Below are 123,811 nucleotides of genomic sequence, written 5' to 3'. Positions count from 1 at the left end.
GAGGGTCATTTGAAGTTACTAATTACAGTCTAGCGTTCTGCTTGGTGTCATTCACCTTGTGTTTGCACAATTAAAATTCTGCTTCTACTGAGGTGTTGGATTTGCAGGTTGGCTCACACAATGGTCCTTCTGGCAGAGCCAGCAAGATGGTGCTGGCCACAAACAGTAATTGTCTTTGAGTTCGCTGTATTTGCTAACAGTGCTGCACCTCTTTCCCAAGACCTCTTGTCAAGTACACACATGTGAGGGGCTCCTGGGTGGCTCAGATGGCTAAGCGTCTGCCTTCAGCTCAGGTCATGATCCCGGAGTCCTGGGATCAAGTCCCGCATTGGGGTCCCCACCCCTTGGGGAGCTTGCTTTTCCCTCTGCCTCCCTCTCTCTTTCTCTCTCTCTCTGTCTCTCATGAATAAATAAATAAAATCTTTAAAAAAATTTTTAAAAAAGATTCTCTTTAAAAAAAAAGTACACACGTGTGCACATTAGCCATGGTTTATAAAGCAAATAAAGTGTTTCTGTGTAGACTGGCTCTAAATTCTACAGATACTATCATCTTTGTGTACATGCAGCTAGGAGGTAGATCTATAGTAACAGCAGAGCACACTTTCACTTTCCTAAAATGGAAAAAGAGTTCTTTATTCTGACTTACAGAATATTCTTTTTCAGTGTCAATATGCATTTTAAATTTCTTTTTTTTAATTTATATTTTGACAGAGAGAGAGAGAGAGAGACAGTGAGAGAGAGAACACAAGCAGTGGGAGTGGGAAAGGGAGAAGCAGGCTCCCCGCGGAGCAGGGAGCCTGATGCGGGGCTCAATCCCTGGACCCTGGGATCATGACCCAAGCCGAAGACAGACGCTTAACAACTGAGCCACCCAGGTGCCCCTGCACTTTAAATTTCAAACATTTGGATCATACAAAAATACATTTAACCCAAACTATAGAAATCAGGCTTTAGAAGGCAAATAAATACCCCCTTTTTCCCTTCCAAGCTTCGAATCAACTGGGAAATAGTCATGAGACATATAAATGAAGCTTAAAATATCAACTTTAATACTGGAAATGGCGTTGGGAAAATGGCTGTATATCTGTAGAGAAAAGAGCTCCCTAACATTTCCTCTTCCAACTCGATCTTGCAACAGTCCACCTGAGGGAAAGTTTGGTTCAGTGAAGATTCACTTAGGCAAAATTGCTGCCTCCCACTAGTCTGGGGGCAGACAGATGAAAACAGGAGCAAATCCCCAGTATATTTAATCCTGTAGTAGATTAGCTTCATCAAATCAAGGAATGTAAGCCAATGATGTGGGGTGGGGAAGGGGTGTCTCACATTTGATCTGTTAACTTCTCCAGTATTTTATTGTAAAATACTAGAGATGAAAAAAATGTGGATAAATCTCTACAGAGTCAAAGCCGCACTGGTTTGTATGTAAGGTAATACTCAACTCTACGTAGTGATGTATAAATTGTAAGGACATCTTCCTAACCCATTAATCTATCAACAGACACTTGGGGTGCTTCCGTATCTTGGCTGTTGTAAATAATGCTGCAATAAACAGGGGTGCATATATCTTTTTGAATTAACATTTTTGTTTCCCTTGGGTAAATACCCAGTAGTGGAATTACTGGGTCATATGACATTTCTTTTTTTTAAAATTATTTTATTATGTTATGTTAATCACCATACATTACAGCATTAGTTTTTGATGTAGTGTTCCATGATTCATTGTTTGCATATGTGAATTGTGTAAGACTGTTGAATCATATGATATTTCTATATTTAATTTTTTGAGGAACCTCCATACTGTTTTCACAGTAGCTGTACCAATTTACATTCCCACCAACTATGCATAAGAGTTCCCCTTTCTCCATATCCTTACTCACATTTGTTGTTTCTTGTCTTTTTTTCTGACTGGTGTGAGGTGATAGCTCATTGTGGTTTTGATTTGCATTTCCCCAGTAATTCCACTTCCAGGTATTTAGCTGAAGAAAACAAAAACACTAATTCAAAAAGATATATGCACCTCTATATTTATTGCAAAACTCCAGAATATGGCCAGTCAGCAAATGAGTCAGAGTTCTTGTGTAGCTGTCGGCTAATAACCATTGGTGATTTGCCAAACTAAAGCCTTTGTCCTGAGTAATTCTCAAAGGAAGAATTGCCTGCTGTTAACATATTCTAGATGGTATTTGGAACAAAAGGTAATTACAGTTAAAAGCCATACGAAGAATACAAAACCTAGAAATGAGTCTTAACATTACTTGTTTATATAATATAAAGAAAACTGTGTATAAGCTCTCTCCTAGTCTTTTATTGGTTAGGAGAGTCATAACAGATTTCTAACAATATACTTTAATAATCTCTATACTTTATCCAAAGAGCTGCATCCCCCCAAACGAGAAGCTTGATGTATAAAATTCTCCTCATTGTTTCCTGACCCAAATTCTTAATCTAAAACTTGAGATTTCTAAACTATTTTTATCTAGTCTTTATACCCCAAGATGAATATTTGCTTAGACAGGTCATCTTGTTCAACTAGGTTTTCAAATACATTAAAAATACAAATAGGAATCAGATTTCTCTGGTATTTGTTTTAAACCCCTAAGCCACAAATATTTTAATTAATTTATTCTTAACTCATTAATGACAGATGGAAACAAATTCCTGTGAAATAAAAAAACGTAGAGGGAAAATTAATTTACTTTTAAAAATATGTTTATGCAATTACAGTCAACATTATAGAAAAAAATAATTGAATCACGACAAATGTTGAATTGTTATTAGATAAATGTAAAGAATTTTTTTAAAGTAGGCTCCCCACCAAATGTGGGGCTTGAACTTATACCCTGAGATCAAGAGTAGGATGCTCTACCCACTGAGCCACCCAGGCGCCTCTGGCAAGAAATATTTTTAAAATCTACACTTCTATTTCTCTTGAGAAAGTAGTTTAAAAACTATAGTCTATTGAATGAGGCAGCCATCTGGTGACGGAAAAGGGCACTACAGGTACTATTTGGCATGAACTGAACGTCGTATTACTACTACACAAACCAACTGAACCACAAACATTTCAGAAGCGCTGTCCAACAGAAACATAATAGAAGTCACATACGTAATTTAAAAATTTCTAATCACTACTTTTAAAAAGTAAAATTTTAATAACATTTTTATTTAATCCGATATATCAAAAATATTCTTATTTCAGCATATAATCAATACAAAAAGTTTATTTTTTTTTTCATATGAAGCCTTCAAAATACAATCCGTATTTTATGGTACACCTCAATTCGGACCAGCCACACAGTTCCAGTGTTCAAGAGCCACGCGTGGTTGTAGCTAGTGGCTCCCATACTGGACAGGCAGATATGGAAAACGAAGAGAGAGCTACAGTTATTTTGATATGCCTTTTACTAAGTTCATTCATTTCTTTTTTTTTTTTTAAGATTTTATTTATGTATTTGACAGAGAGAGACACAGCAAGAGAGGGAACACAAGCAGGGGGAGTGGGAGAGGGAGAAGCAGTCTTCCCGCGGAGCAGGGAGCCCCATGCGGGGCTCGATTCCAGGACCCTGGGACCATGACCTGAGCGGAAGGCAGACGCTTGACGACTGAGCCACCCAGGCGACCCAAGTTCATTCATTTCTCACCCCTCCTGACCACTCTTTTAAAAGTTCCTCTCTTTCCCTCTTTAAGTTCTACTTTATTTTGCAAATATGTTTTGCCTCCTGAATATTTTGGAATACTTAAACGACCCTCAAGAGCCGGCCCAAGAACGGTAAGAAGACCCTAGGAGAGCCCATCTCTTCTCCAGAGGTTCGTTTGCCAGCGCCGACCTTCGATTAGGCTCGTCGGCGGAGGTCGGCTACATTCTTGGGGATCGGAGCCCAAGCCGGGGGATCCGGCCCTGTCCTGGCTCTCCCGTCGCCTTATGACATCACAGCGCCATGACTGAGGTTCAAGTCCAGCGTGGCTCCGGGCTTCCAGGCCCCAACTGTCGAAGGCTTTCAGTGGGAGAGAGCCGGGACTGGAGCAGGCCACACGACTAGGTCCCTGCCACTATGCCCACAACTCGGTGCTTCCAGTCCGGTCCCATGATCCAGCGAAGGCAGGTGAAGAGATGCGCGCTGGCACAAAAACACCCGCGAGCGAGGAGCTCCCCACCACTTCCCAGCAGCACCAGCGGGGTCTTCCGGGTGGACCCCTACCTTTGCTGATTGGTTGGAGGTTGCTACCACGTGACCCAGAAACGACTTCGGGCGCTGCTTTCCCCGCCTCTGTTGTCCCCCTCCCCACTCCAAGGTCGCGGGAGGGGGAGGGCCGGTTTCCTAGGCAACCCGAGCTGGTAGCGTATACACACCAGGCCCCGGATTAGAGAGGGTGTCGTGCCCGCTGTTGCAAGACAGGGATTGAGAGGTCGGAGTGGACTCTGGTCTGTCTCGGATTGCCCTGGAATCCATCATCTTTCTGGGATAAGGTGAGTGTGTGTCACCTTGTGGCCTTCGGGCCTACATCACCTGTCTGCAGGCCCCAGGAGTCTTTGTTCTCCTCTCCTGCCTCTCTGCCCGCCCCTGAGAGAAAGACGGGAGAGAAGCAACGTTGAGGTCAAAGGACCCCCGTAATGGCGCAATGGAGATGATAGTAATAATGAGACAGTGACGTGTCTTTATTGGAGGCCGTCAGGGTGACCAGAGCAAAGGTTAAGAGGAGGAGGAAAGGGAAGGTGGCCCACAGTTACTTGTGCAGCCTTTACTGCACACGTTAAGCTACAGAACTGAGAAAACCAAGGGCTCCTTGGCCAAAGTGGATACTGCTCACCTAGTGCCAGAAGGGCGTTTGTTGAGCCCGTCAGTACTAACAGATGGATTCTGATCTCTTTATACCCAAGGGAGGAGACCGTTTGATCATACAGGGCTTCTAGTTTGTAGAAAATAAATTTGATTTTCTCAGAATAATACCCTACCCTCCTGGCAGACAGAAACATGGTGCTTTACACTCTAATTATTATTATACTCTGCTCATGTACAGCAAGTATTTACATATTATGTATATTCCAAATTATACCATATAGGACTCTGTAGCATGACAATTAACTCAAACTATTCAACAAATTTTATGGAACACCAAGCAAGTGCGCAGCACAGTGATAGGTTCATTGTCCTTGCCTTCAATGAACATGTAACCTGGCAGGGAGGAAAGACCTGCAAAGCATCACAATACAGTGGGACAGGTACTATATATGGAACATGTGCAGGCCTTAACTGGAGTCACAAGGAAGAGAATGATTATAATACTACCGGAGAGAATTAAAATCTTCACAAAGAAGACTCTTGATTTAATCATCTTTAAGGATGTATGGAGTATGCCATAAAGTCAAGGGAAAAAAGACATTTTAGGGAAGGAAGACAGCGTATGATGAAATATACAAATACCCCAGCCCATTTGGAGAACTATAGTTGTAGCCAGACTCTGGGGTGTTGGGAGTTTGTGGTTGATGAGCTTGACAGGTAGGCAGGAGTCAGAGCATGGATACCATGAATACCTTCCTTAAGTAGCTTAAACGGATCTACCCTTCAGGAAGCTGGCTGTCACAATAGTGTAGAAGAGGGATTGGAGGTTTTAGGACTATAAGGAAGGCATCCAATTAAGGTGAAGTGATGAAGGCCTGAACCAAAAAAGGGGCAAACAGAATGGAGAGGAGGGGGGAAATGATAGACATTTGAGAGGTATATGCAGAAGGATTTAATGAGTGAGTGAACATGGAAGAAAGAGTAAAAGAGTGGTTAAGAATAAACCATGGGTTTCTGATATGGTTGATTACAAAGATGTGCCATTTACCAAGGGAAGACATACACTCAGAGAAGCAGGCTGGCTGGGAAATATGACTTCAGTATTGAACACACTGAGTTTGAGATGCCTTTGACACATTCAGATATAGCTTGCCATGTGGGAAGTTGGATTTGTTGTATGGAAAACAGGAAGATAGAGATTAGTAATTTTTTACCAAGAAGGAGACAATTGCTCAGAAAAGTAGATTTGAAATAACAAGTAGAGAGACGCCAAGGAGAAAGAGGCAGACAAAGAAGAATACTAAAAGAATGGAGTTATCAACGTTGTCAAATGCCATGCCAAGGTCCAGCTAAGCTGAGAGCTGAAACATGTCCAGTGTCTTTGGCAACTGGATTATTATTGACTTTGGCAAAAGAAGCAGTCGTGGCCTGAGGTATCCCCAGTCAGGTTGCAGTGAGTTAAGAACTGAGTGGAGGTAGGGAAGTGCTGCTATAATGAACTCCTCTATCTTGAAGTTTTTCTGTGAAAGTATCTGAAACATTCATTCATAGAATACAGGATAGGAGGACTTTTTTTTAAGAGACAGGAATGATCTAACATTCGTATATGGAGAGAAGAGAGGCCCTAGAGAAGGAAAAATGGGAGTAAAAGGAGGAGGAACGTTTGACATAACAGCGCTCTGAAAGAGACCGGAGACAATGGGATCAGTGCACACATTTTAGACAAGAGAAAGAATACTTTTACCAAGACAGGAGTCAGGAAGGGAAAGAAATACATTTTTAGGAGGGAAGGGAATTTAAGGAATGAATATCTGATGGTATCGCTGTTCTCTGTTAAGATGGGGACAAGATCATCTGCAGAGGGAGGAGGGGTGGCGGGGAGAACTGGAGAAGAGTGGTAGAAGTTTAGAATAGTCCCCATGTCATGAATCCCAGAGCTGTGTCTCTAGCCCTACTCTCCCTAGGAGAGGAAGTCGAAGAGGAAAATATAAAATGTCTGTTGAAGATCCAGCTGAAGTTAGAGGCCATGCATTTGAAGTGACTTCAGCTCTGTGCTGGTTATGTGAAATCATCCAGCAGCACTCCAGAGTGAGGAGGGGAAGGAGGGGATTGAATCAATCCAAGATTTGAGATTTGAAGGGTGAAAGCTGCAGAAGCTCCTGGTGGCTCCTGGTTCCATGAAGGAACTAGAGAAGAAGACCTATGGTCTCTTAGATGGTTAGGCCCTGAAAAGAACTTGCCCAAAGTGGAGGAGAATGAGGGCAAGTTGGCCAACAGGACACACCTCTTGATGGAATCAGGAGCTTCAGCTGGAAGCCCTGGGCCCACTTGTGACTGGAGGAAGCATAGGAGGCTTGTAAAAACCAGGGAGGTTCAGGCTCTTCATAATTCAGATGTAGTTATGCAACTTATAGAATTGGAAGATTGCTAAATTATATTTTGTTTTGCTAATTAACTGTTGAATTAGATAGATTTTTCCTAAATAAGATGAAGTGGGAAGTAAGGTTGGTATCCACAATATGCATATTTCGGGGCGCCTGGGTGGCTCAGTTGGTTGAGCGACTGCCTTCGGCTTGGGTCATGATCCTGGAGTCCCGGAATCGAGTCCCGCATCGGGCTCCCTGCCGCTCAGCGGGGAGTCTGCTTCTCCCTCTGGCCCTCCCCCCTCTCATGTGCTCTCTCTCTCTCTCTCTCTCACTCTCGCTCTTTCAAATAAATAAATAAATAAAATCTTTAAAAAAAAAACAAAATATGCATATTTCTCTGTTAAGACAAAGTAGTCTCCTTGAATAAATGGAGAACTATAACTTGTTCTCAAGAAGACTGAATACTGTGAAGACAGACGTTCTCTCTAAATTAAGCTTTACAATGGAATTTCAAAAACCCAAGTGAATTTTTAAACACTAAATATGAACTTTCATAAATTTTATTTGGAAAAATAAATGTGAAAAAATAGCCAAGAAATTAAAAAAAAAAGAACATGTGGTGGGAATTAATATAAATCACAGTAATTAAAACAGGATGATACTATAGGAAAAGACAGAGCTAAGGGAGAACACAGATTGGAAAGTCCAAAATTAGGCCCAAATATATAGGATAATGTAGTGAATAACAAAGGGAACAGTTAATTTCTTTTGGAACAGACATCTTGGATATAGACTAGATAACTTGGATCCCCATTTGGTGACTTTGGATGTACTAAGGACAGGCCTCGTTCCTTGTGCAATAGTTGGAAGGCAGGCTTTCCTTTTAATGTTCACAGACATTAAACCAGAATGTAGGGGCTTCTTTTCTGATGAGAAGTAGTGGTACAAAGCCTTCCTTTACTTAGTATGGCATCTGAATAAGCCTAGGGAGGCAAGACTATGGCCTGCATCTATGTATGGGCCTCTGATGGAATATCTAAATCCTTTCAAGTTGTTCCTTGCAAAGTGCTTCCCTGCCTGGCCACTCCTGCAGCCTGTGCTGTAATATCTTGGGGGTACCCAAGAATGGGGTAAAGAGATAGTTGTTAATGGCAAGCAAAGAAGGAAAGCACAGTATTACCTTCAACATAGGTCCATCATCTAACTACTTCTCACCATCACGACTACCACCACCCTACTCCAAGTACCATCCTCTCTCACTTACATTATTACAACTGTCCCTTAATTTGTCTCCTTGCTTCTACCTTAGACCCCTACAGTCTATTTTCAACAGATTCTTTGAGGGTGATCCGTTTCAAAACTTAAGACGGCTCATGTTACTCCTGCTCAAAATCCTCATAGGGATTTCCATCTTACTCATAAAATCTAAAATCCTCAAAAGGGCCTACAAATCACAAGCTAGCACATGATCTGGCTCTGCACTACCTCTCTGATGTCACATCCTACCAGTCTCCATTTCCTAGCTGTGCTCTAGCCATATCATTTTCCTTGCTATTCTGCAAGCATGCCAAGTATCCTTTCATCCTATTTTTTTTTTTTTTTTTGCATGTGCTCTTCCCTCTGCCTGGGTGCGTTTTCCCCAGATTTCCTCATAGCTCACTCTCCCTTATTTCCTTCAGCTCCTTGCCCAGATGCTACCTTATTGCAAAAGTCTTTTCTTTCCTTCTACCCCTGTCATTTTCTGACTGGTAGATATATCAATACATCAACACATATTAATGAATGAGTGAATGAATTAGACCTTCCAGGATAATTTTCTGGCTGTATTTTTCTTTGTGGTGTTAGCCGAAGCCCCTCCTCTCCTCACCTCAGCAAGGTTGGACTGCATCTCCAGTTTACAGAGCCTGAGATCTGATACAAATCTCAAAGTCCTTTGATTTGGTTCCCTTGGATGGCTCACAGCTACCTTATTCCCAATCACTGTGCCTCCGAGTTTGGGGAATTTTTAGGATAGTTTTGTAAAACTTCTTTCCCTGGTACCTTGAATTTGTGGCTGGTTTGTACTGAAGGGCTTTTCTCTCAGTCTCAGGCTGTCTACTTCATTTCCATTCAAAAGACCTTTCTCTAATAAAATACCTAGGAATAAACTTAACAAAAGAGGTGAAAGACCTGTACTCTGAAAACTATGAAACATTGATGAAAGAAATTAAAGACAACACAAAGAAATGGAAAAATATTCCATGCTTATGGATTAGAAGAACAAATGTTGTTCAAATGTCTATACTACCCAAAGCAATCTACAAACAATCCTAAAATTTGTATGGAACCACAAAAGACCCCAGATAGCCAAAGCAATCTTGAAAAAGAACAACAAAACTGGAGGTATCACAACTCAGACTTGAAGAAGTTATGTCACAAAGCTGTAGTAATCAAAACAGTATGGTATGGGCACAAAAATAGACACATAAATCAATGGAACAGAATAAAAAACCCAGGAATATCCCCACAATTATATGGATAATTAAGCTTTGACAAAGGAGGCAAGAATATGCAATGGGAAAAAGTCTCTTCAACAAATGGTGTTGGGAATACTGGACAGCTACATGCAAAAGAGTGAAACTGGACCACTTTCTTATACCATACACAAAAATAAATTCAAAATGAATTGAAGACCTAAATGTGAGACCTGAAGCTATAAAAACCCTAGAAGAGAGCACAGGCAGTAACTTCTCTGACATGGTTGTGGCAACATCTTTCTAGATATGTCTCCTGAGGCAAGAGAAACAAAAGCAAAAATAAACTATTGGGACTACATCAAAATAAAAGGCTTCTGCACAGCAAAGGAAACAATCAGCAAAACTAAAAGAGAACTTATGAATGGGAGAAGATATTTGCTAGCAACATTTCTGATAAAGGGTTAGTATCCAAAATATTAACACACCAAAAAAAATATAATCCAACTGAAATATGTGTAGAAGACTTGAACAGACATTTCTCCAAAGAAGACATACAGATGGCCAAAAGACACATGAAAAGATGCTCAACATCACTCATCATCAGGGAAATGCAAATCAAAACTACAATGACATATCACCTCACACCTGTCAGAATGGCTACAATTAACAACAGATGTTGGCAAGGATGTGGAGAAAAGGAACCCTTATGCAGTGCTGGTGGGAATGCAAACTGGTGCAGCCACTGTGGAAAACAGTATAGAGGTTCCTCAAAAAGTTAAAAATAGCTATGATATTTTTAGCAACTATCCTATGATACAGTAGATGCACTACTAGATATTTACCCAAAGAATATGAAAACACTAATTCGAAGGGATATATGTACCCCTATGTTTACTGCAGCATTATTTATAATAGCCAAACTGTGGAAGCATCCCAAGTATCCATCGATAGATGCATGGATAAAGAAGAGGTGATATATATATATATATATATATATATATATATATATATATATACATACACACACACACAATGAAATATTATTCAGCCAAAAGGAAAAAAACCCCAAATCTTGCCATTTGCAACAACATGGATGGATCTAGAGAGTATAATGCTAAGTTAAATAAACCAGTCAGAGAAAGACAAATACCATTTGATTTCACTCATATGTGGAACTTAAGAAACAAATGAACAAAGGAAAAATAAAGAGAGATAAACCAAAAAAACAGACTTTTAACTAGAGAGAACAAATAGATGGTTACCAGAGGTGAGGTGGGGGGATGGGTGAATAGGTGAAGGGGATTAAGAGTTAGTTAAGACTTAATTAGTAGGAACTTAGTAGGAACACTGCATAATATATAGAATTGTTGAATCACTGTATTATACTTGAAACTAATTTTTTGCTGTATGTTAACTATACTGGAATTTAAATAAAACAACAAAATACCTTTCTCAACATCTCTGGCACTCAATGCTCTTTTCCTAGCACTGCTACGCATTCCTTTCTTATTTTCACATTTCCCTACTCATTCTAGTGGGATCTGGGGAGAGAAGGTAGGTGGATACAAGGACACAAGTCATCATCTTTTTTTTTCTTAAAATTTTAATTCATGTGTACACCTGTACATGTATATAATTTTGCATAAATGAATGAAAGTGAGCATATACTTTTAAAATAAATATTTAAGTAAAATTTCATTTTAAGAATAACATATATATAGAAATCACACAAATCTTAGATATCTAATTTTATTTTCCCAAAGTGAATGCATTCCTTTAACCAGCACACAGATCACGAAATACATCTTCATCAGCACTCTAGAGCCCCTCTTTACCTCCTCCTGATCACTCAACCCTGAGAGGTAACCACTATCTTGACTTCTTCTAATACCATAGATTGGTTTGTTTTCAAGTTTTATGTGAACAGAGCCACATAGTATAAACCTCACTGTGTGTGTATCTTTCTTTGCTCAGCTTGTGTTTGTGGGAATCATCCATGTTGTATACAACAATAGTTTCTTTCTCATTCCACTTCTAGGTATAAACTCAGACTAAATGTGTACCTAATGTCTTGCATGATAAAACTGTTCAGAGAAGCACTATTTAGCTCCAAACTGGAGACATTCCAAATGTCTACTAACAGTAGAATGAATAAATGGTTTATATAGTCATACTATAGAATACTAAACATGCTCTTAAAAAGTTTTTTTTCTTTGCCATTTTTACCTAGATCTATCCCTATCCAACCTCTCATGCCTATCATAACCACACTAGCTTTCACCTGCATCCAAGGTAACTCATGTTAACCATTTAGAATGTATCTTTACATATTTTCTCCTTACGTAATCATACACACATGCGTATACATATATATACATATACACACAGATGTACACCCATACATAACTACAGAGGAATTGTTGTAAAAAGTGGGATCATAATATACATCATACCTACATTTTGCTTTGTCATGTCGTCATATTAAAACCTAGATTCCTATGTATATGTCTGGAATAATATAATGAATATATTAAAAAATACCAAAAAATTGGGTTTTTATTATAGCTACTTTGGTATTAAGCAGTTCATATCATCTAAAATGAAAATGTTGGTTAATTCATTTTATTAAGTATTTATTCCCATGCCAGCTATGTCACAAAACCCTGAGGTTTCTTTTCTTTGCTAGTACACTTCTTTGCTAGAGCTATGTTCAGTTTTGGACACAACAGTATAATAGGAAGGATAAACTGGAGCCTGTTCAAAGGAGAGAAACAGAGTTATCTCTAGTGAGAGAACTAAAAGAGATGAACTGGGGAGTGAGATAAAGTTGTAGATGAGAGATGACCATGTTCAAGTATGAAAGGCTTATGGTGTGGAAGAAAAACACTCATTTTACTTGAACCCAGGAGGTAAAGTAACAATGGAGTGGAGTTATGGAGACACAGAATTAAATTCAAAATAATAAACTGATTTTCTAACAGAAGACTTTGATGGACTGTCTTGGGGCCTAGACAGATAGTTGGTATTATACTGTGTGAAAATTTCAGGCCACATATGGGTAATTCTACCTAAGTATCTTTAAGGCCCCTTCAACCTGTAATAACATGACTCTAGAATTTATTTCAACTTTTCATTTTCCTTAATAGATATATTATTATGACCTTTATTTTTAATGGAAGATGATTGAATGTGAAAACCTAAACCAAGAAGAAATAATTAAGGAACTGGTGAGTCAAAGCCAAATTTCTTTTCAATTACATTTGCAAGAATATTAAATGGAACATTTTTACACTTCCAGAGCTCACCTAGGTTTCTTCTACCTCATGACCTTTGGAAGTAGAGAAGAATCATATATATGGTATAACTTTCCTTCTTGTGAGTTAAAAATGGCATCAGTGCAACTGACAGTTTATAATTTCTAATAGCAAAATAATTTTTAAATTACTTTAAATAGGTAATAACCCAATTTCTTTTTTTGAAACAGTGTTTATGCAATGGTTTGTCTTATGAGATGATTGGACAAGAAGGATCAGATGCTTCTAAACTGGAGATGTTTTTCTCAGGTTATCCCCGTATAGTTGGATTATCATTATTTCCTAATTTAACAAGTCTCACAATTGTTGCTCAAGATATAAAAGAAATTTCAGGGCTAGAAACTTGTTTACGGCTTAAAGAACTCTGGATTGCCGAATGCTGCATAGAGGTAAGTCTAAACATAACCGTATATGAAGTATTTTATGCTTAATTCTTTGGCTTTGGAAAAATAGTTCCGTGAAATATATGCATGAGTCATGGATCAAAACAGATGAATGGGGAGGGGCATACATGATGAAGTAAAATAAAACCCTTTACCCAGTAAAACAAAACAAACAAAACAAATGGGTAAAATACAGAAATAGATTTCTCCAAAGGAGAAAATAGAAATAAAGAATCAAAATGTAGACATATTCTACTTTTTAGTAATCAGATCAGATCGAATAATACCCAGTATTGCTTAGTAGTAAATTGGTTTAAATTGGTTTACTTAGTCACTATTGGTTGTGTGAAAATTGTAACATCTAGGGGCGCCTGGCTGGCTCAGGGGAGCATGCAACTCCTGATCTCGAGGTAGTGAATTCAAGCCCACCTTGGGTGCAGAGATTACTTAAAAATAAAATCTGAGGGCGCTTGGGTGGCCCAGATGGTTAAGCGTCTGCTTTCAGCTCAGGTCATGATCCCAGGGTCCTGGAATCGAGTCCCGCATCCGGCTCCTTGCTCAGCAGGGAGTCTGCTTCTCCCTCTCCCTCTGCCTCTCCCCCTGCTTATGCTCTCTCTGTCTCTCTCGCAAATGAATAAATAAAATCTTTAAAAAAATAAAATAAAATCTGAAGAAAAAAAGAAAATTGTAACATCTGTAGTGAAAAGCAAGATTCCAAAATGTATCATGAGTCAAGGAAATGTGTATACCTTTTGACTCAGAAATCCCTAATCCTAAAATTTAATCCTAGAGGAGTAATTCAACAGCAGAAAACAACATAAAGTTATTTGTTGCAGTACTATTTATAATAACTAAAAATTTGAAACAAATATTTCACATATACAGGTATTTTTAAGAATGTTATTATAGCTAATATATTTTGTAATTAAAATTATTTGAATGATTACAAAAACATTTTAGATGGTCTTAAGTTTAAAAAATCCACAAAATTATATAGGTATCATGATTATAATATAAAAATAGATACAGAATTGATTAAAATTTTAAAAGAATATGAACATTGAAAATAGTTGTCTTTAGGTGGAGGGATTACATGTTTTTTCTTTTCAAATGTTTCATTCATTTGAGGGTCTTGGGTGGTTCAGTTGGTTAAGCTTCCAACTCTTGCTTTTGGCTCAAGTTATGATCTCAGATGGAGAGATGGAGCCCTGCATCAGGCTCTTAGCTCAGAGTGGAGTCTGCTTGAGATTCTCTTCCTCTCCCTCTGCCCCTCCCCCCACTCACATGCATATGCTCTCTGTCTCTCTCTCAAATAAATAAATTTTTATTTTATTTTTTTATTTTTATTTTTTAAAAGATTTTATTTATTTATTTGAGAGAGAGAGAGAATGAGAGATAGAAAGCACGAGAGGGAAGAGGGTCAGAGGGAGAAGCAGACTCCCTGCCGAGCAGGGAGCCCGATGCGGGACTCGATCCCGGGACTCCAGGATCATGACCTGAGCCGAAGGCAGTCGCTTAACCAACTGAGCCACCCAGGCGCCCCAATAAATTTTTAAAATCTTTAAAATGTTCAGTTCATTTTGTTGGATACAGATTTTGCAATAAAGTGTGATTTTAAAAAGAAAATGTACTTATAATCTACTTTATTAAAAGGATAATGCCAAAACATAAGTTAACGCTATTCAGTCTTTTTTTTTTTTACAGAAAATTGGAGGTCTTCAAGAATGTAGAAATTTAGAAAAACTGTATTTATATTATAATAAAATTTCCAAAATAGAAAATTTAGAGAAATTATTCAGATTGGAGGTTCTCTGGCTGAATCACAATACAATTAAAAATATTGAGGTAAGATAATTTCAGTAATTTATATGTAAAGTCAGTTACCCCTGTGGAGTTTTAATCATAATGTCCAAGATCATATTATGGGCATATTTATGACCAGCTTAATTATTGTTAAGAAAATCTTAACATATATATAGCATTTATAATGTGTAGAAAACTTCATATACGGGGGGGTGCCTGGGTGGCTCAGTTGTTAAGCGTCTACCTTCGGCTCAGGTCATGATCCCGGGGTCCTGGGATCGAGCTCTGCATCGGGCTCCCTGCTCAGCGGGAAGCCTGCTTCTCCCTCTCCCACTCCCCCTGCTTGTGTTCCGTCTCTTGCTGTCAAATAAATAAATAAAATCTTAAAAAAAAAAAAAGAAAGAAAACTTCATATACGATGTTTTCTTTACTCTTCCTACCAAGCCTGGGCGGTAGGTTATTTCTTCCTTGAAAGTTAAAAAAATAGACATTTAGAGAAGTTATATATATAACTTGCCAAAGATTATAAACACATTCTGTGTGATGTGTTTTTCTTCCTACTCATCTTCCTCCTTTCCTCTCCCCCCCCTCCCTGTTCCCTCTTCTTCCAATAATTCTCTCCACGTTCCAGAGAAACAAAGATGACTGCATGAAGGCACCTACTTACTTCTGTGCTTGTGAAGTACACAGTACCCAGTGCTCAAAACACTTGGAGAACTAACCAGATTGATCAGATCATTTATAAATATATATATTACTGACTTCCTCTAAATGATATATTGTCTAAATTTTTAGGGCTTGCAAACTTTGAAGAATTTAAATGACCTTAACCTTGCTGGAAATCTAATAAGCAGCATTGGTATGTATTATTTCATTTGGAATATGAGATAATGCTACAATAATTTTTTATCAGTATGAAAAGTACATTCTTAGATTTCTTTTTTTTAGACTCTTTTGTATGATATTTTGCAAAGCATTTCTAAATCTATGATTATAGGATGTGAAAATATTAACCATTAATCAGTTGTTACTAACTATACAGTGTTACTGTTAGCCTTACTTATATGCAAGAAATGATGATCATATACAACTAAGAAATATGACAGAATATGAGGGAAAACAAGAAATTTAATTTTTCTTTCATCTTGTTTTTTAAATTAAAGGTCGATGTCTTGATCCCAATGAACAACTGGAAAGATTAAACCTTTCTGGTAACCAAATATGTTCTTTCAAGGTATGTTTAAGTGGAACAGTCTATTTTTTATTTACCAACCTGGATCATGAACCATCTTATTGCAGAAAATGTACTAAATAGTTCCCTTTTGTAGAACAATTTAATTATTTTGGACTATTCAGTACTCTAAGAAATTTTAGAGGCAGCTGATTAAGCTGGCCCTAATGATGTGACACTATTAAAACCAAACAAGAAACTATTTACTTGGCTTAGTTTTCTTCTGATCTTTCTGGCTTCACCTCTGGTTTTTCATCTTCTCCTAGCATCTAAAAAATGGGCTACTCCAGGTTAGTCCCAGGATCTTTTCTCATTACTATCTGCATTTATTCTCTAAATAATCACATTGTCTTATGACTTTAAATACCTTTTATGCACTTATTATTCCTCACTTTCTACTTTCCCTAACAACTATTTCTATTTCTACTTACCCTCCTAACTTCCCAGAACTATAGATATCTCCTATCCTAACTCAAACTGATTTCCTCCGCACTGAACGTTCACTTCTCCTGCAACCTTCTCTACCTCTCTAAATGGCATCTCCATTTTTCTTTAAGATTATTTATTTATTTATTTATTTGACACACAGAGTGAGATAGCAAGAGAGAGAGCACAAGCAGGGGGAGTAGCAGGCAGGCAGAGGGAGAGGGAGAAGCAGGCTCCCCCCTGAGCAAGGAGCCCAATGCGGGGCTCGATCCCAGGACACTGGATCATGACCTGAGCCGAAGGCAGCCGCTTAACTGACTGAGCCACCCAGGCGCCCCGGCATCTCCATTTTTCTAACAACTTAAGCCAAAATCCTTAAGAGTCATTTTTTTTACTCCTCTTATTCCTTCATAACCCATATCCAATCTATCAGCAAGTTCTATTGGCTCTACCTTCAGATAGTCCAGTCTGACCATTTTTTACCACCTAGATCTCTACTAACCTGATTCAAGATACGATCATCTCTAACCTGCATTTTGGAGGGAAAAAAAAAAGCCTCCAAACAGGTCTCCCTGTGTTTACCCTTTCACTACTATCAGTCTGTTTTCTACACAGCAACCTGCTCCTTCAAAAACTATGTCAGATCAAATCACTCTTCTGCTCAAAACTCTCCCTTGGCTTCTCATCTCTTTCAGAGAAAAAGCCGATTCCTACAATGGCCCACAAGACTCTCTATAATCTAGTCTTCCCCGCACTGTGTCTCTGACTACAGCTTCTACCACTTTCCCCTTTGTTTACTCCATTCCAGCCACTCTGGTCTCCTCACTGGTCCTTGAATATAGCTAGTGCTCTCACCTTAGGGCCTTTGCACTTGCTGGGATATTCTTCCCCCAAATATCTTCATGGCTCATTCTCCTCATTCTTTGAGGATTTTGTTCAGATGTTATGTTCTTAGTGACACCTTTCCTGGCCAATTTAGGTAAAATAGCAATAACCCTACTACCCTCCCTAACCTGAAGCATTCCCATCACTCTTTCCTTGTTTTTTCCTCTTGGCATTTATGCCACATCCCCTGGCACTTATCCACATCCCTTACTACAAGCTCCACAAATGCAGGAACCTTGCCTGTTTTGTTCACTGCTGTATCCATAATGCTTAAAACAGTACTTGACCTGTAAAGTCTCAATAAACATTTGAATGAAAGAGAGGAAAACAAAAAGACTTAATGTTGATGGCATATAATGTAGGTGAAAACATAAGGCATTTATAATTTTGACAGTGTCAAATTGAAAGTGCATACTCAAACACTTCCTCTAGACAGTAATGAAGAAAGATGTATAAATTCACTATAAAATAATTTTGAATTGATCATTATTAAAATACACATCCTTTTACTCAGAAGAATATTAGACACCAAAAAACTATAGAATGAGGCAGAATATCATAAACACTTTAACCAGAAGTTTTAAAAATATAAAAAGTTTAAACAAAATTTTATTGGTCAAATTCAAGAGGAAATATTCGATGTGAACACTGAGGGCCTGACAGAATTTCAACAGGCATTGGAGGAGGATCTTCTACAATGCAGTGGGAGGGACTCTTGATCTTGGGGTCATGAGTTCAAGCCCCACACTGGCATACAGATTACTGAAAAATATATATATACATGTATATATAAATACATGCTGTGGGAAGTAGGCATTCTAAGATGGGGAGAACAATATGCATGAAGACGTGGTAAGAAATCAAGGGGTATATTTGAGAACATCAGCAGAAGACAGCAGAGGGAACGATGAAAGATAAATTTGGAATGCTGTGGGAGGTAATTTTTAAGCTAACTTATGAGACATAAGTAGGAGGTGCCTAGGGAAAGAGCATTCCAGGCAAAGTGTGAGGGACCTAAGTGGGGAAAAAGAGCATGGCAAATTCAAGGAACTAGAAATCTGTGCCTGGAACAGAGTGAGGGAGAGAATCATGAATCGAAACTGAAGAAGACAAGTTCACAATGCTGTGAGGATAAGGTCCTACCAAGAAGCCACATAGAAGTTTATCTTACCCTGGCTATCATGTGGTGCTCCAGCCTTGTGGAGCAGGAGAGCATCGCTGCATAGAAAGATCTGTCACTTCCAGGCCTGCCACAAGCCAGAGGCAGCTTTGTACTGTGATAACGTGAAGTTTAAGCAAAATAATAATGTAAAGCTCTTAGAATAATGACTAGCACACAGTAAGCACTCAGTAGATATACCATTTTATGATTACTATCACTTTAATTACATTAACTTATTCTGTTTCAATCTCCTCATCAAAAAAGTAGGGATAAAAATTAGATTGTGAAAATGTATTATATGGCATAAAATGAAAAAGTTCTCTATATAATAATGCTGGCTGTTTTTCAGAAAAGCACTGAAACATGATTCACAGCAACTTTTACTATTCTCACATTAAGAATGTTCCTGAAACACTATTATCTTGAATTTTTATCTCTAACCTTTCCACCCACCCTAAAAAGATACTATACTAGTGTTGATGGAATGCTTCTGTGCCACTTTCCATCCATAACAGGTACCACACCACCAATTTTCAGTAAGATTTTGTGCTTTCATAGACTCCAATGTCATCTGACTTTAGACTATAGGTGGGGGTTGGAGGGGGTTTCTGAGTAAGACTTCAAAGTTCATACCTACCATAGCCTAGACTGATGGTCAAAAGAAACACAGCTACCCAAAATCAAAAAGAGTGTTTACTCCTCAGAAGAGTCTGATGATTTACCTTCCTTGCCCCTGCAGAATTTGACCAAATAATTCTCTGCACAACTCTGTCCAGAAATCTCCATTTCAGAGCAACTCTGCTTAGTCCCACTTCTGCCATGAGCCCAGTACTAGCCTTGGGGCCAGCCAGCAAGAGTTTGGACACACGTTGGCCAGCTGACCTTATCTTTTTTTTTTTTTAAGATTTTTTTTTAAATTTATTTATTTGACAGAGAGAGATACAGTGAAAGAGGGAACACAAGCAGGGGGAGTGGGAGAGGGAGAAGCAGGGGCTAAACACTGATGCAGGGCTTGATCCCAGGATCTTGGGATCATGACCTGAGCCGAAGGCAGATGCTTAACAACTGAGCCACCCAGGCGCCCCAGACCTTGTCTTACTTTTGACTCTGGGAGCCTGACTTCACGACTTACTTCCCCATTCCACTTGTACTTTATCATCAGAACTAATGCCTTCTGGTTTTTGCTTTGGATTTCCCTTAACTCTGATTCTGACTCTACTAACTAGCATTAATTACATCTGTTTAAAGCCAACCCCACCACAGTACCCTCTTCCACCAGGCCTCTGTCGTGAATTCTTCTTTAGTTTTCTCAACACTTTAAAAATATAACCACCATTCCTAGCTTAGAGACTGAGGGCCAAAGCCCATGTAGACCTTTAGCTTATAGACTTGTGTATGCATAAGCAATTGGTAATAGAGTTGTGATAAATTCTATAACAAAGGTAAACCCAGTGGCTAAAGAGAGTTCATAGGACCATTTGCCCCACACTTGGGCGATGAAACAAAACTCCCAGAAAAGATGATACTAGATTGAGTCTTTGATTAAGAGGTAAAACTGGGATGAAGTTCAGTGCACTCAAAGGTAGCAGCATGAGTAAAGGTATAATGATAACTTAGGGTCTAGCACATTCTGAAACTTCCACTTGTTTGATACAGCTAAAACAAGAAATGTTAGGGTTGAAACAGAAGAGACAAGACTGAAGAGTTAAGCAAGGGCCAGATGCCAAATAAAGGAAGGTGTAAACAATGGCTTAAACCTCAGGATAAAAGATATTCAGGAGAAGCACTGGCCTGGAAGTGCATTATTAATCCCCCGCCCACCCACCACAGGGTGCAAGGAAAATGAGGCCCTCAGGAGAAAACTAGGCTTCAGTTGCCATTAACTGGTAGAAAGGGCATTTACAGAAGAACAAGGAAACAAAAACCCCTAAAAATCAGAAATTCAACAGTGATTATGATAAAACAGGGGTCCCCTAGCTTTTGATGAAAAAAGCAGATCTAGAGGCCAAGGAGAATGGTGAGCAGTGTTCCTAGAGTGGTAAGTGTGGGAAATGGCGGCAGAGGAAGCAGGAGACCTACAGAAACACTGGGGACAGTTGTTAGCAAAGGGCCTGTGCAGAGGGGGCAGCGTTGTCTTCATAAATAAATGTGCTCAGGTGACTGGCTTCAAGGTCCCAGGTGGAATGCATGGTTTAGTAAATATTCTTTGACCTTTTTTTTTTCCTTTTTTTTAAAATTTTTTTATTGTTATGTTAATCACCATATATTACATCATTAGTTTTTTGGTGCAGTGTTCCATGATTCATTGTTTGTTCATAACACCCAGTGCTCCATGCAGAACGTGCCCTCCTCAATACCCATCACCAGGCCAACCCATCCCCCTACCCCCTCCCCTCTTTGACCTTTTATATTTAAAATATATAGTTACAGAAGAGTCTGCTGTTTAATTATTGCTAGCTGTTCTTCATGTAGTTGACATGTTTTTCACTAGAGAAAAAAAATTTTATCCATCTAAATCACTTTAACATGTTTAAGCACATAGTAAAATGCATTACATTAAATTATGGGTGATCTTAAGTGTTCAAATGCCTCCTTTATAAATGGAAGTTGCAATTAATTAATTGAACATTATTATTGCTGTTGTTTTAGGACCTCACTAACTTAACCAGGCTGCGTTGCTTAAAGGATTTATGTCTGAATGATCCTCAATATAAGACCAATCCAGTTTGTCTGCTGTGTAATTATTCCACACATGTATTGTATCACTTGCCTAGCCTTCAAAGACTTGACACGTTTGATGTGTCAGCAAAACAGATCAAGGAACTGGCAGATGTAAGTGCATCCCTAATCAGATATCTGTGACTTAAGTTTAATTGCTTCTTTCTGGCTGTGTCCACATATGGTAGGTAGTATTATCTTGTCAGTTCTTGTCACCAACTCTACTTTTGCCCCAGTGAGCTGGATATTTCACATAAACGTATATAAATAATATTAGTACTAGAATATCAAATTTGATGACAGTACTAGAAGGTGAATTAATAGAAAAACATAATTTATACAAAACTAAAAAAGAAATCGGAAAGATTATCATGAGTGTCAAGAATAATTGAACTAGTGCTATATATACAAAAATTAATAAGGCCTAACTAATGTAGAAATGAAATAAGTAACCCTCTCATTTGGAATACTATATATCAAAATTAAAAAATATCCATGGTTGATGGTAGTATGCCAGGATTAGGTAGATTTTAATCTAATTAAAAATGATTTGGGGTTCCCTAGAAGTACAGGTGGATCAACCCACACTCCCAAAATCTCGAAGATCTCTCAGATCTTGAAGAGAGCCATTCCTAGGCTGCCATTGATGGTGAGCCTCCCAGTAAAGGGTCTAACTTCACATGCCATCAAAGAATTCTATAATTTCAGAATGGAGTACATAGGAATTCACCATATTTATTAATAGTCTTTCCACATTGTATTTCTTCCTTTCCTTCCAGTCCAGTGCGCCACTTCCGTTCATTCAGTTAACCATGTAGTAAATAGGTTTTGAGTATCTAGAGTGTGCCAAGCATGATGATGCCCCCACGTGAGCCCTCCCATCCTTTCTTTGTGGCTCATCCATCATCTCAATATAAAGCATGCCTTTATCTATTTATCTTGTTCCTCTTCTCTTACTAGCCTGAGGATTTATTCTCAGGTTCCAGTCTCTCCTCTCTTTTCCATAACTGAGATTATCCTCTCTCCCACCCCAATCTAAAAAGTGAACTGTCTTGCAATATCAAGCAAAGGGCTAGAGTTTTGTCTACTAGCAGGTGATCAAAGTCATTGGAGATTCAGGGAAGAATGTCTTCTCTAACAGTATGAAGTCAAAAATAACAGTAACACATTTTTTGAAATGTCCATTATTATCTGCAGAGTTTTACATTAGGCAGTTTCTTCCAAGGTGAGCTGGTTCACGCTTCATGAAATTACTTGGCTTATTAACTTCTCCAACAAATATTTAATACCTATTACATTCCAGGCACAGCTCAGGCCCTAGAGACACAGAGTGACTGAAACAGACAAAATCCCTGCTTGCTTGGAGTTTACATTCTTACGGGAGAAGACAAATAATAAACAACTAGGTAGGAAAACAACTAGTATGTCAGGTAGTGATAAATGCTATGGAGAAAAATAAAACAAGGGTGAAGGAAACAAGATAATTTTAGGGCCAGAGGGAGGAGTGTTGGGTACTGTATATAGAATTGTTGGGAGAGGATTTCCTCAGGCAACACTCAGGCAGAGACCTGAAGGAAGTAAGTGAGCAAGCTTTTAAGGGATCAGCAAATGCAAAGAACTTGAGGCAGGAACATGCGTCTCAAATTTCAGGAACAGGAGGTTAGTGTAGGTGGAGCTGAGTAAGTGAGAGGAAGAGAAGAGATGAAAACAGGAATGGCCGAGGAGGGGAGAGCATATGAGACTGTAGGATGTTAAAAAGATTTTGGCTTTTACTTTGAGTGAGGTGGGGCCACTGGAAAATTTCAAAGAGGAGAGACAAAATGACTTATTTTTTAAAGGGATCCTTTTCACAAATGAATTAAGAATAGAGGATTTGAGGGGAAAAGTAAGTGCAGAGAAACCAGTTAGGGCCCAGTTACTGGGATGAGAGGTGTTGATGGTTTGATACAAGGTGTTAGTGGAAGAGGTGGTAAAAAGTAGTCAGATTCTGTAGTAGTTAGAAAGTGGAACCCATCTGGATTTGCTGTAGACTGACTGGATGTGAGGTGCAGAGGAAAGAAACAGTGATTCCAAGCCTCAGCAACTGAAGGAGGAAAGAAGTTGCTCTTAATGAGTTGAGGAAGAATATGGAAGGAGTGGGTTAAAAGGAAAAATCATGGTTTAATTTTAGGCATGTAAAATTTTTTTAAAAGATTTTTTTTTATTTTAGAGCAGGCACGCATGCAAGTGGGGGGAGGGGCAGAGGAAGAGGGAGAGAAGCAGGCTCTCCTCTGAGAGCAGAGCCTGACACAGGGCTTGATCTTACAACCCTGAGATCATGACCTGAGCCAAAATTAAGAGTCCGACACTTAACTGACTGAGCCACCCACCCAAGTGCCTCTTAGGCATGTAAATTTTGAGCAATCTTTTGAACATCTGAGAGGATATGTTCAATAAGTAGTTAGGTATATGAGTCTGCTATTTAAGAGAGTTGCCTGGGTTGGAGATACAAATATGAGAGTTGAAGGCAGAAAGATGGTGCATAGAGCCAGGGACTAGATAAATCACCAAGGGAATAGTGTAAATGGGGAAGTGTGTCAGTTGGGTGTTAGAGACTGGGGAGAGAGGAGGAACCTGCAGAAGAGATGGAAGAGGAGAGGTAAGAGAGGCAGGTTCTTTTGACATTCTGGCTAAGGTTGTCATACATTTGGTTTAGTCTTGTATATGTCAGAAGTACTATCATTAAAAGAATAAAATAAGGAATTGTTACATGGTTCCTTATATCTTCTCTTTCTTCACCCTTTTAAGGCAAAAATAAGATGTATATATATATATATATATACATATATATATATATATATATATAGCCCAAGTTTTTATTTAGATCAAGATGATTTTTCAAATTCAAAGTATTTTTATTTAAGGATTGCATATGGATTCCAAGATGCTTTTTCTTCATTACCATTCCTAAGAAGACAGGTTGTGTCTGGTTGTGGCAATTCTCCAATGTGATAAACTCTTGAGCAGGGTACTGTTGATTCTTCCAGTTTTCACCCATGACTCTGGAGTCATTTGTGTAAACTATTAAGTGGCAAGTAAAGTCAGGAGGACCACCATGGAGTCAGCATGGGAAAGAGGGAAGAATATGGGAGTTTAAAACAGAAGACTTGGATTCAAGCTCCAGTTGCTTCCATTACAACCAGTCACTTAGATAAGGCCTTTCCCTTCCCAAACTTCAGTTTTCTCAACTATTAAGATAGTGATGATAAAAATAGTACCTGTCCTGAGTGTTATTGTAGGGACACAGTGAGTTAATGGGCATAAAACCCATTTTAATTGTTAAATACTATAAAAATAATCACTATGAAACTATATGACTTCATTCATTTTTGGTAATCAAAGAAGCAAATGGAACGAATTTTGTTTGTTAGTACAAACATGCAATTGGATTTCACATTATAGTTAGACTATTTTCAAAAAAATTTTTTTACTGTAATAAGCAAGTAATTCTACCAAAGTGGAATTGGATGAAAAATGAGTTCGACATTCTCAAAAGTTCAAACACAAAAAAGCAAATTGAATATAGTAAGCCTATAAAGTCGATTTGCCATGTATTTAAAATTTACAACATAGTCTTCCCCACTTTTCCAAAGTCTAAGTATATACTCTCAAACAAGGATAAAAAAAACCCCGATTGATAACTCTTATTTATTGTTATGACACTGTAAGTGATTTTTGAAAGAGTTCAGGAATGGGGCGCCTGGGTGGCTCAGTTGTTAAGTGTCTGCCTTCGGCCCAGGGCATGATCCCAGGATCCTGGGATCGAGCCCTACGTCGGGCTCCCTGCTCAGTAGGAAGCCTGCTTCTCCCTCTCCCTCTGCCCCTGCTTATGTTCCTTCTCCCGCTTGGTCTCTCTCTGTCAAATAAATAAATAAAATCTTAATGAAAAAAAAAGAAAGAGTTCAGGAACAGTAAAATATCATAATTTATGTCCCTAAATGCAGATATAGGTATATTCTTAATAAAATATAAAAGTACAGTAGAAGAAACTGTGTAGGGATACACTAGAAACTGAAATCAGTAGATACCTGTGGAAGGTGGGGCAGATGGGAAACAGGTGTGGGAAGTAGACTTTTCATTGTATACTTTTCAATTATTTTGCTGTTTGAAACATGAATATATTACTTATTCAAAAATAATTAGGGGGCCTGCGTGGCTCAGTTGGTTAAGTTCAGCAATCCACCTTTGGCTCAGGTCATGATATCAGGGTCCTGGGATCAAGCCCCTTGTCGGGCTCCCTGCTCAGCGGGGAGTCTGCTCCCTCTCCCTCTGCCCCTGTCCCCCTGACTTATGCTCTCTCTCTCTCTTAAATAAATAAAATCTTTAAAAAATTTAAAAACAAAAGAAAAGCAGTATTTTTTTGTCCCCCACCTAAGGGACTCCAAGTTAAATTTGAATTTCAGATAAGCAACAAATAATGTTTTAATATCATACTTCTTAAACTTAGTTATACTTATTCATTTATACTCAAACATTATTTACTGTTTACCTGAAGTTCAAATTTAACTTGGCATCTTACATTTTATCTAGCAGTCCTATCTCTACCCATGTTCTCTCATTTTAGATTTAAGAATTCATTAGAATTTTTTAGCTGCCACAGACTCAAAGCATTCTTTATTGGATTTTCCATTTTCTCCAAATAGTCAAAAATTAAGAAACACGACTTGCCATTTCCTTTTTTCTTCTAATTCAGCTGCACTTCCAAAATAAGCTCTTCTTTATCAGGAATTTTTTATACCTTAATCATTCTAAAAAACACTTTTTTTTCCTGAACCGTTCTGTGTTATTAATGCCTTATTTTTTGCAGAGGAATTTAGTGATTTCAATTTCAGAACTTCATAATATGCATGGGCAAGGGAATACTTTTGGCCTGTTCATCCTGCCATATATTTGTGTCTGTTCCATGATTTATGCCAAATAATTCTGTTGGGATCTTAATTATCCACTGTCTACCAAATGAATCACATAACAAAAGCCTGCATTTATGAAAACACATGTCCAGAACAGTGTACAAGCCTTCCAAATTATTTGAGGTACAGGTTTCCTGATAAAAAGAAATGCCTTCATTATTTCAGGTAAACAGTTAAATATAGGTCACATTTAATAGTGCATTTGATTTGTTTATTTTTTCCTCAGCTAGTTCTTTTTGACTAATACTGCTTATGAGTATTAGCTGTAGTAGTATAGTATTAGTATAACTGGTGTATTTTTCAATAGTAGATTTAGTCTATTTATCAGCATGTATTTATTAATAACTGAGTGATCCACTGGTATTAAGGTATTCTAGGTGATGGGTAGATTGACGATTTAATTATTTGCTCAATCTAAAACAAGTTTATTTAGAGCATCCTTTTAGAGAATTGGGGAAAAAAACTCATCAAATCCATGATTTCTTAGCCATGCTTTTAAAAACTCAATTGAATAATGTTACATTTGCTTTTAATGCTCTTCAGTGTATTTTTTCCCTAAATTAATCAAATAGGAATAATATAATTACATATTTGCTTTAGTAGTACTGCCTCTTTAGCTAAATGATATGGTTTTATAAACTGAATTCTATCTGGAGGCTCTTAACGTTGTCATCCTCGAATAAATGTGAATATGCCTCACACTTAAAATATTATCCACAAAGAAAATCTTTGGAATTTTATATTTTGCTTATTAAGTTTAAATACAGCACTCTGTAGCCATTATCATTTCAACTATCATCATTATTAGTAATCGAGCATTCAAAACTTTCCAGTGGGTTATATAGAACATATCACACTCCCGTAATGCCACTAATAATTACTTATAATGTTTTTTGCTTCAGTTAATCTTTTGTTGTTTTTTCCCCTCACTTTTAGACCACAGCAATGAAAAAAATAATGTATTACAATATGCGTATAAAAACTGTTCAGAGACATCTTAATGAAGACCTTGAAAAACTGAATGATCGAAAATGCAAATTACAGAAGTTGCCAGAAGAACAAATAAAATTATTTAGCTTTGTGAAAAAAAATGTAAGATTTAATATTGTAAAATTTCAGTGGCCATATCTTAAGAAAACTGGCAAAAAGACAGCATTATCTTTTAAATTACATATATAGTATATATATATAAATTTTTTTTATTAATACTTCCAAGTTTGCCCCCAAACTTTTGATTCCATTTGCTTGACTAAGCTTCATTGTGTGCTTAGAAGTCTGCAACCATAAAAAGGTATAGGCTTATTAATTTATAAACATTTTAAAAAGCTGTGTAATCCAATATGAATCCAAAAGTTACAGAGATCTATTGAAGTTATTTCAGCTGCATTTTTGTTAGACACCTTCAGGCTGTGCCCATAATACATTTTTTTGCCTAAAGTGCTAAAATATTCCTTTACTAATACTATTAAGGTATTAAGACAGGGTGGGAACTTTAAATCAAGCTATACTTTGGTAGTTATGTTTGTTTTTTTTACTTGGAGTAAATTGTATTTCCTTTACCAAAAGTAGTCTCTGAAAAATTAAGGATTATTAACCTCAAAATAGAACTTTGTACATATTAGAACTTACTGTATTTTTTTAAAGGCAAGAAAATATAATCATTCAACAAATGGTATTAAAAAAATAAACTATTTGGGAATAGGGGAATTGTATTCTTAGTTTACACTTTACCAAAAATAAATGCCAGTGGGGAAAAAAGAACTAAATGTAAAAATTTTAAAAACCTGAAAAAACTGAAGAATATATAGATGAATATGTTTACCTGATCTCAGCCTACCAAATAAAAGAAATATTAGAAGTGACAAAAGAACAGAATGTAGATTCAATTACAAAAAAATAAAAGTAAAATGCTTTGGTACTTAAAAAGCATCATTAATAAAAGTAAACAATAAATGACAGTGTGAAAAATGTCTTCAACAAACATCCTGGACAGATGTGATATCCCTAGTATAAACAGTCATAAATAAAACAAAAATCAAATATTGAAATAGAAAACCAAGCAAAGCACATAAACTTCTATTTTACAAAAGAAGAAATAAAGAATGACTAATAAACATTTGAAAGAAGGGCTCAACTTAATTATGAGTTTCCAAATGTGAATTAAGGTAACAAACAACCATTTTTGCCTATAAAATTGTCAAAGTATAACACATGATAGTGCTCAGGCTGGTAAAGAGTGTGACACTACTATACCACCGATGGAATGTAATTTGGGTCATACGTAGTCACAGCCTGAAAATGCCTGTAGCCTCAGACCCCGTAAATCTACGTGTACTCTGTTCTAAGGATTTGGATAAATATTTACATACATAAGCTATTTATCACTGTACTATTAATAACAACAAAAAATTGGAAACTTACCTAAATGTTTAACCAGAGGGGAAGAATTATTCATTCTTAAGATAGAATAGTATAATAACAATAATAAAAAAATAAAAAAAATTAAAAAAAAAAGATAGAATAGTATACTACCATTAAAACCCAAGTCTTTTAAATATATTTAATATTTATAAATACATTATCATTAATTATATTAATAGATAATATAAGTCATAATATATATTTCTAAAATAAACAGGTTTTAATTAATAATATAATAGAAAGTTATCCTCAGAGTAAAACATTAACAAAATTTATTTTTGAATAAAAGATGAACCAGTGTATGGAAATCATTTTATATCTATTTTTATGTGGAAATGAACGTATTAAGTAAAACCTGCAAATGTGAAAAATAATACCTCTAGATAAGATAAACTAGTAACCATTTTTATAAATATGCTTAATTTGTTTTTTAACAGCTGGATATAGCCATTATAGAGGGGGAGGACAGATACTTTGTAAATTTCTATATATATACACCTCTCCAGGTAGAGTACAATTTATCTTGAAATCCTGCAAGGCAGGGATTAAGGCAAGGCAAATGAGGCACTTACTGTGGGCCCAAAATCTGAGTGCTAAAAACCTCAGTAACTACAATAAATCATACCTAGTACAGTATTTTTTCGAAATGCAGATGAATGCCGACAAAGCCCATTATGAACAAGAAAAAACAAAATATCAAAATTTTAAATAAAGACATTGCTGTGCTGAGCCATATATAGGAGACTGTGGCAAAAGGAAAAATATGCATCCCTATATACATATTTTGTATATTTGCTGTGGTTGATTTTTTCCCCAGAATACCAAAGTACTTGAAAAAATATTGAAAAATTGAAAGGTAGGTGACAGAAGTCACATTAATTTGAAGTTTAGATATTTTATTTATACCAAAACCAATATTTGTTATAATTTTACTTTGGCTTTAATAGAAGCAAACTCATCACTTAATATTTAAAAATCCATTTCTTTGCTTTTCTGATTGTCAGTTAAAAAAGCTACCACATTTGAAGTAGTTAAGACTGTCCCTTGGTCAAGAGAAATTGGCTGACTAAACTTGTACCAAAGTTGTAATCACATGTTTAGCATGTTTTTATGAAGTTTGGCCTATTTATTATCTAGATTTTTATTTTGTTAATTTAAATTAACTATATATTTAATAATTCCACTAAAAATTTTTGCTCTCTGGCACACTGATTTCAACAGCTGGAACGGGAACTTGCTGAACTCAAGGGATCTGGCAAAGGGCACAATGATAGATCCAGTAACAACAAAGTAACTGAACTTGAAAAATCAAAGAACTGTGAAACTATCACAGAAGAACCAAATCTTCAACAGAAGATACTGACCAAACTAAATGCCTTGAATGAAAGGGTAACATTCTGGAACAAAAAACTAGATGAGTATGTTTTATGAATTGTCTAGGTGTTCAAACTCAAAACATGAGAGAATAGAACGTTCTAGGCTATCAGTTGAGCTCAGTTCCCTTCTTCATGAGTGGAAAGAATTATATTATGAAGTAAAACATGGAATGTGTTTCTAGTCCAGTTCCCAGTAGAGCTAGACATCATTGGTTCAAAGCTGACATATGTAGTTTTTTCCAGAGGCAATACTTAGGCACAGTGAATTTCCCCCTACTGGCTTCCTGTCACATCACTGCTCTAGTGAATGCAAACTAAAAAAAGAGCTGCTACTGATGCAGAAAACTCACCACATAGATCTGACTGAGCAAAGCATATACGCAGTTGTCTGGAATCATGTAGAAACAAACTCTGGTTGAGTATCAACTAGAAATATAAAGCAAGAAGACTTAGTAAGTACTGTAAATTTTTTATTTACTAGGGCACTAAATGGATAAGTTAGTTTGCCCTGTAAATACTACTAGTTGGTTAAGCGACTGCCTTCGGCTCAGGTCATGATCCTGGAGTCCTGGGATCGAGTCCCGCATCGGACTCCCTGCTCAGCAGGGAGTCTGCTTCTCCCTCTGACCCTCCCCCCTCTCATGTGCTCTCTCTCTCTCTCTCATTCTCGCTCTCTGAAATGAATAAAATCTTTAAAAAAATAATAACTAACATTTATTGGGTTCTCTGGGCCAAATTCTTTGCTAAGAGCTTTACAAGTATTTTGCATATAATCCTCAAAAAAGCTTTTTCAGGTGTGGTACTATTAATATTGCCATTTTACTAAGAAACTACAGCATAAAAAGATCTGAGAGTCATAAGCGGTGGAGCCAGGTTAGCCTTCTAACCTTCACATATTCTGAAGTTAACATAATTTGAAGTGATTTTAATTGCCAGAAATAGAGTATCTTTTCCTTGGTTTAACTGTTAACACCAGGCTTTCTTTATCCTTTGAAAGAAGCCTATATTTTCAGATCAGCTATAAAAAAATTAATTTTAATGTGATTTTTAAGTGTTTCAAATGGCTTTTTTTTTCTTAAATAGAATTGAAGCAATTTATCGTGTTGAAGTAAAGCAAAAGAAGAAAAGTCATGGATTATTGATCCCATTTTTGTTAATTGAGTTGGAGACTGTGGGAAATATCCACTTTGAAGAAGGCACTCGATCTGATGACTGGTAAATCTATCTGAAATTTAGTTACAGCTTTAAAAATAATTTTAGGTGCTTAAGATAGATCATCAACCAAAATATCAACTTATAAAATCTTAAGATGTCTAATTTTCAAAACACTTCTCATATAGAATATTCATCCACTGTAAATTGGCCATTACCTCTTTTGCCACCAATACATTTTCTGTTGCCAGAATACAATTTTCAAAAGTTTATGGCCAAGTATTAATTTTATGTATGTTTATACTGTTCATTTCTGGACTGGACGTAGGCCTGGATTCTGAATACTATATGAGAAGCTAGAATAGAGAAGGAATGCAGAAGCAGGATTGGCCACAGCAGGTTGCAGACACTGGAGGAGGCTACCTAGCAAACTTCCTGGGGGTCTATAGTCAAAGTCAAACCAGTTATCTATAGCCAGCTAGGGTCAGGGTGCACAAACCAGTTATCTATAGCCAGCTAGGGTGAGGGTGCACAGGTCCTAGCTAGCTATAGATAACTGAGTTAAAATAAGGCATACACTTAAAAGCCAGGAATTTGGGTGGAAAGCCCATTTAGATAAAAATGGAGAGAGCCACCAGAAACAGAAGAAGCAGGAAACGGGCATATACACTTCAAAATTGAAGCCTACTGGTACAAACCAGAAAGTGGTTGTGTTGCTTCAACTCGAGGGTACAACCAAAGAAATGATTTTAAAGAACGGAAAGAAGGAAGGGAGGTGGGAGTGAAGGAAGGAAGAGGAGAAGGGAGGAAGGAAGGACAAAGAAGGCAAGAAACAAAGGAAGGTGGGAAGAAGGGAAAGAAGTTTGCAGCAGAAAAATACCACTAATTTTAACTTTCACACTTCTGCAGTCATTTTCTCAAAATTGGGGAGCCCACGAACAAGCCAAAGATTGCCATAGAATCCTAGAATATGCTGCAAATTTGGGTGTGTGGAAACCAGGAAACACATAAAGCTATAGAATGGACTTGATATATCATCCCAGAGGATTTTGCTCACAGTCAGTGTTGAAACAAACATTGACTTTTATGGAATAAAATGGAAACATTGCAGTAACTTTTCATAAAGCAAAATATATGATTGTTATGGATTACTTTAAAACAAGCCCCCTGATTTATATTTTACATAGCTCTTAACCTCTCTGAGTAAAATCTCAAGGGCCTTGGGGGTACATTGGTGGAAAAGTCTGAGAAGTTCTGCCCAAGTAAGAAAGAGACCTTTTAAAATACTTTTTTTTTGTATCAGTGCATCCATTTGCCAAGCAGTTACCACTGTTTGCTTAACCACAATACCTGATTTTTATGTACAAAGATATAAAAGGTATTCATCCCAGTTCCCATATAAACAAAGGCCTTGATTTTTCAAGTGCAAAAACTGAATGGTGTCTGTCTGCTGGGTGCATGAATAATTTTTTAGTCTTTTGTTTATATTCACTCAACCTAAATAGATTTGTTTATTATTATTTGTTTCTTTTTAACTTATTGCAGAGGAGGCTTTTTACAAAACAAGTAGATTATAGAGAAAAAAACATAAAAACAAAATGACTTAAAAGCCATTTAGGTAACTTTGTCAGCCTGATAGTAAATGAGCTTTGATGGATTTTTTTAAAAGATTTATTTATTTATTTATATGAGAGAGAGAGAGCATGAGCAGGGGGAAGGGAGAAGGAGGGGCAAAGGGAGAGGGAGGGAGAGAGAAGTAGGCTGAGTGAGGAGCCCACATAGGGCTTGATCCCAGGGCCCCGTCAGGCTTGATCCTGGGACTGCGAGATCAGGACCTGAGCCTAAGTCAGACGCTTAACCAGCTGAGCCACCCAGGCGCCCCAGCTTTGATGGATAATCAAATCTGATAAATTTGATCAAATCAAATTTGGTAATTATTAGCAATTGTTTGCTTGGTTTTAATGAGAATAACCTTGATCCATTTTAAGAAGAAAATCAAATATATATTGGCAGAATTTGAAAGATTGTTTTTTACTTTTAGTGTACCGCAAGTTTGGCCACCTTGGCTGTGATTTTTTTATGGATGTTAAGAAATAACTACTGGGGTGCCTGGCTGGCTCTGTTGGAAGAGCATGCAACTCTTGATCTAGGGTTTATGAGTTCCAGCCCCACACTGGGTGTAGAGATTACTTTAAAAAAAAAGGAAAAAACCACTAACGTGCTTTAAATTGCTCTATGTGCTACATGTCTAGTTATTTTATTTAAACACTGGCTTCTCTTTTATTAATACTTTTAAAGCCAGTGATTTAGGATTTAAATAAAAAGTACTGGAGTATGATACATGACATGTATCATATGATCTCACTGATATGAGGAATTTTTTTTAAGATTTTATTTATTTATTTGACAGATAGAGACATAGCGAGAGAGGGAACACAAGCAGGGGGAGTGGGAGAGGGAGAAGCAGGTTCCCTGTTGAGCAGGGAGCCCGATGCGGGGCTCGATCCCAGGACTCTGGGATCATGACCTGAGCCGAAGGCAGACGCCTAACGACTGAGCCACCCAGGCGCCCCTGATATGAGGAATTCTTAATCTCAGGAAACAAACTGAGGGTTGCTGGAGTGGTGGGGGGGTGGGAGGGATGGGGTGGCTGGGTGATAGACATTGGGGAGGGTTTGTGCTATGGTGAGTGCTGTGAATTGTGTAAGACTGATGAATCACAGATCTGTACCTCTGAAACAAATAATACATTATATGTTAAAAAAAAAAAAGAAGAAGATACTAGGAAGGGAAAAATGAAGGGGGGAAATCAGAGGGAGAGACGAACCATGAGAGACTATGGACTCTGAGAAACAAACTGAGGGTTCTAGAGGGGAGGGGGTGGGGAGATGGGTTAGCCTGGTGATGGGTATTAAGGAGGGCACGTACTGAATGGAGCACTGGGTGTTATACGCAAACAATGAATCATGGAACACTACATCAAAAACTAATGATGTAATGTATGGTGATTAACATAACATAATAAAATTTAAAAAAAAAGTACTGGAGTAGAGCTAGAACCCAAATACAAAGATTTTCTGTCAAAACAGCCTTTATTTATTTCTTTAGCAAAAGAGCATTGCAGATTTCTAATTATGTATCATTTGATATTTCTTAGCTTCATTTATTTTATGAAATAAAAGGACTATCTTTTTCAGTTTAAAGAAGACCTTGTTTTATAGAGACTTCCTTGTTGAGTAGATTTTTGCCACTGTAGCATTATCATTACAGATTCATATTATCATACTATCTATCTATGTATTACCAGTTGAGCTAGCCATTGACAGCAGACAACTTTGGTCAAGTCAGGATTCACTCCAAAGCATAAAACATAGTCCTTGTGCTTGAGAAACTTTGAACCTAGTTATAGATTCAGGGCATTTACAATTTAAAGAAATAAATTCAAAGCATCACAAAACAGTATATAAGTGACTATAAGTTCCTTGGGGACAGCTAAAATGTTTCATGTACCTCATAAGTCATAAAAACTAGCATGGGGCTGGCTGGATTCGTAACTCCATAAATACAGTTTGATGTTTCCGAATCACTTAATAGATACTCACTTTAACAGTTTCACTGTTGTGTATGTAATGACTTTCAGTAATCTAACTCTTATATATAAAGATTTCATGCTTCCTGTACTACTTCAGGGAGTTACAGTAGCATAAACTTTGTTTTATACTGATAAGATATTGACATAAGTCAGCAAATAAGTTGACAGTATTTATTAAACCCTTTTTTAGGATTTTGAAGTACATTTTAATAGGTTTTATTGAGCTCCAGCCATTTAAAAAATGTGCATTCTACATTTGCTAAATGAGTGCGTCATTTGGATATTATTGAATGATCGTAGGCATCTCTCTTTGTAACTCAATCTCAGTCAATGATGTATATCACCACTGGGGATGCTCACACATGCCAGTACCACTGAATGAGTGATGGTACCCAATGAAATGATGGGCCCTCACTCTCCTAGCCTCTACTATACTTGATGCTGCTAACCATTCCTTCTCTGTAACTTCGCCTCTCTTGTTTGTTTTTTTTTAAGATTTTATTTATTTGAGAGAGAGAGAGAGAGAACACAAGCAGGGTTGGGGGGAGGGGGAGGGACAGAAGGAGAAGCAGACTCCCCGCTGAGCAGGGAGCCTGATGTGAGGCTCCATCCCAGGACCCTGAGATCATGACCTGAGCTGAAGGCAGACACTTAACCGACTGAGCCACCCGGGTGCCCCTCACCTCTCTTGTTGTTTATACCTAGACATTTTCTATTTCCTTTTTATATTCTCTTGCCAGTCTCTTGTATTCCTGAACTTTTAAAAACTACTTACAGTTACAGTCTTTCTCCTTTACTCTATTCCTGTTAGATGTTTCTATCTGGATGTCCAACTGGTAAGGCAAACTCAACACATTCAAAAGAGAACTCATCTGTGAAGTAATAAAATATACAGTAAGGTTAGAGTCAGAAAACCTAGGTCAGACTCTATCTACATAATCTTGAATCAGTCATTTAACCCATTTGAACCTCATCTATAAAAATGAAAAAAATGAAAATGTACCACAAAAGATTACTGCTAGGATTAGACAAAATAGTGTAAAAATACTTAGTTCTTAATTTTTATGTTTTTGTTTTCCTCTTCCTACCTACAAACCACGCCTTTCTACTGACTCCTCCATTCCTGTTTGTGGCACTACCATCCTACCAGTCATGCAGACTCAATAAACATTGAAGCCATTCTTGACTCCATTCTCTCCCTCAGTCTCCACATCCAATCAGGCCAAGACCCTCCATGATGTCTCTTGCATTCATTCTCTCCTCTCCATTGTAACCCAAATCACCTGCACACATGGCCTCAGAACCTTCTTCTTAGACTATGCTACAACATCTAGCACAGTGTCTGGTTGTAGTAGGCACTTGGTATTTGCTAATCAATCTGTAAAGATAACTAAATGATTTCCTATGTGGTCCCTCCTGGCACACTTCCTACACAGAGAGCACTGTTTAAAACAAAACAAAAGCCTTTTATAGCAACCTGTTACCTTCCAAATTATATTCAAACTCTTCACCCCAATATTCAGTGGCCTTCACTGTATGGTCTCTGAACTAGCCTAACTCCTTTTCAAACCCCTCCAGAGTCAGCCAAACTGTGTGTGCCTCACTGCTCTTGGGACATACCTGGTATACCACCACATGAGTGGCTTTGTCTATTCTGCTTCCTTCGCCAGAATGCCTTGCATCCTTGCCCTCACTCTCTGTCACTGTCTGTCAAAACTTACTTTATCTTCTAGGCCAACATCAAGAGCCCCATCTTTTGTGAGGGATATTGTCGTCATTTTTATTGGATTAGTCATTTTTCTTTTTGAATCTTCACAGCACTGAGTTGTAGCTCTTCTATCTTCTATTATAATTTTGCCTCTACGTGTCCTATTACTTTTCTGCTCCATTTGTTTATAAACTCAATGAAGATAGAGACTCCATTTGTATTCATCTTTGAATCTTTTCTGTTCCGTTCACTAGCTCAGCATCCATCCACTGAGTTTCTACTATGGGCCAGGTTCTCTTCTAGGTGCTAGGGGTAAAAGGCATGGTTCCTGCTCTCATCCAGGCTGCAATCTGGCGTGGGAGACTATGGTAATGAAACAGTATTCAGCTGTGGGATAATTGTCGCTATGGAGAAGAATGGCATTCAAACCAGAAGGGGATGTAGAAAAAGTTTTCTGGAAGTGGGGACACTTGGGAGGGAGATGCTTTGATCTGAATTTTGAAGGACAGATAGAAGTTGACTATACAAAGTATTAGGGAAAGGACTTCCCAGGCAGAGGAAACAGCATGCGAGCTGGTAGTTTGAATTTTGCCCTTAGATCTATGGGACTCTTTGAAGGAGAGGTATAGCAGATTTAGATATTACTTTATATAAATTCCTGTAGTCATTATTATTTCAGACTCAGACTACAATGCATGTATCTCAAGCCAGTAATGACACGCCCCCAGGGCATGTAGCAGGTTACTAGCAATACTGTGAGAAGTATCATCCTCTGTGAGGACCTGATATTAGTGAAAGTCACAGTATTTCTCTGTCAGCATAGGTCTGGTTCTCCCTCCTCCTGCAGTATTCCAGCACTCTGTGAATGATGTCTTCTCATCCCCAGTGTGGCCAGGTTAATTGAATGAATTGCTTTACTTCTTTGATCTCAGGTAGCACAGAGCTGGTACCATATACTGAGATGGTAAACACTCTGGAGGAGCAGGCTTAGAGGCAGGTGATGAATTAAGTTTGGGAAGCCTATTCCATATGCAAGTGAATATACCAAGTAGGCAGCTGGATGTTCAATTCAGGGTATATCCACCTAAATTGGGTAGAGATAAAGTCTGGGAATAAAATGTTGGAGTTTATTGGTGTATATATAAAATGTATTTTTTCTATATATTGCCAAGGAACCGGATGAAATCACCTAGGAATAGTGTTCATGGAAACAAGAGGAGAATCAAAGACTAATTCCTGGTGCAATCCAACATTTAGAAACGTGTCAGAGGAAAAAGAACCAGCAAAGAAAACCATGAGAAAGCCTATAAGAAGAAAGCCAGAAGCATATAGTTTCATTGAAGCCAAAAAAGAAAGTGTTTCAGTAATGGAGGATTACTCAACCAACATATCTTTTAGTCAGAACACATATATAATAATTAATAAAACAACTCTTAATTTTATGTTTCAAAGTTTAGCATCTCTTTTATTGATTGAATAAGTATATCTAGTTTGAAAACAGACATGGATCACTACATCAAAAACTAATGATGTAATGTATGGTGATTAACATAACATAATAAAATAAAATTAAAAAAAATGAAAACAGAGCTATAATATGACAATGTATCCTTAGCAAAAACATAAAATATGGGCTATAACGTTTTATCATATGTAACTTTGTGTTCTTCAACATTTTAGGGACAATCTGTTATTTTCTTTGTATATATTCTGTCTTCCATATAGGTTTAACTCCTGCTATGAATTAATTCTCTCACGTTTTTGTACATGGGACTTCAGAACATATGGAATTACAGGAGTGAAAGTAAAACGTGTCATCAAAGTCAACAACCGCATTCTGAGACTAAAATTTGAAGAGAAATTCCAAAAGTTTTTTGACAATGAAGATAATCATGATTCAGAGTAAGAAGTTAAATTCCATAAGGAACATTTTTATAGAAGTCTGATTTTATTTTGTAAAAGAGTCTTTCTTTTTTAAAAGTTTACAATACTAAAAATATTACCTTGTTAGTAAATATTTCCTTTTCATGCATCTCCCTTGATTATACCCACAATGGGGCTCTTTTTGAGACTGAGGGGGATTGGAGGCTTAATAATGACGCTGGAACATTCATTGTAAATGGGAAATATCCTGGGCAGGATATACGGTTGTCTTATCTATGGCTAAGCTTTTTTGGAATCAATTCTCAAAATTTTTTTTGTCTCAATTATTCTTAAGGAGCTATCGAAAGATGCTGGAATGTCTTTTTTATGTTTTTGATCCTGAAGTTACAGTGAAGAAAAAGCATCTGCTACAAATACTTGAAAAAGGATTCAAAGAAAGTGAAACAAACAAGGTAGTAGCATAAAATGTCGTTCAGAATAATGCTTTCTTCCTAATGAATAAAGCTCTGCCATTGGTTAAGCAGGGTTCAATTCTTAATCCTTTTTTTTTTTTAAGATTTTATTTGTTTATTTGACAGAGAGAGAGAGCACAAGTAGGCAGAGGCAGGCAGAGGCAGAGGGAGAAGCAGGCTCTCCGCTGAGCAGGGAGCCTGACTCAGGGCTTGATCCCAGGACCCTGGGATCATGACTTGAGCCAAACAAAGGCAGACACTTAACCGACTGAGCCACCCAGGCTCCCCAATTCTTAATCCTTTTATCCATATTTATAACAAACTGCTGTTTCATAGACAGCTTGGTGCTGGAAAGTATAGCATCTTCCTTCTTTGTATTATACCAGTGTAAGGCCATCAATTACTTTATCTGCCTGACTTTATCTTTCTAGGTATCCTATTTTTATGTTGTGAGCCTTTTATTGATGATCTTGAAATCTACTTCTCTAATCTGTTTTAAACTCTCTAATGTCCATCTTGAAAACACTCCCCATCTTGAAAAAAGAAATCCATTCAGTCAACATTGCTGGGCTTTCTAGCTATCATCCTGTTTCACTTTTTCTCTTTTACTGCCACCACTTCTTTATTCTCTACTTCATTGTCCTCACCTTGCCCCCTGGTCACTCTGAGCTCTAAAATATCCAATCATCCTTTCTTAGTCTTCCACCTTCCTGATAAGGCAGCTGTAACACACAGGTATAGAGCAGTGCCTCCTAACCCTTTTCACATCATGGCACACATGAAATGATAATGTTGCTGCATTTAAACCCTAGCTTTCCTACTCACCAACTATGTGCCTTTACCTCTCTGTGTCTGTTTCTTCCTATCTGAACGAAGGTAATAATAGTATCGATTCCACAGAGTTGTTGTTAGGATTCAGTGAGGTGTGCATTAAAGAGTTCTTGGATACTTGTACATCCATGTTAATAACACCATTATTCACAATAGCCAAAAAGTAAAAACAACCCAAAGGCCCATCATCAGACGAATGGATAAGCAAAATGTGGTATATCCATATTCAATGGAGTATTCGTCAGCAATAAAAAGGACTTAAATTCTGACACATGATACAACGTGGTTAAACCTTGAAAGCATTATGCTAAGTGAAAGAAGCCAAACACAAATGGACAAATATTGTATGATTCCACTTACATGAGGTACTTAGAATAGGCAAATTGGTAGAGACAGAAAGTAGGATAGAGGTTACCAGGAGGATGGAGGGATAGGGAGTTACTGTTTCATGAGTACAGGGTTTCTATTTGGGATTATGAAAAGTTCAGGACATGAATAAGGGTGATGGTTGCACAACATTGTGAATATACTTAATGCCAATGAGTTATACCCTTAAAAATGATTAAAATGGTAGTTTTACCTTATGTATTTTTTTACCACAATCCAAAAAAGCGTTGCAGCCACTCAGTGGAGAACGGACTGGAGGGAGCAGGAGCAGAAGACAGGGGCAGTATACGGAGGACATAGCTCAGCAGCTCAAGCTAGAGGTGATGGTGGCTTCCGCAGGGTGGTGCGGCGAGAGTGCCTCACTGTACTCTCTGGAAGAGAAGTGAGAGGGAGGGGAGGAATAGAGGATTTTAAGGCAGAGAGTGCTCAGGATGTTTCCAGAGAACTACGAGCTATCAGGGGCACAAAGGGTGGCAGAAAGACGGGGCTAACCTTTGTGTGTTTCCTGCTCGCTGGACACTGTGCTAGCGCTTTATCTCCTGCACCTCCTTTAGGAGGTACAAAATCCCTAAGCCTTCTCCCAGCCGTCTGTCCCATACGGAAGCCACCACCCACAGATGTCTGCTGAACATCTGAAATGCGACTCGTCAGAATTGAGATGTGCTAAAAGTTTAAAATAAATACCAGTTTTGAAAGACTTAGTATAGAGAAAAGACTATAATTTCTTATATCGATTACATGTTGAAATGATAACATTTCAGATATATTACATTAAATAAGATGTATTATTAAAATTTACCCAAAAATTCTTGGACCAGTTCCTGGCACATAGGAAGTTTTTATGTAAAATTTACCATTATTATTTGAAACACCTGATACTATTGACTGCTCTTTCCTTTTTGAAACTCTCTTTTGGCATCCACAATATTACACTATTGTTATCATCCCTTTTTGCTGATTGTCCTGCCTTTGTTTTCTTTTTATTCCCCCCCTTCCCTCTAAACATGAGAATACCACAAGATTAACGTTCACTAATCTGCCCTTTTTTCTCCACACACTATCAGTTACTCTCGTTGTTAAAATCTTAGAAACGGGGGAACATAATTGGCTAGAAAAATCACTGTGTAGCACATAGATCCGATAAACTAGATTTTTATGCCATGATGTGCATGCAAGGAGTAAAGATAAATATTTATGTACTACATCATTTAAAAGATGGGATAAGACTAAAAACATGAGCTGCATAAGCAGTTTAGAAGACGAATTTGGTGGGTCCCTGGGTGGCTCAGTTGTTAAGGCTCTGCCTTCGGCTCAGGTCATGATCCCAGGGTCCTAGGATCGAGCCCCGCATCGGGCTCCCTACTCCGAGGGAAACCTGCTTCTCCCTCTCCCACTCCCCCTGCTTGTGTTCCATCTCTCGCTCTCTCTCTCTCTCTCTGTCAAATAAATAAAATCTTTTTTTAAAAAAAAGATGACGAATTTGGCTTAGGTTGGCAGTGACTTTGTAAGGCAGAGGGCTGGAGGGCAGGGGGACGATAATATATTCTCTTTGATACCCAAGGGCTTGGTCAATAGCCATGGAAAGTATCATTTATTCCATTTTGGCTTTCTCCAAAATGTACATCCTCAGCCTCCTGATCTCTGCTGTGAAACCCACAGCTGCCATTCCTACCTGGTTAATCTGCCTTGTCTCCTTATACAATATATCTAAAACCAGCCTTTAATCTTTTGCCCATAAGCACCTGTCTTCTTGTCTTTTTTCTACTAACAATGCTGTCATTCTCTCCACCGACCAGCTTCAAAGCCTTGAAATCATATCTGACCTCTCCCTCTTCCTTTATCCCTATAGCTAATCATTTACAATTTGTAGTGATTCTTCCTTGCATCACTTGCATTGTTCCTTTCCCTCACTGTTCCCATTGTCTGCCACCACTTAGAACATTCCAACACTTAGAACCTCCTGGGTGGCTCAGTCGGTTAAGTGTCCGGCTCTTGATCTCAGCTCAGGTCTTGATCGCAGGGTCATGAGTTCAAGCCCTGCATTGGGCTCCATGCTGGGCATGGAACCTACTTAATTAAAAAAAAAAAAAAATCCCTCTAATCTTTGCTAGTAGTTTCCTGGTAGGCAACCCTGCCCTTGGTCTTCCTCACTATTCCATCCACCTTTAACAGTACAAATTAATCTTTCCTAAAATGTTATTTTCATAGCTCACACTACACTGTTTCATGATGAAAATCTTTCAGTAGCTGCCCATTACTCATGATAATGAAATCCAACTCCCTCTGCCTGGCTTTTAAGGCCCCTCAAAATCTAGCTTCAACCTAACTCCCTATTACCAAATATAACAAATATCCCAAATGAAGTATGTACTTATGATTCTCCTAAACACACCTCAGTGCCATGCCTCCCTTTGATGAAATGCTCTTTCCTGCTTTTCCCCTATGGCAAACTTACAAGTTTCAGCCTTTCCCGAGTTCTCAAACAGGAGACCTCTTACCTAGTTTACAGGTTTATCAAAAAGTCAGTTAATATGGAGAACTATAAACAAATTATTTACTTAAAGAACTCTTTAGTAAACTTAATATATGTGCCGCCAAAGCAAGCACCCCTTTAGCAAACTTAAAACATATAAACTGACAGGGATGCCTGGCTGGTTCAGTTGGACGAGCATGCGACTCGATCTCAGGGTCATGAGTTTGAGCCTTGTGTGGAGTAGAGTTTACTTAAAATTTAAAAAAGAAAATTTTTTGAAAACCTATAAACTTCCATTTCATTTGTTTTTTTTTTTAAAGGTTTTATTTATTTACTTGAGAGAAAGAGCAAGAGAGCACAAGTGGCGGGGGGAGGAGGGGCAGGGAGAAGGGAGGGACATAGGGAGAGGGAGAAGCAGACTCTCCACTGAGCAGGGAGCCCAATGCGGGACTCGATCCCAGGACCCTGAGATCATGACCTGAGTCGAAGGCAGACACTTAACTGACTGAGCCACCCAGGTGCCCCTTCATTTGTCTTTCTTTGTGTGTAGGGCCAAAGCCTTTGATACGAGGTTGGAACTCCTGACAGTCTTTCTTACATCAGGCCACAACCGTATTACATACTAGTTTCAGTTTCTTCAAAGTCGAGCATGAACTTAAAGATTCTTGCAAAGCAACTTGAGTGCAAAAATCAATCTAGTTTATGGTTTGTATGATCCTCCCAGCCACCACCAAACTTTTGTGTTTGCCTCACCTACACATGCTTTAACAGAAGCTTTTAATGATTACTCTCTCTGCAGTCTTACAAAAGCTTTCCACTTAGTTTTCATAGAAACAACTCTCTTTCTCATGGTTCATTGTTTTATTTAATGTGTGTAATTTCAATAACCAATACAACTGGTATAAAAAAAGTTTAGGAACACTATTGACTTTTCATAAGCATGCAACAGCTGTGTGGGATAGAAATACATCAGTTTTTTAAAAAAATTTTATTACTGAAATAGAGTGACATACAATGTTATATTAGTTTCAGGTGTACAATATAGTGATTCAACAATTCTATACATTACTCAGTGCTCACCTCGACTAGTGTAGTTACCATCTGTCACCATACAATGTTATTAACAATATTATTGACTAATTCCCTATGCTAGTACATCAGTATTTTTTAAAGTACCCTCTTATCCTTGAACTGTCATCATACTTAGGTTCTAGAAAGGATTCTAGAGGATCTAGATCTAACCAGCTAAATGGAAGCTGGTTAAGTGGCAATCAGTGGCAGTTGAGAATTTTATTGTAGCATGTTATATTGAAATGCAATTGTGTGTACGTTTCTCTACAAGTCCTTGAGGGCAGGGACTTTCTTAATGGAAATCTGATTCATGCATGATGGATAGTTGAATAGATGGGTGGATAACAATCTGTTTCTATACCTTCATATGCTCTCCTCCTCTTAAAAAGATTTTCCTTTAAAATTTCTGATTATTGGAATTATGTCTAATCTTCAAAGCCTAGCACTGATCCCTTAACCTCTACAAACTCATTCTTAATCATTTCATTTAAAAAAGGAGGGGCACCTAGGTGGCTCAGTTGGTTAAGGCTCCAACTCTTGACTTCAGCTCAGGTCATGATCTCAGGGTTGTGAGATCAAGCCCCACTCGAGCCCTGTCAAGCCCCACATCAGGCTTCATGCTGGGCAGGGAGTCTGCTTGAGATTCTCTTTCTCCCTCTCCCTCTGCCCCTTCCCCACCTAAAAAGAAAGGAAAAAAAGGAGATCTTATTTGATATATCTTGTGATAGTTTTTATTTTTAATTACTGGGTATAGTTTCCATCTTCCCCTCTTCTTCTTTTTTTTTTCTTTTTTACATTTTCTGATTCTATTTTGTTATCTATTTATTTATTAAATCATTTTTTTCATCATAATAATTTAGTGAACTCTTTAATCCCCATTCCCTATTTCCCCCATCCCCCCACTTACCTTCCCTCTGGTAACTATCAGTTTGTTCTCTACAGTTAAGAGTCTGTTTCTTTTCTCTTTTTTCCTTTGCTGTTTATTTTGTTTCTTAAATTCCACATATGAGTGAAATTATATGGTGTTTGTCTTCCTCTGACGCACTTATTTCACTTAGCATAATACTCTCTAGCTACATCCATGTTGTTGCAAATGGCAAGATTTCATTCCTTTTTGTGGCTGAATAATATTCCATTGTGCATATATACCACATGTATATATGCATATATATATATATATATCTTTATCCATTCATCTATCGATGGACACTGGGGCTGCTTTCATAATTTGGCTATTATAAATAATGCTGCAATAAACATGGGGGTGCATGACTCATTTTGATTAGTGTTTTTGTTTCTTGTGTGTAAATACTTAGTAGTGTGATTACTGGATCGTAGGGAAGTTCTATGTTCAACTTTTTGAGGAACTTCCATACTGTTTTCCACACTGGCTGCACCAGTTTGCATACCATCCAAACAGCACAAGAGTTCCTGTTTCTCCACATCCTCACCAACACTTGTTGTTTCATGTGTGTTTTATTTTAGCCATTCTGGCAGGTGTGAGGTGATTTCTCATTGAGGTTTTGATTTGCATTTCCCTGATAATCAGTGTTGTTGAACATCTTTTCATGTGTCTTTTGGTCATCTGTATGTTTGGAGGAATGTCTGTCCATGTCTTCTGCCCATTTTTTAATTGAGTTATTTGCTTTTTAGGTATTGAGTTTTATAAGTTCTTTATATATTTTGGATACTAACCCTTTATTGGATATATCATTTGCAAATATTCTCTCATTTAGTAGATAGCTTTTTTGTTCTGTTGATTCTTTCCTGTGCAGAAACATTTTGTTCTGATGTAGTCCTGACAGTTTATTTTTTCTTTTCTTTCCCTTGCCTCAGGAGGCATATCTAGAAAAATGTTGCTTCAGCCAATATCAGAAAGATTACTGCCTGTGCTTTCTTCACGATCTTTCCCTCTGTTATTTGAGGGCCAAGACCATGCTATTGTTGCATAATGTCATGAATATAGCTTGCATCTAATGGATATTTAGTGATGTTCATTGGAAATCTGAGAAGGTTCTATTTACTGGGATGTGGAATTTATAGTAACATGAGCCACATTTTAGTATTTATTTATTTATTTATAGGTTTTATTTATTAGAGAGAGAGACACAGTGAGAGAGGGAACACAAGCGGGGGAGTGGGAGAGGGAGAAGCAGGCTTCCCGTGGAGCAGGGAGCCCGATGCGGGGCTCAATCCCAGGACCCAGGATCATGACCTGAGCCGAAGGCAGACGCTAATGACTGAACCACCCAGGCGCCCCTAGGATTTTTTTTTTTTAAATCTCTTTCGATAACAGATTTCAATAAGAAAAAATATCTAAGCAATTCAGCATTTTTAGAAAACATATATTTTTAGATAAATTGGCTAGTAATATTAAACTAGTAATAATGTCAAAACTGAGATAGTGACAAGGAGGAGCAGACCTGAGTTCAAATCATGACTTCGCTAATTTCTACTTCTGTCCTTGGATAGATTGTATAATCTCTCTTAGCTCTAGGTTTTCTACTACTAAAAATAGATATTTTATTCACTTTTCAGAACTGCTTTCACAGGAAGTAATATGAATTTTACTGTAGTACTATATTTCTGATAAAACACTTCAAGAAAGAAATCTAGTCACAGACCAAGATTTCGATGCATTAGCACGATGAGATGTATCTGGAAAGCAGCGTAGATTATTAAACCAAAAACACTATTATACCAAACCTTTATTTATATATCTATACCTATATGTATCTATCTATATGTATATATCACATCTAAATAAGAACCTTCACTGATATAATGTCACACAGGATTTTCTTTTTGGAATTTGCACAATTACTTGTGGAGTATCCTTGAAAATGTGTAAAACTACAGCTCCTTCACCCACAGTGTTGTCAGTCTTGACTCTGGCTGCTTTTACAGGAACAAATATTATTCTGTGTCACTTTTCATAAACCTGTTTGCATGTAAATTTAAAATATATACATGACCTTACCCAATGAAATTGCACCTGAAGGTTGTCTACTTTTCAGCAAATCTAGCCTGACTTTTCTTTGCCCAGACCCACAAACATAAACCAGTAAACCATCTGTATTGAAGCTGAAATACTGTCAGTTTTATAAAAATACTCAGACTTTGTTTTTTCTTTACAGCTGCCCCTCAGAAAAGAAGCTGTGATTCTTGCTAACAGCCTCAGTATGTGTGAGTGTCCCAGAATTGAATTTTTACAGCAAAAGTACAAAGACGAGAAGAAGAACTGTCTTGAGAATGAGCTCTTCAGGCATGGTATTATAAAAACAGTGAATTTCTGAACTTTTTAGTTCAAAGTCTTTGTTAATTATTTTCATAACATTTTTAATACTTGGTTTTATCAATCAGGAAGATTTTCTAAAAACTGTTTTACTTAGTATTTATCACTGTAGTGATATGTGAATTCCTGATCTATTACTTCAGTCAAGTTGTGAACAAATATTTACTGATTATTGTGTCAACATTAATAGGATGGGACTCGTTTGTTACTCATATTTAAGCTAATTTATATGGAAAAAGCACTTTTCACAGTCTGTTCATTGGAGAGACAAGATGAGCCTAGGGTCCTCCTACTACATTGCCATCTTAGCTCCTCTCTCTGACTCCTTTTTTCATTAACTTGTGTCCTAAAAATAAACTCAATATATATGCATGCCACACACACACACACACACACACACACACGCACACACACGCACACACAAGCACACACCACACCCCAAATTCACAGGAAAGAGAAAAGAGAACCTGGCCCAATTATGCAATAATCATCATACCAAGCACTCGGGAAGGCAGGCCTTATTTGTCCTTAATTATTGTAATAGAAGATAAGAAAACCTGGGGCACTTGGGTGGCTCAGTTGGTTAAGCATCTGCCTTTGGCTCAGGTCATGATCTTGGGGTCCTGGGATTGAGTCCCACAACAGGCTCCTTGCTCAGTGGGGAGCCTGCTTCTCCCTCTCCCCCTCCCCTGCTCGCGCGCGCTCTCTCTCTCTCCCTGTCTCTCCCTGTCGAATAAATAAAGTCTAAAAAAAAAAAGATAGGAAAACCTGGCTGTAAATCTAAAACTGGCTGAAGACAAACTGTGAAGTGTATAGACTGCTTTATAAATTGCCTCATAGAAGATAAACTTTTGGTACTTTCATTTATTCACAGTGAGCAGTACTTTATTTGCATCTTGAATATATAGATAAATAAAAGCATATGAGCCAATTTGCAGGATACTTGTGGGAGAGGTTCCCTGGTAACCACAGATTGGGGAAAAAAACCAGCTCATCAGGTCCTCTTGCCTTACCCTCCCACTGTTCATTCTTCAGTTCCACCAGTATTATGGAATGTTTACTGCGTGTTAGGCACCCGGTAGGGGATAGGGACACAGTATATGCAAACTAGACACAGTGCTCCTTTATGGTACTGACAAACATTAATAATCACACAAATAAATGTAAAATTACAATTTCCATAAGAGCTACAAGATGAAATATTAGTGCATATCACCAAAGAATATATAATAAGGAGAAATGACTGGGTCAGAGAGTAAGGGACACCTTTGGTCTCTGCTGTTCAACCTAGTGAAGACTGGGCAGTCAGAAATTTCGTTAACTTAAGTCTATAACAATAATATTCTAGGTTCCAGACAATAGCTCTGCTAAGATTATTCATGTTGAACTACATGTGTTTTGCAGTCTTTCAATCAGTTAATAAAAATTAGAAAATTAAAATTATTGAATCTAGAAAGAACTCCTTATTTGAAAAAACCATATGCTTCTTTGCTCATTCTCCTCTATTCCCATCTTCAGAAACACCTCATGATGTTTTTCTAGATCCTTCTGAAATATGTTTCCCAAAACAGTTAGGTTCTCTCAATTTGCATTTTATAACTCGTACATAGTAAAAAAAAAAGTTCTAAATGTTTTATGCCTAGTGATTACAAGTTGCTTTATAGGATTCAGTGACCCCTAGAGATACTTACGATTGGGTGAATCCAAAGATCCCTTAGGAATATAAAGGGAAAAGAATTGTTTATACATTCAGTAAACATGTATTCAGTGCCTCTTATGATCTAAGCTATATGCTAGGTACTGATGATACAGAAATGAATTTTTACCCAGTTAATAACAACAAAAATTTTCATACTTTAAATTACTTAATAAAAAACTTATTTTCTTTCCTTCTTCCTTTTCTGTAAAGTTTTGCTTGATATAATCACATTTGGTCAACAGATATTTAGAGAGCTTCTGTTTTGCTGTACAATGGCAAACAAGGTACCCAGGATTTCTCCCCTTACAGAACATATAGTCAGGTCTGGGACTAATAAAGAAAGTGATATGGGAAAGTTACCAAAATGAATTAGTGTTAAAATTATTTTTTATTCATATTTAGGCATCCTCCTCATTACAAAGGTCTTCCTTGGCCAGAGTGTTCAGGCTCGTGCACAGGACTCCATCAATCAAGCTAACTATCCAATGGTTAATTCAGTGTTCGTTCCTCAAAAATACATACTAAGTATGTCTGCCATAAGAGAAATGTGCTTTAATTTTCCTGAATACAAAATGTTTGTATTTAATACAGATGTGTGGAGTTTAACCTCTACCTAACAAAGTTTGTGAACTTTTCTAAAAAATCCTTTGCTAGCTACTAGTGAGCTTCTATTTTTCTGTTCCCTACTTCAATGACATCTATATATGTGTGTGTGTAGATTTTTATTTTGTAAACTTTTATACTTACACACCCATACATATTGTTATCTGTATTTCATATATATTATGCATATATACTATATATTATGTTTCATATATGTACATTATTTACATATATATTATAAAATGCATATATTTTATGTATCTCATATATAATATATATTTCATGTTTAGTCTGTGTATTTCATGTATATTATATGTATTTCAAAAGATGAAAAATCCACTCACTTTTAATAACAAAGGTTTTTGAGTAATACATGTCAAAAATATATGGCCACACATTGAATAGAAAAAATGGAGAAGTATGAAAAGGAAAAGAACATGAATAATATTAAACCCTACTAGTGTACATAGTGAAAGGGTGACTAGTAAGTATTCCTAGAATTAAGAAACTGTCTAGGAGGGGTGGAAAAATATAAGAAATAAAACACTCTTAATAACATGGTAGTTGGAACTTACTGAGTTTATTGTTTATTAATCTGTGTAATAATGAAAAAAGTATATTTCATTTTGAAGAGTATTTTGTTTTGTTTTTGATTTTACTCTAGATTCTGTCATGGGACAAAGAAACTGTGATTGCAGCGTTCGGCAGTGCAAGTGGTTTGTCTTTGATCATGACCTTGTTTTGCCAGAATACATTGTTGAATTTGAGTATATTACAGTGGTATGGATGTATTTTTAAAAATGGAATTCCTTAAATAAGAACAGAACAGTAATTTGAAGTCTAATAATGTAATGTCGTTTATATTAAACATACATATTTATACATAAACATATATATAATGGTTATTCAGTGAAGGACTTAATTTTTAAAACAAATCATTATGATACCTAAATGTTTTTATATGCACAAATATATTATCTGAGTAATATATGGCTGTAGTCTCACTGAAAAATATTCAAACTACATTGAAGAATATATAATAAACATGAAAATTTGGTTTCACCTCAACCCCAGCACCACTCCCTTTCATGAAGAAATCCACTGTTAATGGCTTTGTGGGTTTGCTTTCAATCTTTTTTTCAATGTATTTACATATATAACAACATACACCATTTTACATAGTAGAATTAAAACCCAAGTATTTTGTGATTTTTTTGCCTCTAACAATATGTTTTGGACATATTTCTACTTCAGTACATATAAGTTTATACTTCATTCTTTTGGTGGCTGCATGCTATCCAGTACTACTCTGATTTATTTGACTATTCCTCTGTGGATGAAACATATAGGTTGTTTCCAGTTTTCTTACTATTTAAAACAGTGCTTCATTGAATATCATTATAGCTGCATCTTTATACAAATATGGAAGTTTCTCTGCAGAATAGATTTGTAGAAGATTTGGATAGTCAAAGGATATACACATATTAAATTTTGGTAGATTTTGTCAGTATTCGCCACAAAGCCTTGGCCATTCTACAAATTTCCAACAGTATGTGACAGTGCTTGTTTCTTTGTATCTTTACCAAAACAAGATATTATCAGTCTTTTACATTTCCATTCTGATGGGCAAGAAAAAGAAACTTTATTCTTTCATATACTTATGGATTATTTAGTCTTATAAACTACCTGTTATATCCTTTGACTATTTTGTATTGGACTCTATCTTCTTCATATTGATTGGAAAACCCTTATATGCATTCTTGGATATTAATCCTTTGTCTTATATGTTGCAAACATTTTCTGTCACTTATCTTTTAAATTTATTTCTAGCAAAAACCTTACTTGTCATTTTAATTTGTAATTGTTCATTTTTTAAGAGGTCAGATCTCTCCATCTTTTCTGTTAGAGTCTGAGTTTTATGTCTCATTTCAGAAGGCTTATATAGTTTTCTTTATTTTCTTCCAATACTTATATAGATTAGCTCTTTAGCTTTCAACTTTTTAAAAGTCCATCTGGAAATTATTTTATATCATATGAGAGAAGGGGATCAAATAATTTTTTCCTTAAAAATGGATAGCTACTTGACCAAGCGTCATCTTTTTTGCTCTATTTTGAGATACCCTCTTTATTGTTAAAATTATTTTCATAAATAAGAGGTTTATTTATAAATCTTTCTATTCTGTTCCACTGGTCCTCTTATCTAATCTTGGACCCCTATCATATTGTTTTGGTTATTACAACCTTGATGATAGGCTTTGATATGTTATAGGGCAAATTCCCTTCCTCTGTCCCCACTCATCTTTTAAAAAATTTTCAGCATGGAGCACTGGGTGTTATATCGTTATATCTCTTCCATTCTCTGTTCAGCCCTCTGGAACCTGATTCGTTAAACGTTGGACATTCTGAATTGATCCTCCATGTCTTTTAATTTTTTTCTCTCATATTTTATATCTCCATTTTTAAATTCTGTTCTAGAAGATTTCCTCAATCGTGGATCACTACATCAAAAACTAATGATGTATTGTATGGTGACTAACATAACAAAATTTTAAAAAATTGTCTTGGCTATTCTTGAACACTTTCTCTTCCAAATAAAATTTAAAATCAGCTTGTTAAGTTCTATTTCAAATCTTTTTAGGATTTTGTTGAGATTGTACTGAATTTAAAAGGTAATTTGGGGTGAACTGACTTTTGCAGTAATGGGCCTCTCAACCAGAAACATGATAAGTTATTCCATTTACTCGTGTCCTCTCTTAGAGTTTTCTTTATGCTGGTGTTAAGTATAGTTCTGGGCATTTATATTTTATTTTGTTACTATGAATGAGACTGTTTCAGTCAAGTTTGCTTTCAGCAAAAAGACACAGAAGCCTAGACAAATAGTAAACAGAATGACTCAAATAACAAGAAGTCGAGGGGCGCCTGGGTGGCTCAGTCATTGAGCGTCTGCCTTCGGCTCAGGTCATGATCCCAGGGTCCTGGGATCGAGCCCCGCATCAGGCTCCCTGCTCCGTGGGAAGCCTGATTCTCCCTCTCCCACTCCCCCTGCTTGTGTTCCCTCTCTTGCTGTGTGTCTCTGTCAAATGAATGGATAAAATCTTAAAAAAAAAAAAACCAAGAAGTCGAGAGGTGGGCAGTCCTAGCTGTTGTGACTTTTCAGTGACTGATGTCAGCAAAGACCTTACTCCATCATTCATCTGCTTGCCCCTTCATTAGCTCTTCCCATCTAAAGATTCAGTTCTTTCTTCACTTCTGGGAAGTTTTCTTCTCTTAATTCCTTCATTATTTTTTCTCTTCCATTCTCTGTTCAGCCCTCTGGAACCTGATTCGTTAAACGTTGGACATTCTGAATTGATCCTCCATGTCTTTTAATTTTTTTCTCTCATATTTTATATCTCCATTTTTAAATTCTGTTCTAGAAGATTTCCTCAATAATAGCCTCACCTTGCTAATTTGATCTGTTGCCATATCCATTTGGCTTCTCAGAGCATTTATTGGATTTTTTATTTCACTAATTGTTTTTATTTTGACTCTAATGTATTTACCCTATTCTTTTCTATAGCAGCCTATCCCATGTCTTAAATAATTCTCTTATGGATTATTTTGTTTTTTTCTAGAGCCATTTCTGTTTATGTTGTTCATGCTCATTCATCCACAGTTCTTACCATAATTACTTAATTACCTGTTAATTATCTATAGCATCCCACTGCTGTTTTACTTATTCACTCTGAACACCAAGTGTCTCTGGATCTGCTCTTCAAAGTGGTTATCTCCCATACATGTTTTGGCTACAGGTTATATTTCTGCTCCTATTTGTCTTCAATTTAGTCCCTTCTGATTTATGTCTCACAATTCCTAGTCTTTTGTTGGTGCCCTCTCCACTGTTGAAAAACTATTAAAAATTATCTTTTGCCAGTTTTAAGGAATTTTCAGTGGGAAGGGATGAACACGTTTATTCTTAGCCCACAATTTTAATCTACTCTCATTGATTTCCTAATGTGATTCTAGTCACCATAGGTATTACTATATAACTGAAAAAAGAGATAATCCATCTTTGCTACATAGCCTGTTTCTTGTTCAAAATGATAAATACAACAACCAAATTTTCAATATTTTTAATAAATTTTTTAGGTCAAGGCTCGCTCCTTATTTTCTTCATTCAACAATGTTATTCTAGAAGAAAGCAAAAAAAACTCAGAAGGATCAGTATTGTCCCAGGATTTGAAATTTGATGATGAAGTTATAAAAATGGATCCCAGGATCAAGCCCAGACCAAAACTTATTAGTTTGGATGATAAAACAATACTTTCTCTTGCCAAGACTAGCATTTACAGTCATATTGTGGTGAGTATTATAAGGAATAAAATTTGGAATTTGGACCTTGAATTTGGAATCATAATCTATCATATGAAGTCTGAGGATACTAAAGCACCTATCTGGTGATGCCAGCCATCATGCTGTCAAAGTTAAAAATGCCTCGACCTTTCCTTCTTTGTGGACTAGATCAGTGTTGTCTGGTAGTAATATAATATGAACCATACATGTAATTTAAATTTTCTATTAGCCATGTTAAAAATTTTTTAATTAAAAGGTAAGATTAATTTTAATTCAACATATCTAAAATATTATTATTTCAATATGCAATCGATATGAACAGTCATTAACCAGATAGTTTCAACTATGTCTTTGATGTCTGGAGTATATTTGCAGTCTACAGCACTTTCAGACTACCCACATTTCATGTGCTCAATAGCCACGTGTCGCTAGTGACTACCATATAGGACAGTATAGGCCTAGAGGGTAGCCTTCTAGTTTACAAGGTATTTTATTCCTGAATATCAAGTAAGCTCTCTTTAAATGATTAAGACAGATAAGTTTCAAATTAGTTTCCAGGATTCATCAACATAGAATATAGGAACTTTAGCTTTATAAAATTAACCAATAGAATTTGAGTTACTATTGAAGCAACTTACTTTATTTACACTGAGGCAGTTCTATTGAGATATTAAGCCTACCTCTATACCTTGACTTTCAGATCTGTCCATTTCAAATCTGCTACCATTCTATCTGAACTATCATTATCCCTGACCTAGACTACTGCCACAGCCTTCTAACAGGGCTCCCTGCACTCTACCATTGCAACATTGCACAACTCCAGGAGGTGCAATTCACATTATATACTATTAAAGTGTTCTTTCAGTGTCATTCATTATATAACTGAATATAACTCAATATGGGGGCTAGGGGGTGCCTCCTAGAACTGTGCAACAGAGGCCCTGTCCTGCTTTCACTTTGAGCCCCCAACTCATTCTCCGTGTTAAAGCCAGAGCAATTTTTTCAAAATGCAAATCTGATCATGAAATCTCTGTCACCCCTCACCACTCCTACTTGAAATCCTCAAATGATTTTCCATTGTTTTAAAAATAAAACCAAAGTCCTTAATGTGGCCTCTAAGATTTTGCATGGCCTGGTCGCTGGCCTACCTTTCCAGACTCTTTTCATATTACCCTCTCTTTAGCTCTCTCTGCTCAGCCTCCTTTCTATGTCTTAAACACATTCTGCCTGCAGCCAACACAGAGCCTCTGCACTTGCTAGTTCTCTGCATGGAATGTTCTCCTCTAACCCCCTTCTCCTGGTTAATTCCCACCTTTTAGATCTATACTTAAGCATTCAAGTTTTCTCTTACCCCTGAGTCCAGCACAGATTCCTTTTGTTATATGCTCTGTATCCTTCCTAGACTGTAAATTCCACAGGGGCAGAGGCTGTGGCTGTCCTTCAATATGTATATCCCCAGTATCAGGGCAGCAATATAAGATGGTGCAGTGTGCATTGCAGAAGAGGGCCATATAAAAGGGGTACCCTTTAAATCATAGAGCCATATATTTACTACAATTTTCTGACAATTCTTGTCAGAAATTTCTTGTCCTAACAAAGTCGGCATATTGTGACAATATTCTAATAGCTGAAAATAAGGGTGTCTCGAGGAAAGGATGGATGCCGCTTTCTTATTTACTCATAAACACTGTGTAGACTAGCATCAGCTCTGCCATTTTCTAGCACACCACCTGGCACACATGAGATTCTCTTTATAAAAACAATACCTTTACAAACAGCAAGTGGTTCTTACAGAGAAAGTGGGTTTGCTTGAACCTACAAAAGTGGCAAGCAAATTGATATTTGATTGATACACTGATAAGAATACTTGAGAAGACAACTTATTCTCACAGGACACTATCTTTCTATGTGTGTACTGAAAGCTGAAATACAGATAAATACTCAGAAATGATTTTTATCTTGAAAGTCAATTACATTGCTCCAATGTGACATTTCTAGATTGCTTGTTTGTGATGACAGTCTTTTTCAAGTGACTGTGGGAAACAAAAAGAAAGCAAAAATATTTTTAAAAAAATAAATGTGGTCAATAGTTTTGAGTCTGCTTCTGAAAATATTTAGAAAACATCTTTTTTAAAGTTGTTTATGGAATTGCTTTTGTCCAACTGCATCATCACCATCCACCAAATCTTCAAGTCTAAGAGATTAAGTTTTGACCTTAGCCAGTTATTAGAGAGGAAGGAAAGTTTCATAACATGATGACAGTATCACCATCTGTATCATAAATATGCAGTCTAGTGATCACAGGAGCAATCTTTGAGTTGACAGTATGGAGAAATTATTGTTTCTGCACTATAATGTCAAGATTTCATATTTGAGTAATACATTTTTGATAATAAAGCTTAGGATGAAAGGCTTAATAAATGCATGAGTTCTGATTGGATTGAGCTTCTATGACATATATTTCTATAGATTTAAAGGGATTAAATAAAAGTTAAAGAAAAGCAATAGTAAAAAAAAAAGTAGGTCCCATTAACATAACAATAAAAAAATTTAAAAAAAAAGTAGGTCCTTTTTTTTTAAATACTTTTTGTTTTAAAGATTTTATTTATTTATTTGACGTACAGAGAGACAGCGAGAGAGGGAACACAAGCAGGGGGAATGGGAGAGGGAGAAGCAGGCTTCCCGCGGAGCAGGGAGCCCGATGCGGGGCTGGATCCCAGGACCCTGGGACCATGACCTGAGCCGAAAGCAGTCGCTTAACCAACTGAGCCACCCAGGCGCCCCAAGTAGGTCCTTTTTATTATCTTCAAGATAAAAAACAGTGAGGAGAATAAGACTTCAGAATACCCTGGCTTGCTCGTGACCTTCACCTGACTGCCTTAATTTGATCAACACCCATAGCATAAGAATGAGACAACTTCTCATCCTAAATTTGCCTATGTGGCTCAAAAGCCAGAAAAACCTTCTAGGGCTTCTAGTAAGAGTACTAGATATTACAACAAGAATGTTTAGACATCACACCCTTTATTCGCCTTCCTTTGTGCCATTACCATAAGAGAAATTCAGGATACATACCTCTTACTTTCTTTTCAGTCTTCCCCACTAGATGGAGTTTTTTGAGGACATCCATAAAAATTAATAAAATATATCGAAATAAAGGTGGGAGTTGGGGGGAGGGGTGAACTAGGTGAAGAGGATTAAGAGCACACTTACCGTGATGAGCCCTGAGCAATGTATAGAATTGTTGAATCATTCTATTGTACACCTGAAACTAATACAACACTGTATGTTAATTTTACTTGAATAAAAAAAAATAGAGTTGTTTTTAGTTGCATGTCTGGCTTTTGCAATGATTTATTCATCTAGCATTTACTGAGCATTTGCTGTGTTTTAGGCAACGAGGTAAGTATTAGGAGTTCAAAATGAATTAGTTATTTTCCCTCTCTCAAGGACGTCATTTTAGTGGAGGAGACATATGTAAACAAACATAGGAAGCTTGGAGTTGCTGAGAGAACGTCACAGAGATAAGTTTTGCGCAGATTTTTGAAGGATATGAGAAATTTAGTTGTTTACATCTTCCAGGCAGAGGAAATACTCTATCTAGAAGCACATGGTTTTGAAAGATCCTAGTGTTATCCAGGAACACAGGGTGACTATGAACATAGGGTGTGTACCGGTGGAAGGTAAAGGTGTAGATTGGAATACAAGAAAGAGGCGAAAGATTTATGCAATCTGAAGAGAAAAGATAGTAGGGAGGGAAAAATGAAGGGGGGGAAATAGGAGGGGGAGACAAACCACGAGAGACTATGGACTCTGAGAAACAAACTGAAGGTTCTAGAGGGGAGGGAGGTGGGGGGATGGGTTAGCCTGGTGATGGGTATTAAATAGGGCACGTACTGAAGGAGCACTGGGTGTTATACACAAACAATGAATCATGGAACACTACATCAAAAACTAATGATGTAGGGCGCCTGGGTGGCTCAGTCAGTTAAGCGTCTGCCTTTGGCTCAGGTCATGATCCCAGGGTCCTGGGATCAAGTCCCACATCGGGCTCCCTGCTCAGCAGGGAGTCTGCTTCTCCCTCTAATCCTCCCCCCTGCTCCTGCTCTCTCTCTTTCTCTTTCTCACACTCTCTCTCTCCCAAATAAATAAATAAAATCTTAAAAAAAAACACTAATGATGTAATGTATGGTGATTAACATAATAAAATTTAAAAAAACTTAAAAAAAAGGAATACATGAAAGATTCATTAGGCTGTGGTTGGAAGAGTAGGAGATTATGCCACAATAGGATGGATTTTTGAAGGCAAATTTTAAATTTTAGATTTTCTTTAAGGAACAGGTTCTGTGTTTTTAAAGACCCTAACTTTGGCAACTTGTGGTTAGACTTTAACTAAAGTCAGAATGATGGTATAGATATCCAGTGAAAACTACTGCAGTAGTCCAAAGGACAAATAATAGTCTGAACTAAGGCACTTGTTGTAGTGATGGGTTGAGAAACATTTCTAGAATCAAATGTATATGGAAGAGAGGAAAAGAGGATGGTCAACAGTATCTGTTCGACAGATAGTGAAACTCTTAATCAGGATCAAAAACATAGACTGCCAGGCCCAGATACATAGGAAAAATGATGAATTCAGTTTGGACATGTTAAGTGTAAGGTATCTGTAGAATCTATCATGGATGATACCGGTATGTGACCTGTAGAATAAACTACTCTGCATAATTTCATCCTTCTTAACAATTTTAACCAAGTTTTGACAATTACTCGACATTCAGAGGTTTCTCCTGCCAGGAATTTATGTTATGTTCACAGTATAATAGGGTATAATATGGTGGTGGTGAGTGAAGAGAGTTGGGAGGTAGACACTTGATTTTATCATAATACCCATTTGTTGTGAATATTGCGGTCAATTATATTAATACATTTTCTTGTTCCACTACTTATGATGTACACTATGCATGAATGTAATCTTCACTTGATATCATTCACAATGGTGTAGTATAAAGACAGAAAAATATGTAGTGATCAGGGTATCCCCTAAATATACAACTGTATTAACACTCCTTTTTATTGAACTCAGGATCAAATGGACAGGGAAAGTTTGGGCCAAATTCTGATATGGAAACATTTTCCTACCTCCTTCTTTGAGCATCTGTCCTCCTGCTTTTAACACCCTCAGCCTCTGCTTAGTCCAGTGCCCTCATACGGTTTCCAGCAGTCAAGGTGTAGCCCTGCCATCTTCTCTCTTGTGAGGTATCCTCGCTAATAGCCCAAATCTTTAGGGCCTACATTGTTCACTGGCCACCTTGAGAAATAGGCATGCCTCAGGGTGCCTGAGTGGCTCAGTTGTTAAGTGTCTGCCTTCAGCTCAGGTCATGATCCCAGGGTCCTGCGATAGAGCCCCACGTCGGGCTCCCTGCTCCGCCGTAAGCCTGCTTCTCCCTCTCCCACTCCCCCTGCTTGTGTTCCCTCTCTCGCTGTCTCTCTCTCTGTCAAATAAATATTTTTTTAAAAAAAGAAATAGGTATGCCTCAATAAATGTCTTAACAATATACTTAACTATTTTCTAAAAAGAATTTCTAGACCAAGTGGAAAATCAAATTAATCAAGGAAAGGGTCCAATAATGCTATTATAAACTCTACCTTTTAAAATCATGCATTAGATTTATTTATTGGCTCTCTCTTAATGTTATTTAAATAACTATGATGTGGAATATAATCTGTCTTATTTTTTATTTACATTTTATTTTATTGCAGAGTCTGAATCTCCATGGAAACAGCTTGAGTAAATTGAGAGATCTCTCCAAGTTAACAGGACTTCGAAAACTTAATATCAGCTTTAATGAATTTACTTGTTTAGATGATGTATACCACCTGGTAAGAACTCCTTTTTAAATTATTTAAGTAAAAGAATTAATTTAAAAAGATAAATTATTTTTGTAATGAAGACCTCAAATATACCATATTCAAGATTATACAGCTCAAATTAGGAACAAAACAGTATGGTATGTTACTTTGTCTAAAATAGGTCTTAGAGGGCGCCTGGGTAGCTCAGTCAGTTCAGTGTCTGCCTTCGGCTCAGGTCATGATCTCGGGGTCCTGGGATCGAGTCCCGCGTTGGGCTCCCTGTTCAGCAGGGGAGTCTGCTTCTCCCTCTGCCTGCTGCTCCCCCCACCTGCTTTTGCTCTCTCTCTCTCTCTCAAATAAATAAATAAAATCTTAAAAAAATAAAATAGGTCTTGATTCAGATTCCATTTGCAAACCAAATATACACCTGTGGTCATATCTGATTTCTAACCACTTTAAATTTATTAAAACTACTCCAGACTTGTTTTTAAAATGTTCTTTGGAAATTGTCATTTCCATTTTCTTCTGCTCTTGTTTTCTCATTCTTATTTTTCTCCTTGTGAATCCTTAACTTCTTCATTTTCTGGTTCACCACTTCATATCTAAGGCTGTCAGTTCTCTTCCCATTTGTTCATTATTCATGTTGTTATTTCTTTCTTTCTGCCTTGTCCTTTCTACGTGGATGTCACATGTGCAGATCTTGTTTAACTTGTGTTCGCCCTCTCATAGATCACAGACAAAAACAGTAATGCACCATGTAGACATAGCTAAGCATCTTATTTGGCTTTTGTTTTCTTTGTTATATATCATATAACAAAAATAATTGAATATGTGGCTCCAGAACTCCACCCCAGCATCCCGTTTCCATGGGTCCCACCCAAGTCACTGGCCTAACTTTTCAGAACATAGCCATCATTCTCATCTTTTATTCATTCCCCTACTCCCTTTCAATCATATCAAAGCCCTTGCATTGCTGCTTCTCCCGCTGTGGTAGGAGCTGTTGCTTTCCTTACTGACCTTAAGTTTCAGTACTAAACCTCCATCCTTGTTTCTTTTAGTAAGCCAAAGTCCTTTTGCTTTTTTAAAAGATTTATTTATTTAATTGAGAGAGAGAGAGAGAGAGTGGCAGGGAGGAGCAGAGGGAGGGGGAGAGAGAAACTCAAGGCACCCAGGGGCCCCAAGCTGAAGTTCTTTTTTAATAGAATCCCTGATAGTCCAGGTTTGATATGTAGTCTGAGGAAAGAAGGTAGTTTAATAGAGGTCCCAAGATTATATGTAAATTGTTGGCATTTTTTATTTAACTTTTTTTCTGATGATTTGCCAGTGGTTACAGAGGTTATGACAGTCATAATTTTGTTTACACACAAAATTTAAAGAGTAAATTCTTGGGGTGCCTGGGTGGCTCAATCGGTTAAGCATCCAACTCTTGATTTCAGCTCAGGTCATGATTTCAAATTTCAGGGTGAGGGGATCAAGCCCTGCATCAGGCTGCCTGCTCAGCAGGGGTCTGCTTGAGATTCTCTCACCCTCCCCCTCTTCCCCTCCTCCCCACTCTCGAACTCTCTCTCTAAAATAAATAAATCCTTTTTTTAAAAAAAAGTAAACTCCTAAGTCATGCAAGGCACTTAGTACTTTTAGACAGCTTAGCCAGCTGCCCAGCATGTATTTTGCAGTATAGTTTTATCGTTCTCCTTAGATAGAAAAATTTCCATCACAGCTTACTTACTGGATTGATATTACTGTGGCCATTTTACAGACAAGAGAACTGGACAAATTTTATGCCCAAGTAGTATTTTCAAATTTTAAGATTAGCAAAGGTAGCTAGATATAAACCTCTCAAACATCAAGTATCTGATGTATAAATGTGTCTTGAAAAATGACTATAGGGATGTTAGGGGTGATCAGAGAGAGGAGATACTCTACATGTATATTTTCACCTTTTTATTGTAAAATAAAACACAGATACAGAAAACTACATACTACAAGCATGTGGTTCAGTAAATTATTACAAGGTGAACGTGCTTATTACTGATGCCTAGGTCAAGAAATGGAACTTTGTAACCTACAACATAGGTTATCCATCAGATACTGCCCTGATGCTTCCTTCTTCCTCTCACATAGACAATGGATACCATGTAGGTCCTGTCGTTGATGGTGGTTTATCCTTACAATTTCTTTGGGGGCTTATGGGGCTACCTTGTCATGTAACTTTGTTATAAATGTCCATAGAATTTGAGTTTTATCAATTTATTCTGTTTTCATGTGGGGATTCAGAGAGATTGAAAACCTATGCTGTCTCCACCTCTTTATTCTCCAGTAGTGAGCTTTGTATGTGTGTTTAATATGAATTATGTTTATCCTGGCATTATAGAAGGTTATGATCTAGTTTAATCACTCACCTGTCATTCCTCTTGTCTTCTATGTTTTTTAAGTTGCCTTTGAGATATCTCATTTTTACTATTATTTTCCTTAAGCATATCTCTAATATGGAGAGTTTCCATACCCCTCTTGCATGCTAGAAGTTGCTTCTACTAGGTTACAGAAAGTAAATGTATTATTCTTAAGTGTTCATCATCCTGGCTTTGCCTTTTAAATCAAAATACCCAACCTAACACCTAACACTGTTTAACACAGGCCATGCGTTAATTTAATGGAATACTTGGGCTTCATTAGTGGTGGGAAAAATATATACACTATATGGTTTTTTTAAAAGTCTAAACAAGACATCCATACAAGATAAATTAAAAAGCCCTAAGCTGCATGTTTATCATTCACTCACCTGAACTATTGGGAAAAGAGAGTATCTAAGAGAAAGGAACAGGAAGAGATTTTTTTTCTCTGAAAATAGCTCCACCACAATCAGAGTTGGCCAGGGACAAATATGTATGGCTATTTGCAATCTAAATCTAGATCATGTGCCTAATTTTTTACTGAGACAATACTTCTGTTTGATCTTTTCCAATGAGAAACTGATTGCTAAAGTGTTTCTGATGTCTAGAGAGAGCTAATTTATATTTAGAGAATGAACCATTATCCATAAGAATTTTTAAAAGAGGTGTTGTGGGTTTTAATCTTTATAAGTTGGCTGTACTATACTATAATTTAAGAAAGACAAACTGAAGCACAAGAACTATTAAGAAACCCCTGCTACAAAACTGAAAATACTGTCTGTTCATAGAGTCTGTTTTATATCTTGGGAATGTAAAAATGAAGATCCCATCCCTGTTTTTAAGGAAAGAAGGCAATTATCTTTTTATGATGTATGGTTCCCATATGCTAGTCTGCATTCAAATGCCAGAATTTGGGATAAGTTTTTACCACTTTATGACGAAAACTGGGAGAAGACAGGCCATGTAGTAAATTTTTATAAAGCAAAATTGATTTCATTTAAAGACTATTCTAAGATTATGTCCTTAATACTGTCAAATATCCTTTTGTTCAAGAAATTATGATAGCAAATGATTGTATGTTTGTTTGTTTTACTATGCTTGCTTATGAGAATCAAAAGCCAATAATGCTATTTGGTTTCCAGGAATTTTTTTAAGATTTTAATGATCTGAAGAAAAAAAAAGATTTTAATGATCTGTACATTCAACTCCTGCAGCCTGAACCACTATAATAAGTGCTTTTCCAAGAATATAAACTATAGCGTGACTAATTCTATGCTGAAGTCAAACAACTGTTGGAATTACCTATAAAGAAATCAAGTTCACTTTTAATCTATAGTAATATTACCTTTATTTATTTATTTATTCATGAGAGACAGAGGGAGAGAGAGAGAGAGAGAAGCAGAGGGAGAAGCAGTCTCCCAAGGAGCAGGGAGCCCGATGCGGGGCTCGATCCCAGGACCCTGGGATCATGACCTGAGCCGAAGGCAGATGCTTAACCATCTGAGCCACCCAGGCGCCCTGTAATATTACCTTTTTTTAAAAAAATATGTTGCAAAATATCTTCTTAAAGTTTTCTTTATCTCTTCTTTGTTCTATGAATTAGCATATACCTTAAAAGAAAATTTTATTTGCAACAAATAGAAGTAACAAATTAGGTCTTAAAGACTTCTTACAAAAAGTTAGTTGAAGATCTGAATAGATAAATGGCTAAAGACAAGAAACACAGTAAAGAACAAAATTTAAAAATGGCTAATACAAAACACATGGAAAGATGTTCAACTTCACTGGTAATAAGCAATATAAATTAAAATAAAGCAGGTGAACTGGTGTGTATTTAAGAAAATGAGCATTCCCATATTCTACTATTGGAAGAAAAAATTGGTACAAACTTCCTTGAAAATTATTTAGCAGTATATATCAAAAATCTTAACAACATAGGGGTGCCTGGGTGGCTCAGTTGGCTGAGCATCCAACTCTTGATCTCAGCTCATGGTCATGAGTTTGAGCCCTATGTTAGGCTCCCCACCAGGCGTGGAGCCTACTTAAAAAAAAAAAAAAAAGTTGAAAAAATCAGCAATATAGAAATCCTTAAAACTTATAATAATCCCATTTCTAAAAATATTTTCTGTAAAAATATCAGAGTCTCAGTTAAAGTATCATGATCATGGATGTTTGTTGCAGTGTTGCCCACAATTAGAAGCCACATTATTGTTCATAGTAAAATGTTTAAAAATAATCCTAACAATTCACTTATTGGAATATTAGACAATCATGCAAAACCATTTTGAAGAATATTTAATGATGTGTGAACATTAAAGGGATACAAATTTCTATATAATACAATCTGTTTTATGTAAGAAAAATATATGTGCATAATAATTAAAAACAATGTTTTCAGTGGTTTCTTCTGAGCAATAGAATTATATGTGTTTTCTATTTTTCTTTTTATTTATTTACTACATTTCCTAAATTTTCAACATAGACCATGCATTAATTTAATGATTTTTAAGTTATTAAAAATCATGTACTTTTAAAAATGAGAAATATAGGATAGGTTTAATTTCTACTTCTGAAAATGAACCTTTTTGAGCCAGACTGTGGGTTCAGTGGTATAAACCAGAAGTCCAGATAGTAAGAACTGTAATTCCTTGTTTTTTGGAGACAAATTGTCTTGTCAGTTACTTTTTGCCTTCTTTTCTATGAAAACAAACACTGTCACTCCACATTACAAGGGTGAAGTAAGAATTAAGAGAGGTCTAAAAATAAAATATCTTTGCTCTCTGGGAGAATACATACATTGATACCATAATTGCTATATATCTACTGTGTAAGTTTTCTGTAAGAATTACCAAAAAACATATAAAGTGCTTAGTGAATCATAGAGAAAAGAACTCTGTAAAAGCAAGCTGTGATCCTTTTTAGCACCACTTCTATTTGTATGTGTTGCAGTATAACCTTGAATATTTGGATGCAAGCCATAACCATGTGATAACCCTGGAGGGATTTAGAGGTCTGATGAAACTGAAGCACTTAGACTTGAGCTGGAATCAACTGAAAAAATCTGGCGATGAAATAAATATGTTATGCAAACACACCACAAGCCTTCTTACTCTTGATATTAGGCATAATCCATGGCAAAAGGTAGGCAGCAGATGTATTTATAAAAAAGCAAATGATCATTTTTATTTCAAAGCCAGTTTCTCACTACTATTCAGTAGTAGCCAGAAATAGACAAACTATCTTTGTTTTACTAGAATTCCTTTTAAGTATTTCATAAGTTGAATTTAGTGTAGTGTAGTGATCAAATGAATCAAATGTTACTAAAAGATTTTTTTGATAAGCTCTAATAATTTGAGAGTATTGTGGCTTTATGAGTGTTAGATACCATTGCCATTTGCAAACCTTGGGAGGGTTTATATAGTTCAGTGTGCTAGAACCTACTGTAATGAGGCATGGGACCAAGAATAATAGAATATAGGATGCCTGGGTGGCTCAGTCAGTTGAGCATCTGCCTTCATCTCAGGTCCTGATCCCAGGGTCCTGGGATCAAGTCCCACATTGGGCTCCTTGCTCAGCGGGGAGCCTTCTTCTCTCTCTGTCTGCTGCTCCCCCTGCTTGTGCTCACTCTCTCTCTCTCTGACAAATAAATACATAAAATCTTTTTAAAAAGGAATAATAGAATACAATGAGAGAGACAGACCATTAAGGGGGAACAAATTTGTCACTTCCCCTGATAAGCCTGTATTATAAAGGCTTATGTTCTGTTACAAAAGGAAATTTGATTGAACACTATTTTTTTCTCATCACAAAAATACATAGATTCATGCTAAGAAATTTCAGTATTCAATGATTATGTTTAAGGGTATCCCCAAGTATTTAAAATAAGCCCCAACTTTATAATTTCAAGAATCCTCCTTTCCTTGCTTTTCAAAAATGTATATAAGACTGTTCAACATTTTAAAAAGAGGCTAATGATTGGTTCTATTAAATTTTCCATATTACTATGTTTACATTGTTGTATTTTTTCTTTTTTGCTCAGAAAAATAGGATATTTTTCCTTTACCAAAGCAGACCCAGAATGTGCCTGGTCATAGTACAGCTCTCTTCCTGTTGCCAAACTAGAAGTCAGGGGCTAAAGATCGAGATAGAAGCACACACAGAGCTAACTAGCTGCTGATCTAGATAAACCGGAGGTACTGCAGTTCTCTAAACACTTTTCACCACACTTTTCAACAGCTTACAGGACTCCCTTCCTTCATAAGAGTAGAGCTATCCACCTTCAAATGAAACAGATCAGTTCTTCAATATAACTTAATTTCAGCTATTAGAGAACTAAGTTAAGCCCTTATTTGTAGATATAACTAATAAAGTGGGAGATGCATAATTTTGAATTACATGGGAAGGAATGAAGAAGCACTCCTTTCCACATCATAACATATGTAATATTTTGTAAAAATTAACTTTTTGTTATTTTCCCAAGCCAGCCACATTAAGGCTGAGTGTTATTGGCAGATTAAAGACTCTCACTCATTTAGATGGACTCTTCATTTCTAAAGAAGAAGCAACAGCAGCTATGAAATTTATTACTGGAACAAAGATTACTCAGGTTGGATTTTACTGTTTAATATTTTTGTGCTATTTAGAATATACAAATTATATTTCTGTACTCTTGCTTTGTTAAGATTTTGTATCCTCTCTTAGCATTCTAATAAAAAATCAGTTAATATATAACATTCATATCACTTGAACTTTTTCTCCTGTTTAAATATATCCCATTTAAATATCAACTGGTTGTGTGGATTCTCATCCCTGCACACTACCCCAAAAATCAACAAAAATGCCTCCAGGGTAACTGTTTTTTTCCTATGAACCTGAGCTCATCAGAGTCCTTTCTAGCGCCTACATGAAAATAAACAACTTTCCAGGGATAAGGTAAGCTTGGAAGCCTTGATAAAGCACTTAGTGAATTATCTACTTAGTACTGATATTATAAGTATCTGGCTAAAACACACACACACACACACACACACACACACACACACACACAACCTATTAACTTGGGGGCATGGGGAATGCACATATTATCCAGATTAAGAATGCTGTACTTTGGCCAAAGTAGCTTCATCTTAAATATCTTCACTCTAGTTTTCTAGCTATTTACTTTTTATTAGATATTTGAATATTAATTCCTTAATGTAATGTTTAATTTAGGATCTATTCAAAATGAAGGAAAGAAAATTTTTGTTGATAAAAATATAATTAATTCCTCAAGAGGAGTTGGGGATTTACCCTACCAGAAATCAAAACTTACTAAAATCCTTTAAGACAATGCAGATTTGGGGCACCTGGTTGGCTTAGTCAGTTAAATGTCTGACTCTTGAATTCAGCTCAGGTCTTGATCTCAGGGTCATGAGTTCAAGCCCCATACTGGGCTCCATGCTGAGAGTGGAGCCTACTTAAAAAAAATGTTGGTTTGGCACAGACCAAGAGAACAGAACATAAAGACCCAATATAGACCCATACATACATGGAAATTTGACAAACAACAAGCAGAGCTGCCTTTATTAGATCAGAGAGGCTAGTCAATAAAAGGCACTGGGACAAGTGCATTAAGGACTTCATTATAAAAGTCAAAATCAAGAATGTTTTAGAAGTAAAGATAGATATTGTCATTATGACCCTGAATGAGGAAAGAACTTACTACACAAGAAACCAAGAGCATAAATATGAAAGACTGGATTTGTCTACATTAAAATTAATATATCTTTTCTTTAAAGGGCACACCATAAAGAAAGGGAAAAAACAAGCTACATACTGGGGAAAAATTTTGCAACACATCTAACTGCCAAAAGATATTATTTATATATCCAGAACATATCAGAAAAAAGACAACCAATCAAACAAAAATAGGTAAAAGATACTGGAGAGGAAATCAAAACAGCCAAATCACAGGAGAAGATGCTCCACTGCACTAGTATTCAAGAAAATGAACATTAAAACCACACAGTCTACCAACTGAGAGTCACCGGTAGTTGAAAGTTTTAAAGCCTAACAATATCAAGTTTTAGCAAAAAGTTGAAGTAGAAGTGGCAACTGGTATAACCACTTTGGAAAATAATTTGGCATTATTTAGGAAAGCTGAATATATACTTTCCCTATAACCCAGCATATACTCTAAAGAAACTCTTGCATGTATGCAGCAGGAGTCAAGAATATTCATAACAACAGTGTGAAAAACTGAACTCGGCCCCAGTGTTCACTGATGGGAGAATCGCTAAGGAAATACTGTCTAGCAGTGACACATGAATGAACTACCACTACATACAGCAGCATACATGAATCTCATGAACACAATGTTGATCAAAAAAGCTCAAAGAAGGGGCGCCTGGGTGGCTCAGATGGTTGGGCGTCTGCCTTCGGCTCAGGTCATGGTCCCGGAGTCCTGGGATCGGGTCCTGCATCAGGCTCCCTGCTCCTTGGGAGCCTGCTTCTCCCTCTGCCTTTCTCTCTCTCTCTCTCTGTCTCTCATGAATAAATAAATAAAATCTTAAAAAAAAAAAAAGCTCAAAGAAGAACATGTACTTACTATTCAATTTACACATGGAGCCCAGTGTGGGGCTTGAACTCATGACTCTGAGATCAAGACCTGAGCTGAAATCAAGAGTCAGACATTTAACTGACTGAGTCACCCAAGCACCCCAAATCTGCATACATAAATCTCATGAACACAATGTTGAGCAAAAAAGCTCATAGAAGAACACATACTTACTATTCAATTTACATAAGGTTCCAATATGTGTAAGACTAAATGATATATTATTTATGGGCACAAACATAAGTCTATAAAGCAAATGAATGGTAGATAGAAAATTTGAGATCGTTTGACTGCTTCTTAGGGTATTGATTGATTCACCTGAGGTGCGTGATGGTTTCTGAGGGGAAGGAGAGGAAAAGGGTTAGGATGGGGCACACAGGGAGCTTCCAGGTAGGAGGAATATTCTAGCTCTGAAACCTGTTTAATGGATGGATTATATTGATGTTTGTATTACAGCAATCCTTTCATAGGTCTATAAATTTTATTTTGTACGTGGTTAAATATCTGCTAAGATAAAAAGTAAAATACATAAAGTATATCTAGATATTGAAAACATTTTAAGGCAAAGAAAATGTCATATTTTAAAATTATTCATTGGGCCACTCATCTAAGAAACAATACCTTTATATATAAATGACCCGCTATATGCCATTTCCTTTATTCATCATGTGTTTTTTATTTTATTAGTTATCTCTCTTACGGCATTCTGGTACTAAAGAGGAGAGACCACGGATACTTAGTATATGGCCTTCTGCCAAAATTCTGACACAGATTTCAAAGTTAGGACCACATTTATATCTGAGCGGAAACTGGTACTTGAAGGTAAAAGCTAATTCTATTAAACCTATATAAAAGCTTAATTTCAATTGATTTTAATCAACTTTGGTCTTTGTATCATTAAGAGGGTACAGATAGGTAAGGGGCAGAAAACTGGAAGAGCCAAATTAGAATCAAACAAGGAGGTCAAGTCGTGAACGGTAATATCACAGGGACTAGACCTTAATGGTGGTCACCACAGAACTGGAGATTTAGGATAAAGGTACACTGTAAGACCAAAGGGTAGGTTTTGATAATACATCAAAATAAGCAAACTTGAAAGCTCAGAACCAGAGATCAAGCCAAAAGTTTGGGTAGCAATGTAAAAGAAATCAAGAATCCCGGCATGGGACTAGGAGAACTGGTCAGAATTCAGCCAAGGATAAGGGGGAAGGGTTAGACGGCAATACCAACTTCTTTTTGCTGCACAAAGCACCCTTATACATTTTTTTTTTATTACCAGCTATGTACAGATATGTAGCTGTGATGCAGGCTCAGTGACAGCTCTGGCTGACCCCACAGTGAGTTTTGGAATCAGAATGACTCTTTAAATTTGCCCCAGGTTGGGCTGAGATGGCCAGGCCTTTATATCCCTCCATCATTGGATGTGGGCCAGCCTGGGACCGAGCATGACCTTGGGCAGGGCAACTCTCTGCAGCTGAGGCTGTCCCAGAAGGCCCTGACAGCCCAAGGCTTTCCGCCAACAGCACTCCCAGCAGCTGGGACAAGTTTTTCACTTTGGTTGGAATCTGGCCAGCACAGTGTCCGTAAAACCACTTAAGTCCCTCTTGGAGTTATAATCTTGTCAAATCTTACTCTTTGTAAGCTTCACTATGTCTTTAGTTCCTGAAGGAATTCCTTTGATGTCACTTACCACATTTGAATTATTTCATTAGCCTTTTTGTAGCACTGAGTTTATTGATAAGATTCGGAAGTAACATAAAATGTGAATTATTCTACAGATAACTGCTCTAAATTTAGATGGGCAACATCTCTTTGAAATTACAAATTTAGAAAAATTAGAAAATTTGAAATGGGCATCATTCAGCAACAATAATCTCACTAAAATGGGAGGCTTGGAATCCTGTGTTAACTTGGAAGAGCTCACATTAGACGGAAACTGTATCTCAAAGATAGAAGGTATGTGAGAATTTGAAAATTTTAAGATATGAATGTCTAATTAACAAGAGCAAAAAATGAATAACACTGAGGACAGAATTTCTGAGTCTGAGGAGGAAGATGTCTAGAGAAGTTCCAAGAAGGTTTGGGGCAGAGCGTTCTACACATCTACTGATGGGATCTGTGACCGGTTGCTATGTGTAATGAGCCCAGCTAGCAGACTTGCACCTCCTCTGACTTCCCTCTCTCTTCTGTAGCAATGTTTACCACTATTACCAAACCTAGCACATTACAAACTAGGCAGTAATTAATATCTACAGAGTGGGAAAAATGAATGAATGAGTGAGGTGTGCTTTTGAAAAAGAGAAAACAGCCCAATTCATTTTTCAAAATATGGAATTAAGGTTACATTTGGAAATGTGAAGACTTTAACAAAAATGAACACTTTATTCACTAGAGGTTGAAAATCAATAGGGATCCATATAAAGTACTGTTAAGCAACTTTACTAATGTCGGGTTTATCTGGGTATAGAATATTTCTGGTTGTGCATTTTGCTAACAAGGTTGTCCTTGTCAAGAAGAGAAGGTAAGAATTGGAAATCATGACTGGAAGAGACTTCATTTATACTTTACTCACTTTTGAATTGTTGGATTCTTTTCAGCATGTGTGTGTGTGTGTGTGTGTGCTTTTTCATAAACTAGAAAACTCTGTTTCAAAAAAATCACACATGCAAAAGCAAGTACTAAATATCTTTAAAAAACAGTATGTATAACATTTAGTTATACTTTATTTTGATGACTCCTAACAATCTGCTTCTAAAACTTGCTTGATCATAAGAATCATTTGGGACACTGAGTGAATATACAGATTCACAGGCCTCTCCTTTGTAGATTTCAATTGAGTAAACCTGGGGGTAGCTCAGACATGTCTTTAGAACCATCACTAGTCTTCCATTCCCATACAATAGGGTGTTAGTTTTCCTTTATATGTATAAATGAGAACCCGGTTTCCTTTTTATTCCCATCCATAATCCCACTGAAGGGAAGAATCCTCCAACCTATATTTTTCCTATACTCACTTTGCAGAGATGATAGTTTTACCACACTAAAGTTTAACAGATATTTCTCTCCTTTTCTCCAGACACAGAAGGTTTAAAATCCACCTAAGGATTTTTGTCTTGATGGTTTTATCCTAACTTGCTAGATCAATTTACTTTCAGCATTGCATAGTCATGATGAAGGCTGGTGTGAAAGGCCAGCAAGGACAAAATGTACTGAGAACCAATTATTTGCCAAAAGCTACAACTGACCCTTTTCAAATGCCATTCCATTTGATTCCATAACCCCTTGGGAGCAGATTTCAGTATGTCCTGTTTTTTTTTTGTTTGTTTGTTTGTTTTGTTTTTAAGTATGCTCCACGCCCAACATTGGGCATGAACTTATAACCATGAGATAGAGACCTGACTGAGATCAAGAGTTAGATGCCCAACCAATTGAGCCACCCAGGCTCCCCTCAGTACATCGTTTTTATGGATGAGGAAAATGAGGCACAGACGTTTCAAAATTTTATATAATATATTTATGGTCCCAAATTTAGTAGTCATACATTTGAAACCAACTCTGACTCCAAAGTTCTCATCTTTCAATTTATACCATTCTACCTACAGCTAAAAAGTACCTCCAGTGCATAGCATACCTAAGAGTTAGATTGTGGTGAGAGGTGACATTTTCTGAAGTTCTGTCTTTTAAGTACTTTTAAGCATACAAAGGTAGAATTAGGCCAAATGGTTCTTTTTGATACAAATGATGCCACAATGAAGAATACTTTACAAAGTGTTGTATCTAGTTCCTTACCTTTACTGTTTTAAAATGGGGGCTGGTGATTTTCTTGAGCTTTGTGTTACTTTGATGGTAAAAATCTTAATTATATCATTTGAAGTTTATTTGAAAGCAAAACTCAGTATTTCCTACATAATACCTTCCCTTAACACCTAAGAAGACGGAGTCTACTTAGAAATCCAAAACTGGAATTTAATGTATTAGCTGGGACTTCATACACGTTATATCCTTCTTAAACAAAAGCTAAAACAATGATAGTTAATGCTGCAGAGTCTGTAAAGAGTAAAACAGCCAGTGAGTTGTTTTTTTTTAATTAACTTTTCAGTGCTATCGGAATCTTTTCTTGAATTTACTTATTTTTCTAGGCATTTCCAAGCTGACTAAATTAACTCGCCTCAGCATAAATAATAATCTTCTAACTGGTTTGGAAAAACATACATTTGATAACTTGCTTCATCTTCACTCCCTTTCTCTTGAGAACAACAGAATCACTTCATTGAGTGGTTTACTAAAAGCTGTTACTCTGGTTGAATTATACATAAGCAATAACTATATTGCTCTCAATCAGGAGATCTACAATTTAAAGGTGACTATCTAGGGTGGTAATGTTTTTGTTTTTTAAAATACGTATTATTTCTTTATATTATGAAAATAGTGCATGTTCAATGTATAGGATTTGGAAAATATAGAAAAATATAAACAAAATAAAAGTCAAGAATAACAAGGTTTACTAAAATGTACTTGCATTCAATTTATGCATACATAAAAACATATGTATATGTAACCATAATGTCCCCAAGTTGACAACCTACTAGGGCAATTTTTTTTTAAGTACAAATAAAATATTCAAGCCCCACTAGCCAGTGCCTTCCTCAGTATTTCCAAGGATCCCCCAATCTGGTTGGGGAGTAAGAGTCTTTAACATTTCCTCTTCTCAGAGGAACTTTTGATTATCTCTCACTTACTTGTTCTTACTGGTGACTCCAATTCTTTCTGGCCAACTTTGCCTAGCTTTGTCCTCTTTAATTCTCCCAATGAAACGTTTAAGTCAAGGCTACTGTATAATAGGCTTTTCTGAAGATTTGAATAAAATGGAGGTTTACTACAGCACAGAATAGGAATTCACTTCAAATGCATTGTGTGACTTCACTGTTTCTAAAGTTCAATGGCCATTCCCTAAAACTGGGACTCTCATGATGGCCTCTTTCTTTTGCTGATACCGTATCGCTAGGATTTTACCCTCTACCAAAAACTTATGTCCGTTTCCTGTCTTTCCTTGTGTTCAGTCTTCCCCTTCCTACTCCCTCAATATAACTACTTCTTCTAAAGCTGCAGAGGCAACCTAATCAATGATAGCAGCAACAAAATAAACCATTTTACATCATGATGCAGAGTAGTGTTACTCCTGCTTGTCTTAACCTCTCCCATCCACATCTCCTCTGGGCTCTTCCTGCACAACAAAGGCATATCAAAATATCCTATCTAATAAGAAAGCACATTTTCCCTTAAGATGAATTCTGCCACTCTCTCAGAAGATAGGATCACATCAGTTTTATCCCTCATCAGAAGGCAGTGTTTTTCATTCTTGTTACATCTATAGACACACATGCATACTATTTAATAGGACAGTATTCCATAAACAAAGCATATGGTTTTAAACTTAGCAAAGTTCCCTCCATGTCTTTACTACTGATAGCAATACATTTAGCAGCAGCATCCTAAAAGAGATTCTGATCATTTAACATATACCACTGAAATAGTGTACAAAATTAGAACTTACTGGTCTGCAAGGATAACTCTTCCAATAAAATGTATACTTAAATCACTATGTGTATCACTAAGTGTACACTGAAATCACTATGAAATGATAAAGTAATTCAAATATTAAAATTCAAGGATGGTTAAACTCTTAAGGGGAAAAAAACTTGCTGGAGTATATATCTACTACATATATATATGTATGTATATGTGTGTGTGTATGTGTATAGGTAGGTAGGTAGAGGTAGAGACAGAGAGAGATAGGGATATATAGATACAGCTTTACATGTATGTGTTTTTATTACCCAGGGTTTATGCAACCTGGTCATTCTTGACATGTATGGAAATATTATTGTATGGAATCAAGAAAACTACCGGTTGTTTGTAATATTTCATCTTCCAGAACTGAAAGCTTTGGATGGAATCTCAATTGTAAGCTGTTTTATGACTCATAGCATTTGGTCCAATTCATATTCATATATCCATAGGCCATAATCATTTTGAACTTTGCCTTCTCACTAGTATGATACCCAATCTAGGTCTCCCAAACACATTTTAGATCTGGGTTTTAAAATTTTCTCCTTTAGCCAATTCCTGTCTAAATTGAGGTGACAGGAAAGGAAAGATGCTGCTTACAGTTGTACCCACTAAATTCAGTGCCTAACAACTTAAAGAGTACAATTTTCTGAGACAGGATAGAAAACTGTTCTGGAGCCCTACCATTCTCTTGGGCCTAAAACCAGCTTCCTATTTCCTAGAAAAATTTAGGCAAAATATATTTGAACAAAAAAATGGTATGTCAGTGTCCCTAGTCACTGTAAGTAAGGCGATGTTGTTGTCAGGTGGAAGGTAGAGGTCCAAAGTCTCCCACCTGGCCTCTGTTGACAACCTGGAGGTACATGATTTCTTACCTGCTAGGCTAGGGTAGAAGCTCACAGTCCATAGGCCTCCACGGACTCATCCTGACTCATTTCCTCTTCCCAGTCAGAAGTGCTTCATGCATGCTCTGCCATTATTACTGGGTGGAAGTGGAACAGGCTGCCCAAGTATTCTCTAGTAACGCTTGTGGGGGGGGGTGCATTACTGCTGGGAGAGGATGAAGGTCCATGCTGCTCACTCAGCAAAGGAATGATAGGTGCCTTGTTCCGCCAGGGCAAGAGGGGAAGTCTCTGCTCCCATTCTGCTTGTACAGGTGTAGATGGCACCACAATTTATTCCATGGCACTTGGTTAGAGTAGACCCATTATTGTCTAAAGGTTTTCTGGCTTGTTAGACTAGGCCTTTCCTAGTCTTTTGACTATATAGGGCAGGTGTTTATGTGAATTTTTGTTTTCTCTCGTTTTCTGAGTTTCTGGTGTCTCCAGCACCAAGTCCCACGTATATGAAGCAAAAAGAAAACCCAGATGTAAAGGAAAACCCATGTCTGTGTGTTTCCTTTACTCTCACACTGCACTGTAATCACAACACTTCTGACACCAAATGTGTGGGTTTTCCACATATAGGCAATTCTCTGACCCAGAATTCAGCTGAATTCTTACACCATCTATCTGGAGATAGGTTCAGATCCCACAGGCTAAGGGCTCAGTCCCACACTGTTGCCCCTGACCCCACTTCAGACACCAATCACAAGTCCAGGTTGGCACCTACGCTTCTGACTAACCGGCTATAAAAAGTTTCCATGACCGTCTTCTTGGATTTGATTAATTTGCTAGAGCAGCTCACAGAACTCAGGAAAACATTTGCTTACTAGATTACTGATTTATTATAAAAGGATATAAAACTCAGAAACAACCATATAGAAGAGAGGCATAGGGCAAGGTATACAGGAGGGGGCACCAAGCTTCCATGCTCTCTCTGAGCAAAGCACTTTTCCAAGCATCTCCACGTGGTCACCAACCTGAAGCTCTGTGAAGCCCCTCCTTTTGGGTTTTTATGGAGGCTCCACTATGTAGGTATGGCTGATTAAATCAGGGGCCAATGGTGACTGATTCAACCTCTAGCCCTTCTCCCTTCTCCAGAGATCAGGGAGTGGGACTGAAAGTTCCAACCCTCTAATCATAGTTGGCTCCCCTGGCAAACAGCCCCCATCCTTAGGGACTTTCTAAAAGTCACCTTTTAACATAAACTCAGTGTGGTTGAAAGAAGCTCGTTATGAATAACAAGACACTGTTTTCATCTTTATGGCTCTGGAGCAACCGCCCTCTCTTTTTTTTTTCTTTTCTTCCCCTATGTTCATCTGTTTTGTTTCTTGAATTCCATATATGAGTGAAATCATATGGTATTTGTCTTTCTCTAACTGACTTATTTCACTTAGCATAATACATTCTAGCTCCATCCATGTCATTGGAAATGGCAAGATTTCATTCTTTTTTATGGCTGAGCAATATTCCATTGTATATATATATATATATATATATATATATATATATATATATATACCACATCTTCTTTATCCATTCATCAATTGATAGCAACTCTTGCTCTAAGCCTCTTTTGAACTGTTAATGTAACATTGGATTTCCTTCACTATATAACCTATTTATTAATTCCTTTACCCATATTTCTTCTTCTTTCCATTTATACCCAATGGTATAATTGGATATAAATGGAAGGGACACCACCTTTGGAAGGGACAATAGGCTGGGTCATTGTGCTGGTCTAGATTGTAGACAACAATATTAGTTTAGCAAGTACCTCACTTACTAGTTTAGCAAGTCCACTCCCATTCAGATAAGGTGAGATTATATAGGTGCAGGACTAGCAGTGGGCTGTTTTTGCCCTCAGACAATATAGCTACATTCACTGTTAAACCCAATTTTGTCAGATGGGGTGAAGGTAAAACCCATCCCCATCAGGCACTTAGGAATTCTGACATAAGGTTTAAAAACATAGTTATAGTTTCTTCTTTAGGAATCATCCCTGTTTCCAGCACTTATAGTTGTAGCCATGGTCCTATGATCAGGTAGGAAACAAAAGTTGAGGTGATGTGGGGAAGAACAAAAAGAATAGTGGTATATGAGCATCATCTTCCCTTACCAAGAATTGCAGAGCCATAACAGCATTTTCCCCACAGCCAGCAGAAAAACAGAGAAATCTGTGGACATTTCTTTAGCCCCACTCATGTTTACACTGTGTGAGCATTCTCATGAAGGCTTTTATCATGCTTTTATCTTCCTATTTTAGACAACCAATGTTTTAATTGCTCATTCCAATTCTCTATCAAGCTATTACTCTTAAGGAGGATATCTTAATGCCCATTGTCGGACATTATGGGCCGTCAAGTGTGTTCCTTTGTCTGAAAAAAGAACAGTCAGCTATCTAAATTGGCATGATATCTTCTGTCCCAGTTCTTTTATAGCACTCTGAGCATTTACATTTACCACTGGGTAAGCAAAACCCAGTCCAGAGTCAGTATTTATTTCTGTCAAGACCCTTTTGTAGCCCCTTAGGGCTACCAGAATCAGTCTGACTTGCCAGCTATGTTCAAGGCCTTCCCACCAGGGAAATCTGCCACATGGTCATCTGCAGTCTCAGTCTCTTTTGCTGGCAGACAGAACAGTACTTATTGCATTTTGTGCCTCAGAGGGTGCAAGACAAATATGTCTACATTCAGACCATCTCTGCATTGCTGTAGAGCCCCCAGTGTCCACCTATTTCATAAACCCAGGTGTCCACTTTAAGTGAGCATACAGGGATATCTGCCCATCCTTTCAATAGGCCAGGTTTCCCTTGTTCTCCTGCCTAACCATATGACAAGGCCAGGAACAGTGGATAAAGTCTAAATATATTTTTATTATAAATCACAATAATATGCCAGGGAACTCACCACCATTCCTCAGGTCCCCAGGTCCCTAGCTGGTCTTCTTCTCTGAACCTTTCAGTCTCCTTTATGTTTATTTTATATATAATGTGTAAGAATTTAGGCTGTGCTTAGTAGGAGGAATAGGGAGAAATAAGTCCACTCCATTTTGACCTAAAATCAAAGAATTAATGTCATTTAGTCATCTGCAAGAGAAGACATCACTTTCTAAACGTCCTTATATATAGGAACCACCAGAGACTGAGTGTGCAAAAGATTTGTTTGGTGGCAGACTTACTTCTGACATGATTGCAGAACGACAAGGACATTCAAACTTCACCCAAATGCAAGAACTAAATTGGACTTCATCATCCATCAGGTACAATCATTTTATTATATGCTTTTTGATACTATAGTTAAATATGTAATGTCATTTTCTAAGGTTTATAATTTAATACACGTTATCCAGATATAAACAATAATTCAGAAAATCATCTTCCCTACTTCAAAATCTCATGCTAACTTCACCACTCTTTGAAATACATTATCACACACTATGATTTAAAATGTCATCATATTCTCAGGGTCTTGAGATCGAGCCCTACATCTCCATGCTCAGCGGGGAGTCTGCTTCTCTCCCTGTCCTTCTCCCTACCCCTCTGTTCCTTCCCCTGCTTGCTCTCTCTCTCTCTCTTTCTCTAAAATAAGTAAGTAAATCTTAACAAAATAAAAAATAAAATGTCATCATATTGCTCTAACCCAATGCAGTCTGGCTGCTATTGCCACCATTCCTCTGATGCTATTTTTCTCACTGTCCTGGCAAATAAATTCTTTTCCCTGCTCTCTTTTTCTTATTCTGTACTCTTCACAGACAGACATCTTTAGCCATATATTTAATTTATATGATGGCCCTTTAAATTTAGCCCAAACCTGAGCTCTTTACGTGAATATTGAGTTGCTCTTTAGATAGCATCAAGAAGACAACATCCACCGGTTATTGTTGCCCAAGCCAAAAATCTAAGGGTCATTTCTCTCTCCTTTGTCCTCCATTTGTAATTGATCACCATGTTCTACAGAGTCCATATTAAGTATGTCTCATAATTCCCCTCTTCTTTCCATAGTCACTACCACTGGCCTAGGTTGGGGAAATGAACTATTTTAGAAACTCTCTTGGTGATAGTTTTGGTTTTTTGTGTTTCATAACCTTCCCTGCAAATCCATTTATTATCCATCCATACTGCCTTCTAAGATGCAAGTTTTTTTTTAGATTTTTTATTGTTATGTTAATCACCATATATTACATAATTTGTTTTGGTGTACTGTTCCATGATTCATTGTTTGTTCATAACACCCAGTGCTCCATGCCGAATGTGCCCTCCTCAATACCCATCACCAGGTTAACCCATCCCCCCACCCTCCTCCCCTCCAGAAACCTCAGTTTGTTTTTCAGAGTCCATCATCTCTCCTGGTTCGTCTCCCTCTCTGACTTACTCCCCTTCATTCTTCCTCTCCTGCTATCTTCTTCTTTTTCTTTTTTCTTAAAATATGTTGCGTTATTTGTTTCAGAAGTACAGATCTGTGATTCAACAGTCTTACACAATTCACAGCGCTCACCGTAGCACATATCTTCCCCAATGTCCATCACCCAGCCACCCCATCCCTCCCACCCCCGACCACTCCAGCAACCCTCAGTTTGTTCCTGAGATTAAGATCACTTCCCTTCTCAACATTTATCAGTGGCTTTCCACCGTCTACAGAATAAAATGTAAAATTTCTTTGTATTGCATAGAAGACTCTTTAATTACCTACTTTTATCTCTTGTAATCCTTACCTTTAGTGCTCATTACTCTTTATGCTCCAGAAGTTCTAAAATGTTCTAGTTCCTTAATCTCAATCACAAGATGCTATGATTCTGTTTCTGCCTTTGCTTGTACTTGTTCCACTACCTGGAACTCTTTCTAATTTGCCCGACAAACGCCTATAAATTCTCCAAGGCTCATTCTAATATCTTTCTCCACTGTGTTCACTGTGAAGTGACTCCTGACTTCCCCAGATCAGTGTTTCTTTCCCTAAAATGCCACTACATCTAACTCTATTATATCCACTCTCCTTCTTTGTTTTAATTTTTCTGGATTCCATTTCATGAGGGCAGAGACAATATGTTTTCATATTTGTTGTAGCCTTTCCAAACACATTGTCTGTACTTGGAAAATACTAATAAAAATGTATTGAACAAATGACTTATTAATGGATAAAATATGTCATAATCATAACTACAGGGTTTAGATTTGTTTAAAGAAGTGGTTAAGGCAAGGTAATTTAGCTTTATACTCTTCTCTATCATGGCTCAAAGGAAGGTGGAACAGTTGTAAAGCTATGGACTAGGAATCAAGAATTCTTTTTAATTACCAAAGCATCCTTACAAGGTGGAATGCCATAAAAGTTTTCAGGAGATTGCATAGAACATTTTTTTTTTCAAAGACCTCACCTGCTTTCTTTTTCCTTTTCTTTTCCATCCCTAAACTCTTCCTGGTATTTCGGAAATAATGTGTTTCATATATATCCTCTGCAGCATATAACCTGAAAAATCTTATGATTTACTATATCAACTGCACTACAATTTCATGAACATGTATGTAAACTTATAAAGAAATTGGAGATGTTTATTTTAAAAGTTTCCTTTGTGATAATGCTGTTTATGTGGTAATGGACATTTTTAAAAGCAATCAAATTCTATGTCATTTTCTTATATAAGTGTCCAACAAAAACATATATTTATCCAATTATTTGACCCATACATTTCACACTAAGGCAATTTTTTTCACAGCATTTGTCAGATGAGTTATTTTTAAATTGTTTTTGGGATTGTACATGAATGATTCACCTACATAATTTTCCTATTAAAATTATGACTGTATTTATCTAAATTCAGAACTGTGGATTTGATTCCAGTTGACCAATTTAGAAATGTATGTAATGTGAATCTACAAAACAATAATCTTACCTCATTCAGTGGATTAATCTATCTGCCTAATGTGAAGGTGAGTCATTCACAGATTTTTTTTCTTTCAAGGTTTTCAATGCAAGTTGTAATCTTCTTTACTTAGGATTAAAATGTATTTTTATATTACTAAGGAAGAGAAATTATTCCTAAAGGTTTTTTTCACCAAGCAAGAAAAAGCATTACTTTCCAAAATTATTTTGGTTGACCTCAGTTTTATATGATTGTCTTGTAAGCTGTAACTCTTACTCTGCAGTAGGAGATGGGATGGAAGAGTGCCTCTATAGTGAATGGGTATGGAATGAAATTGGAGGATACTGAGGTTCTCAAAGCAGTCTTATTGCCTCCTGTCCTATACCTTTGGCTGAGCTATCTACAAAGGCCTTTTAAACATAAGGAAATGGTGATCTCTCCAACTAAAGAATTATTTCAACCATATCAAGCTTGAAGAAGTCAGGAGTGCAGATTGAGAACTTGAGCAGCTTTCTAGGGTCTCCATTATTTTGTTTGAAATCTTATAATTTCCCAGCAAGTCAGATTATAAAAAACACATTTAAAGTCAAGTCCAGACCATTTGGGATATAAAAATTTATGTCATTTTTAACACTGATATATCATTAAATTATGTTGTATAGACCAAGTTTTATCTATACCATCCTAATAGTTTTTAGGAGGTTGATAATCTCAAACCAAAAATATATATACAGCAGTTTTCATATTTAAATGTCTAATTAATAAGGTGTTCTTTCCATAGGTCTTATGCCTCAATTATAATCATATTGAATCCATCATGCCCAGAGTAAAACCTCAGACTCACTTGACCAACAGACAGCTACTCCACCAGAAAGTGCCTTCAAGTGGCTACGGACAACAAGGAACTTCAAAAATAAACAGGTTACTATTCTTTTCTTCACAATTATAAAAAATTTTGGTTGGAAGTTTAAAAAGCAGGTTTTTGCTATCACTACTGCTTTAGTGATAGCAGTAACATACATTTCTCTCACTTTAATACTTATTTAATAGCCACATGCCAATAAAAAAGTCACAAATAAAAAGATACTCAAAATAGTCCTTTGTCATTGCTTTTTCCCTGCTTCCTCCATTTCATACCCATATTGTAAAGAAAAAAAGAAAATGAGAAGATCTTGTATGTGTAATGTTTTTTTTAATTAAGATGCAATTCACATACCATAACCTCACCCTGTATGTAAATTTGGCAATTATTTTCATATATACACAAAGTTATCCAACCACTATGACCATCTAATTCTAAAGTGTTTTCATCACCCCACAAAAGAACTCATTACCCAGTAGCATGGACTTAGGTTTCTTTTAACATTTGTTTTGTTTGTGTTTCTAAATTATTTATCTGGTCATTTATTGCTCCAGCACCAATGGAAAAGATACTTTACAAAGAAGATGACAGGGCACCTGGGTGGCTCAGTTGGTTAAGCGACGGTCTTCAGCTCAGGTCATGATCCTGGAGTCCCGGGATCGAGTCCCACATTGGGCTCCCCGCTCAGCGGGGAGTCTGCTTCTCCCTCTGACCATCTTCCCTCTTGTGCTATCTCTCATTCTCTCTCTCTCAAATAAATAAATAAAATCTTAAAAAAAACAACAACAACAAAGAAGATGACATACCTCCCACCTTCAGACACATTTCTGGTAGAACACAAAGAGATATACATATCTTCAACACGGAATATTTTCATTCCAGTTATCCCAAAGAAGAGTTGTGTTTTCATCCACATTTATTGAAGTATAATTTACATATACTAAAATTCACCGATTTAAGTGTACAGTTTAATGAATTTTGACAAATGTATTCAGTCATATAACCATTACTGCAGTCAAGTTACAAACTATTCCCATCCCAAAAACCTACCTTACATCTTTTGCAATCCCCTCCCTCACACCCTGGCCCCTAGAAACAACCACTGATCTGCTTTCTATCACTATTGGGTTTTTTGCATTGTTCTAGAATTACTTATGATCGTAAGGAGTCTTCTGTGTCTGGCTTCTTTCATTTAGCATAATTCTTTTGAGATTCATCTATGTTGTTTCTTTCTTTTTTTTTTTTTAGGCTTCCTTTTTTTTTATGTTATGTTAATCACCATACATTACATCATTAGTTTTTGATGTAGTGTTCCATGATTCATTGTTGTATGCAAATTATCTATGTTGTTTCAAGTGTCAGTAATTCATTTCATTTTACTGCTGAATAGTATACCATTATAGATGATGTGACAAATTGTTTATTCACTTATTGTTGATGAGCATTTGGGTTATTTCCAGTTTGAGCCTCGTTTGATTAAAGCTGCTATGAATATTTCATTTATACATATCCTTTATATTGGGACTATTCATATTTTTCAACAGCTTTACTGAAGTACAGTTTACATACCATATTCACTCACTTTAGGTATATAATTTTCCCCAAATTTATAGTTGTACAACTATTACAATACACTTTTAGAACATTTCTATCACACACCAAAAAGATCTGTCATGTCTATTTGCGGTCAGTTCCCTTTCCCAGTTCTAGCTCCAAGAAACCACTAATCCACTTTCCATAGAGTTGTAGTTTCTAGACATTGCCTCTAAACAGAATCATATAATATATGGTCTTTTGTATCTGACTTCTTACACTTGGCATAATGTTTCTGAGGTTTATCTATGTTATAACATCTGTTAGTAGTTCATTCTTTTCTATTGCTGAATATGTTGGGTATTCCATTGGATGGATATGCCATATTCTGTTTATCCATCATTCACCAGGTGATGGACATTTGGATTGCTTCCATCTTGGGTCTAGTATTAATAATGCTGCTATAAACATTTGTGTAGAAGTATTTGCGAGCACTTATGTTTTCATTTCTCTTGGGTAGAAACTTAGGAGCGAAATTCTGGGTCATATGGTAATTTCATGTTTAACTTTTTAAGAAACTACCAAACTGTTTTCCAAAGTGCTTGTACCATTTTACATTACTAATAAGAGTTTATGAAGATTCTAATTTCTCCACATCCTCACCAATACTTATTATCTTTTTTATTACAACCATTTCAGTGGATTTGAAGTGGCATCTCATTGATTTATAAGCATTTTCTCTCAATGACTATATTTTCATTTTCTTAAATGGTGTCATCAACTTTTTCTCTTACAGATTGTGATTTTGGTATTGTACTTAACAACTCTTTGCCTAACCTAATGTCACAAATATTTTCTCATGTTTTATTCAAAAAGTTTTATGTTTTTTTCTCTTACATTTAGGACTAAGATCCATTCTGAGTTAATTTTTGTGTATATTATGAGGTAAAATGTTAGTTCTAAATTCATCTTTTTGCATGTGGATATCCATTTGTCCCACATCCTTTCCCTTTCCCCCATTGAATTGCCTTGGTATCTTTGTTGAAAATCAATTGACCATAAATGTAAAAATTTATTCCTGGACTCTCTATTATAGACCATTGATCTGTCTGCCCTTTTGCCAGTACCAGACTAGTTTGATTACTGCAGCTTAAAAGTTTTGAAATCAGAGATTATAAACCCTCCCAACTTTTTCATGAGAGACTATGGACTCTGAGAAACAAACTGAGGGTTCTAGAGGGGAGGGGGTGGGGGAATGGGTTAGCCTGGTGATGGGTATTAAAGAGGGCACATACTGAATGGAGCACTGGGTGTTATACACAAACAGTGAATCATGGAACACTACATCAAAAACTAATGATGTAGTGTATGGTGATTAACATAACATAATAAAAAATAAATAAATAAATATTGTTTTGAATATTCTGAGTTTTTTATATTTTCTTATAAATAAGAAATTTTGGGGGGTTGGGGGAAATCCTGCTGGACTTTTAATGGAGATTGCATTGAATCAATTGATCAGTTTGGGGAGAATTGCTATTTTAGTAATATTGAGTCTTCTAATCCATGAATGTAAAATATTTCTCCACTTACATAATCATTATCTCAACAATGTTTTATAGTTTTCTGTGTATACATTTTACTCTACTTTTGTTAAATTTTTCTGAAGTATTTTGTTCTTTTTTATACTATTGTGAGTAGAATTCTTAATTTCATTCTTAGTTTATTGATGATGTGGAGACATTCAATTAATTTTTGTATATTAATCTTGCTGAACTCATTTATTAGTGCAGTGATAGTTTTTTGGTGAATTCCTTAGGATTTTTTAAATATAAAATCATGTCATCTGAAAATAAAGACAGTTTTACTTATTCTTTTCCAATGTGGATGCATCTTTTTTTCTTTTTCTTGACTGATTGTGCTAGAACTTGCTTTTCATTTCAAATAACTCTTTCTGTACTTTGTTCTTTACCATATAAAAATATTTTAAAGAATAAAAAGTGATTATTATATAAAATACAAAGAGATAACATTATAGTTAAATTCTGATTTACTAGTAAATTAATTTTTTTAAACTTCAACTTATAGTAAGTAAATATCAGATTTTTTATGATATAGCTAATTTGAAATTAAATTTATGGGCTCAAACTTATGTGTGTATTTCAGAGATACAATGAGCAGTGAAAATCTGCCTCCAATAATGCACAGTTTAGAAGTGCTTCATTTGGGCTACAATGGAATTTGTAATTTAATTCAGCTACAGCTTAACAGACTAAGAAATTTAAAATTCCTCTTTCTACAGGGTGAGTAGCAGCACTGTCAATGTGTAAGTCTTTATTATTAAAAATTGATTTGATAATACTGTTTTAATAAACAAATATTAGCATCAACATTACTTAAAACAGACTGATAAAAATATTTCAGTAATCACAAATGGGTTTTTCTTGGGTTATTTATGCAAATAATGTAAATGCAATATTCTAGGGCTACAGAATATTGTATTTCTAGCCCTAGAAAATGCAATGTTCTGGGGTTATATATGATATTATATCATAATATACTTTTACATCATGTTCAATTAAAAAACCAATAGAAAGTAACCACTCGGTAATTCACAAGTACTTATTAAACCCAAAATTGGGCTAAGTACTAAGAAATATACAGAAACACTATATTATTGTAATTATATATAGTTGAGATCCTTGCTCTAAAGTAATTCAATATCTACCTGTGAAGATATACTGAAAGAAAGATGAATTAGTTCTGAGTAATTATGTGTTACTAATTTAAGTGCAACAGAAGTTTAGAGAAATTGAAACACATAGAGGACTTTTTGAATGACTGATAAAATTTAGATTGAGGTTGAGCATGACCAATATTTTTGCAAGTAGTGGGGAGGAGAAGAGTCACAAAAGCATGATTGTGGTGTCTGTGGGCCAACTTTTGAAAAGGGACCAACCTGATAAAAACAGAGTATGCAGTTCTCTGAGAGAGTTATAAAGCCTCTGAACATAATCAGTTTGATGCAGAATGCTCATTTTGCAGTTGAAAATGGGTAGGAGTTGTAAATCTTTAGAAAAGTGGAATGAGGAAAAAACAGTTTGGAACATTAGCCTAACAATAATTATTTAATGACATAGAAGAAAGGTTGGAAGATGCATTATTGAGATACATGGGGAGATTTTTGTATGGTTGATCTGAGTGTGATAACTTTTTTCTGAAACACAGCCTTTTCTAGACCATATTTTTAAAAAGTTTAATGCATCTTTTTGCCTATCAAAGGTACTGTGAGTTGCATCAAAAACACAGAGACTTAAGCCTTAAAAGAACAAGAAATTGAGTACAACCATGACAGATCTTTGAAAAGATACAGGGACATACAAAAAAGGCAGACAACCTACTCCTGGAAAGTCTATTTAAATCTAATAACGTAAAAGGGGAGTGTGTTCTCTTGCCATGCCTAGCATGGCAAATCAAAATGGAAGAGTCTCATGCAGGGAAAGAGGCAGTTGACTGACAATTAGGGCTATTATTTATTGAATCATTAGGAAAGGTATTTGTCTACAAGGATTATCTCATTCAACCTTCACAGCAACTCAACATGGTAAATAATTTTATATGCATTTTACAAAAAAAAGAAATTAAATCTCAGTAGGGTTAAACAATTTGCCTAAGTTTACACCAGTGGATGGTGTGGTGCAGAGTCAAACACAGCTCTGTCTGACTTCAAAGCACATGCATTTTCTTTTTTTTTTTTTTTAATTTTTTATTAACATATAATGTATTATTTGTTTCAGGGGTACAAGTCTGTGATTCATCAGTCTTACACAATTCACAGCACTCACAATAGCACATACCCTCCCCAATGTCCATCACCCAGCCACCCCATCCCTCCCACCCCCCTCCACTCCAGCAACCCTCAATTTGTTTCCTGAGATTAAGAGTCTCTTATGGTTTGTCTCCCTCTGTGATTTCATCTTGTTTCATTTTTCCCTCCCTTCCCCTATGATCCTCTGTCTTGTTTCTCAAATTCCTCATATCAGTGAGATCATATGATAATTGTCTTTCTCTGACTGACATATGTCACTTAGCATAATCTCCTCTAGTTCCATCCACATCGTTGCAAATGTCAAGATTTCGTGGGGGTTTTTTGATGGCTGCATAATATTCCATTATATATATATGTACACCACATCTTCTTTATCCATTCATCTGTTGATGGACATCTTGGCTCTTACCATAGTTTGGCTATTGTGGACATTGCTGCTATAAACATTAGGGTGTATGTACCCCTTCGGATCACTACATTTGTATCTTGGGGGTAAATACCCAGTAGTGCAATTGCTGGGTCATAGGGTAGCTCTATTTTCAACTTTTTGAGGAACCTCCATACTGTTTTCCAGAGTGGCTGCACCAGCTTGCATTTCCACCAACAGTGTAGGAGGGTTCCCCTTTCTCCGCATCCTTGCCAACATCTGTCATTTCCTGACTTGTTAATTTTAGCCATTCTGACTGGTGTGAGGTGGTATCTCACTGAGGTTTTGATTTGGATTTCCCTGATGCCAGGTGATGTTGAGCACTTTTTCATGTGTCTGTTGGCCATTTGGATGTCTTCTTTGGAAAAATGTCTGTCCATGTCTTCTGCCCATTCTTGATTGGATTATTTGTTCTTTGGGTGTTGAGTTTGGTAAGTTCTTTATAGATTTTGGATACTAGCCCTTTATCTGATATGTCATTTGCAAATATCTTCTCCCATTCTGTCCGTTGTCTTTTGGTTTTGTTGACTGTTTCCTTTGCTGTGCAAAAGCTTTTTATCTTGATGAAGTCCCAATAGTTCATTTTTGCCCTTGCTTCCCTTGCCTTTGGCAATGTGTCTAGGAAAGTCGCTGTGACTGAGGTCGAAGAGGTTGCTGCCTGTGTTCTCCTCAAGGATTTTTTTTTTCCTCAAGGATTTTGATGGATTCCTGTCTCACATTTAGGTCTTTCACCCATTTTGAGTCTATTTTTGTGGGTGGTGTAAGGAAATGGTCCAGTTTCATTCTTCTGCATGTGGCTGTCCAGTTTTCCCAACACCATTTGTTGAAGAGACTGTCTTTTTTCCATTGGACATTCTTTCCTGCTTTGTCAAAGATTAGTTGACCATAGAGTTGAGGGTCCATTTCTGGGTTCTCTATTCTGTTCCATTGATCTATGTGTCTGTTTTTGTGCCAGTACCATACTGTCTTGATGATGACAGCTTTGTAAAAAGAGCTTAAAGTCCGGAATTGTGATGCCACCAGCTTTGTTTTGCTTTTCAACATTCCTCTGGCTATTTGGGGTCCATTTTCTACCCAACACAAATGACATAAAAAGGGTCTGGGCTAGAATGGTGTCAGTGGGAAGGGTGAGCAAAAGGTGACTCCAAAATGCATTTTAAAAGAAGGAAATATTAGGACTTAGTGACTAATTAGACAGATAAGTAGAAGAAAAATAGTTCAAGATGTTTTCATTATTTCATTAGGAGATTGGGCAAAAGGAGGTACTAAAGCTAGATAAAGTCATTGGGGAAGGTTGCTAATTTGCAATAGGGAATGGTGAGTTTGTGTTATAATAGACCAAAGGTTAGTACTAGAATTGTGTATTTTGGAATTATACCAAAGGAGGTGACAGTAAGTGTATGTGCTTACTTAGAAAATAAGCATAGACAAAGAATGAAAGGCCAAAAGAGGTGTGGAGACATACCCCCATATATACATCCCATTATGCCCCTGACCCAGCATTAAGAAGGCTGGAGAAAAAAGAACCAGCAAAGCAGTCATACAAGAAATTTTGAAAGAAAACCAAGAAATGCAGACTCTAAATGTCAGAAAAAGAAATGATGAATGGCCTCAAAGTCAAATAATGGAAAGAATGAGACCTTTAAAAAAATGTTGGATTTTTTTAAAGAAAACTGGATTCTACAAAAAGAAGATCACTGGCAACTGTCAGAGGATCAGATTTGGAAATGTGGGTAGAGCAAAACTCAAAGTGAAAACAATGTAGAGAGAAGTGGTTGGATAGGCAGTAAAGGCAACAGACAGAGGTTGCATACTCAAAGAGCTTGTCCCTAAAAAGAAGGTAAGAAGTCAAAAGGTGGCTAGTGAGGTTATAAATATATTTGGAGGTTTATAAAGAGGTGAGTTAGGTTAAAGACCAAACAGGAGGAAATAATTCTGAGATCAGTCTAAAAGGGCCAGAGAGCAAAAGCTGTAGGAGAGTACACAAATGTAAGCAGTGATAAGATGAGGCCATGCCAAGGTCCACAAGAGAGAGCTTATGAACCTACATTTCACCTATTGTGTTAAATTTGCAAGAAGATGGGCAAAGTGGAGTCTTTGGGGAAGGGCAGAGTGAGGCTGTAGGGAAGCAAGTTAGAATCTTAAGGATTAGAGGTCAAATTTATCTAAAATTTAACTGTTTAGTTAAGTCTTAAGTGGGTGTTTTTCAAACAATGGTAAATGCTCCTAGATAAAGAAATGTAGGGATGCCTGGGTGGCTCAGTCAGTTAAGCATCTGCCTTGGGCTCCAGTCATGATCCCAGGGTCCTGGGATCAAGCCCCACACAGGGCTCCCTGCTCAGTGGGGAGCCTGCTTCTCCCTCTCCTGCTCCCCCCTGTTAGTGTGCTCTCTCTCTTTCTCTCTCTGTCAAATAAATAAATAAAATCTTTAAAAAAAGAAAGAAAGAAATCTAATATTCCTGAAATCACATTCAGCACAGTTCTTTTGGAGTTTTCTTTCTTAAACATGTTTAATGAACATTCTAAAATGAGTAGTGGCCAAAAATATGCTATGGCAGACATTATTCAGCACTTGAAACTATTATGTATAATTTTTATACCACTGGCTTTAAAATAATTAAAAGCAATAGTCTAAAGACATAATTTCGTGAAAGTTAATATATTAACACAACAGAGACACTTTTCTCAATCTGACTTGAATAAACTTTTTTCATTTACAAGCAAGGCTCTGGTAAAGTTTCAAAGTCTGTGATTTATTTCTGTGAGCAATTTTATTGAAGGTTGTGATGTTTAAACTTCGCCATAAGAATAGAACAAAAAAAGGTAAATTTACCATAGTTCACCAATTTTGAGATACTCGCTTCTTATATTTTTAACATATCTGAAATCTGGCATGTATTAATTGATAGCATGTCATAGTTTACCTAACCAATTTTTTTCCTTTCTTAGTACACATAAAATACTGACATATCTTAACAATTGTTGTAGTCTTTTTTTTTAAAGATTTTATTTAATTTATTTGACACAGAGAGAGAGATAGCGAGAGAGAGAGAGAGAGAGCACAAGCAGGGGGAGTGGCAGGCAGAGGGAGAAGCAGGCTTCCTGCATGAGCAGGGAGCCCGATAATGGGGCTCGATCCCAGGACTCTGGATTCATGACCTGAGCTGAAGGCAGCGGTTTAACCAACTGAGCCACCCAGGCGCCCCAACAATTGTTGTAGTCTTAAATTTGATGAAATATGTTATGTTTCAAGGAGACGAATTTCAAGATCACAGGATGGCACATTCAGTCATATATTAGTTTGCTAGGGCTGCCATAACAAAGCACTACAAGCTGGACGGCTCAAACAACATATTTATTTCCTCACAGTTCTAGAGACTAGAAGGCCAAGATCAAGATGTCAGCAGGGTTGGTTCTGAGGCCCTCTCTTTTTGGTTTATTAGATGGCCTCTGTGTCTTCAGATGATCTTCCCTCTATGTGTATCTGTGTCCTAATATCTTCTTATAAGGACACCAGTCATGCTGGATTAGAGCCCACCCCAAAGCTCATTTAACCATAGCTACCTCTTTAAGACCCTATCCCGAAATACAGCCACATTCTGAGGTACTAGGGGTTAAGACTTCAACATGTGAATTTGAGGGGGTCACAATTCAGCCCATAATAAACAAGGAGGATGAATAGTCAATGAAATACAGTATGGTATAGTAGAAGCAACACTGAGCTTAAGATGTAAAGGTCTACGTTAGGCCTGGTGTTACCACTTTTATATCTTTGTGCAAGTCACTTAATTCCTGACCTCAGTTTTCTGATTATTAAAAATGATAATATTTTCCCTGTCCTATCTTGAGACTCTAGTAGAAAACACATATAAAAGCATTTTGCCAACTCAAGGGTCCTCTTCTCATTAATTATCATTATCATTAATACTTACAAAGCTATTGACTGCTACAATAGAGAGAAATAAGTCAATCAGAGAAAGACAGGTATCATATGATCTCAATGATACGAGGAATTTTTAATCTCAGAAAACAAACTGAGGGTTGCTGGAGGGGGGTGGGAGGGATGGGGTGGCTGGATGACAGACATTGGGGAGGGTATGTGCTATGGTGAGCGCTGTGAATTATGTAAGACTGTTGAATCACAGACCTGTACCTCTGAAACAAATAATACATTATATGTTAAAAAAAAAAAAAAAGGAAGAAGATAGTAGGAAGGGAAAAATGAAGGGGGGAAAGTGGAGGGGAGACAAACCATGAGAGACTATGGACTCTGAGAAACAAACTGAGAGTTCTAGAGGGGAGGGGTGTGGGGGGATGGGTTAGCCTGGTGATGGGTATTAAAGAGGGCATGTATTGCAATGAGCACTGGGTGTTATACACAAATAATGAATCATGGAACACTACATAAAAAACAAATGATGTAATGTATGATGATTAACATAACAATAAAATAAAATTTAAAAAAAGAGAAATCATAGATTATAAAGAAAGGATTGAGATTTCAAAGAATGTAATGAGTGCTTAATTCATTTTTAATTTTTTGATGTGGTTGTTGTGCAAAAATATGTTGAGAAAGAACAGCATTATTAAGGTATATTCTTCCAACTTAAAACACAATTCATTTACTTTAATAAATATTTAAATATACGTATTTGAATACCTATTAGAATAATCAGATATACTCAGGAAGTATATCTTCTGCAGCACTTTTATACATCTAACTTTTGTCAATACCAACTATTTTAGCACTCAATTACTGAACAGACAGATTGGGTCAATTACATACATTGTATACTTCATATCTTTGTCTTTCAAACATAAAGGAGGAATTTTACCAAATATTATTTGATAATGATGGTACCTTCCTATAAATACATTTCTATTTCTCATTGGAAATATGTTCTTTTTAATATTTTACTTTTTAAAAAAGCATTTTATAAAAAATATTTAAGATAGGTAACCTTTTATTCAGAATGTTTGGGCTCACCTGACATATCATGACTTATGTTTCTCCAGGGAATGAAATCAGTCAAATTGAAGGGCTTGACAATTTAGTAGTCCTTCAGGAATTGGTAGTGGACCATAACCGCATCAGAGCATTTAATGATAGTGCCTTTGCCAAACCAAGCTCTCTGTTGGCACTTCACCTGGAAGAAAACAGACTACGAGAGCTGAGCAAATTACAACCTTTGGTAAAACTAGAGAAACTCTTCCTAGGATATAATAAAATCCAGGTAACATTATTTTGTTTGTTACAAGATTTACAAGATTTAACTCCTCTAAAAATAAAGGTTCCAAACACACCAATGAAAACTCCGCTAGCATGTTAACTTATTTATATGCCATGTAAATACTCTGTGAAGAAGAGGCATATAGTCTGTGATGCAAAGATGTCCACTCTGTTTCTAGACTTATAAACCCAACCAACCCACATGCATACACCAGCTAAAAAAAAGTTAGCTCTAAACGTTCTAAGCTCTTCTCAGCAGTCCTCTCTAAGAGATCTCTTGTTCTTGACTGCTCTTGGTCCAAGCTCTTTCTGCATCTCAATCCCAGACTTCCTCTGGACCTTTAAACTTGGCATTTGTCCTCAGTCTACCTAACATTTGAATCAGTTCCTGATAATGGACCTTGACTTGGCTTTAATATTCCATCTCTACCCACTCAAGGCTTCCCTTAGATAAGGTCCTGCTTTAGTTTTACCTGCTCAGAATTCAACCTATTTCCATAAGGCACTGTCTGACATGAACCTGCCCAGACTCTCTCCTGATATAGTATGCAGATAAGAGGGTTAAAGGTATACATAACCTTACACAGCCCTAACATTTCTCAGTGTTTTGGTGATGATCTGTTAGCCCTCCTCTTACCATTTTTACTACTTCTACCCATACCTCTAAGACAAATCTCAAAGACAAAATGAAATGTGGTCTTCCACCCAAGAGCAGAGACCAAGTATATCTTGCCACATTTATATCAGAATATAGCTTGGTGCCTGGTACACAGTAATTATGCAATCAGTATTTGTGGCTCTACTACTAGAGTTCAGGAAGCCCTTTCTGGAGTGATATAAAAGCTTATTCAAGGCTAGATGGAAATCATGAGCACTGTCCCACATAGCAACTAGGAAATATACATACAGAGAAAAATGGCATACAATTAATCAGGATTCAAACAACATTCATCTGAGAAAAGCCTTCCAAACTGTCAATGATTCTAACAAAGCTTTATCCAGAGGAAATCTAAATTGGGAAAATTGCAATCCTATGGAAAAATCTTTCCAGTGATAGCAACTAAGCTAACACAAAGGATTGTCATATCGGACTTAACATGCATAGGAGATCTTACCCAGTATCAAGCTTTACTATAATTTCAAGGATACACAGGGTCTAGGACATTCCTGTGGCTTCTCAGGTCCTTTCTTTCTGTATACTCTCTAGCTTAGATTAAAATATAAGATCTCCAAGTGAGATTTTGTGTGAGTGATCTCATACAACAAGGGAGTGTTTCCTTTATGAAATGCCTCCATTTTACACTTGAGTTTACATGATATTTTATAGGGAGCCATGCCTGATAATTCTATAGTTGTAGGTTTATTTACTATAAGCAGTCCTTAACCAGAGAGATCCTGCTAAGAGTATTTCATAAATAAGGACTGGGCGCCTGGGTGGCTCAGATGGTTAAGTGTCTGCCTTCGGCTCAGGTCATGGTCCCAGGGTCCTGGGATCGAGCCCCGCATCGGGCTCCCTGCTCCTTGGGAGCCTGCTTCTCCCTCTGCTTCTCTCTCTCTCTCTCCCTCTGTCTCTCATGAATAAATAAATAAAATCTTTAAAAAAAAATAAAATAAAATAAAAATAAATAAATAAGGACCTTTTTCCTAGTAAATATCACTGGTCTGTTTGACAGCACAGCTATTTACCAGCATAATTACAAAGAGATTAGACCAGGTAACTTGCTTTTCCCCAGGAGTGTCCCTGCCCCACATCCCCACCCTTCTAACCCACTAAAGGAAGAGAGTGAATGGCAGATCCACTGTTGTAACAACTTCCTCCCCAGTAACTTAAGCAGGATAATGCCTAGTCAAGGTTATTTTTATAAAAATTTAACATAGCTAATAGATAACCTATATGATAAATCATGGGAAATTATACATACATCATGGAATGAAGGGGTATTGATTATTTAATGATCAGCCCTCCATTGTCTATTTTTATCCTCGAAATAGTATTTTTCCTTGAATTTAGATTGACCGTTATACCATCAAACTTATTCTAACTATTAATATTACAGTACCTTAATATGACCATACATTTAGCTGGGAAACTAACTAAGAGGAATAAGAAGTTGAGTTGGAGATTCTGTTTAATTCTACTGAAAATATAATGTTCTTCAAAATTCTTAACTCTCTATTCAGATTTTCTTTTTGGGAGAGATTTTTTTTCTCTCGATTCATACCAACATGGGTAGGCTGATACCAGCATTAATTTCCACAGTGGGCAATCAGATTATAACCCTTGGGTTGATAAAGACCTCTAGAATAGGAGGGGAAAGGCATAGAAAAATTAGGAAAACAATACTTCAAATGAAGATATATGCAGCCCTGCATTAACCTACTTTAAAATCTTTCATAAACTGCATATCCTTGACAACAGATTTCAGTGTGAAGCTTTTCACTTAGCTATCATGACCCATAATGTAGATTTGGAAAATTGTTGCGTATAGTCGGGCCTTTGCAGATAGAATCCCAGAAACACAACTGAAAGGTGAGTTATTTAATTCAGCTTTACGGTCCTATTTGGTTCCTGTATCTAAATGATTCCCCTATCTGGCATCAAACAACTGTATCTACTTTAAAACATCTCAGTAATCACCTGAGGCTGGAAACGACTCCAGGAAATAGTCCATTGCTATTTCTTGCCCTAAATGAAAGGCCCCAATCTAAGCCTAACTATTACCATGATTGCCATAAGTGATTATCCTGAAAATGTACTCAAAAGGTAACAACTATTGGTGTGCTGGTTAATGTTTAATGGCTTGCTCTGCAGGGGGAAAAAGTCCTAATCAATAGCATTTGTCAATTTCCATGGTATAATTTCTTCCACCATAGCCAATTTCAAGCTAAAACACCATCTCACAAAATTCCTAAAAATTTGCCAAATTTAGTCATTAGAAAGTAAGTCCAACACTCCATTGTAAAAAAAATACCTTATATTAAAATGGGAAGTCATCAGCCCTCTTCCCCAATTATGAACATATTTGTTTTCTTGATATCTCTTTATACCAGCATTATCCTCTACAAATTTAACAGTTTCTCATATTAACATCTTCCATGAGAAACAAACATTTTAATTAGAAACACTTCACTAGTGAACACTGCCAAACTCTGTTTAATTTGAGAAAATAATTGAGAAAAGACTTTTCACATTTCTATGCTTTCCATTCAGGCTTTGGTTCCACAGACAGGAACTACCTGTGGGTCAAATGCATAATATCTCTACAGATAATTGACTGTCAGAGCTTTTCCAAAGTCCTCCTTTATGACATTTCTAAGATCAAAATTGTAAAGATCGGCCATTTTAATCAAATTCCACTTCCAAATGGTCTAAAATAGGTCTAAATTTTTTTATAGTTGTTGATGAATTGCCTATGTCTACTTGTCATTACAAATAAGAATAGGAGCATATCAATAACTATTTTATTATTATAAACTAGCAGCAAACTGAAGTTGAGCTTGTCACCTAAATTTTGTCAAAAATAGCATTTAAAAAAATTATTTTGCAAAAGTTAAAATGTATTTGCAAACTTTCATTAGTGTTAAATAGGTAATAATAAATAACCCCATCCAGTAGTGAAGACAAGTCATGCAACTAGAAAAATAGTTTTTCAACTATATATACTCCCAGAAAATATATCAGGACGTAGTCCACTCAATATTGCATGTTCCTTTATGGTTAAGGTTGTGTTTAAAATTATTTAGACTGGATTTACCGTTTTTCCACATGCATTTGGAATCAATAGTACATAGATTTGTCCTTAATTAACAATACAGAATTTGTCACTCAAGCTCACTTCGGAGAATTCAGTCATGAGCTAGCTATAATCCAACATTTCCATATGATTACTTCAAATCAGTGTATTTTTTTTTAAGATAACAAGTACTATTTTTAAAATGTTTTAATTACAAAAGTAACATAATTCAAATTTTTTTTGATGTAGTGTTCCATGATTCATTGTTTGCGTATAACACCAAGTGCTCCATTCAATATGTGTCCTCCTTAATACCCATCACCAAGCTAACCCTCCCCCCACCCCCCTCCCCTCTAGAACTCTGTTTGTCTCTCATGGTTCATCTCCCCCTCCAAGTCCCCCCCTTCATTTTTCCCTTCCTACTATCTTCTTTTTTTTTTTTAACATATAATGTATTATTTGTTTCAGAGGTACAGGTCTATGATTCAACAGTCTTACACAATTCACAGCACTCACCATAGCGCATACCCTCCCCAATGTCTATCACCCAGCCACCCCATCCCTCCCACACCCCACCACTCCAGCAACACTCAGTTTGTTTCCTGAGATTAAGAATTCCTCATATCAGTGAGATCATATGATACCTGTCTTTCTCTGATTGACTTATTTCGCTCAGCATAATACCCTCCAGTTCCATCCACGTTGTTGCAAATGGCAAGATCTCATTCCTTTTGATGGCTGCATAATACTCCATTGTGTATATATACCACATCTTTTTTACCCATTCATCTGTCGATGGACATCTTGGCTCTTTCCATAGTTTGGCTATTGTGAGCATTGCTGCTATAAACATCAGAGTGCACGTATCCCTTCGGATCACTACATTTGTATCTTTGGGGTAAATACCCAGTAGTGCAATTGCTGGGTTGTATGGTAGCTCTATTTTCAACTTTTTGAGGAACCTCCATACTGTTTTCCAGAGTGGCTGCACCAGCTTGCATTCCCACCAACAGTGTAGGAGGCTTCCCCTTTCTCCGCATCCTCACCAACATCTATCATTTCCTGACTTGTTAATTTTAGCCATTCTGACTGGTGTCAAATCAGTGTATATTTAAAAATATTGGATCTAACCAAATAGTAATTTACTGATTAACTTTTGAATAGGATATGGCAGAACTGGAAAAACTTGATGGTATCTCTTCTCTCAGAGAGCTTACAGTTTATGGCAATCCAGTGAGTATGTTACTTTTTAAATTTATCAGTTAATTTACTTACAGTTGTATATAATCAGTTTTTATATGTGAGAATTTATCTGTTTCCATATGTATAGACAGTTATCCAAGCACAATTTATTGACCACTGCCTTCTTCCAACTGATGATAATATAATCTGCCATTGTTATATATAAGAGAATCTGTTTCAGGGTTCTAAATTGCATTCATTGGACTATCAATCCCTGTACCAATATTATGCTGGTTAATTATTAAAGTTTTATATTAAATCTTGGTGTCTGGTAGAGAAATCACCTCCAATTTTCCTTCCCTTCTTCCTTCTCCTCTTTTTCTCTCTTCACCGTCTCAGCTGTTCTTGGCCATTTACACTTCCTATGAGTTTTAGAAAACAGCTTTTGAAGTTATGTGACAGTCTCATTGACATTTTATTTGGAATTGTGAGAAATATATAAATTAATTTGGGGAGAAATCTGCTATTTTTCCTGTTGGAGGCTTTGGAGGGATCAAATAAGCAGCACCTTCATAGTCACCTAACATCTGAACAAATTGACAAATATGACAGTGGCAGATTGAGAGGTGAAAATATTTTGCTTAGCTTCATGAGAAAGCCAAATAGGCCTGCTAACAGATTCCAGAAATAGGCAATCATGATCACCCAGTAACAGGAAATATTTAACTGAATTCTTTCCACATAGGAGGAGAGCTTCTTCTGGAGGAAGACAGGGCTTTCTGTAGCAGTACATTCCTTCCCAAAACAGGAAAGCCAGGAGCTAAACATGCTCAGTTTAATCTTCCTGAGTTTTTCAATCAAGTCACTCTGCTCCTAGTAGAGGAGTAAAGGGGTTGAGAGAGCCCGGTAGTGCCACATCAGAGAGCTATTTCCACCAAGAAAGATGTAACAATAAGTAGTCTCACCTAATATTTGTAGTATTCAGGTTTCCCATTCATAAGTATGAATATCCATCCCTACATTTATTTTATGCTCTTCAGTAAAATTTGTAGTTTTCTCCTAAAGGTTTTTAATCACCTTTGGTTTGATTTATTCCATTGTTTTAATAGCTATTTTGAACAATATCTGTTTACATGTTTCTAATTGTTTGTTGCTGAAGTATAGTATAGCAGTTCTGATTTTTGCATATTACTCTTTCTCCAGGAAACTTGAACTCTTTTTTAGTTCTAATGAATTATAAATTTTGTTGGATTTTCTCAGTATACTATCATATTATCTGCAATAATGACTCATTTCTTTCCAATCCTTATGTATTTTATTTCCTTTACTTCTCTTAGTGTGTTGACTAGGACCTCTAATAAAGTGTTGAATAGAAGCACTGATAGTAGGTAACTGACTTCAAAAAACACTTCTAAATTGTCACTATTAAATACGAGTTTGCTATAGGTTATGGACAGATAACCATCAACATTTTAAGAAAGCTCTTTTCTAATTCAGTTTACTACCTGTTTTTATCATGAATAGTCATTGGATTTTAACTAATTGGCAATGTAGTTTTCTCTTTAACCTGCTCTAGTGTTAAACCATCATTAATCCTGGGTTGAATACTATTTAGTCATGTTTTACACTTTGCTGAATTCAATTTGCTAAGATTTCATGTAGTATATCTATATTTATGGAAATACATAAATATGTAAAATTATCCTATAATTATCTTCTTATGCTACTCTTTTAAGTTCATCAAGGCTGTTCTTGCCTCAAAATTAACTGGGAGCTCTCTCTTGCTAGTCTATGAATTAGTTTATATGGTAAAAAACTTACGTGTTCCTTGAAGGATAATTAGATCTTATTTTTTAAGATTTTAAAATTTATTTGAGAGAGAGTGCACAAGAAGGATGGAGAGGTAGAGGGAGAAGCGGACTCCCCGCTGAGCAGGGAGCCCAATGCAGGACTTGATCCCAGGACCCTGGTATCACGACCTGAGCAGAAGGCAAGATGCTTAACCCACTGAGCAACTCAGGTGCCCAGATAATTAGATCTTATCTCTAAAACAATCTGGGCTCAATATTTTTTGAAATTAGATGTTAAACTACTTATTTAAATTATTTAATGGTTATAAATCTAATCATGTTTTCTATTTCTTCAAAGGTTAGTATTGAGAAGTTATATTTTTCTATAAATTTGTCCTTTTATATAAATTTTGAATGTATTACTATCATAATACTCTCATGAATTTTTTAATATCTCTACCATATTTGTGTGTTATCTTTTTTATACCTAAATTTGTTGATTTTTGCTTTTTCTCTTATTCTTCATAAGTCTTGCTAAATGTTTGTCTATTGTATTAATCTCTTCAAAGAACCATATTTGGGTTTTATCAAGTAGTTAATTTATTTGGTTTCTTTTTCAATAATTCCCACCCTTTATTATTTCCTTCTTTCAGTTTTTTGGAACTTACTTTTTTTTGACATTTTTAACATTTATTAAAATTATTTTTAGCATAATACTGATTCTGTGGTTCAGCTTTTACTTATTTAAGTTTTTACTTAAATTCCAGTTCCTTAACATACAGTATAGTATTAGTTTCAGGTGTACAATATAGTGATTCAACATTTCCATGAATCACCTGGTGCTCATTACAGCAACTGTATTCTTTCATCCACATTGCCTATTTAACCCATCCCCCCACCCACTTCCCTTCTGGTAATAACCATCAGTTTGTTCTCTATAGTTAAGAATCTGTTTCTTGGTTTGCTTCTCTCTCTCTCCCTTGTTTTTCCCTTTGCTCGTTTGTTTTGTTTCATTTCTTAAATTCCACATGAGTAAAATTATATGGTATTTGTCTTCCTCTGACTTATTTCACTTTGCATTATACTGTCTAGCTCCATCCATGTCATTGCAAATGGCAAGATTTCATTCTTTTTTATGACTCAGTAATATTCTATTTTATACACACACACACACACACACACACACACACACACACACACCACATCTTCTTTATCCATTCATCAATCAGTGGACACTTGGGCTGTTTCCATAATTTGACTATTGTACATAATGCTGCTGTAAACATTAGGGTGTATGTGTGCCTTTGAATTAGTGCTTTTGTATTCTTTAAGTAAATACCTAGTAGTATGATTGCTGGATTGTAGGGTAGTTCTATTTTTAACTTTTTGAGGAACTTCCATATTACTGTTTTCTAGAGTGGCTGCACCAGTTTGCATTCCCACCCACAGTGCAAGAGGATTCCCTTTTCTCCCCATCCTCACCAACACCTGTTGTTTCTTGCGTTGTTGATTTTAACCAGGTGTGAGGTGATATCACATTGCAGTTTTGATTTGCATTTCCCTGATAATAAGTCATGTTGAGCATCTTTTCATTTGTCTGTTGGCCGTCTATATGTCTTCTTTGAAAAAGGTCTCTTTGTGTCTTTTGCCCATTTTTAATTGGATTATTCATTTTTTGGGTGTTGAGTTTTATAAGTTCTTTATAAATTCTGGATACTAATCTTTTATCAGATATGTCATTTGCAAATATTGTCTCCCATTCAGTAGGTTGTCTTTTAGTTTTGTTGGTTGTTTCTTTTGCTGTGCAGAAACTTTTCATTTTAATGTAGTCCCAATAGTTTATTTTCACTTTTCTTTCCTTTGCCTCGGGAAACCTATCTAGAAAGAAGTTGCTATGGCTGATGTCAAAGAAGTTAGTGCCCTGTGTTCTCTTCTAGGATTTTTATTGTTTCAGCTCTCATATTTAGGTCTTTAATCCATTTTGAATTTATTTTTGTGTATGGTGTAAGAAAGTGGTTTTCATTCTTTTGCATGTAGTTGTCCAGTTTTCCCAATACCATTTGTTGAAGAGACTGTCTTTTTCCCTTAGGGTATTCTTTCCTGCTTTGTTGAAGATTAATTAACCATATAATTGTGGGTTCACTTCTGGGTTTTCTATTCTGTTCCATTGATCTATGTGGTTTTCTTGTGCCAATACCATACTGTTTTGATTACTACAGCTTTGTAACATAACTTAAGGTCCAGAATTGTGATGCCTCTAGCTTTGCTTTTCTTTTTCAAGATTGCTTTGGCTATTCGGGGTCTTTTGTGGTTCCATTCAAATTTTAGGATTGTTTGTTCTAGCTCTGTGAAAAATGCTCTTGGTATTTTGATAGGGATTGCACTAAATGTATATATTGCTTTGGGTACTATATTTTAAGAGACAAAGAAGGACACTATGTAATAATAAAGGGGACAATCAAACAAGAAGATATAACAATTGTAAATATTTATGCACCCAACATGGGAAGACCCAAGTACATAAAACAATTAAAAACAAACATAAAGGGACTAATTGATAATAACACAATAATAGTAGGGGACTTTAACACCCCACTTACATCAATGGACAGATCATTTAAACAAAATAAGAAAAAAAAAGAAAATCAATAAGGAAACAATGGCTTTGAATGACACACTGGACCAGATGGACCTAACAGATATATTCAGAACACTCCATCCTAAAACAGAATACACATTCTTTTGAAGTGCGCATGAAACATTCTCCAGAATAGATCACATATTAGGCCACAAAACAGGCTTCAACAAATTCAAGAAGATCAAAGTTATACCATGCACCTTTTCTGACCACAGCACTATGAAACTTGAAGTCAGTGGCACCTGGGATGGCCCAGTCAGTTGTGCGGCTGGCTGTTGATTTCAGCTCATGTCATGATCTCAGAATCCTGGGATTGAGCCCTGCATCAGGCTCTGCACTCAGCGGGGAGGCTGCTGGAAGATTCTCTCCTTCCCTCTGCCTCTGCCCCTCCCTCTGTGCTCTCTCTCGCTCTCTAAAATAAATAAATCTTTAAAAAAAAAAAAGAAACCTGAAATCAACCACAAGAAAAAGTCTGGCTAGACCTCAAATACATGGAAAGTGAAATAACATGCTACTAAACAATGAATGGGTCAACCAGGAAATAAACAAACAAACAAACAAACATGGAAACAAATGAAAATGAAAACACAACTGTCCAAAATATTTGGGATGCAGCAAAAGCAGTTTTAAGAGGAAGTATATAATAATACAGGTCTACCTCAAGAAGATAGAAAAATCTCAAATAAACAACCTAACCTTACACCTAAAGGAGTTAGAAAAAGAACAACAAATGAAGCATAAGGCCAGTAAAAGGAAGGAAATAATAAAGATCAGAGCAGAAATAAATGATGTAGAAACTAAAAAAACCAATAGAATATATTAGTGAAATTAGGAGCTGGTAATTTGAAAAAATTAACAAAATTGATAAATCTCTAGCCAGACTTATCAAATAGAAAAGAAAGAGGACCCAAATAAATAAAAGCACAAATGAAAGAGGAGAAATAACAACCAACACCACAGAAATACAATTATAAGAGAACGTTATGAAAAACTATATGCCAAGAAATTGGACAATCTAGAAGAAATGGATAAATTTCGAGAAACATATTAATTACCAAAACTGAAGCAGGAAGAAATTGAAAATTTGAACAAATGAGTAACCAGCAAAGAAATCGAATCAGTAATCAAAAAGCTCCCAACAAACAAAAGCCCAAGACCCGATGGCTTGACAGGTGAATTCTACCAAACATCTAAAGAAGAGTTATTACCTATTCTCAAACTGATCCAAAAAAATAGAAAAGAAAAGCTCCAAATTCATTCTATGAGGCCAGCATTACCCTGATACCAAAACCAGATAAATACACCACAAAAAAGAGAACTACAGGCCAATATCTCTGATGAACATAGATGCAAAAATCCTTAACAAAACACTAGCAAATGAAATCCAACAATACATTTAAAAAATCATTCACCACCATCAAGTGGGATTTATTCCTGGGTTGCAAGCGTGGTTCAATATTTGCAATGCATCACATTAATAAAAGAAAGGATAAGAACCATATGATAATTTCAATAGACTCAGAAAAATCATTTGACAAAGTACAACATCCATTCATGATAAAAAAAAAAAACTCTCCACAAAGTAGGTTTAGAGGGAACATATTAAAGGCCATCTATGAAAAACCCACAGCTAATATCATCCTCAATGGGGAAAAATTGAGAGCTTTTCCTCTATGGTCAGGAACAAGATAGGGATGTCCACTCTCACTGCTTTTATCCAACATAATACTGCAAGTCCTAGCCACAGCAGTCAGACAAAAAAATAAATAAATAAAAGGCAGCCAAATCAGTGAGGAAGAAGTAAAACTTTCACTATTTGCAGATGACATGATACTATATATAGAAAACCTGAAAGTCTCCACCAAAAAACTGCTAGAACTGATAAAATGAATTCAGTAAAGTCACATGACACAAAATCAACATATAGAAATGTTTCATTTCTACATGCCAATAATGAAGCAGCAGAAAGAGAAATAAAGGAATAAATCCCATTTACAATTGCACCAAAAACAGTAAGATACCTAGGAATAAACCTAACCAAAGAGGTAAAGCGTCTGTACTCTAAAAACTACAGAGAAGAAATTGAAGAAGACACAAAGAAATGGACAAACATTCCATGCTCATGGATGGGAAGAATAAACATTGTTAAAATGCCTATGCTACCTAGAGCAATCTACACATTCAATGCAATCCCTATCAAAATACCATTGACATTTTTCACAGAGCTGGAACAAATAATCCTAAAATTTGTATGGAACCAGAAAAGATCCTGAATAGCCAGAGGAATGGTGAAAAAGAAAACCAAAGCTGGTGGCATCACAATGCCAGACTTCAAGCTCTATTGCAAAGCTGTAATACAGTCAGAAAAGCACATGGTTGTTAGGGTGGATCTTTTATTTACCTTCTTGGCTAACACACTGGAGAAAAAGCCCCTCTATGACCTTGTTGTCACCTTTATCAAATTAGCTGTATTTGCATATGTTGGGAACTATGAATGGATGGGGTAACTGGGTGATGAGTATTAAGGCGGGCACATGATGTGATGAGCACTGGGTGTTATACGCAACTGATGAGTTACTGAACTCTACCTCTGAAACTAATGATGACTATAAGTTAGCTAATTGAATTCAGATTAAAAAAATAATAAAAAAACAAAAACTAAATTTAAAAAGTTTGAATCTTCATTTGTATAATAGGGAATTGAGAAAACTTTCAAAAAGGGAGCTCATATTTGTATTGTCTATTATAACAAATTAGCTATTCTTACTACCTGTGTTAAATTTCCTTCTCTATAAAAGTTAATCTTTGAAATAAAAGTTTTTTAAAAGGAATAAATTGTTATTTTTAACTTTATTCAGATTTGCAGAAAAACACTACATCGCCACATGCTCATATTTCGGCTGCCTAACTTACAGATGTTAGATGGAATTCCTGTGAATTCAGATGATAGAGCTAAAGCTGAATTTCACTTCTCTGAACTACAAGCAAAGAAAACTTCAGTAATACTTCTATTATTTGTACTTTTCTTTTAATATATAATTATTAGTAAATTAAAACCAATTTACTAGGTAAATCTGGGCTATGATGTTTTTGTAGATTATTTTAGTATCTATTTTAGTGATTACTATCAAAAGAACCTTGATCTGGTCAATAGAGTACAACCACACACACAAATTCCAGGGAAGCTCCTTTTTCCAGTCATGTAATTTGACATAAAGAAAGTTATTTAAAATCTGTGTGCCTCTTGCTTAATATGTGAGATAATGCTAGAGGGTAAGAATCTATAACATATCACTTCTATAAACCGAAACTAACAAACTCTTTTCAGTTTAGCAGATAGGAAGGGAAGGAATTCTGACCTCAATTCTCCAGACTATGTAGTTAATCTAACAAGGGAGATGTGAGCTTCTTTTCTTGTTGGCCAGAAAAATTGCACCTTTTACCTATGAACTCTAAAAAGGTTCTGACCATGACATGAAAGAGATTAGACAGAAGCCACAAAAGCATATCATTAGGAAATTCTGTCCTTGACCACAAGGATTCTTCGTGACCATACTCCACAAAGACTAAACACAGAAAAGCTATGGTTTTTGAACAAAGAAGTAACCTTATTAGAGCTGTGCCTTTGCAAGGTTGGAGAAAGAAGAGGCTGGAAGCAGGGAAACCAGTTAAGAGGCTTTTAGAATAATCCAAGAGGGAGATTATGAAAACCTAAACTAGGATGAGGCAGTAAGAAGGTAAGTGAACCTCTAATATACGTGAAAGCCAGAGAGCAAGAACATTAGTCAGTGAACAAAGATTACTTTTAAAATGCATATTGAAGAGAAACTAGGTAAGACTACTGTAGATGCTTTCATTTAACTCAGTGGATTACCCAGCACACTCCATCCCTTCTGTAAAACAAACTGATTTCCAGAGCACACTGGACCTTTGAGCCTATATATACTCAAATTTTAGCTGATGAGTATTTCACTAAAGAGTTTGCTTCTTGGCTATTCTTTTCTATTTTTTCATATAGTAAATTTGGATTTTTCCCTTTACTACACTATGATATAATGTGTCTTGAGTGAATCTAGACATGTATTCTTGCCATTTGAATCAGTGCCATATATAAGAACTTATTTTTCCACTTATTCCATATGTAAGAATTTTATTAAAAAATTATTTTTTGATTCATCTATACAGGGTTAATAAAATAAAGGGGATATTTGAAGTCTTTATTATAGAGAAATCTATTTTAAGATTCAATAATAATGTTTATTTTCATGGCTAGAACAAAACTGAGCCATTATTTCTTTTAGCTATTCAGGAGACACAAAAACAGAATCCTTTTCAAGTTTATCAGTTCAGTCTAATTTATTTTTCTTTCAGGTTACTGCTGTTCTTTCTTTTTTAACAGCAAGTAAGAGGGAATAAATGAACTCTAAAGTCCTTTAAATCAGAACATTTTGGGGCTTTTGGTTTCAGAAGGAAATTTGACATTCTAGATTAGTGATGGGAAGAAACTCCTACAAAGGAATTAGTTAAGGAATTTGGGACTGACCAGCTTTAGTAAAAGGCCTGATACTTTAGTGCTCATTACAAAGCTGCATTCTTGGTAACACTTACTGAAACAGGAAATCGTTCATTTTACACAAATGGCAAAAGCCTATATCTCTAAATAAGTTGAATCATATATTCCGAATTCAGTATAAAGTATTCATATTTTTTAAAGTATAAACAAGGTCAGTCTTAATGAAGACAGAGCAAGCATAAAATTCTAGGGAAACCAAGAGTCTCTAGCCTAAAATACTTCCCTCCTCTGTTTGCTGATTCCTGAAATTCTTTTAAAAGCCTCTTTATCCTCAACTAACTTAAAATGTAAACACCATTTAGAGAGTTAGCACGTTCATTAAAAGTGATTGTTATAAGATGCTTTCCTTAGTCCCCATTTATTTACTTGTTTGTTTTTGAAAAACTAATTAACTGCAAGGCACTTGAAGAGGTAATGTGAGGAATATAAAGATGTGGAAGATATAACTCTTACCATCCAGAAACTCTTGCTCAGTAAAAAAGAAGCAAAGAGGGAAAAGCTTAATTCTCATTTTCTGCACTTACCTTGTTAAGATCCTCTGGAAAGGGAGAGGTGCCATCACAGTAGTGATGAGCACCATGCAGTCTGAAAAGACAGAACATAAGGTTCTGAGGGAATCAAAAGACTTTCAGTTTCCGCTTCATACCAACTTAGTTTAGGCTTTAACTCCTGACCTAAAGAATTTTAAGTTGATTATCAAATGGGGCTTATGGTAAGAACTAAATCTATTGATCTGAGTTTTGGAGGTGAGGTGTTCTTAACTGTTTCTCTCTTATTATGTAGTTTATTCCTGTTACCAGCTCTCCAATGGATGGTGGATCATTTGGCCAAGTGAAAGCACCTCCCATAAAGATAACAAATGTAATTCTGCCTGGTGCATTTAGCCATTACCTGGGATCTGACTTCACTTTAACTCCTGAAGTTGAAGGTATTTCAACAGAGTTTCAAAGTATATATAAAAGCAAACAAACAAAACACTTCATTTGAAACCAAAATCTCACTCTGACTTCTAATACTACTTAAAATTGCATTTTTTAATTTACATTTCCTAAAATTGCATGTTTGTTCAAGTTTCACGTGGTCATTCTGACTTTAGAGTCTATAGTATTTTTCGGTTTTGCTGACCCACTAATATGTTGTAACTAAACATTTACTCATAATGTGAACTTTGTGATACTTGCACAATTATTTCTTGAAATACTTATTTTCAAAAGCTTTTGTTTCATTTTATGTATTTCATAGCATATGAAACCAATTCATTAGTATGTCCTGCTAAAAGAAGAGAGTCAAAGGTTTAAAAATCTGTGACAACAGATTCTTGGGGTACAAAGAGACGATCAGACTTTATCCTTGAAACCACAAATAAACCATGAAACTAATACTAGAGAAGAGTTTCAAGAGGTAGAGCTCTATAGCAGCGAGTATATTAAAAGGAAAGGGCATGGAAATGATTCCTTCTATTATATACATTTTAATTCAGGCTTAGATTAAACCTTTTCCCATATTCCAGATCTTCACTGGCTATCTTTTTGGTAAAACTGGGGGTAGCTACTCCTCTGAGGGCTCACCTCTTCCATTCCTTATAACATCCCACTTTGCATGGGACCACTGTTGGACAATAAACTTGAACATCACAGTAATTATAAAATGATCTAAGAGCCTACTAAGAACAGTAGATTGCTCTGTGTGATTATTTTTAAAGGAAATTCAGTTAAAAGAAACCCAAAATAACTTCTTTGTTAAGATGTTATTCTTTGTTTAACTTATTTTTCATACTTCCACATACATATGGCTTTAAGATTTTAGTCACAGTAAGAATTGTTATGCTTTTGTCCAGTAGATATAACTATCAGTAAAATTGGACATCCCAAATTATTAGTCTCCTTAACAGTACAATGTTATCTTCAGGAATGTCATCAATATCTTCTCTCTTTTTTTGGTACTAGTTCAGCCTTGGATTCATCTCCATAATGTCCTTCTCAGATATGTCTTCAGGATTTGTTGTGTGACTATTTTTTAGGTTTTTCTTGAAAAGTCCTATAGTTTCTCTCCTATTTTTGGACTATGTTGCCGCAATTTTTATTTTGAAAATCATGGTCACCTTCTCTCTACATTTATTATAGCACACAGCTCTAGATATTTATATTTTTAAAAATTACCAAGAAACAATCAAATGGATTCACGAACTCAGAGAAGTTTAAGCAGCATTAAGTGCTAAAAAACTATTCCAATTCTCTACTTTTATTTAAAATGTTTTAATTCATGTTATGAAATATGTACAGCACACATTCAGTTGAAGGGCAACCAAGCTTTATTACTTAATTCATTTTATTACTTAGTGCTTCTCATTGTTTCACAATTCCTAATTTCAGACAAAAAAAACAAGAATGCAGGCATTCTGACAAATAATCCTCGGAGCATCCATGCAGAAATAGCTTTTCAGCAACTCAGAGGGATAAATCTCTCTCCATCTCTTTTATCACATCAGAGTATGGCGTCTCCAACTGCACATATGTACCAGAGCAACCCAGATGAGGGAAGGTAAGACTATTCTGTGTTTTAATATCATTTCTCATCATTAAATACACTCTCCAAATTTGCTAGTCATGTATAAAAATAAGAAATATTATTATATACTATTATTTATTTACTGAGAGCTGGAAAAAACTGTCAGATAGCATAAGGCTTCTTCTCCCACATTCACCAAACTTTCCCAAAGTCCTGTGTATTTACATAATAATTCAAAGAGACTTAGAAATGGCTGTCAAGGTAGAATAATGCTCACCTAATGCTTATATGAGAGAACACTGAAATAAACACTTATAATTGCACTCTCCCAAGTCACTTCTCATTAAATATGCAAAGCAGTTCACTTATATTTTGAACAACAGATAAATTCAATTCTGAAATCACAAAGACCAAGAATTTTGTAAATACTTCAAGCCTCTCCTGTGGTCTGGCCCTAGCCCTAGGCCAGCTCAGTGCCTAAAAACCTGTTACTTCTCATTAAGAATCCACTCTGTTGCTCAACACCTGTCTACCTAGATTTCCAATTCTTACCTGTCTCTCAGATTCTTTGTAGCCAAGCTCCAATTCATCTATCAATGACCGACTCAGCAGCAGATCTAGCATAGGCCCAGCTCTTGCTATACTGACTTCCCTGCTGAGAACTCAGGATAACCTGATTTTTAGATGTCCAAGAATAGGATCATTTTCTCTGTTGTACTGTCTTTTTAAAATTGAACACATATAAAATACAGAAATTACTTACTGTAGAATTACTTTAAATTAGCTGATCCATTAAGAAAATAAGTCATAATTATTTGACTCATAAATATTTTATTTCCAACAGAATTCCTGGCAGCCACTTTCCAGGATCAAATCAAATGTAACTGCCTAGAGAAATGAATATACACCAAGAAACCTATTTCTGTTTAGTAGTTGTACAAAAACTAGTGGACAGTGTTGGTGAAAAAAATATCTAAGATAATCATGTTACTTATTTTACTGAAGCACTTCAGTTCCATTTGAAGGTAATCTCTATCACTCTGGTTGAATTTTATTTAATATCACCTCTCTTAAACTTTCGTTATGGTTATCTTATTCATTTGAATTTCTATATTAGAAAAATCATGAACCATTATATCATACAATTTGAAAAGATAGAAATGACATAAAACAAAGTCCAGAGAATCAAATATTTAGTCCTGGTATTGGAAGCATTTAGTTACAAAATCTTATTATGGCCTGTCATGTGAAGATACTAAGAAAAGATAATCTAGTAAATAAGCATATTTTATTTGTTGAGTATCTATTTATTTGGAGTTACCTAAAACTAAAACATACATTTCTTATTAAACACAACTATTACTAAAGCAAGTTGAGCTTTGCACATTGAACTACAAATTAGTTTTTTTGGAGTATAATTGGAAAAAAATCCTTAAACCAGATCTGCCCTAAGAATTGTTTAGCAATGCAAATTATGGGCCTCAGTAGTACTTCCTGAAGGTGGCTGTCAGTGCAACCAGGCATTCATGCTCTAAGACTAAAAAAGTACTATTTCAAATACAAAATTTGTTAATTGTACCCATAGTAATATAATTTTACAAGCAGTTTTAGGCTAAAAAAGAACACATGTTCAAACTGAGTGGACACATTTAAATTTGAAACCCTTAATAATTATTTCACTGAAAATAATTACGCTGCATAGTACTAGGACAGATCACAAATAAATCAAATATGGTTTTGAATTTCATTGTTTTATTAAACACAGTTCTTTAAATTAATGACTAACTAGCCAACCATATTTTTATATAAGTGGGCTCTATGATTCATGAGCCCATTTTCCAAGTATTGGTTCAACACTGCATGTAGTTTTCATACTATTTTAGATGTTCCTTACATGAAAATAAATTTTTACTAAAATATTTGTATTTTGTAATCTATCTGGAAATAGGCTTAAAGATATTTTGGAAACTAATTCCAATGTGTATGCAACAATTTGTATCTTTTCCTCTTTAAATGTTGTATGTTTGTTATTGTAATCATGTAATATTTAAAATTTCAAATCTAATACAGATTGATTTTATACTTTTTAATGTGTGGTTTTTAAACAACTATTACTCTTAGGTGAAAATAAGATCCTTTGTTTAAAAAACAACTATGCAGTTCTTAAGATGTCCAGAAGATGTCTTTGTTGCCCTTTAGTTTTGACAACTGCTTTCCCTACACTGCTCTGATGAGTGTCTGTCTGCTCTTCTGTTACTAACTTGGTATCATCGACTTTTTTTTCTTTCATGGTTTTGTATAAATGAAATACTCAATATATGTTACTTTTGTAATGACAATTGTCTTTTAAAATAATAAACTGGATGGGAAAAATAAGAGTAATTGGCTTTCACTAGAGAAAAGGAATTTTCAAGAATTAGAAAAGTATAAAGCAGGAAAAACATAACTCATTATTCAACATCCACTTAACACTTAGCATATTTTCTTGCAGCCATTTTTCCTATGCATTTGTAATATTATTTGAGATCTATCATTTGATTTTTATATACTACACACTTAAATTCTGAGGTATCTTACTATTTCTATTATAAATTTTTAATTACATCTGAATTTCTTCTTGAAAGTAAATTAATTTGTAATACATATTTTTTTTTTAATTTTTAAAGGGCAGAGAGGAGAGAGGGGGCAGAGAGAATCTTAAGCAGGCTCCATGCTCAGCATGGAACCCCATGCAGGGCTCAATCTCACAATCCTGAGATCATGACCTGAGCCAAAATCAAAAGTTGGACGCTTAACTGACTGAGCCACCCAGGTGCCCTGGTAATATAGAATTTGATAGTAACACTAAAAATAATATGAATATGTATCTAGGCATTGCTAGGTACTATCCAGAAAATAGACATAGATCCAACCTTTAGAACATTTTAATATAACTACATGACAAATAATTTCATATAAAGTAATGAGGGGAATGATTACTAACATAATTTACACAGTTCTGAATTTTTTTCTGCCATGAGAGCAGATGACACTGACATGATAGAGAATGTACTCCCCTGAGAATGCCTAGATGGGTTAAGCCACTGGTTATGTGCAGTTCATAAAGCAATAGTTATAACTTCATTCCTTTCCTGTTCAACAAAACAAAAATGTAATTGAACATGAGGGATGTTTTTATAGGAATGACTTTAGATCTGTGCTAAATAATTCAAGTAAATCATAAACTGAGGAATTTTAAGTTATAGTTACAATTATTTGTAACATACTTCACAACTGATTATGACAAAACAGGCAAGTAGTGCTTTAAATTTATAAACCACTAGCCCATACTTTACATGGTTTATCCTAATAACCCACTCTATGGAGCAGATATGACATGTATGGTCTCCATTTATAGATAAAGAAACTGGCTTAAGGAAAAGATATCATACCAAATCCTAAATTTTTTTCAACTCCAAATTCATTACTTTTTCAATTACTACAAGTGAATCGACATTTATTTATTACCAATGTGCTATGTAATCAGCTGTTGTAGAGTCGTAATGTATGTAAAAACTGTAAACTATTTATTCATCCTCTTCCAGTGTATTTAGCTTAGGGAAAATGCATAATTTCTACAGTAAAATTAGTTCTTTGCTGCCAGCAAATGTCCTGACAGATTTATTTTGTATGCAGTCATATGCATGAATATACAACTTGTTTTAAATTAAAAACAATTCCACAAACAACCGGGAAAGCTAAAAATTAGGGCACTTTATAGATTAGGAGCCTACAATGCTGAACTGAATATAGATGATGTCAAAGTAATCTTCTGATATCTATGTATGAATATTGACTATAATTATTCAATAATAATTTTATTATTCACTTCTATTTTTATAGTTCTAGACTTCTCTGATTGTTGGCACAAAATTAATTATGGTTGTGAACATATTTTTGCCTAGAATATTTAGTGTGTACTGTGTGTGTATGTTTGCAGGCACCCATGGCCAGTTTTAAAACAATCCTTATATTTAAGTAACATGCCATTTCACTATTTATTCATATCTTTCATACATTATGAGAAGTGTTTGTTTTAAAACATTAGATCTTATTGTTAGTCATGCTTTAGGCTCTTAGCTTCAATTAAATGTTACTTACATAAAAAGGAGTAAATTATTTATAGTTCTGTAAGAGTAGAAACAAGCGCTGATGGTCAAGTTCTGTTGGTTTTTCAATGAATCTGATCAAATCAATCCTTGTTATGAAATAGAAACTGGCTGGTTTTTTAAATTCCTATGATATAATACTTAGAGCTTCTGGATGACCTCCAAGTGCCTACCTGCTTTTCTTATTCATCTCTCTGCAGTTGCCTTCATTATTGAAATATTTTTTAAGATTTTTATTATTTTTTTAAGTAATCTCTACACCCAACGTGGGGCTTGAACTTATAACCCCAAAATCAAGAGTCACATGCTCTACTGACTAAGCCAACCAGGTGCTCTTATTGAAGTATTTTTAAAGAAAAATTATACAAATTACAATTTTAGTTCACAGTTTAGTTCACTGCCTTTAAGAACTAGGTCAGCAAGAACATGGTTATTTTTTTAGTAATATTTTCTTTCTAGAAGTTTTTATTTTATAAAAATATGAATTATAATATTCTTTATTACTCTTTTTCTTTCATTGATGAATAAAAATGTTTTGTAAGCTGGGCGCCTGGGTGCTCAGTTGGTTAAGCATCTGACCCTTGATTTTGCTCAGGTCATGATCTCAAGGTCGTCAGATGGAGCCTGCATCAGCCTCTGTGCTGGGGATGGAGCCTGCTTAAGATTCTCCCTCTTCCTCTCCCTCTCTCTTAAAAAAAAAAAAAAAGTTTTGCAAACTATTGAAAAGACATTTCTCAAACCAAATTTGTGCATTTTTTTATCTCAAAATTTTGTTTTGGTGAGGATTTTTCCTTATAATTAAGATAAAATAAATGATTTTATGGCCAAAACATGAAATGTTGTAACCTAAAAATAGAATATTCAAAGGAACTCAGAAGTGAAGTAGCTTTGAAAGTGGTGATATCTGAAATCAAATTATTGATCATTTATGTTTCATTTATTAGGGCTTACCTTAACCATATGGTCTCTTAGGGACATCAAAAAGCCAATTCATCAACATCATCATTTTCCATATAAAATACATGTGATTCTGAAATGCTAAGTTTAAAATTAGAGGAGATTTTTCTTTATATTGTATTATTAAAGAGTATTTCCATAGGCTCGGAAAAAAATTCTAATTAACTTACAAATGTTTAAATATATTTCATACCAGAAGAGTTACATTTGTTAAACATTACAAAGAGGGGAAAAAAAGGTTAGTGATGATCTTACTATTTTTGTAAACCATTTTTGGTTACATTTATCCTAATAAAAATATCTGTATTTTAAATAGAAAAAAATAAGATTGTGTGGTTTAAAAGCTGTAGATTTTAATCATGGACCTGCATGTTTTATATCTTGCTTACTGTAAAACATTTTTTTCTAGAAAATGTTTTAGATAATTTTAGCCATTTGGCTCTACTATTTGTTCCATCTTTAATTATAACATAATGCCCCCTCTACCATTTCTCCCCTCCCCAAAATGTTTTGCAAGTATGTTTCTCAAAGAACAACCAAAAGAGGCTAATCTATAAAAAATATATCAATAACATTTTTAAGTTTCCAATTATTTCTTATTTCTTCCCATCAATTTGGCTGAAAACAGGTATTTACAAACACTGGTAGCCTACTTTCTTATGGTCTTTCACTTTTTTATGAAGTGCTTTAAAAGAGTTCAATCAACCTTAATGGTGCATTTTTAGTTAAGGAAATAGAATAGGGAGAAGTCAATTTGAGCTCCCAGATGAACAAGTGTCTTGAGAAAGAATAGGCATAAATGGGTTTAGAAAACAGAGAGAGTAGGAGTAAAATGCAGTGAGCAGAGCACTCAGAGAAGCCAGATACAATGGAAAGAATAAAATACTGCAGAGCTTTTTAAGCTACATACAATTGGAACAATGGACTTGATCCAGCCATCTATGTTAAACTGTTAAAAGGTGAAAGGCAAGCTGGAATTCTGTAAAGAGTGTTGAGGAACAGTAGAATGGAGAGCTTTAAATCTAAAGAGAATGAATGCAGTCATTCAATAGGATGGAAATGAAGTCAAAATTGGCATATTTCCCTGGTTAATTTACCTTGTGAAGGACTCTGTTCAGTTTAGGTATTAAGCCATCATTAGCAACAAAATAGTCTTTAAATTGCCACCTTTGGAGTTTTTAAGCAACAACATAATGTACATCTGTGAATTTCATATACGCATACCACATACACATATACATGTAAGTAAAATACAACATATAGATCTCATATAATTGTAACAATTTAATATTATAGTCTACAGCAATCAGTACACTATATACATCAAACTTCCCATTCTTCAAAAACAAAAAAGGCTAATTTAGAGTTAGTGGCAAAGATGAAAGTGTACAATTATAAAAACTTAAAAAAGAAAACTGATCTAAAATAACACATGTAACTCAGAGAATGGAATACTGTGGAATGATTGAATGGCTTAATTTTTTTTAATTAGCTGGCAGTCAATCAGAAAAGATTTTTTTCACATTTTGGGAAAATTTTTATTGAATGCACTGATATACTTTCCTTCTTTAGTAACTAGAATAAAATTTTATTTTCAATGATTTATAGTGCCACAGGGTGATAGTGGTGCATGATTCACAATTTTACAGAAATGTAGCTAAAGAAAGTATATAGAATGTGTCCTGTAATGTTTTGAATGAAGGTATATTTATGGAAACATCTAAAACATCTATAAATAGAAACTGGGTAAGACTAAAGTCCAAACATTTATTAATGTTAACAGGTTGGGCTATTAGCTTTCAAAAAGAATGTTAGCCATATATTGGGGCACCGGGGTGGCTCAGTCAGTTAAGTGGCTGCCTTCAGCTCAGGTCATGATCTCAGGGTTCTAGTATCGAGCCCTACATCAGGCTCCTTGCTCAGCAGGAAGCCTGCTTCTCCCTCTCCTCTGCCTGCCTGCCATTTCTCTCTCTGTGTCAAATAAATAAATAAAATCTTCAGAAAAAAAAAAAGAATGTTAGCCATATAATCATCCTTTTTTTGTTATTAAATGCTTTAAGTATTTATTTATTCTCTTTAGACTTAGTATTAACTGACTGATATTGACATTATCAAGGATTTAAACAACAGCTACAACAGACTTCAGCAACAGTGAAGATTTCCTAGTATCACAGAACTGTTTCAATATAATGCTAATTTCAGGTTCTTTTTCAGTGCATTGTAAGAAAATAAGAGGAGAAATATGTACTTAAAACATCAGTATTTCAGTTAACTTAAATATTTAGAAAATAAATCGCCAAAAACAGTTATTAAGGATAATAAAGGCCAAATTTAATTTTTAAAGAGCTTTATTTTCATGGAGGAAACAAAAAATGAAAAAAAATTTAGTTTTTGTTGGAAACCACTTTTCTCTTGTAACTCCAAAAGTAAAGTAGTTGTTTCTAATATTAATCCTGCATATTTTTTGATCACTTTCAATTATATTCAAAAGATCAAAAAAGAATACTATTATGAGCCTAGATGAGGAAAATCAAGTGAAAACAAAGCAGAATATTGGTATCTAAAGTAATTTTATTCATATTTGGTTATAAATAAGTTTACCTCCCTTACTGGATCTTAAACATTTAAGTTATTTTATCTTGAGATCAGTTATTAATATATACTGTTTTGTTTCCCACTGAATTTTATAATTTTATTTATTATGTTTATGATATTTGGAGGGGAAAGAACAAAAATGATTTTTTAAAAAATTCTAAAATCTACTCACTAATTTAACTGATGGTATAATATTATAAAAAATATTAAAAATTTATGGGTTTATAAGTTTTTAAAAATTGATACTATTCCTTTGATATATATCACTTTTTCATCTGTATGTATGATCAAGCTTACCACAGCTAACTGGCCTATATATTATTATTTTCTAAAGATTTTTATTTATTTATCTGAGAAAGAGACAGAGCACATGTGCACACAAGTGTGGGGGGGGGTGGGTAGAAGCAGAGGGAGAGGGAGAAGCAGACTCCTCACTGAGCAGGGAACCTGGCATGGGACTCGATTCCAGGAGCCCAAGATCATGACTGGAGCCAAAGGCAGATGCCTACCCGACTGAGCCACCCAGGCGCCCCTAAATGGCCTACATGTTAAAGAGGTAAGCACATGAATAATGTTTTGGCAGAGAATAGAGGATATAAAAGTAACAAAAAGAATGACATAAATCAAAGAGCTGTCCTCCCACATAGATTAGTTCTATTTCATGACATTATACTCTTATTGTTCTTTTACACTTATAAAGGATGTATACCTCACCATCTGGGAGACCAAAAACTCAATTATATACCATTATCAAATCTTCAATATCAGTATAACAAAGAAAACAATATCAGAACCAACCCCAAGATCTGTGAAATTATTTCCCCTAGGAATTACAAACTTAGAAGACTTCAGGGACCTGCCACATAACCTAAATGAAGGAGACCAGATAAAAGAAAAATTAACAGCCAGAAACATAATCAACTGCACTTTTACTGAAATAAAATGTGCTAGTTTCCATTTGCCCTTCCAGATCTACTCTACACCTTTCCCTGCTTTGTGATTCTAGAGAATGACTCATGGACAACATCAGCCAGGGTTCTTTGTCTCTATTTGGCAGTTGGGTTTAGCCAATGGAAGACACTGTCAGTCTATCAAAGAGAGGGAGAACAATAAAATTTAGGCTTTAGTAGTAACTGTATTCCTTTATAAGGGCCCCAGCTCCTCTTAGGCTCTCCTAAAACTCTTTGGATTCTAGCAAACTCCCTCCTTTTACACTTAGGCCTAAAGCTGTTGCAAATTTGTAATGATTCACCAATGCTGGTCTTTTATAATTCATTACTCATCTGGTTTGGAACTGACAACTGACACCTTTTTCTTCTACAGCAAGATGTTAATGTGAGGTTGGAATTGATTGCAGCATGAAATACAGACTTCAGTTCTGGGAGCCATATTTTTAAATTAGTCTCATGGCCAAAAAAAAAAAAAGTGTTCACAAATACAAGAACTTTAATTATGGATAAAATCTTTCATAGTAGTTTTTACATATTACTCCAGCAATGTCTATAGAATTCTGGTATTCCAATGTCACTTTATTTAATTTTCAATTCACTAAATTCCATTTATAACTATTCATTCTCTTGATGGACACCTGGGCTATTTTCCATAGTTTGGCTATTGTGGACAGATGAATGGATAAAGAAGATGTGATATATACATACAATGAAATATTACTCAGCCATCAAAAAAATGAAATCTTGCCATTTGCAATGACGTGGATGGAACTAGAGGGTATTATGCTAGGTGAAATAAATCAATCAGAGAAGGAAAATTATCATATGATCTCACTCATATGTGGAATTTAAGAACCAGAGGATCATAGGGGAAGAGAGGAAAAAATAAAACAAGACAAAATGAGAGAGGGAGACAAACCATAAGAGACTCTTAATCATAAGAAACAAACTGAGGGTTGCCAGAGGGGAGGTGGGTGGGGGGATGGCATAAGTGGGTGATGGACATTAAGGAGGGCACATGATGTAATGAGCACTGGGTATTATATAAGACTGATGAACCACTGAACTCTACCTCTGAAACTAATAATACATTATATGTTAGTTGAATTTAAATAAAAAAATAAATAAATAAGTATAACCATTCATTCTCATTATCATAATTAAAAAAACCAACTGCACAATTAGTTCATATTCATAAAGTTTGAAATCATGTAAACATTGAAATCTAGTCTTTTACTCCATATATTTAGAAGTGTCATACAGGCCATCACTTGTTTTTCTGGAAATTAATTTCAGCCTAGGTAAGGGGGCCAGACTACTCCTTGTCAAACTTGCAAAGATAAAATTTCTCTACGATTGAATAAAGTAAACCATATGTCTGTGTAACTACTAGTGAATGTCTTTCCAGAGGAATTTTCAGAGAATTTAGATGTAATATCAGCCCAAAAGGCTGTCCTTAAACCAATCTTCATTTGTGATCTGAGCCAAGAATTTTGTGGATGATTTGCACAAATCAGTTTTCCTGGTTGAAAAAACTCTCTTCAAAACCGTGCTTGACTAAGCAACAAACCAATTGCGCAGCACAACAATCTACAGTATTGTGCATCCAGTTCATTAAGCTCCTAGTCCCACTCCGCCCCCAACTCTACTATGGATTTTTTTTCCCCTCAATTGTAGGTAATTCACTATTTTGGACTGAAAGCCTAAAGAATTCTTTTTCTTCATTATTAAATCTTATTAACTATAGCCCTACACCATGCTCCAGAATTTTTCTGTTTCCTTTATCGTCAGCCAGTATTTAAAGTTTATGGTTAGGTCCTTCTCTGTGGTTGTTGATGGTGATATTTTTTACTGTTTCTGTTGTAGTTGTTAGTTATTTTGTTAGAAATTGGGGGACAGTGATTCATTCACCTATCTAGAAGTTCTTACATGAAGATTTTCATGTCTTTCCCAAACACAAAAAAGTAATTCATGTACAAGTTTAGTGTCTAAAATACTGAGTAAAGCTATATAAATCTAAAGGGAACCTAGTGTATTAAAGATTGGTTTTTATCAAGGTAGGTAGAAATAAAATGAGCTTGATTATTAGTAAATTCAAGAAGTGTATACATAGAAACTTTGAGGAAAGTTAGACAAAATGGGAAACCCAACAGAAATAAAGAATGTTTTGCATGTTTTCAACCCAAGGAATAAGAAAGCTAAGGATACTACCTACCAAGGATTGAGGTTTTGGGAAAGCCTCATGACTACTTTTGGTTGTCCTGGCAATGGGAGCCCCACAATTTGAAAGTGATATTATAATGAAAACAAAAACAACCAAACTCATGCACATGAAGTACATGAGAATTAAAGGCAAAGTAACTTATGGTCTGAGTCTGACTAGCTCTATCTTGGGAAAATGTCCGGGTATGTTAAGTTTGAGAGCATTTGTGCTCTATATAATCAGATAATGTAATCAAGTGTATCCATAGTAAATTATCCATTGTAGTTATGGCAATCACAACCTGGAAAGTTTTTACACTGAGAAAATAAAGGAGCTTATTATCTTCCTGTCAAATATAAGATGGCTGGAGATTTAGGGAGTTCTAGCTCTTTGTTGTTTACATAGCTTTCCCCATCCTTTGCTATGGACCCAGGTTTATTCTGCACAAAGAGAAAAGTGGGATTAGAACTAAGAGTCAACACAGGAGTTCCTTGCTCCCATCAAGAATCATACTGACCTGGGGTGCCTGGGTGGCTCAGTCGTTAAGCGTCTGCCTTCGACTCAGGTCATGATCCCGGGGTCCTGGGATCAAGTCCCACATCGGGCTCCCTGCTCAGCAGGAAGCCTGCTTCTCCCTCTCTTGCTCCCCCTGCTTGTGTTCCTGCTCACTGTCTCTCTCTCTGTCAAATAAATAAATAAAATCTTTAAAAAAAAAAAAAAAGAATCATACTGACCCCACAAATAAATAGAGATAACTGGATTGTACATCTGTGCTCTTCTCTGCAGAAGTAGAAAATGCCACAAATTAACATTTGCACACAGTTTTTCCTGTAACTTTCATAAACATCTCCACCATTTCTTTAACTTACTGATGAAAAGAATTTCTAATTAGGTTCACATTTACAAATCTTCATTACTAATCAGACTACATAATTTTCTCCTGCACTCAACAGACTGTGTGGCATAAGAAGAAATCTATTCGGTCTTTATCCCTGGTTTCTGACACAAATCTCCTAAAACCCTTGGAATTTTCTGAGTGATGAGTATCTTTTGTCATTCATAAGGAGCCCCTTTAAAGCACACCTGAGTTTATGTTAATGAGGTGACAAAGAGTGGGGCTCCTAGATAGCATCAGGATGGAACTGGTCACCAGAAAGATGGAGTGATTAGAGGGTTAGAACTTTCAGCCCCACTCATGACCTCTGGGAAGAGGAAGTGGGGTAGAAGCTGGAGATTACAGCCCTGTAACAACTCTTCATGATGAGCTTCCAGCTGTTACACAATCCACATGGCAGGATGGTTGGCACACCCCAATTTCATAGAGACAGAAGCTCCTGCACTAGGGACACTTTTGGACCTTGCTCTATGTACCTCTTCTTCATCTCTATCCTTTATATCTTTTATAATAAAATGGCAAACATAAGTAAATATGTTTACTTATTTCTCTGAGTTTACTGTTTCTCTGAGTTCTGTGAGCCACCCTAGCAAATTAATCTAATCTGAGAAGAGGGTTGTGGGAACCTCCAATTTACAGCCAATTAGTCAGAAGCACAGGTAACAACATGAACTTGAGGCTGGTGTCTGAAATACGGCCAGTCTTGTGAGACTGAACTCTCAACATGTGTGATCTAATGCTATCTCCAGATAGATAGTGTCAGAATTGAGTTAAATTTGTAATACACCTAGTCAATCTACTAAGAATTGGAGAATTGCTTGGGGGTATGGGGAAAAAACACATTGGAACATGTAAAGAATACTGATGACTGTGGCAAAATACCACAGGTAATCATCTATGAATACTAAAATTAATAGATGGCAGTATAACCAGGATATTAGGATGGCCTCTAAGAATTTTCCCACAATATATTTTAACTACAAATAGAAAAATAGTAACTTTACGGTGGGAAAACCTGGTAAATACCACGTTAAGTGATCAGAGTTAACATCACCAATAATACGATATATCAATACCCTGATATGATGCACTGATAGTTCTGTGGTACTCTTGCCAAGAATACATAAACTGATCATGAGAAAATATCAGAAAGACCCAAACTAAGGAGCATTCTACGTGTAACTGGCCAATAACTCTTCAAAAGGGCCAAGGGCATTGAATAATGAAAACAGAGGAACTATAACAGATTGGAGAAAACTAAGGAGACATAACAACTAAGTGTAATATATGGGATTCTGGATTGGATCTTGGACCAGGAAAAGGACATGAGTTGGAAAACTGGTGAAATCTGTTAAGGTCTGTAGATTAGTTAACAGTTTATCAATGTGAATAGCTCACACAATCAATAGGAAGGCTGGAAAACCAGGCTCATAAAATGAGCTCCATGGAAAGCTGAGTGGTCATAATTATATGCAATGTCATGACACAGGAATAATTTAATTAGGGCACCAATTTAATTAGGGCCTTGCAGCCACATGGGTGCTACTGGGCCCTGGATGTTCCTGCTGCCATCAGAATGAATTCTAACTATCCCTGCTTCTTTGCTTCCCATGATTACACTGAAAGCCCAGGAAGATAGACAAACTTACACTGCCTGCCAAAACCTTAGTTATCAGAGTTTAAAATAAGCATCAGTATTTTTCAACTTTCCAGGTGGGACCCCGCTTTCCCACTAAGGCTGCCAAAGTGGCAAACAAAAGGAAAGGATTCAAATGTTGGGCAACTAAAATGCAACAAATATGCAGTATGTGAAATAATTAAAACTATTTTAATGGAGTTGAATAGTTACATCGATGTTTAGAATTTTTAAAGTGGCTTCACTATAAAATGGGTATAGTAAACTGGGGAAGTTGTTCTTTTTGTCTGCCCAGGCAATTCTCCTACCTTCTTTCTTCAGATTCCTTTGGGAAACTCCTTCTCAACTCTATGTTAGTGTTGGAGCTGCCGATGATAGGGGTAGGCACACAGGACCTGAAATTGAGATATGGACATTGAGAGAGTGATTTATTTCTTCCACTGCAATTCCTTAACTGGGAGGATGTGAGTGTGAAGCCTTTGAAGGCATTTGTCTGCCACTAGGAGACAATCTATTTGAAAAATAAAGAGATGCAAACCAAGAGTGGAGAAAGTCCTGACAGTGGTCTTTGAGGCTCTGGATGCAGTCTTAAGATCTACCCTTGGACCTCCGAATTACATGTGCTAATACATCTTTTGGGGAATTCAATTGCTGTCATTTGCATTCAGAAGTGTTCTGACATAGTGCAATGCATAAGATATAGAAGATATATCCTTTCTGTTTTGAGTTCTACAATTAAAGAGTAATGAAGAAATACAGTTCCCCCACTTCCCACAATGGGGGTAGGAAGGATATTTGGTCAATTCATAAAAAAGATAGTTTTAAAGGTAAAGAAAATGCAACTTCTCTTAGGATCAAAGGAACTATGGCCTGGAAAAAGAAAAGCTGTGAAGTTAATTGCTTGAGAAAGTCAAAAGCCAGAGTAAAAGACGTAGATTAAAGCTATACCATAGGAAATTCATGTTTGTTATAAGACTTTCTTAATAGGAAAGAAATAATTGAATGTTTCATAAGGTTATTTTTTTTAAAGATTACAACCTGGGGGCGCCTGGGTGGCTCAGCCGTTAAGTGTCTGCCTTCGGCTCAGGTCATGATCCCAGGGTCCTGGGATTGAGCCCCGCATCGGGCTCCCTGCTCAGCGGAGGGCCTACTTCTCCCTCTCCCACTCCCCCTGCTTGTGTTCCCTCTCTCGCTGTGTCTCTCTCTCTGTCAAATAAATAAAAATAAAATC

At 36.1% G+C, this 123,811-nt stretch overlaps 1 protein-coding gene across 4 annotated transcripts; it reads left to right on the top strand.

Moving 5' to 3' along the window:
* The first annotated feature begins 3,381 nt into the window (after window positions 1-3,381).
* LRRC9 (leucine rich repeat containing 9) lies at window positions 3,382-111,196 on the top strand. Of its 4 annotated transcripts, XM_027568728.1 has the most exons (33): window positions 3,382-4,468; window positions 12,750-12,830; window positions 13,088-13,306; window positions 15,005-15,145; window positions 15,899-15,962; window positions 16,267-16,337; window positions 21,457-21,639; window positions 27,411-27,566; window positions 30,117-30,313; window positions 31,355-31,486; window positions 38,449-38,625; window positions 38,942-39,059; window positions 46,959-47,091; window positions 49,218-49,340; window positions 50,083-50,198; window positions 53,547-53,759; window positions 59,511-59,630; window positions 64,940-65,131; window positions 66,471-66,596; window positions 69,273-69,407; window positions 70,364-70,541; window positions 72,725-72,945; window positions 74,427-74,549; window positions 78,165-78,295; window positions 80,849-80,957; window positions 81,672-81,811; window positions 85,452-85,588; window positions 92,558-92,775; window positions 97,670-97,738; window positions 104,974-105,114; window positions 107,472-107,616; window positions 109,061-109,229; window positions 110,041-111,196. In XM_027568728.1, the coding sequence occupies exons 2-33, from the start codon at window positions 12,783-12,785 to the stop codon at window positions 110,078-110,080; spliced, it is 4,485 nt and encodes a 1,494-aa protein (XP_027424529.1). In that variant the 5' UTR covers window positions 3,382-4,468; window positions 12,750-12,782; the 3' UTR covers window positions 110,081-111,196. The 4 variants fall into 4 exon arrangements, with proteins under 4 accessions (XP_027424529.1, XP_027424531.1, XP_027424532.1 ...); XM_027568730.1 differs by lacking the exon at window positions 15,005-15,145; XM_027568731.1 differs by lacking the exon at window positions 21,457-21,639.
* The last annotated feature ends 12,615 nt before the right edge of the window (window positions 111,197-123,811 follow it).

Source organism: Zalophus californianus, chromosome 6 (assembly GCF_009762305.2).
Source record: "Zalophus californianus isolate mZalCal1 chromosome 6, mZalCal1.pri.v2, whole genome shotgun sequence".
Lineage (NCBI taxonomy): Eukaryota > Metazoa > Chordata > Mammalia > Carnivora > Otariidae > Zalophus > Zalophus californianus.
The sequence above is the reverse complement of the archived record's forward strand: the minus strand, read 5'-3'. Positions and strand labels throughout refer to the sequence as shown.

What these genes read in the sequence shown, in the direction of transcription:
- LRRC9 (XM_027568728.1), top strand. Translation starts at nt 12,783, where the DNA reads ATGATTGAATGTGAAAACCTAAACCAAGAAGAAATAATTAAGGAACTG. An exon ending in TGGAACAAAAAACTAGATGA is followed by an intron (nt 30,314 to 31,354) that starts GTATGTTTTATG and finishes TTTCTTAAATAG; the next exon opens with AATTGAAGCAATTTATCGTG. An exon ending in GGCACTCGATCTGATGACTG is followed by an intron (nt 31,487 to 38,448) that starts GTAAATCTATCT and finishes TCTTCCATATAG; the next exon opens with GTTTAACTCCTGCTATGAAT.